This window comes from Phoxinus phoxinus, assembly GCF_949152265.1.
Source record: "Phoxinus phoxinus genome assembly, chromosome: 11".
Lineage (NCBI taxonomy): Eukaryota > Metazoa > Chordata > Actinopteri > Cypriniformes > Leuciscidae > Phoxinus > Phoxinus phoxinus.
Window position 1 is genome coordinate 18,681,749 of NC_136886.1, and position 144,179 is coordinate 18,825,927.

The 144,179-nt window shown below is 38.9% G+C and overlaps 5 protein-coding genes across 19 annotated transcripts; 4 read left to right on the forward strand and 1 right to left on the reverse strand.

The window, feature by feature from the left end:
- Positions 1–3,487: 3,487 nt before the first annotated feature.
- On the forward strand, positions 3,488–47,228 carry pkn2b (protein kinase N2b). 2 transcript variants are annotated; one of them, XM_079627564.1, is made up of 22 exons: positions 3,488–3,932; positions 17,479–17,779; positions 26,406–26,560; positions 29,400–29,523; positions 29,618–29,775; positions 32,207–32,420; positions 33,711–33,896; positions 34,980–35,089; positions 36,887–37,030; positions 37,129–37,204; positions 41,181–41,358; positions 41,614–41,740; positions 42,398–42,519; positions 42,618–42,693; positions 42,878–42,969; positions 43,602–43,778; positions 43,869–43,931; positions 44,018–44,094; positions 44,184–44,326; positions 45,265–45,372; positions 45,557–45,637; positions 45,731–47,228. In XM_079627564.1, exons 1-22 carry the CDS (start codon positions 3,912–3,914, stop codon positions 45,932–45,934), a joined length of 2,937 nt encoding a protein of 978 aa, XP_079483690.1. In that variant the 5' UTR covers positions 3,488–3,911; the 3' UTR covers positions 45,935–47,228. The 2 variants fall into 2 exon arrangements, with proteins under 2 accessions (XP_079483690.1, XP_079483691.1); XM_079627565.1 differs by having other exon boundaries at positions 3,522–3,932; positions 29,621–29,775.
- Positions 47,229–49,289: 2,061 nt separating this feature from the next.
- On the reverse strand, positions 49,290–54,929 carry LOC307006509 (kynurenine--oxoglutarate transaminase 3). 6 transcript variants are annotated; one of them, XM_079627567.1, is made up of 14 exons: positions 54,460–54,497; positions 53,608–53,687; positions 53,466–53,530; positions 53,245–53,389; positions 53,014–53,163; positions 52,846–52,932; positions 52,646–52,771; positions 52,453–52,573; positions 52,278–52,354; positions 51,195–51,284; positions 50,917–51,103; positions 50,727–50,800; positions 50,571–50,657; positions 49,290–50,449 (listed from the first exon to the last, which is right to left on the reverse strand). In XM_079627567.1, exons 2-14 carry the CDS (start codon positions 53,683–53,685, stop codon positions 50,393–50,395), a joined length of 1,344 nt encoding a protein of 447 aa, XP_079483693.1. In that variant the 5' UTR covers positions 53,686–53,687; positions 54,460–54,497; the 3' UTR covers positions 49,290–50,392. The 6 variants fall into 6 exon arrangements, with proteins under 6 accessions (XP_079483693.1, XP_079483697.1, XP_079483694.1 ...); XM_079627571.1 differs by having other exon boundaries at positions 53,608–53,662; positions 53,745–54,497; XM_079627568.1 differs by lacking the exons at positions 53,608–53,687; positions 54,460–54,497 and adding an exon at positions 54,644–54,929.
- Positions 54,930–59,722: 4,793 nt separating this feature from the next.
- lrrc8c (leucine rich repeat containing 8 VRAC subunit C) lies at positions 59,723–75,669 on the forward strand. Its single transcript, XM_079628686.1, has 3 exons — positions 59,723–59,973; positions 66,896–67,037; positions 71,413–75,669. Exons 2-3 carry the CDS (start codon positions 66,900–66,902, stop codon positions 73,651–73,653), a joined length of 2,379 nt encoding a protein of 792 aa, XP_079484812.1. The 5' UTR covers positions 59,723–59,973; positions 66,896–66,899; the 3' UTR covers positions 73,654–75,669.
- Positions 75,670–78,871: 3,202 nt separating this feature from the next.
- On the forward strand, positions 78,872–88,848 carry lrrc8db (leucine rich repeat containing 8 VRAC subunit Db). 3 transcript variants are annotated; one of them, XM_079628684.1, is made up of 3 exons: positions 78,884–79,009; positions 79,236–79,559; positions 83,249–88,848. In XM_079628684.1, exon 3 carries the CDS (start codon positions 83,251–83,253, stop codon positions 85,774–85,776), a length of 2,526 nt encoding a protein of 841 aa, XP_079484810.1. In that variant the 5' UTR covers positions 78,884–79,009; positions 79,236–79,559; positions 83,249–83,250; the 3' UTR covers positions 85,777–88,848. The 3 variants fall into 3 exon arrangements, 2 of the variants coding, with proteins under 2 accessions (XP_079484811.1, XP_079484810.1); XR_013799565.1 differs by lacking the exon at positions 79,236–79,559 and having other exon boundaries at positions 78,885–79,009; positions 83,249–86,114; positions 86,407–88,848; XM_079628685.1 differs by lacking the exon at positions 79,236–79,559 and having other exon boundaries at positions 78,872–79,009.
- Positions 88,849–89,784: 936 nt separating this feature from the next.
- On the forward strand, positions 89,785–96,403 carry znf326 (zinc finger protein 326). Of its 7 annotated transcripts, none has more exons than XR_013799566.1 (13): positions 89,805–89,994; positions 90,614–90,660; positions 90,777–90,849; positions 91,088–91,451; positions 91,523–91,692; positions 91,918–91,979; positions 92,085–92,166; positions 92,502–92,649; positions 92,763–92,862; positions 93,040–93,170; positions 93,578–93,634; positions 95,174–95,269; positions 95,363–95,843. XR_013799566.1 is itself a non-coding variant. In XM_079628689.1 (13 exons), exons 1-13 carry the CDS (start codon positions 89,990–89,992, stop codon positions 95,465–95,467), a joined length of 1,380 nt encoding a protein of 459 aa, XP_079484815.1. In that variant the 5' UTR covers positions 89,836–89,989; the 3' UTR covers positions 95,468–95,957. The 7 variants fall into 7 exon arrangements, 5 of the variants coding, with proteins under 5 accessions (XP_079484813.1, XP_079484814.1, XP_079484815.1 ...); XM_079628689.1 differs by lacking the exon at positions 93,578–93,634 and adding an exon at positions 91,848–91,864 and having other exon boundaries at positions 89,836–89,994; positions 91,523–91,688; positions 91,934–91,979; positions 95,363–95,957; XM_079628687.1 differs by lacking the exon at positions 93,578–93,634 and having other exon boundaries at positions 89,785–89,994; positions 95,363–96,403.
- The last annotated feature ends 47,776 nt before the right edge of the window (positions 96,404–144,179 follow it).

The following is a 144,179-nucleotide window of genomic DNA, read 5'->3' on the forward strand; positions in this document are numbered from 1 at the left end:
AAGTTTAGAAGCATAAAAACAGATCTATTTCACATATGTGTTTGCAGAAAGCCACTCATATATGCAAAAAGCATGCAAACTCTACATGAAGAATAACCAAATGTGATATATGTGTGACCCGAGAGAACACGCATCTCACGCTCTTCCTTCCTGCATACTGTAATTGACCAAGATGAATGGCTTTAATTGTTACAGATACCGCCATCATTCTATACATGAGCAACTTTGTCTTAATTAAGTGTGCAGGTTTTTTATGTTTTTATGTTTGTAGGCCTATTTAGTAGAATTGGTTATTAGGTGTCTGAATCTTACAGGGAAATCTATTATGATTGTGCTTCTGTCTCACCAATGAAAAGAGTATAAATTAAACTCTGGTTGAGGTTTCCTCACTGAAATTTGTATCTGAAATTGAGCTCCCTCTGGTGTAAACAGGAAATAAAAAAACATATCACTAAACTGGAACATAATTAATTTCTTCTACATTCTACATATGTGTCAGTTATTGATGTTACTCCACTTATCAAGGAACTTGCAAGTTCTCAAACATGTCTCGGGGGACTCGTGGTTACATGGTTTGGCACTGTAAGGACGATCAGGTCCTTCTGTCTCCCTGTAGCACTGTTTTTTCAGAGTCAGAGAGGTCTCTTAAAAGTTATTGTAACCATAATTGTCTAGCCTGTAAACTGTTAGCATCTACAGTAGGCCTATAGGACTGTAATGATAATTGTATATATGGTTCATTAAAAAAAGCATGAAAACCATCCCTTTCAAGGAACGTTTTTATGGTATTCATTTTAGTTTTAGTTATAACTGCTCCTGAAAACTGTTGTCATTAAAGTAGAGAGGAGAAAAATCGAGTAAGCATACAATCAATGTTTCATTGCATGTTTACAGATCTACAAATTGTGTTCTATATGTCACAGATGTTGTCACACATATTGTGTTTTTTATGTTTGTGCGATCTGTCCACACATAGACTAAGGGATAGTTCACCCAAAAGAAAGCCCATACAATTGAAGTCAAGGGTTACCATAGCCGTTTGGATACCAACGTTAGTATATTTTCTTTTGTGTTCTGCAGAAGAATTTCATAGTTGTAAAATTAAAATTTACCACACGATGGCGCAAAACACATGGGAATAAGTCCATTCCATATACCCATGACGTAAAATATAATTCATTCAAGGCTTTGTCGTTGTTGTTTAAATATCATAATATAATTCACAAATAGGCCTATAAATTGATTGGGAGTTTTTATGATATAATAATAAATTATGAAACAATAAAAATATATATTAGGCTATATGATGGTGTTTTGGTTTGCATGTTTAGTTGATCGCACAACATGATTTGTGGATATTCATTTGTTAAAATATTTTATGTAACAAAAGATAATGCCACACTATTTAATAAGATTTTATTTTCAAGATTTTCCTTCTTCATTTTTAATAATAATAATAATGCAAAGAAAAAGAAGAAGATTTTTTACTTGTAATTTTAAAAAGTTAAAACTAAACCAGATATGTCTCATATTGTAATTGTTATATTACAATTTGCCACTAGATGGCGATAAAATACACGGTAATGGCCAAATGAAAGAATTGTATTTAGACCTCTAATGGGAATGTGATACATGTGATAAATTAATACAGTAGGCCTATTCAATTCATATCAAATCATAGCCAGAGACATCATTTGATTTTAACCTCCTCTGTCCAATTAACAAAATGTAGGTTGGAAAATAAATGGCAGATGCCGGGGCAAATTAATTATGTGTCCTGCAAGATGTTAGCCAGCGTGCGCCATACCGAGCAGCCATGGAGGAGTGTGTGTGTGTGTGTGTGTGTGTGTGTGTGTGTGTGTGTGTGTGTGTGTGTGTGTGTGTGTGTGTGTGTGTGTGTGTGTGTGTGTGTGTGTGTGTGTGTGTGTGCCAAACAACTACTGGGAATGACCAATATCATTTAATTTGTGATTTGTGATCATTTAATGATACTAAATTCCATGGTTCTTCAATGTCCCTTTACTATCAGCTCTGTGTAACCTTATCTGTACTGTCTCCCATTTGACACTATAGTGAGAGAATCCATCCTTCACATATGACACATCAATTGCTTGCCTTCTAGTCATGACTCATGACACAAAGCCAACCTGCTCCCATTGCAACATAGATAAAAAAATAAATAATCAATTGCTATTATTACCCCTATTGCCCCAGAGACAGGTTTTACTGGTTTTCCCTTGTGAACGCACAGAGCATTATGCTTTTATGGTACTGTTCTCATCTCCATTCAGCTGTTAAAAGCACCTTATAACAAATTTATTAGAACAGCCGTTTTAAGGTAATGCTATGCAAGGTAATGCTTCCTCATGCGGTAGCCTATACAACAGGGAGTCTTTTTTCTTAATTGTGCCATAGAAATCCATAATACACTGTCATTCTAAATGAGGAACTCTTGGGACGCTATTGTCATTCCATGTTTTAGTCCGATGTCTAAACCCCTTTATTGAGCTTATTGGTGTAACCTATTATAAAAGCAACAGCAGATTATCATATGTGATAGAGAAACACATGGTCTAACACAGGAAGCCCAATTGTTACCACAGGAAGTTTAAGCTCTTAGCTCTTTGGAAGCTGGGAAGTCTGAAAGACTTGGTGGTTAGGTTTCAAACAGGAGATGACTCCTTATGGTATGAACCGAATTCAAACCAAAGCTAGCTCAGAAAAAAGAGGAAAAGAAGGCTGAACAGATTTATGAACAATGTACAGAGCTATTTTAATGATCTATATAAACTTAAAACATAAAATATTGTCGGGTTCATTAATAAAGAGGAGAGGGAAATCTGAGGAAATGTGAGAAGATGAATCCGCAAGCTCGCAGTCCTTACAATGGGTGTATTATTCTTTGCTCTTATTTCAGTATGCAGCTGTCAAACCAAACGATTTACATACATATAGGCCTATATTTGTGCCTGGGCTTGGTAAAAAACTTGCTGCAGAACAGAAAAACTGTTGTTTTGTCTTTTATGAAAGACATTTAGGAAATAGGATGATTTTTAGGAAATAGGAAATAGAAAAATTATAATTTATAACAATACGCGTTATTATAATTATATACTTTTATATTTTATTAAATTATTCTAATAATATTATAAAATGTAATATAATATGTTGCATTATATTATATTATTATTAAGCACTACAAATATGTCGTGCTTAACTTAAATCCCTGTATAAATGTTATAAATAAACAATAGCCTATTTCTTAAATAAAACATAATACATTTCTGACAGGTTAAAGCCTACAGAATACACATAGCCCCACACCTAGTATCAGCCTTGTGTAAAAATGTAATTCCACAAATTTGGAATTTTGCCCCTGTGCGTTTTTGTAATTATCAAACATTTAAGCTCTGACGTAATCTGATACGACGCTCTAGTAAATATACAGCAAGAATTATTTAAACTCTATATTTGGCAGTGTGCATGGACACTCATGGGAAAATGCTTGCGAGTTTCTGATCACATGACTGGAAGTGTAGGATTTGACTCCAGCTGGGAGAGCAGGGGAGAGGAGCGTGTTCAACAATACACGCATTCAAAACACTCGCATGTCCGCGTCTCTAATCGTGGATCTGTCCCGGAAAACTATTGCATCGATTTCTTGAAACTTTTAAAGCTTTTACCCAATTGCTTTTTTACACATAAAACAAGGATATTTCGGCAGCGTCATGGGAATTGGGAAGTTTACCGGCTGCGCTATGGAATAGCTCAAGTCGTGGATCCGATGTGTTTTCTTCAGTACCAGGAAGAAATACGAGCTAACTTGGAGAGAAGTGGAGAGGTTTAACTTCATACAGACATTCCTCCTTTTTGCTTTCTTTGAGTTTGATTCAAAGTTATTAAGAGGCAAGATGGCGGCCGATTCCGTGCAGGTGAGAGAATTATTTTATCTTTTATTTACTTACCGCGCGCTTCAACATCAACACACTTTGATCTCGGCATCCATGTTTTCATCTGTTTACTACTTTAAAATTTCAACACTTATCTTAAGGATTAGATAGTGACTTTTAACTGTGTCTGAAAGGGTTAAATGTGGCCTAGGAATATTGACACAGAGACCAACTGTTGCTTTAATCCCAGGCCATAACTATAGTTAAACTATCCGTTTGATTGTAAATACAGTGTACTGTATCAGTTATAACGATATTGTATTTACATAACTCCAGTAGCATTCAGAACAGCAGTTTGCTGTTTTGTAAGTTACTTGTGTGCTGGTTCGCATAATGTAGCTTTAAATTATGATGTTCTTAACTTAGTTTCTTTTTTCACGTTATTTGCTATGTTGACTGTTTGAAAAGTACGTTAAAGGCGTTTTCTTTTTGCATGCATAACGTTACTGTCTAAATAGACTAATAATGTCCTTTCGTTCCTTTAAACCCCATATGAGCTGTTTTCAGGAAGGAAATATTAAATGATTAAAAACATTTGGCTTAACAAGTGAATATGTGCACACAAAATAAATGTAAACTGTGGAGCAGCGAACCTCTCTTTCGTGTCTGTGTCGCGAGGGGAAATCTGGAGTAAAATCTATTATTAGTAACATATCCTGAATGATTCCACCCTGGCAACTCCCTGAAACACTTCTGAATTCACTGTGAGGCAATGTCAGTGTTTGTTTGCCTGCTGTCTATGAAACGCGTTTCTAAAAACGATGGAAGTTACTTCAAGAAAATATAGTAGTAAAACTGACGTCAAGAGCAAACCTGAACAAAATGCCATGTTTGATTTAGTTGGGAATGAGGGAAAAGTATAAACTGCCTTTTTGCGAATGGATGTAAATTAGTATTTTGTCTTACGTCAGGGTTTTAGTCCAGCTGTTGACGGTCTTCACTTGGTAATCTTACCAAAGTTTGTGTCTGATATGTTTATTTCTTGTTGTAAGGCATGTTTAATCAAATATGACATGTTGTGCTGTTTTGGCTTTTTGACTAATTAGCTAGCCTAAACCCTTTACATAATTTATTCATTTAATGTGTGACCCATTGTACAGCAACATTGTCATTGTAATGAGACATGTTTCAAACCCCAAGATGGAATCAATTAATAACAACCAGTAAAGTAGTAGTAGGCCTATAGAAAGTTCAAATCAGGCACTTGCAATATGATCCTTTATAAACTCAAACTATTCCCTCTCAAATCAACAAAATAACTGGATTACTGTGTTTGGGTTGTCTCCTCCCCATCTAATTGCAGCGAGGCACAACTGAACCCCAGCAAGTTAGCTGATACTCTTAGTTTGAATGTTCAGATGTACTCCAGTGGGTTGGTTTTGGCTGGAGTGTGGGACAGGTATCCTCTTTGGCATGGCCCTTATCTGGAGCCAAATCACCAGTTACTGAAGGAGAGAGAGGCATTAGCTCAGAAATTCCACAGTCTTTGGGTGGGAAGTTATTTGTAGAGCTGAGGGAAGAGGATGTAAGGATAAGCTTTTTTTTTTTTTTATTAGAATATCTTTTTTTTTATACATTTAGCATATTTCAAATGTATTAAAATAGGCTAGTATTGATTAGGCTAGTTACTAGCCAACAAAAAACAAGCTGTGCACTGTTTGACACTTCAATGGTATTCAATTGGTTTTATTTATTTTTTTGTCAGATGAATGCGTTTGGCCATGACGTCTCGTTGTTTTGTACTACCTTTGGTTTTGGTTTCAATCCGTTGTGCTCTGGCTGCATGCAGTCACGTAATAGGCTGCAATGTACTGCCCAATATTCCATTGTAATCAATTGCAAATAAATATAAATATAAATATAGCTGTAGGTAACAGTTTGCAGAATACAAATGCTATAGGAAGTTACAATAAAGAAGTACATGAAATGGACTTCTGTGGAGATAAATGTCAGAGCGGTCAAGTTACAGGGTTTAGCCTATGTTTGTTTAGTTTTAATCTGACTATAACAGTTTAGCAGTGAACTTTACTTTACTTGACAGAATTTGAGGACTAGATGTGTATTTTGTATCATGTCATAGTTTTCAGTTGTTGATCATATTGCATCTCAACATTGATACCAATTAATTTCTTACAGATTGCTTACCCTATAAAAAAAAAAATCTAAATGTAGGCTAGTGTGTGTAAATCGTGTATCTTAATTGCATCCATAATATTCAAAAGCTGTAAAATCATTAAAAAAGTTTTAATTCCATGACTAAAATCTAAAAATCTATTAAAATCTCAAATCTGTTAAAAATAATAGGCCTAGATCCCCCGGGTGACTGTATTCTTTAGAAGTCAAATGCTGTAAGAAAAAAATAAATAAATCATGGGTTAGCCTATGGGTCAACCTGGTGCCAAATTTGTTCCCTGTGATGAATAGTAAAAAAGTAAATAAGGTAGCAAAGTTGAACTGTTTGAATATTTAATATTTATGAATGATTTATTATTAATTAAATTGTTTAAAATTATTACATTTAATATGAAATGTCTAATGTGCTTAAAATTGGAAATTTAACCACTAGTTGCTACTTGCTAGGCAAACATGCATCCCATGCTCCCCCTCAGACCGTTTAAGAACCGTGTAGAGTGAGCAAATGCATTTTTTTGTCCGTCTGTCCTTTAACCCTCATTTTTACTTGGCAAAACACCATATTTACTTTGTTTAGGCTAATCTAGTTCTATAAAGCAAGACGTATCCTGAGTGATCCGTGCCGGAGCATAAGGTCTAGACTCTAGGCTATTGGCTTATGTGTTCGCTGTGAGTGTGTTAACTGCCGTGGTAAAGGTAACGGAGCAGATACGGTAGTGGGTTAGAGGAGATTCTACTCACTGCTGTTGGTCCTGGGGGTCATGGTAAAACCATAATAGGATGAGCTCTGAGATAAAACTAAAAGGATGATTCTCAAACCCTCGGCTCTGAGCTCATTCATGACTCTCCCTTCAGTGGGTGGAGTCTCAAAGGACTGGGCAGTCACTGATGATGTCATGGAGTTCCAGCATAGTTTTGTGGAGGTCTTCACATGTTCAAGCTCTTGTTTCTTCCAGTTTTTAACTTGGTTTTTGAATTTATGTGCAGTTTTCATAATCACAAAAGTAAACTTGAACATGATGGAAACTTTGTGATATTGTAAAATAATAAAAATATATGAAACACATTTATATTTTTTAAAATATATTTTATATTATAAATATATTTTAATTGCTGTGTGTGTTTGCTATTATTCTGTTTATTTATTGTAATATGTAGTTATATGCATGCAATAATGTAACAATAGATAGCAATATTAACCTGAATGCAATGCAAAATAATTATTAGAGCAGAGCTTTGATTTAGGGGTGGCTCGATACCACTTTTTCATGTCCGATACCGATACCACACACCGATCTATAACCGATACAATACCATATATTCCACACAGCTGACATAACTTAATAATTAAGTCCCTCCAGAAAAACGTGGAGTTTTTTTTGTGATTGTTGTGGGCAAAAATCCTTGATTATGCGGCACGTTTTCTTAAAAAAATGCAATGGAATATGCGGGATATTTATGCAATGAAATTGCGGGAAGTTGCAAAAATTGCGGGAACTTGCAAAAACTGCGGTTTGATGAAAAAAAAAAAAAAAATTCCCCCAACACCCTATTCACTAGGCTACTACTTTAATGTAAAGAGTAGCCTAATTTCTTATTACTATGATAAGCAAGCATACTACCTCACATAAAGTGCTGGGAATATTTAAGTTCTCATCTTGTTTTATTTCAGACCTTAATAAACACATGGCTCAAACTTACAAAACATTGATTCATAACGTTCCCATGGCAACAGGGCAAATGGCTGCGCTTGTGTGTAAACGCAACATTTTTCAAATTTCTGCTAAGATTTTTTGCAACGAAAATGCGGGGATTATGAAATCATGCAAGCCCGCAAACGGCGAAAGTGCGACGTATTTGAAAAAATGCGCCTCCCGCATAAATATGAGGACTTTGGCTGATTTTGCATTGAATCATGCATAATCGCGTTTTTCTGGAGGGACAATTGCTGAGAGGGCTCGCTTACCTCACTCACCTCTAGCTACCGTTCACGTGATGCCAGTGTTGCCAAGTCCGCGGTCTCTCCCACCCCGAAACGCGATTAGCTATTTTTAAGAAGCAATTGGGCGGCATTTGTATGTTAAAATCTGGCAACCCTGCGTGACGCATGTTGCTCATCTCTCTTTACGGCATGTCTCAGGTGTTGTTAAGCATTTGTATGACAATTTAGGACTAAGGGACGTGATCGTATCGGATCGGGTTATACTTCCGCGATTCATGCAATATCCGATCCAGTGATTTTGGCCAGTATCGGACTAATACCGATACCGAATATCGGATCGGCGCACCCCTACTTTGATTCACTTAGCCTTATCAGTGAACCAAACTCTAAAGCAATTATTATTTTTTGTTTTTTAAAAGACTCATGCTCACCATGGCTGCATAATTTTAGATACATTAAAATCAATGTAATTTTCTCATAGAGAGGAACTCAGAATGTCAAAGAGAGAGAATGAATCTTCTGTATAAGTTTCAGCCTTTCTCTCTCTGTTATCATCACTATTGTCCAGTATGTGTCTCATTGAAACAACTCTTGACCGCACTGAGGAACAGCCGTTTCAGAGATTCCGCTTATGTAGATAATTTCTTGTACTTGCTGAATATGAAATGTCTAGTTTAAAAGGTTAATAATCTCCGGTTATAGTATAACAAATAACCTACACCAAACACAAGTGCAATGCAGTAGCAGGTGAGCTACTGCTATCTGAAGAAAAGCCATACATTTGGAGCTGGCGTATTAGTTTACTTATCATGCACAATAGTAGAAGTGTTTTGACTTTTAAGGTCATAACATGGCATTCTACAAGAAAGAAAAAGCACAGAAAAGTCTTTATTAATGGATCATCTGCCCCTGTAATCGCAATAGAGTAAATTAAGTCTGAAGTCTTGTACAGGTATATGGTCTGACAGTCTTTCTGTCTCAGGCCATGCGTCAACCTGCTGTTTGCTGTATGGGAGTTTGCTATGCAAACTGTTCCCTGTGAGTGGATTTGTTTTGGGGCGTTTGTTACTGGAGAAAAATCCAACTGATAGACATGGCCAATGTACTTTTGTTCTTTATTTCTTCCTTTCTTTTTTCATGTACATTTGTATATGTTATGAGCATATGTCAAAACTCTAGAGCAGATGCTAATTGCTAGTATGGCAGCACAGCTTAATATGGTAGCGTTCATACAGCATTTAGTTTTTTAGTGTGACAACCCCATTCTATAACCGAATTGACACCTGCACATTTGCAGGGCTCACAAACACATTATCGTCAAACCCGTACTAGGCTAGTTGTTTGCCACGTCATATAATGTGAGAGCCACAATGAACTGTATAATCATTAGGGATCGACCGATGTAAACATTTTAGTTGATACTGATCATTCTTTATTTTTGAAAGCCAATAACCGATATTGGGTGATTTGTGAGAGCAAAAACAAAAGTTTCTTCATTAAAAGCCATGTCCCAAGCACACAATTATAATATTCTCTATAGCCTATTTTATGTAGCCTATATGTTGCACTTAACTCTATTTAGATTTTTTTTAACTGATTCCAATAATATTTAAAGTAATTCAAAACTTTCAAGGCAAACAGTGCACATCTGAAGAGTCTCAGCTGAAGGAAATATAACTAGGCTAATATATCAGCTAAATGTTCTTATCAGGCAGACGATAACATTAAAATGAACCTATATCGGCCGATACCGATATGGTGGCCAATATATCGTGCATCCCTAATAATCATGACAGGTTTAGTTTACTCACGGAGACGGAGAAATGATTTGCGTTCATCCGTAGATCCACCGAAGGTGCGAGGCGCGCGGCTTAAACGTACTCTGCACTTGGTTACTACGCATTTAAAGTCCTTGTTGTTTGTTTAAAATATATGATGGATGAACTCGCGCCTCGATTAGTGTAATATTGTGATAAAACTTATTGTGTAAAAACTCTCCGATGGTGTTGACATCACCATTTTTGATACCGTTGCTGAATGCGGTTGTGAGTCCTGAAAATCTGCAGGCTCTTAAGTGGCGCTGCCATACTAGCCATCTATGTCAAGTGTAAACACATAAATCGGATATGGGTCACAATTTAAAGAACGTGTAAACGGATGGTCAAAAAAATCGGATATAGGCAACAAATCAGAATTGGGCATCAAGACCTCTAGTGTAAATGAGCCCACGGCAATCAGCATCAGCAAAATAAAAACAAGAAAACAGACGACGAACAATGAAAAGATAGAAGCATAGGCCTAGAGTTTTTTCTTTAAGAAAAGTAGGCCTGTTCCCCCCAACACTCTCCCCGGTCAATGCTCCGACAACAGCCCAGACATGGAGCTACTTCAGCCATCAGTTCAGGGAAGCACTTTTAAACCGTAGCACTTTCTATTTCTATTTTGAAATGTTTATTTTCTCTGCATGATTATAGGCTGCATGTTTGCAGTGTCTGCGTGAGAGCACCCTCTGGCGTTCAGATGGAGCAGCATTTACTACTGTTCCAGCCGTGCTCCGCATAAAATAATCGCAGCCTTTGCCAAATCGCGTGCGGTTTCATCGTGATTTATCGTGCAGCCCTAGTGTGAGCTGTGCTACACTAATGATAATACACAATCGACTTTTTTCCTTGCGAAATTTCGGTCAAAATTTGACCGTAATTCTAAATCTACACACAGAACAAGCAACTTTCTCATGTGGCCAGATTTAATTGAGTATTTTGTGTGGTTCTGATTGGTTGAATTTGAGGAAGGATATTTAAGCTGGAACTAGGCAGTTAGTCTTTGACCCTCGTTATTTTAAGACCACCATGACCTCCGTCCGAGTTGCCGTCATTTAGCAATAGCTTAACATTAAGGCTTATCCGACATCAGCTATATCTTGAATGGAACTCTTCGCTGCCAAAACTAGCTTAAACGCTGGATTGGTTTCACTTTCCACATTCACAGGCTGTCCTTGTTGGAGCTCTGTGCTGCTTTATAGTTTTACATTTGGAGTGGGAATGTATGTTTCAAGAGAGTTCTAAGTATCTTTAAGATTGCTTGAGTTTTTTGTTGGGGTCTGTGTGCACAGCTGGTATCGTCCATTTCTTGGTAAGAACCAGTTCTGTATTGTTTGGTTTATGCTCATTAAACTATGCACACGTTTTATTTACCCTTTTTTGTTATGATTAATGTGTGACAAGTTGATTGAGTTTTGATTGAGGAGTCACAAGGAATTTTTGGCGAGTTGCCTAATTCTGTGTCAAATTTCACTTGAAATGCCTAAAATAAAAAGATTAAGCATTTATAATAACTATTAGGGCTGAACGATTAATTGCATTTGCGAATCGCGATATCGCAATATGATAAAAACAATATTTAACCGCAAAAGCTGCGATTACACTGGTGACGCGAGAGTAAAGCAATCTGCAGCTAGGAAGCGTCAACTTGGCACTATACGCATATAGGGCTGGCATACAGGAAAGTGAGGCTGTGTACATGAGGCTGTGTAAAAACACGCTTCATGCAGAGCGCTGGACACTTCAGATGCGCATTTAAAACACTGACAGTGAAACGGTATGAATACAGAACAAGTAAAACATTGTCAAGTCATCTTCATTTATATAGCGCTTTTAACAATCCAGATTGTTTCAAAGCGGCTTTACAGTGATAAACGGATAATTTAAGGTAACAGAGATTGGTTTGGCTTTATAGCGGTTCTTGAATAAAGATATTTTCCAGCTGAAGTTAGTTTTGATTGATTCACTTCCGTCACAAAGATCATTAGTTGTTAAATTAGAGACTGCACATTGTTCTCTCGACACATACTTTAAACGCCTGTGAGAAACGCTGATGGCGCTGACGTGCGCATTAAGAATTGATTCTACAGTTATGCACATTTTAATATATGTGCGCAGGTTTGTAATTCCCTACAAACCAAGCCTTAACAAACTACTTGTCTGGCCTTAAATTTTTTTAGACAGAATTGTATCACTGTGGGGTAGATACGCGAAACTGAAATTATCACGACAACGCTTACCACTCTACAATACAATCTGTAGAGTGGTAAAGGGATCCTTCACAGGGGAGAGACTAGCACTTCAGCACTGCGTTGTCAATGTGACAAACACATGGACGCAAACTTCACCCAAACGTTTTATGTTGCAATTGTTAACATCTATTTGCATTAGTTTATCCAGCTGGTCACTTTTATGCATTCATTAGCAGGCGAAGTTGCATTAAAGCTAGTGACGTGATTTCTCAACATTGTTCATGTAGCCGACAGAAACATTTCAGAAACGCATTCGATTTCAGTTCTTTTTTATTCACTACAATACATATTGTTATTTTATTAGATAATCATCAAGTGTTCTAAAATATAAGCAAATAAATTGAGAGACTAGCCTATACATGTAATAGGCTATAGGTTTATATTTATGAAATTTTAATGGCTATCTTTAAGCATGACTCTTTGGATTTATATGAAATGGTAACACTTTACAATATTCCATTTTTAGCATTAACTAAGGTTAATAAATGTTGTAGTAGTATTATTCATTGTTAGTTGGTTAATTTCAACATTTACTAATACATTTGAAATTGAGTTTAAATTTGTCTTGTATCTGTTATGACCTGAGTTTAAATTTGTATTTGATCTGTTATTACCTTAATGTACCATTAACTAACATGAATGATAAAGGTTCAATTGAATTGCTCATATTAATGCAGTAAAAACGTATATTTTATATTGCATAATGCATATAGTTCATGAAAGCTAGCTAATACATCCTTGCTAACAAATGGGACTTACAAAGTGTTACCTATGAAATTTACTTATGTTTCTAGGTTAGGCTATAGCTAAAGAAACCCATTTGACCTGTAATTTTTTACTGTTTAAAATTATTTTCTGTAGAGTTCGTTCTGTAGAACTTCTCGTTTTAATATATTCATATTTATATTTTATTTAGCACATTTCAGTTCAGCACTGTTTTACTTGGAGTGGTTTTTGTTTAGTTTTTTTGAATAATTGGTTATCGGCATGTACGGTCAAACTTAAATATCGGTATCGGTAAAATCCACTATTGGTCGGCCTGTTATTAAAAATCAAACTCTGACAAAAGGCTGCTTTCAAATACTTTGAAACAAGTAAAATTCATATATTTTTCACATGCGGCTGTGTGCAATTCTGTGTGGTTAATGTACTTGCATTTAAAAAACTTTTAAACACCACACTTTGACAGAACATCACACTTTGGGGTGGTGATGGCGCAATGGATAAGACACATGCCTTTGGTGTGAGAGACCCGGGTTCGAATCCACTGTGAGACACCAACGTGTCCCTGAGCAAGACACTTAACCCCTACTTGCTCCAGAGGCGTGCGACCTCTGATATATAGCAATTGTAAGTCGCTTTGGATAAAAGCGTCAGCTAAATGAATAAAAAAAAAAAAAAAAAAGCATTGTTATATTTCAAAAGAGATCTGTGCATAAAATGAGAAATTGAATGCATTTTGTCAGATATGCGGCAAAATTTGATAATGATCAATTAGTGCTGGGCGGTATGACTTAGAATGCCCTAAAATGTGGTTTCTTTGTGAACGCAAACACGACCCGGGATTGATGCCGGGATCGATGCCGGGTTGGGGACCTAGTAACATTGCCGTGTTCAGTCCCGGAAAGCGCGCTGTTAACAAAAGCCGCAATCAATGCCGTGTCGTAATGATGACGCTGAAGCCGGGATTGTTCGCCAGCTAGTGAAACGGTACGTAATGCGGTAGTTTATGATCGAATCAGAGAAAATAAAATGCACAAGCGTGGTTTAAAATTGCAGCTCATAAGCAAACTTAAGACGCTGCTGAGACGTCACATCGATGTCACTTGTCTTTACGGGATTTTTACGGGTTGTGTGTGAACTTTGATTCTGGAAAATCACTGGCAATGTGAATTAACCATTAGTAGCTGTGCCCTCCTCACCACAGTGCAACTGTGAAAGAGACCCCTCTTAAATAGTGTAGCGTCGTGTTCCGATCGTTGTTATAAACGATGTACACCGGTATTGCGTTATATTAAAAATCCATATAAAAAAAATAAACACCTGTATTCGGTATGAAATGGTATACCGCCCAGCACTATGATCACTGTTAATTGACCGTTCGCAAAGACCCGCACCCTTTAGTTACTGATGCTATGTTCGACAAGCTACGCCGCTCTCACGCCGGAGCAGAGAAGACACTGACAAGTGACAACACGCTGACAGACAGGAGAGATCAGGTTACTTTTGATATTAAACAGTCTCACCTTTAAAATTTGGCCATTTTTAAAAGAAATTTAAACAATAAATACCATTTTTGTGGCTCTTTAATGTGTCTGACAGATTGCTGTAGAGCATCAGTTAAAGCTGCTCGTGAACCGATCATCTCTTCCTTCTAGTTAATTTATAGCATCAAATAAACATGAATGAACATAAGAAGGAATGTCAATGTTGTGTCAATTCCGCGGAAAGGCGTGAGTGCACTCAAAAGTGTGCACACAAAATGGCGGATGGTGAAGTATGATTGTTTACATCACCTGTCAATCAAGCTCCCTGTGAAGGGTCAATTATGTCTTCGATTAATCAAAAATACACACACACACACACACACACACACACACACACACACACACACACACACACACAAACGTATATTCCATTGACTCCCATATTTTACTACCTGCAGTTTGTAATCTGCAGAATAGGATTTTTCCTTTTGGTGGCATTTTGTTTGTGTTCAGTCTTTCTCAGTTGTCTTTGAGTTAATGTTTCAGTTAACAGTTTTCAGTTAATTTTTTTCAGGGGTAGGCTACAGGAGCAGCATAGAGCGCCCTCTCGTGTCGTGGCTGTAGACGGTTATGTTTTCTCTTGGTTCATGTCAGTCAGTATAAATACATTTTTATATATAAGTCGCACCTGACTATAAGTCGCAGGACCAGCCAAACTATGAAAAAAATAGTGCCAACTGCCAAGTGCGACTTATAGTCTGGAAAATACGGTAGTTGCAGCCCTAGAAGAATCATGATGCATTGAGGAATCCATTTTTTTTCTTCTACCCAGTACTGATACTGACATTATTTCTTCCAGAAATGGTCTATAGCTTTACGATTTATAGACTGTTACACTTAAAAGCTTGTGGTGACCTTCCAGACGTTTATACTTCCCTTTTTTTCAGAAAGCCACTAGTTTAAATAACACCACTTGTTTTTCGCTCTGTGTGGCCACATCTAGTTGATTTGAAGCAGTTGGGCTCCTCGGTCAGTGATCTGTGTGCGCTGACCCCACCCTGCTGATAACACACGCTCTGAATGCCAAACCCCATGTTTGCTGTGTCTCTATAAATCTTTCTCAGGAGGGGTCTTCTTATTCACCGCGCAGGCATGTTTGTGTGAACTTTGAGAATACAGGGCAGGCCATGCTGTAGTGAGAAGGCTGTGAACCGACCTAAGGTGGAAAATTATTCTCAGTTGAACTTGTTTTGATATATGCTTTGACCTTGGAAAAGCAGTTTGATGTCTAGTTGTGTTGGATGGATGCGGACAACCGCCCTGAAGACTGTATGGTAAATGGCTTATAAAGCATTGCACATTAGTGCTATCACAGTACCAAGATTTCAGTATAGTTGCCGGTACCAAAAACAATACAATTGTGGTTCTCTGGACCAATTCAGGTACCAGAGCAAAAACTGTTGAATTAAGTATTTCCAGTTTACAATTCAAACACGCATTTTAAATATGGTTGTCAATCCAGAAACTTTGTAGTGTACTTATCTGCATGAGAAACTAAACTTTTCAGGTTAATAAACAGTATTCAGGTTGTGAATAGGTGATAAGCAAGACAAGGGCCCTCCATTTGTAATCAGTATGTCAATCTCTAAAGTGCAAGCTCTGCACTCATGCAAAAACCTATATAATCAAAAAAGCAGTCATAGAGGGGACCTATTAAGCAAGATTCACTGTTACATGGTGTTTGAATATAAATGTCGGCAGTGTGTGTACACAACCACCCTAATGATAAAAATTGTGATTCAGTCAGCTGAAAAGGTGCTTTTCTATAACGAGCAACTTCTATGTTGGGCTTGTGTTCCAACGGTGACGGTCTGAAGAAGAACAATTCTGTTCTGTAATTGCTGTTCGATTACACTTTATTAGGGCAAGAGCGCTAACCGGTATTCACACACTTGAACGCCGTTGCAACTACTTTTTATTTATTTATTTTTTCTGCTGTTCTTCTGCTGACTACACATTCAGCAGGTTACACTCCTTTATCAGTGTACGACTCCTGTTCATAGGCTACATAGCCTTTACTGTAGTGCTGAACACCACTTTTTCGTTGACAGTGATTGTTTCTCCTGAATTCTTATCGCCATAGTTATCCTAAGCATAGATGAAAAGACTCCGCCCTATTCTGGAAACGGGGTGGGGAGCAGCAGATCTTTTGCATTTAACGAGACGCACACAAAAACAGCATGTTTTTTCTCCCAGCCATAAATTGCCATTTTCAACATGGTATAATAAATTATCTGTAGGGTATTTTGAGCTGAAACTTGTAAAAATAGGCAAAATATGTCCCCTTTAATTGTACAAGAAATCATCGTGATTACACTTTGGTTATAATGAAAGGATTCATGAGCATGCGGCTTGCATGGAACAAAACCTTGTGGGTTTGCAGATGCGTCAAGCAATTTCTGACTAACTTACTGATTGCGACGTGACTAATCGAGTTGTTGCGTCTGCACACCTTGCAATCAAATTTATTGTTGAAATATTGTATTGATTACCGGTAGTTGTTGCAGCCCTAATATCATTATAGGCTATGCATAATTATGTTTAAACATTTTTGAAAATGGTTCAATTGTGTATGGTCCCTTGTATTTAAGGTGCAAGTTATTTTTGCCTTGATGTTTATAACGCAATACATTTTTAGAGTTATTAAATTTAAACATTTTGTAAAGAATTTTTCAAAATCAAATAAAACCAACTCCTTTTCTAACTCCAAACTACAATTCTATAAAACTTGGTATGTATTTTACACTTTTTTTTTTTTTTTTTTTATCTCAATCATGTACACTCTTGTTTGTCATTGACCCTTGTGCTTGTCTAAAGGTGTTTCATTGTTCTTGGGAGCTTTCTGGTCCTCCTCAAGCTGATTAGCTAGTGCTTTATTCCATTGCATAACAACCTGAACCGGATCATGCACCACCGTGTATGTGAAAGTGAATTCCCATCATTGCAGCATCGAAGGATATTACTCCGAGAATGCAAACCACTTATTATTTTGAGAACTTGCCATTACGTTGCATCTTGAGAACGATGCTACATTCCAGGATGCATTCCATGTCTATGAACGCTTCAGATAATTGTAAACATTTCTGCTCTCTTTTTCTCTCTCCTGCTCCTCAGGGTGACACTCGGGGTCAGATGGTTTCGGAACGTCTGGGTCTTGGCCATAATCTGGACCTCTCAGACACTATGGTCCAACAAAAGTTGGAGGAGATCAAGGATCAGATAAAACGAGAGATCCGCAAAGAGCTGAAGATCAAAGAAGGAGCCGAGAACCTGAGGAAGGTGACCACAGATAAAAAGAGTCTGGCTTATGTGGACAACATGCTTAAAAAGTCCAACAAGAAGGTGGAGGAGCTGCATCAGGAGCTTCAGGAACTGAACGCACACATAGTGGTGAAGGACCCAGAGGAGGTCGTAGGTATGGCTGACTTCACTCCTTCATCTCCATCTATGTCTCTTTAGCTTTTGTATGCTGTATATTTGTTTTTAATCACTGACAAAAACTTACCAAGTTTTTTTTTTTTTTTTGTCATATTACTAGGGCTATTTGATCTATCTTGATATTTTCCAGCCATTTAACAATATTAAATGTAAATCCCCATGTTTTTTTTTATTTGTACCGAAATGGCTTAAAACGGGGGATTCCTTTTAGTCATTCAACCAGAGGAACCATAAGTTCCAAAAAGATTAAAAAAATTTAATGCAAGTAGTAATTTCTAATGCAAGTACTAGAATAGTAAAAATCTAGTTAAAAATAATGCGTTTTCACTAAATGAACATAAAGAGGAACCATATAACTTAGGAACTCCAAGGCACTCGAAATAAGTAGAAAAAAGTTAAAAAGCCTTTATTTCATTGATGGCTTAAACATTAAAATTGGTGACATATCCACCTACACGTTGCGTCTTTACATGCCTTCGTCAGGATAAAGAGGAACCATATTTAATCTTTTTCTTTTGCATGTATACAGCAATCCATAAAAAAGTAGAAGTTACATACATTTTTTTGTACTAAAATGTATAAATTTCATGTAAGACTTTTTATTGAAAAAATAGCCGGTTGATGTAAACCGATAGACTGAACCAATGCATGAAAATGAATCAAACATACCAACTCTATCATGATTGTTTGCTATTAAATCTCATGTGTGGCTAGGGCGTATTGCAAATCTAGTTTGGCATTGTCTTTAAGAAACAATGTATCCAACATGGTACCATGGCAATATCATGTTTTTGGGCTGTGGTAATACCATAGCAGTCATTGAACCTTGTTGAGGTACATGTAAATAACATGTTATATCAATATTGTTATCATCAGTATAATGGTATGCGTTCAAGCACCATGTTATTACTGTCGAATACTGTCACTGTACAACAAAAGCACTTTTTTTTTGCCCTACTGTGGTTGTACAACCAAGGGCTTTGTTTCCAAAACAACAGTTATCCATGGATGATACTCTACCCTGTAATATACTCTTGAAAAAAAACAAAATCACAACAAAGACCAATGTTAATGATTTGCCAGGATTTTAAGGGATTATCCAAAATAGATGGTTTTATAGGTTGCCTTTTTGCTTGCTTTTGAATTTTTATGTTGTTTCTTATTTATACCATCAGCCGGTTACTGAAAGAACTCTTTATTTATGCGGCTGTCTTTATTTCCCTTTGAACTTTATTATTGATAATACTGCAGTAGTATAATATGACCTGCCAAGTTAATCATAAATTAATTCAAAGAAACAATATGGCAAGAGTGTCTGTCTTTGCATCTCTGTGTGTTTAAGTGTTGTATTTGGCTCATGGCGTTGTGGTTTGACATATTTTAGTGTGACTCTTTGTGGACTTGAAATGATGAATGCAGACTCATGATTATAAAGCTGTATTTTTTTAGCAGTGCTTCAGGGGATGACTTTTGCATTTTGAATGTCTTTAGTTTCTCTGTAGATGCATGCATTTGTTACCGTCTCACCAGCTGTATTCCCTGTTCTTGGTTAAGGCCAAACCGATAACTATATTACAGTCTACTACACCAATGGTAGACGCTTGTTTATTCTAAGTGCACTGCAGTTAAGTTCCTTGAACATAATTGCATCACATGCTTTAAAGAAGGAAGTATTTTGATTGTTTTTATTGTTCATCTAAAGTGATTCCAACAGTATTGTTCCTCTGTATCCTTATTGCTATAGTTTTGGTGTGGACTGAGTGGACTCCCAGTTAGAACGATTTTTAAAACTTTGTTTATAGTTATCGTTATAGATATTGTTCTTGGTGTGACTGTGAACAGATCAAACCAAAACATTTGTTGACTCTTTTTAGGTTTTTCAATTCAATGTACGTTTATGGTATGGTGTGTTTAAATGCATGTTGTTTTTATTGGTCTGGTGAAAGCAACCTGCCCATCTTCAAGAGGGGGAGGGTGATGGAGGGATTAGAGTAGAATTAGAACAGGAAGTGTCTCTTTCCTGGCTCTTAGTAGTGGGGAAACCCATGGCAAATGTGAGACTTTTCCTGGTCAGTTCTACAAACGCTTTATGAAAATCACTGTACTGTATGTGTTTTTAAAAACCACAATATTACCTTCTTTCATTATTAGTCAGATGCAATAACAACTTGCTTACATGTTGATGCATTAAATGTCTCTCAAGACCTGTTGCATTAAGCAGGTTTTAGTTCCAACCCAGGTAAGTTTGAGTTTGAGCAAACTCTAGTTTTTCAGGCTTAAGGTGTATTGGCTTTAAGTAGTGTTCATTACTATGGTAATTTCCGCTAGACGGCTGTCCTGCTCCGGAGCAGATTTTATTATTGGTTAGAGATCACCAACCAAAACTGGACCAATCGGCTGTGAGACATTTATCTGATGCAATAAAGCCACTCCCCCCTAGATGTCTCGCTAAAAATAATAATAATGTGCAATCCCAACAAATACAACTGAACAAATATACGATTGAAATAAACAGTGTTTTAAGATATTCAGGTATTCAGGTTCAGAAACTAATCAAATGTAAAATAACAATGCTCTTTATAAATAGTTACAAAAGTTATTCAGTCAAGAACGAGTTAATTTTCTGTCTTTTGTTCTTTGATTAGTGTTATTATAGAGTTGGCAGCAGGAATATTAGGCTGCTGTCCCTTTAAGAGCTTCACAGATCCATTCAAGCGCAAGACTACTCGCGACTACTAAAGACTACTAAAACCGAGAGCGTGAGTCTTTTGTGCTTGAATGGTTTAAATCGCATTAAAATGTTCCCAGGAATCGATAAGCGGAATCAAAATGTCTTATCGAATCACCGGTTCTTGCAAATTTGGAATTGGTTCTAAAATGCATCCATACTTGGCACACATGAACAGAAGCCGCATGTTCAACAAATCTGATAACAGACACTTTGACACGGAAGCATGTGAAATTATCCACCATTAATCACATTTAATGTAAATGTGCTGGATAGGGCTGATAAGAGCTTGCATTTATTGTTGATGAGTCTCTCACACCAGCTCAGATTTTGTTCAACTAGCACAGTACTTCAGTATGGATAATTTTTTTTTAATCAAAACTCAAAAGTCCATCATGGCAAACTAATACTATCAATGCATTCGGTTTTGTCTTAAGTGTGAATGTAAACATCTAAGACAAAAAAATCTGATATCAACATCTTTAATAATCCATGAAGAAGCTTTACAAATGCTGCAATTACAACATCTAATCCTAACTCATGCACACAACGTACTAGAGCTGCACGATTAATCGTTAAAAGATCTATTAACCCTTTAGCTGTCACCCCCCTTTTTGAGAATGGACATTAAAATGCACTATTCAAGCTTAAATGGCTGTAATTCAAGAATGCTTTGGAGTATAGACCTAAGTTTGGTCTTGTTTTAAAGGGAAAAAATTGCAGATTATTGCTGAAGTGAAAGAACTTCAAAAAATTAAAGTATGAAAAAGTTATGGAAGTTTAAATTTACATTAAATCAAATATAATTTATTTAATATTTTTCTTTTATATAAAATATATATATTACAAAATATTTTTTACTATAAAATTACTATAAAATAAAAGCCATAAATATAACCAAGTTGTGTTCCAAATTTGAAGTTGATATAATAAAAATTGAAGTTCCCATGAGATTTTGTTTAGGCGTAATACCAAAAATAGCCTCCGGGTGTCATTGAATTCCATTGAATTTAACTGTATGCATTCTGCCATAAAAAATGTATACATTTCTGTCCAAATATCACTTCTGTCACAAAATATGGAACCTTGAGACTCAGACCTTTCTGACAATATGTGTTTTGTCAAGATTAGAAAATATTTTGATCATAAATTATGAAACATAATAATGCCCAAAAGGGGAGGAGCCTGATAAAATAATTTAGAGTAATGTTTCTATGGTAACACAATGTCCAATTTCAAAACAGTTTTCACAGGATGAATTCTGAGATCGTAAGCTTTCAAATGATACCTAATTTATGATAACTACTAAAATATGAAATGTAATAAAAAAAGGCGATAAAAAAAGATAATATTATATTTTAGAGGATAATATATATATGATACTTTTTAGAAGGTAATATTATTTTATCATTTTTTTTATTGACAAATACTAGATTATATGTTTTATTATTAATTTTTAGCATGAAAACCAACATTTCAATTATTAAAAGTGTGTGCGTCGACTTTTTGTGACAAAGGTCAGAACTCCTGTTATGATGTCGATTTTTTTGAGGTGCGCTCTTGTCATAAATTCATCTATTACTGTTCCTGCATAATTTGTAACAGAAAACAGTGCTGAAATATCTATTAAGGAGTCTTAGACCTTTCCAATGATATATAGTTTGTCATGATTAATTTAGGATTTAATTGTAATATAGTGAGGTAAACGTAGGCGTCCCGTATACGGGACAGTGACAGTTAAAGGGTTAAACCTTTGACTAAATCACAGCGGAACATTAAAATGTGCCCGTGCTGTCGCTGAGCCAGAGAGAGCAGTTATCATGTAAAGTATAGATATAAAACACGCGATTCTCTGCTACATACTAATATCAGGTAGCCTACTGACTGAATGTTGTTTCAAGCTTGTAAACAGCAAAAATGCTTATAAATAAATCAGTCGTTTTGCATATAAAAACTTGTATTTAATTGACTCTTATTTTACAGTTTTATATGGTTAATATCCACTCTAGTTGAATGTGTATGTCTAAGCAGTTCCTGAGCTATAAAATGCCAAGTTGGTGTGAAAGTCACATTTTGCACAAAGGATTTTTTTCTTCTTCAAACTTTTAAAAGTGTAAATCAGTGGACAAAAACAAATGTGCAGGAAGGCATATAAGCTTCTATGCATTAGTTACTTTCCAGACACGTAAAATGGGAGAAGCGAAATAAGTATAAATGGTGCAAGTGAGCATATTCAGCATAGAGCATAGTTCCCGAAGAGAATAACAAAAAGAATGAGCATGTCTTAGTTTATTCAGAAACGTCCCATCCATTTATACAGGAATGTTCTGAATTCTATTATCCTCTCTTGATGAGTTGCTCAGAAATCTTCACTTTGCACTCAGGTGCAGTGAGTAAATGCAAGAGAATTCCCAACATGTGAATCATGCAGGGAGTCATCTGATCCAAGTCAAATTTCAGATTGGTGAAAAGATCAGATTTATGCATTTAAGATAGATTTTAATGCTTAATTTGAATATATATTTTAATGCTTTTAAATAAGACAGCCCTATGAGTATAATTGATTTCTGGTTACATTGGATGTTAATGTTTGTGAATTAGCCTAGTGCATAGAGATTTGTGTGGACACTGGACAGTTTTTTAAATCTGCAAGCTCGAGATAAGCGACAGTGGATTTTGCTTATTTTAAATGAGTTTTAGTCATTGTGAGTGGCCACCAGTTTTAAACACGGTTTTGTGTTTAAGGTATTCAGGTTAGCTGCATGGCTAATAATTAGCTAAATGCTATTTAAAACCGTAGATTTAGTATTGCATGTCACATTGCATTTAATGCCAGCTATCAATTTTTTGTGTGAGACTGATCTTTTTAAAAATGAATATTAATGTTTTGCTTTAGTCCTCTATATCCGAGGTCTTCAATCCTGCTCATGGAGGGTCACTGTCCTGCAGAGTTTAGTTCCAAGTTCCAACCCTAATCAAACACACCTGAATCAGCTCATCATCAAGCTTCCTTGAAATCCCTTGAAAATACAAAGGCAGGTGTGCTGAAGCAGGTTGGAACTAAACTCTGCAGTACAGTGGTCCTCCAGAAGCAGGATTGAAGACCTCTGCTCTATATATGTCACGACAGAGCTGTCAGAAACAGGGCTTCCACCTCACCTTTGCAGGTGTATCATTTGTGGTTAAGTGTTCTTGTCAGGACATGAGTGGATGATCTCATCGTTCTGATCCTCAGCTTGTCATAAAACAAGCAGAGAGAGAGAGAGAGATATTCAGAGGAAGAAAATGACACAATTAGCCATTTGCCTTTAACTTGATCATGTTTTTAATCATATGTGAATTTGTGTAGTTTTAGTATTGCTTGTTTAGGTAAAGATGAATAACCTTTCATAATGACTGTTCAGTTTTCCCCCGTTCTCAGTTTTTCTCCTAAGGTGTTTTCTGTTCATGTTTGTGTTTGCTCAATCTTGTGCAAGTCTTTCCATGATGGCCTAGTTGTCCTCACAGAGAGTCTTTGAGAAACTGGCACAGCGTCACCTGAGAGAACATTTGCATTTTTCCTGCCTGCACAAGTCCTTCACTGGGTGTCATTATATCATTGTCATTTTTGCTTATTACACAACTCACCAAATGCTAAAGTTAAACAAAAACCACCCTCATAGTATTTGGCTACATGTTTTAACAAGTTGTAATTTTGGCTTGGAGGTAAAATGTTCTTTATCTTATAAAATACCCTAAGATTATTATAGTAGTATTGTTTCTGTGTTGTCACAACTCTTATCTCCTAAAGGTTTTTTTTTTATCACTTCCTCAGATTAAATGCTAACGTCTGAGGTGCTTAGTTTAGTTTAAAGGATTAGTTCACTTCCGAATGAAAATGTCATGATAATTTACTCACCCCCACGTCATCCAAGATATTCATCTTTCTTTCTTCAGTTAAAAATAAAAATGTAGGTTTTTGAGGAAAACATTCCAGGATTTTTCTCCATATAGTGGACTTCAACGGGTTGGAGGTCCAAATTGCAGTTTAAGTGCAGCATTAAAGTTCAAAGGGCTCTACACTATCCCAGCCGAGGAATAAGGGTCTTATCTAGCGAAACGATCTGTCATTTAAAAAAAAATATATATATATATATATACACACACACATATACACTCTTTAACCACAATTGCTCGTCTTGCACGTCCACGACTTTACGCATTCCGTAATCACGTTGGAAAGGTCATGCGGTTGGCAGAAAATGTAGAGTAGGGGGAAAAAGTCCATCTCATTTTCTCCTCCAACTTCAAAATCATCAAACATCGTTGTTTTACTTTTTATTTATTTTTATTTTTGTAAAGGGCGTTTGACTTAGTCTTCACGCTTTAGATTTGTAAACACTAGGTCGGTAATTCCGCCTACGTCACGCGTGACCTTTCAACGTGATAACTTAATGTGTGGCGCATCACAGCTAGTGCAAGATGTGGATAAAAAGTATCTAAATGTTGTTGTTTTTTTAAATGGCTGATCATTTCGCTAGATAAGACCCTTACTATGCGTTCACTCCGCCGGCGAATACTTGGTCTTGTAAACTTTATTTAAAGGGGTCGCAAAGCAAACAAGCATGTTGATCGGTATTTTTGCAGACTGACCACAAGTAGGGTATACGTTAACCTTTTCTGTTCATCTTTAAGTCCTAGTCCCTAATTTCAACATAGTTTATAGGAGACGTTTACTAGCCTTGGTCTTGTTAATTTGTGTGCAGCCTACATTACAATAACTGTCCTGGTTGAAGTGCAGCTTTTTATTCATGGGAAACGTCTTATATTGATGGGAAACCCGCCACAGCAATTATCTGCTTTGAAATGGGCACTAATGTTTGGTCAGAACCTATTTTTTTACAGTCTATGGTCAGAACCAAAGTTTACTCGTCTGCGTTCTCTGGAATCCTCTCAAGCGGAGGACTTCTACATTCTGATTGGTTGTCGCCAAATCGCGGCATAGCTTATTACTATAAAGTTGCCCTGACTTCAACTTTCCTCGACGCCCACACCATCCAAGACGCAACGCGCCGCTCGTCACCAGCTCACATTGAATGAATCACATTGAAAATGAATGACTTCCGGTCACTTTGACTCTCTCGCCGGCGGCGGTGTGAAAGCACAGTTATTCCTCCGCTGGGATTATGTAGAGCCATTTGAAGCTGCATTGAAACTACAATTTGGACCTTCAACCTGTTGATAACTGTTGAAGTCCACTACATGGAGAAAAATCCTGGAATCAGTGGAATGATTTCCTCAAATACCTTAATTCCTTTTCGAATGAAGAAAGACAGACATGAATATGTTAGATGACGACGTGGGGGTGAGTAAATGATCAGGAATTGTTAATTCTGAAGTGAACTAATCCTTTAAGGCACTTGAGAGACAATTATACAAGATATAATTATCCACAAGCAGAACTGTATATTCCATTAGTTAATTTCTTTCTGGATAAGTAACTTAGGTGGTTCAGGTTGACAGAATTAGCTATAATGTGAACCTTTTGCCGTTTAAAAGCCTGGCTGTATGAGACTACCCTTTAAGGGTTAAAGCAAAAAAAAAAAACTGGCAAAAAATTAGGTTACCGGTAATCATCCTGAGCTACACTTTGTTTGTTTTTCTGTGTAGTTGTTCGTGGCTTACTATAAAATTATGCTGTGATCATGCTAGCTGTCCTGCATTTAGCATTTTCTACCTGCCCTGAAGGAGTGTGGTTTCACTAATCTTGTGTGCATTTCCTGCCCATATGTTTGCAGTCGCTGTAATTTCTACAACATTTCAAACATGCTGTATTTATTGTTGTTTTAGTGCGTTATTAACTCTTTGATGTTGATTTGTGTTTGTTCAATGTCAGAGTACCCACTAACCCCAGACACCCCCAAGAGTGAAGCCCGGACGTCCACCAACAATAGCCGACTGGCCGCTCTGAAGAAACAGGCCGACATCGAGCTCAAAGTGAAACAGGGAGCGGAAAATATGATACAAATGTATTCCAACGGCTCTTCCAAGGTAGTAGCCTGCGTTTAGAGAATCTGTGGTGTGTGGTCTAATGTATTTGCATGTTATAAGAACAGTCATTTTGATGGACAAATTCTCTGGAAAGAATTGCCAAGATGTTTTGTATGACTGTTACTAAATTATGCCTAATTTTACACTGGGTTACCTGAACATTCCCCCCTTTCAATAGTTCCACAACAAACTTACAGCATTAATTGAGCCAATGTTGCAGTGTTGGGCTGTTTGAAATGTACTGATGGCGCCACTTCGTTTTTCAGTTAAATCAACCTTCAAGTGGCAAACTTGTAACCTCAGCCAGCCACATTAGTAGCTTTACCAAAAGAAGAACAATTGGTTTTAAGCCAGTGTTTCACAGTGGGAAATATATTTACATTTCCAAAAAATTATTTTTCCATCAATTGTAATAATCCAGTGAGATTTTTGTATGCACAAGGAGTCTGACAACAGCCGGTATGCTCTACACTGAGACCTGATCTCACCATCACCGAAGTCCATCTGGGATTACATGAAGAAACAGCAAAAACTGAGACAGACTAAATCCAGAAGAACTGCGGCAATGTAAAGACACTTTAAGAAACCTACCTCAAAGCTGCCTGATAAACTATGTGCAAGTGTAGCTATGGGAAAAAAACGCTAAGGGTGGTCGCGCCAAATATTGATTTGATTTAGTTAATATAAGTTAATTGATCAAATTTATTTGACATTATTTTTGAAAGCATCCTCACTTTAGAGCATTTTCACACAAGTGCCTAAAACTTTGCCCAGTACTGTAGCTTTGCAGGTAGGTTTCATCAATAGTCTTTGAGCAGTTCTTCTGGACAAGAAGTCCATCACAGACAGACTCGATAATGGTGAGATCAGATCTCCGTGTGGAGCGTACCGGCTGTTGTTAGACTCCTTGTGCATACAAAAAATCTCACAGATTATTACAATTAATGGCAAAAAAATATATAAATAACTTTCTTAAATACTAACGTGCCTAAGATTTTTGTACAGTACAGTATTAAAAAATACACTTCAGGTCTAAATTACACTAATACTGTACTTCGCTCTTACTCGCAGAGAAGATAAACCGTTTGATCTCTTAAAGATCTTGTGAGAGATTCATCCCAAGAAATGAAAACAGATGTTAGCAAACTTGTTCTCTAAAATTAGATGAAATCTCCTTTCCTTTTTCCAAAAGAGGTAAAGGAAGCCAGACCAGACTCATTTATACACATATGCCAATGTCATGCATGGTAGTAACCCCCTAGGGTGCAGCTGACATTAAGGAGAACTGGAATAGAACAGTGCAGTTATGTTCCTCCACCCTCCCCCTCAGGAAATCAGTGCTGGTGACTGTACATGTAGTGTGTCTCATTACATACATGTAGTATCAGCAGAATCCATGGTTTGGTTTGGCTTTGGTCTGGAGTGTCTGACCCTCCTTTCCTCCCTTTTATCAAGAACGGTTAATTAAAGAGGCTCTCTGGCTAAAATTATCATCTTAGACTCACAAAGGAGTTGTTAAATCAGCACAGTCTTTGTGGGGGAAATATATGGAGTGATAAACACAGGGAGACAGAACAAGGGAGTCTGACTCATTTCCAGATGTATGAACAGTTTAGTACCCTCCAAAAAGCTGTCACGAAAACATGCTTAGCACTGCGGCACATGACTTCATTTGACTCTCACTGATTAAGAGATACTCCTACGTTTCTCTTGGGCCGCGAATGCTCTGTTCAAGAACTTTTAAAGTCATTTTTGCACCCCTTGTGGCAACAAATCGAATTGCAAACAAAACTTCCTGTCTTTTGATGCTGGGCCATACGGGTAACCCTGTCCCAAACTCACACCATTGGTTAAGCTAATATTAGACCCTGAAAAAAAATGACACATTAACCCCGTATGTGGGTTTTGTCTGGTCAGTCAAAATGAAGTGGTGAGTCCTGCATGCAGGTTCCCAGCTGCTTTAGACATCCGGAGGAAAGGCCTCTAAGGTAACGTCAGCCTTACAGGAAGTTCAGTCCATAGAGACTCCTGACTCACATTCACTAGATTTGAATGTTTGGTGTGACAAGGAAACATCCCTTGACACTTCAGTCAATGGCAAGGTTTTCATTTGTTGGTTTTACTTTAATAACTTTTAAATCATAAAAGTAAGAAATATTAAGAATAAGGTATGAGAGGTCATGCTTCAACTATGATTATATGCACAATACAGCATGGCCTCAGATACTTTTTCTTTTTATTAAACGGTTAATACTTAATACAGACATTCAGGATTAAAATTATGTTTACAGTTGTCCAAACTGACAGGTGTTTAAGAATGTTTAAGGGGATTTTAGGGCACCTCAAAGGGGATCTGAAAACTTTTTATGCATTTATTCTGTTAATTTATACGCAAACAGCGTTATGGAGGCCTGAAAACGCTAACTTTTAAAAATGGGTTTTAAAGTGCAAATTTTGGAAAATCATAAAGCTATCGTCTCTGTGTAAACTACAAAAATGTGAATTTGTGAAAACTGTGACGTCATGCACAGTCGTATTACGTGTTTAGTCTATAGGCACGTAGTGTTTTTTACTAAGTGACATCGCCAACTACTGGCCTGGTGTGCAAAATACAGTGTTTTTATTTGGTTTAGCTGATCTGTGTGAACAGGGATTACTTCATTTATTATTTTGACATTGTTGTCTGAATAGAAATTTAACTAAAGTGTATATCTCCTTTTTATATTCATATTTGAAGGTTTATAAACTGGTTCTGCATATTTGTGCATATTTTATTCCTCCTTTTGTTTCTGAAATGTTTTTTTTTTTTTTTACTTTTCTGCTGTGGCTACATCTGTAGGACCGCAAACTGCTCGCAGCAGCTCAGCAGATGCTTCAAGACAGCAAGACAAAGATAGAGTTCATTAGAATGCAGATCCTTAAAGCCAGCCAGACCAGCGAGATGAACTATGAGAACAATGATGGTATGTGGTATAGCTGATATCCTCTCTAATTATATCTATGGTTTGCACTTTAAATGGGCAGAAGTGTGGTAAAAAGTCATAAATCTGATGTTAGCAGTAACTTCAAGCAAGCCTATCATCAGTCCCCTGGACCTGAGGATAGAGGAGCTACGACATCACTTCCGGATAGAGTCTGCTGTGGCAGAGGGTGCCAAAAACGTGATGAAACTGCTTGGAACAGGGAAGGTGACGGAGAAGAAAGCTCATTCAGAGGTTGGCTTCATTTCTAAATCGTTTTATATCAATTTGCTTCTTGTTTTCTTGTGCTTATATGAACACTTTAGTTTCTGTATCCATTTAATACAGTTATAGCCTGATATTTGTAATTTGTAATAGCCTGCATTGCCTCAAGGTCCAAATGTTTACTGTCTTTCTCACTTTACACAGGATGGTTAAATAGTTTTAGAACTGTCATGAATTTGTTGTACTCATGTGTGAGTAATACTGTCATTTTCCTTCCTATTAGAAGGTGAATTTGCATAGTATTTTAATTTTTACTTATATGTGTTGTAATACAACACATATAATGTCATGATCTACACAGGCCTACAAAAAAAGTCATGTTAGCGTAGCATGATAGTGGTAAATCAGAATACTAGCCATATCCACTGAATCATTGTGTATATTTGGGATTAATATACCTGTTTATTATTCAGGTTATTGATTATTGCTCAACTGGCAGAGCATGGTAAAAATCATGGGTTAATTTTAGGGCTGGAGTTTTGGGGGGGGGGGAAATTGCAATATTGTTTCAGAAGAGTAATTTTCTTTGCCGATGCACCCCCAACAAAATCATCCCATTTAAATCTAGAATTATTCATTCTTTTTAAATAGAGCTAAATATATATATATTAGTGCTGTCAATCAATTAAAAAACTTAACTAGATTTACACATTTTCTCTGTGATTAATTGTGATTTAAAACATTACAGTTTTTATAAGTTTTTAATATATTTTATAATGTAAGAATTTCACAGTTAATCTCCATCCAAATTTATGTAGAAACATCACAGTATATTTTAAATACTTGTTTAATGGCATCTTTTTTATGAATGAAGACCAGTATCACTGATACTAATACAGCTACTAATGTCTCAGTTAAATTGACACCCCCTCCCCCCCCCCCCCCCCCATTTGAAATATTAATTATAGCCAGTTGCAGTGTAATTATAGGTAGGAAATATACAGAAATTGAATAAATTTATCAAAGTCAGCACTGCGTAAATTATAAATGAGCTATATATTAATCCTTATTAAAGCTACAAAAGTTCTTTAGTCAAGAGCAGTGAGTAATTCTCCTTTTGTTCTTTGATTAACATTAATGACATTAATGGCTGCTGTCAAGACCTACCGCTTCTGCACATGATGCAAATCTCTCACTCTTTACATTCACTTAAGACTATTTAACTAATTTAAGACTGCTCTTATGAGGACACTTGACAAAACGAACATTGTGGATAAATTTGTGTGTTCTTTCAAGCGTGAAATATCTCTGACTATATAATGTAACGCCAAAGCATGCCGTGAAAAAACGGATGCTACGTAAATTGCGTTAAATATTTTAAATGCATTAAAATGGAAAAAAATGCGTTAAAATGGAAAAAATAATTAATGGGTTGATTTTGTTGGGGGTGCATAGGCAAAGAAATATAAATAATTACTCTGAAGGGTAAAAGTTATTTTATTGTAATTGTTTAATAATAAAAAAATACAATTAGTATATTGTAATAATACCATTGTACTGGAAAATGAAATCAGTATTAAAAATAAAAATGCAATTTTATAGCACTGAAGATCCTCTTTTATGCCCCTCATGCCAGAGCATATTTTGATGGACTGTGATAGATTGTACTCTGTTAGAATTCTTTATTTTTCAGTTGACAAATAGATCTAGTTTTACATGTATTTATTTTTTTATCTCAGATAAAATTCAAAAACCTATTTTAATCGTTCCTTTTTAATCTCTTTCTCGCCATGAATATAGCCGGGGTAGCTGGCATGGTGTTAAACAAGCAAACAAACCATTTTATAGCACAACTACCAATACCAATATTTACATAATTTCTTCATTTTCAGATGTAAACCATCAAGTTTTTATTTTGGCAACAGGTTTAATAATGCTTCTCATTCATGTTACGTTCACAAATATATGTTTTAAGTGATTAAAAACCCTTTAAAGTTCATATGAAGCAGTATTTACTGCAAAATATCCAATATAGGATGATTTATATCCAAAATGTACCCATACCGATAAATAGCAAAATAACTAGTATTTGGCCATAACTGATTTGGTACCATTTAAATTAAAGCAAATAATTAACACAAAGTAATATTAATTCAAAAAAGATCAAATAAATAAATAAACAACATCATCTGCAACAATTTCTGGTACACATTCATTTTTACAGAGAAATTTGAATCCTGAACTTCCACAGGGTAGTGAAGAGTTTGTGTTCAACTGTGGCATACGTCCAGACTCTATCCCATAGATTTACCATGCAGTTTTCCACTCACACTGCCAATGTTACGCACATAAAACTGTTTATCTTTGTGACCGGTTCTAAATCCGGTATGTCTTTCAAAGGTCTTTGGAGGTTTTGTTGACTGCATTTAAAACGTAAACGCTGTCTAACTTTGTCTTGCAGGCCCAAGCCCGCTTGAATGAGTCCAGTCAGAAGCTAGACTTGCTGAAGTTCTCTCTGGAGCAGAGACTCAGTGAGTTGCCCAAAAATCACCCGAAGGGCAATCTGATTATGGAGGAGTTAGCCATGGTGTCCTCCCCACCTCTCAGTCCCCGCCAAAGCATCATGTCCACCAGCAACCAGTACAGCACTGTGGCCAAACCTGCTGCTCTGACCGGTAACAAAACAAAATTCATACAGTCACATGGTACTCAAGGTGTTTTGAACTCTGTTTTATTTACTGCTCCCTTTTTAGCTTGGTTTTAATGATGGCAGCTTGTAATCCTTCAAAAGGTTAATAAAGGCCTTGTAAAAGTTATCCTTCTAGGCTTTAATTAAAATAAAGATATGGTTCAGATATGGTCAATGGAAGCTCACAAGTGCTTGCTTGTCGTATGAGAACCAATGAGTCTTGTCACACATCAAGCAAGTGTACGTTTGAGCATCCGTTGACCATATTTAATGTACTCCATGTATGTCCATTGATCAATGATAATGTGTGAATAAAAGCCTAAATTAAATCTGTTTATCACATTAGGCAATCTTGGTTATGGTTTACTTTTATACAATTTTGAAAGCGTCAAAGTTTTGGGGGATGGAATTCCAATGGATGGACAGACATCTCTCGGTTTTATTAAAAATATATTTATTTGTTTCAAACAACTTATGGGTATTATGGATTTGGAACGACAGTAGCTGATGATAGAATTAAATTTGTAGGTGAACTATCCATTTAGAGGTTAGTAAACCAACCTAAAAGAAAAAGCAAGCAAAGTAATTCCACTAGTATTCCACCAAGTAGTATTCTTCATTTAGTTTTCTGTGCTGTTTGGTATAGCACCCCCAATTGTACTGGAGTATGTAGAAGTCCCAGACAAAATTCATATGCTTATACTTTATTGGTAGATGAGTTTTGTCTTTGGAAGAAGTAAATAAACACCTATACATGGATGTGTGTGTGTGTGTGTCCTCATGTGTTCAGCTGATTTTTTTTGTCTCCGTTAGAATGCATTTTTAATTTATAGTCTTGTTCTCGGCAAATATTCGCTCCCCGTGTGAATGGGCCATTTAGTCCTTTATCACAACACATGGTACTGTACGTTCAACTCTGTTTGAGAAGGGGAACAGCTGTCTGGGTATAGGCATGTAGGAACTACACTCGACTTTTCGCACAGTGTCCACACACTCTGCCCCAGTGGCCCCTTCCCCCAACATTGGCTTTATCACACACAACTTTGACCTTCACTCTAAAGGAGAATGAGAGGGCTTACGTTACCATTATAGACTTGTACCATGTAGTGCTTTCCATATAAGGCTCTATAACTACTGCATGTGTCTTGAAATAGACATTTGTAATTGTTAGCACACTTATTATCTTGTGTTAATCAGAATAGATGTTTGTTGATTTACATCTCAAGATCATGCAGCGTTTTTGGCTCTGAGTAGTGTTTCTGTTGTAAATCCGCAGGCACATTAGACGTGAGGCTCATGGGCTGTCAGGACCTCCTGGAGAACGTACCGGGTCGCTTAAAGACAGCAGCTGTTCCTCTACCCGGCTGGAGCCCCAGTGAGGCACGCTCCTCATTTATGAGCCGAGGAAGCAAGAACAAATCTGGCAGCACCCGAACCCTCTCCAAGTCCGATGATCTGTCCAGTTGAGTGGCTTTGTATTTGTTTCAAATGCCCTTTGAAAATCCCATTTAAGATCATTCCTAAGGATCTTGCATTGCCGTTGGACTTCACCATTTCAAATCGAGTAACTAATGTAAATTGCACTACATTCACTCATGTACAGTCCGTTTTCAGCAAACTATAAACTAAGGCTCTGCAGTTTGACATGATTTCATCTTCAGTCATTGTCTCCCCGTCAAAATTACTTTAATTCTATAAAGTTATGTGGAAAATAAGAGACTTATTCTGACTTGCATGCAAGTGAATACACTACCATTCAGAAGTTTGAGGCCAGTATCTTTTTCTTTTTGATCTATGATGCATTTAATTGATCATACATGACAGTAAAGTCATTTATAATGTTAGAAATATTAAATATTAAGCTGCACAACTGTTTTCAACTGATAATATAAAAATAAATGTTTATTGAGCAGCAAATCAGCATGTTAGAATGATATGGAATATCAGAATGATATTCTACAGGATCATGTGTCACTGAAGACTGGAGTAATGATGCTGGAAAGTTAGCTTAGATAAACCTAGATTACAATACATTTAAGAAGATATAAAAATTGAAAACAATTATTTTAATTTTGTAATATTTCACAATATTAATGTTTTTACTATATTTTTGGCCAAATAAATGCAGCCTTGGTTTTCTTTCAAAAACATTAAAAACCTTGACAATCCCAAACTTTTGAATGGTCAGTCAATTAAAAATATTAATTTATTTATTTATTTTTTACATTTAATTCAAATGCTACTGATTCATTACATGGTTTGCAGATTAATTAAATCACAAGTAATTGAAAATATCAATATTTGCTTCGATAATCTCCCTGTAAATTCAAGTTTGTCCAAGAAAGGCAGTTAAACAAGATCTGTTCTTGTATTCCATCTGTGCTTTTTTTTTTTTTTTTTCATGTGCAGACTGATGTCGTTAAGGCATATTTTTCTTTTCCTCACAGCATTTTTTTTTATGAATCACATTAAATCAATGTACGTCTCTTGTGAATATATTCATATAACATAATCATTTAAGAGGTATTTTGTGCTGTTATGGCAGATGAAATCAGTGCCGTTCTGAAGCTGGACAACACAGTTGTGGGACAGACCCATTGGAAGCCAGTCAGCAACCAATCTTGGGACCAGAAGTTCACACTGGAACTTGACCGGGTAATGCATGAGAAATTGCATAGAAGTCAGTTGCACAGTTGTCAAACCACAGTCTTATCCCATAATCCCCTCAACACATGAGTCGATGGGCACACATATGCACACATGCACACCATTCCAGCCTCTCTCAATTAACTTTGGAAATGTTAATCCCAGATTTGACCCAGTTCTTATGGAAACTCTCAAAAGGCGGATCAGAAGTCATCGCTCGTAATCTCTTAATTCTAACATATATATAAATGTTCCCTTTCTGCAATATATTTATTATTGAGTCACACTGTTGCATAAGCAAACCTCAGCTTACTTTTAATGTTTGTCATTATGTTCACAATCAACATTAATTCCCTATTTGTTCATCTTTATAATGCATCTCCATTCCTCCACATTAAGCAATTGGTTGATTTCAGACACTTTTTATTTTGATGGAATTGCACAGGTTTCTTCTTGACATGTCCCAAACTAAGTGTAAATTAAATTACTCCTTAGGGAAGATATTAAAAAAAGTTAATAGTAAGACTGATTTGGAGGCTTACTACTTGCTATGTTATTGTATTAAATTAATATTTGAGGATTGATTATTGAACGAACTTACACATACATGTCTGTGTGTGTTGTTTTGACTTGCTTTTGAATGTGTGACGGCATAATCTTTTAATCTCATGGCAGGCAACGAGAGCTCTAATCAGTAGTTGTGCTATGGCAGACAGACTCTGAAAAGACTTGTAAAAGTCGACTGGCTAAACTCAGCCCGATCTGCCTGCGATTTCGCCCCGCAGCTCAGGCTGGAAACCTGTAAATTTATCTATCCTGCTTCCTTTACAAATTTGCGGTAACCAATCATAAACTGGCTTATCCACCTGGCGCGCTATTGGCGGGTTTAACATGGTGACGATAGAGAAGTGACGAATCCAATTCCTTTTCTCGACGATGTTCAATGGCTTCTTTAGTTAAGCAAACATATCGCTCGAGTGGGTGTAAATACCACTCACTTTCATGTTTTTTTTTTTGCACAACCTGCAAAAATTGCTCGATGCCATTGCTGCTTCTGCAAACCGCTGATCAATGCTAGAAACAACACGTTTGTTTTGTACAAACTGGAGTTCTCGTGTCTGATTGGTTGAAGGACTATCCAATTGCGTACAGAGTCATTTGAACTATGCCCTTGATCACATCTCTTGTGCAGTAGAAAATACAGAGCAGACTCCCCAGACTAATGTTCAATCTTAAAAGATTGAGCTTGGTTTGGTGATAGCCAGACTACTGTAAAAGGCCTGCAAGTGTCAAACCTTTGTCTGTGAACTGTAGAAATACTCATAAGTGATGCATGCTGGGATAAGCTTCACTGTTACTGTTGCTCATACTAAAGATTCATGCTCACAGCATAAACAGTGAGGTGTTAGGCCCCTAAAGTTCAGCTTTTGTACTATGGACATGAATGATTCACCTCCCATAATCCCATATTTTATAGAAAAACGGTAATATTATGAAACATTACAATTTAAACATTTTAATCAGCCATTACTTCAGTTTTCAGTGTCAATCTAATATGCTGATTTGGTGGGTTAAGAATAATTTATCACAGTTGAACAAATTTGTGCTGCTTTTCAGGATTTTTTTTTATGAATAGAAAGTACACATTTTTGTAACGAATAACAATGTGATAGTCTTGACTGTCTCCACTATTTTCATTTGTCCTTGCTAAATAAAAGTATTCATGTCTTTAAAAAAAGGTGTACGGTATACAGTGTGTATATACTTAATATCAGATATTAAATTATTTTTCTGTTTGGCCTGTAGTCTCGTGAACTGGAGATAGCTGTGTATTGGAGAGACTGGCGCTCACTGTGTGCTGTTAAGTTTTTACGTCTAGAGGACTTCCTGGACAACCAGCGTCATGGCATGTGCCTCTACCTGGAACCACAAGGAACACTGTTTGCTGAGGTGATTAATTTTTTTCACTACACACAGACATGTAATACACAAGTTTGATGGCCTTGTTGTGGATATTTTGGGAATTATCTCTTCCTCTTTGGACACAGGTTACATTTTTTAACCCAGTTATTGAGAGGCGACCTAAACTACAAAGGCAAAAGAAAATCTTCTCCAAACAGCAAGGTAAGATTATGAAGTGGCAAATATGCCTCAGTGTTGAGAATGGTTGACATGTTCACTCAAACAGATTAGATTAAGCAGCCTACTCTTAACACAGTTCTGTTGTTCAATATTGCTCTGCTGCGGGACCAGTGTTTGCACGGTGAAGTCAGAATGAACTCTGACCTTCTTTTTGAACTCGCTTGAACCATGTATTTACAAAAAGGGTGAAATAGCTGATTTAAGCTGTGTTCCAAAATCTCATGAATGTCTGTGTACTGCCTACATAGGCAGCTGCCTTCTAAGAAAGCACTTATCCATCATGGATCCTCATAAAGGATCAATTTGGAACTGGCAGCTTAATTTATAGGTTAAAATAGTACGGTTCGGGATGTAATTTTGGTCCGTTAGCCGTTTAGACCAATGCATAAAAAACTTAAGACAGGCTGAATGAATGTGTAAAATCACTCTGATATTGTGGCGCTTGTAGAAAAGCAAAAATACCTGGTTACTCTGGTAGACACAACCAAACATGTTTGTTTACATGTTTACAGACAACTGTTCAGATTTGAGTATTTGGTATGGTGTTTATAAAAAAATAAATCCATTTGTACATAGACGAGAGATGGTTCCGGATTCTTCTGCTATTCACTGTCTCTTAGCAAAACACTGTTCATAAGCAGCTCCAAATTGTACTTTTATGTAACCTCAGCTACTCTGAGCATGTGCATCTTATTTGGTGGCCTGCTTAATTCAAAGTGCAATATAAAAGATATTATAACACCTCTCTGTAAATAAATAACTGTCTTTCTATTTTTTTTTTTACACTATTTGAAGGATACATGCTATGTTTCTCAGTGTAGCTAAAATTAGGTATCTTGGGGTGTTAAAGGTTTTTTTTTTCTTCAAAATTAATATATAACCTTGTATGAAAATACCATATGAAAAGTAAATGCAGGATTTAAAATCGTTTTGCAAGACATAAGGGCACAAATTTAGTAGAAAACGTGACCGTTTCCTTGACCGTGTTGAAAAACCGCTTCTTTTCACCATCGCGTCATATTACGTCACATGAGGTAGTCGTTTGCCGCCGGGCTCTGCGTTGTGCGTTCGCTCAGTGCAGAGTAGGTTGGTATTCAGTTGGAGCGGTCGTGATTCAGTGTGTTTTCGGTGGTTATTGTATTTCAATTAATCATCGTCGTGGTCAGAGGTGTAGTGGTAAAAAAAGAGGTGGGTAAACTATAAATTCTGGTGAACCACGACGTGGTCACCCGGTAAGGTGGGCCACTGCCTACCGCTGTATGTGTATCCTGATGACATCGCTATAGGCTATCATTTGATGGTACTACCAAGGGTATCACTGGTTGTTCCCTCATCATAGGTCACACAATCACTATTCAATTCATACATTAATCTAAATTCTTGTTAAAAAGACTCAAGAAGGAATAATATGGTTGAAATCTATAAAGTTTACTAAATTACAAAACAGAGAGAACAAAAATATTTTTAACCCGTAATTACAAAACAAAAACGGTTGTTGTATTTTTAAAAGGCAAAATTTTAATTTGAACTGTAGGCTAGGCTACACCAAATGCTGCGCAAAAAAAATTATATTGACAAGTTTTTGTTTATTAGGCTACTTGTTGCCCCTTAATTAAACATTTAAAATATTCACAAATTAATATGGATTTTGTTGTTGTTGATTTATTTTTCTGAGACAAAATTAGAACCTGGAAATGATATTATTCCTGCAGTGCTGAATGAGAAGAGCCATATGTCTCTGGAACCACAGCCTACAGAAAGGTGATTTATACGCTAATGATAAATGTGTCTGAAAAAATAACGAGGCATTTTAATTGTTTATTAATAAACTATTGTTTTCTAAATCAGTGTCGGTTAAAAACATATCTCCATCTCCGCTGTTAAGCGGGTGCGCTTTTAGAGAGAAATGCACCTTTCATACGGATTACATAATCAGAATGTATTAGCTTTCGATTCGAATTTGTTCGTTTTGAAGTGGACATTTCAAGCTTTAGCCTACATATTTAGTTTCAGTTCTCGTGCTCCAGTTCACGGAGATCATGAAAGCGCGCCTGATTGTTTTATTTTATTTGACAAAAGCACAACGCTTTCTTGTTATTGCGAGTTTACACAAATAAAAGTAGTTGCGAATAATGTATTATTATTTTCTGTATGACCAGAAATGATAGAGTATTTTAAATTGTTTCACTGTCCATGCCATGCAGTGCGCGCTCACACTCCGCTCCACTCTCGGATACGCGTCAAAATCTTGTGTTTAATCTCGGCGACATGGAGTTATATGATGACGGCGATATGTGCACACTGTCCCGGCTCCTTCATCGGGTCGTCCGGTCCGCCGTCAGATTGTGTTTCGGCCGCGGACGGGAAACATGACGGTCACGGATCCGTCAGAGATTACTTATTGTACTTCTGTTTTACAAAATGCATAGGCTACATGTAGCCTACCTGTCTTAATGTGCCTTGTCTTAATTTAATTAACATATCCTACATAAACTTGTAATGTAATGCATTTATGTGTTTGTTATTAGTCTGCAGCCGACACTTATTATAGCCTAAATATAATATATTAAGTTAATTTCCAATCTGTACTCCGAATTTTAATGTTTGTGTTGGCTGTTTCTACATATAAAGTTTTTATACAGTAAGACAGTTGTGATTGTGATTATTTTTGTATTCATTGTCACCAAATGGGGCCATTCAAAGCCTTTATAAAGTCCCTCTTCCTCTTGAAACTGTCTCCTAATGGCTGACATACACAACACATGCAGGTAAGGGTCTAAATAATAGCTTTACTTTTGCCTGATACATGATAATAATCTGTACAATATTGTGATCTGAGCATAGTGTTATACATATCGTCGGCTAACGTGAATAAATCTATAAGCTAGTAACACTGTTCTCTCATCGAGACCCGACTCCTGCCCTGTTCTCCTCACACCACAGCTCAATGTGTCTCCTCTCACCATTGTTCAGTCTAATCCTGGCCTGTCTACTCTCTTGGCTTCATATAAGGCTCATAATTATATGGCTGAGGTCCATCATACGAGTAAACATTTAGGCTACAATTTCCTCGGCGTCCGATCTGTCATTGCGATCCATTGCTTTCCTATTGTTTACTTTGACCGCTCTGCCTCATGTTACGTCACTTCCGGTTTGGCGGTTTTCAAACGCGGAAGTCAAATTTTCTCACAAAAAACGACTCCAGAAGCCTAAATAGCGTTTTATAAGTATATGTTCATATTTAAATATAGTTCCTACATTATTTTTCTATACATTGGCTCACTGGGTACTCTAACCTGCAACATAGCCTTTAACACTTGGCAGGTTTGGTTTGATTAAAACAAACTCTTGTGCGATTGCTCTGTTAAAGATTCCTGAAAAGGTGGGCCTTGGTCCGCTTCCAAATTAACTCCGAAGCGGTTCGACTGAAATATGAATACAACACAGACATCTAAACGAACCAAAAACATGACGCGATGTCACACGATGCGACCTAAAAAAGCAGCATGCCTGGTTTGTCTCGACATAGTCGCGATGTTGCCCAATTACAGTTCAGTACAGGCATTGGAAACGCCGTAGTCTTGCAGCAGATCTTTGTTTGTGTGTGCAAAAGAGGAATTCTTTCAACTCTTTCACACATTTTCTAAGCTCTTTGTGAGCTCTCAGCTGGTAAAATACCATCATATGTACTCGCATACAATGAGCATCACACAGCATTTTTTATTTTTTTATCTTTAAGTTCAGTGTTAAAAATGCCAGTGAACAGTAAGCGAACCAGGACTAAACGTATAATTTCATTTTTTGAATGAACCAACAAGTGTGAACACACCCTTATTTGTATAAATCCTAGTTGTCTACAATGCTTTAAAATATTGCCTCCATAAGTAGCGCACTAGGTTTTGGAACTAATGTTATCTGCTGCTCAGAAGTTTCTTCATCTCATACTTGTTCCTCTTAGGTAAAACGTTCCTGCGTGCCCCTCAGATGAACATTAACATCGCCACCTGGGGCAGGTTGGTGAGAAGAGCCATTCCGTCAATCAATAACTCCTTCAGTCCTCAGGCGGCTGATCTGGGCTCAGCATTTAGCCCTGAAATGGCACCCATCGGCCACCCAGACGCCCACTCCCTACCCAGGTGCATATATATGTACAAATTCATTCCATCTCATCCACACAGACTCATTTCCTAAAAGAGAATCAGTAGCGGAAAGCCCTCAAATCATTCTGCAGTCTTTGATAAACAATGACTAATCTGTCTGGAAACATAATTGGTGCTCTATATTTAGATAATGAGATGACTTAACATTCCTGGTCTGTATCCCAGTGTATGCATTCCATAATGTTACTATTGCTATGTGGTAACTTTTATGATTTGTCTTCTCTTTATCAGCGACCCCACTGTGACCAAATTAAACTTTGACAAAGCAACCACCCCTCCCTCAAAACGACACTCCATCGAAGTGGAGATAGAGGAAACGGCACCACCGGATAAGATCCCAGATAGAAAAGAGGTGCAGGTAAAGGAGGGGTTGTATTAAAGGGATAGTTTACCCAAAACTGAGATATGTGAAAGATGTCATAATTTACTCACCTTCATGTCGATTCAAACCCATCCGACTTTATTTGTCCTGGGGTACACAAAAGGAAAATTTTCAGCAAAATGTTGATACCACTCTTTTCCATACAATGAAAGTGGATGATGATCACCAAATGTCAAGCCCTCAAAATGACCAAAAGCACCATTAATGTAGTTCATACATCTTTAAAGTAATATGATTGCTTTGAATAATATCCAGTTAAAATTATTTTCCTTACCCACTGATAATCTTAATCTCAAATCTCATGGACCTTCATGTATATTTAAATATAGCATGCCAAGGCATGTGAATGAAGCAAATGTAGACTTTTTTTTCCTTGCAAAAAGCTATCATATGGCCTATGTTTTTTTTGTCATTTATTGGCTTGACTGCCCCTGTTGTAAGGAAAAGAACAACGTGAACATCCTGCCCAACATGCTGTTCTGTGTTTTAATGGGCAAACGTCAGTCGTGGGTTTGGAACAAAATGATGACGAGTTAACAATGACAGAATCTTCATTTTTTGGCAGAACTGTCCCTTAAGGAGAGTTATTTTTGCAAAGGTTTGGAATGACTCTTAAGTGCCTCTTGCCTACAGGATGCCCTAGCGACCTTTGACTTCCTGAACAACACCGTAGCTAAACCAGATTATGACAGTGTGGTTGAAAATGAGCAGCCTGACCTGGAACTGACTGCAATTCAACGTAAAACTGAAATAAGGTAGTCAGTTTCCCATTTCCTGATGACATCATGGCTACATATAAACATGCATTCATTAACTCTAGTCAAATGCTCAAAGTGTATGTTCATGCTTTTAGGGAAGAAGAGGACGTTCAATTCAGTTTGACAGACTTCAAATGTATAGCTGTACTGGGGCGTGGCCACTTTGGAAAGGTAAACGTTGTGCTTTCACATGTGCAATAAAGCGAGCTCTGTAAAATGTGCCATAAATTCACAGTACATTAACCATTTGTATTTGGTAATTGTGTAATGTATTGTAGATTATTTCTGCACACCACCAGTTTGTGATTTCTGCAGGAGTTGGTTTCATGGTCTCATCTCTTTAATTGTTCAACAGGTTTTACTTGCTGAGTACAAGACCACTGGAGAAATGTTTGCCATTAAAGCTTTGAAAAAAGGTGACATTGTTGCAAGGGATGAAGTGGACAGGTAAAGGCTATGCATGCGTGTTTAAGTGACTTACAACTAATACGTATGACTTCATGTACTACTTGACGATGCTTGGAAGCATTTGTAGAGACAGCAGTAATTGTATACAGTGGGGACTATTCTGCTCCTGTTTTACTTCCTGTTATTATTAAAGGCAAAAAGAGTCAGAGTTGTACTCTAGACATGTTGGAGCCACAGGGTATATTGTTCTTACAGTTTGTGTCTTGACAAACTGTCCTTTATGAATTGTCTTTTTCTACGGAGCCCCTAAAGTGACATTTTGATGGAAAAATATATATTTCATTGCTTTTGCATTCTCTGGAGAAACTTTGCATTTGCTTGCAAAACCTTTTGCGTTTTAAAAACAAAATACTCAGCAATGGTGTTGATTTATGAATTTGCACATGGTTTATCTTAAAGCATATTCAAAACACCACTTAGACATATTAACAACATTAAAAACTTGATTTTCACCACAGGGGAGTCTTTAAAAATGTACAGCACCATTTAATAAAGTTGACAATCTTAAATATAGCACCTAAAGTATGTATGCCTGTTAACCAGAAATGTTAAAGAAAATAATGGACATTCTTCATCAACTATCTATTTATACTAACTATTAATATCCACAGCCTCATGTGTGAGAAGAGGATCTTTGAGACTGTGAACAGTGTTCGGCATCCGTTCCTGGTGAACCTCTTCGCTTGTTTCCAGACCAAGGAGCATGTGTGTTTCGTCATGGAGTATGCAGCAGGAGGAGACCTGATGATGCACATTCATGCAGACGTGTTCTCTGAACCTCGTGCTGTGTGAGTGACTCAATTCACCATTGCTGCTGTTACTTTGACATGATCATTTCTTACTTAAAATGCTAAAAGTTGTTTTTTTATTTCCCTTAGTTTTTATGCTGCTTGTGTAGTCTTGGGGCTGCAATATCTGCATGACCATAAAATTGTGTACAGGTAAGTGTCAGTGCTGAATGTCAAAACTGAAGACGTAATGAATGTTCTGTGAACCACATGTGACTGTCATAAATTTTCTTCTGCAGGGATCTGAAGCTAGATAACCTTTTGGTAGATACTGAGGGATATGTTAAGATTGCGGATTTTGGTCTCTGCAAAGAAGGTAGATAATGTACTTGTATTACTAATGTTTGTGTGATTATGTGTTTGTCATTACTGTTTGTGTAACTCATTCCATCTCCCATCATGTAGGAATGGGCTTTAAAGATCGTACTAGTACGTTCTGTGGAACTCCTGAGTTCTTAGCACCTGAAGTTTTAACAGAGACGTCGTACACGCGAGCGGTGGACTGGTGGGGTCTGGGAGTTCTCATCTTTGAGATGTTGGTTGGAGAGGTATGATATAGATAGATGGATGCTTGATTGATCCCAAGGGGAAAATGTATTAAAGGAGAACTCCGGTCAATTTTAACATTGAACTCAATTTTTTGTAAATTTGGAGTGCTGTCAATACAGAGAACAACGACAAAAATCGGTGTTGCCTACACCGTGTTATCCTCTTTTTAATATTTGCACCCTATTGACTTGAATGGGGTCTAATTTTAAACCTGCTTTTATTTCTCTTATCCACCTTGATGTGTCATACAAATGCCCAGCCATGTTGAGTGATTCCTTCAGAGTGAACACGAGTGACTCTGACTGCAGGAGATGTGAAAGATATGAATAAAAATGTTGTTATTTCAGCCAGCGCAAATACCTGTATTTAGTTCCTGTTTTCGGTCGAAGTCCAAAATAGTCGATTGTCGAGTTCACGCGCGTGATCATAGGTAACTAAACCTATGCGCGTGAACTCGACAATCGACTACTTTGGACTTCAACCGAAAACAGGAACTAAATACAGGTATTTGCGCTGGCTGAAATAACATCATTTTTATTCATATCTTTCACATCTACTGCAGTCAGATTCACTCAGATAAATAAATAAAAAAAACTTTTTTTTCAATGTAAGACTGATTCACATGTGAACGGCTAATTCAGTGCGGTCTATTCTCGCAAATATTTAGTGCAGTTAAAAATGTAACTGGTTAAACTAATTATAATGAATAAAATGTATTTATTATAGTGATATGTAATTTTGATAAATTCATGTTCGGTGATGTGGAAATAAAAAGCTATTCACTTTAAGACACTTCAGTTATTTTCATTATTTTGTTATCTGAAATAGTACACTGATTTTGAAAGAAATGTTTAAATTGAAGTGCATTGAAGTCGTGTTATTGTAAATGACATGGAGAGATTGTGTGGTGATGGCTTATTTCTCATTTTATTCTCAGTCCCCATTTCCTGGCGATGATGAAGAGGAGGTGTTTGACAGTATTGTTAATGATGAAGTTCGCTATCCAAGGTTCCTCTCCACAGAAGCCATTTCCATAATGAGAAGGGTATGTTTGGACATGTCCTGCTTTGGTTTAACTATTGTCCTAGGCTACACCTAATTTTATTGTATAGGGCGAACCTTAAAATCACAACAGCGCTTTTTAGAAAGGCGGTTCTCTTTTGTTATGGCACTTAGCATTCATTTACTAGCTATGTTTTTAAGCTTAAAACATTCTCCTCTTTATCCAGTTGTTAAGGAGAAATCCAGAGCGGCGCCTTGGCGCAGGGGAAAGAGATGCGGAGGAAGTGAAGAGGCATCCGTTTTTCAGAGTAGGCCATCTGTTTTACCTCTTTTTTTATTTTTTTTTACTTCCATGTGTCACCGATAAAGTCCTTACTACACATTTGTTTATTCTTCCTTAGAATATGGATTGGGATGGACTGCTGACAAAGAAGACCCGGCCTCCATTCGTGCCGACCATCAAAAGCCGCGAGGACGTTAGTAACTTCGATGACGAATTCACCTCAGAGGCACCAATACTGACTCCACCTCGTGAGCCGAGGGTTCTGACTGTCAATGAGCAGGAGCAGTTTGCAGACTTTGACTACATCGCTGACTGGTGTTAACCCAGACCCTCATGAACCCTGATCACATGCTCAACACTGAACCAGCCGGAAAACTCCTTTTCTATAGGACACATTAGAGAAGAAACCCTGTTTCCTCTATGCTCTTACTCGTGCCATTTAAGGGATTGGTAATAACCTGTTTTAAGAAAAAAGAATGAAGTGGTTGAGTCTTGGTTGCCCACTGTGGCGTCTTTTCATTGTCAGAGCACTGGGACACTGATTAGTGACCATTACAAACTTGTGAGGATTCATCAGGATCAACTGCAGCTTCTCTCTCCATTTTCAACACATTTTCTCTGTTTTCAAGGACTAAAATGTGCCTATTGTCTTCCGATTTGGGGGGCAGACACGCAACTGAATATCTGAACCTGGCCTAGACCTCAAATTGCAAATTCTTCACTCCATAATAGAAACCTCTTACAAGAGGAGATAGCTCAAGGAGAATTCTATTGAATAATTTATTTTCATGTATTCCCTTTAATGCCTTAAATTCTTTACAGGGCTTCCAAATAATAACTATCAGGTACAGAAAAAACCTACCAAAGCGTTCCTGCCAAATGTTCTTCTACCCTTTTTGTTCGATGAAAAAAAGACCTTGGCCAAGAGCACAGATAAATGAACTTGAATTTTATAAAGGTAAAATGAGAGAAAGCTGCGATTTAATTAATCTTTCAAGAACTTTTCGTTTCTATAAAAGCATCCTTGTACTCTAATCATCAAAATAAATGTAAGTTATAGTTTTATACTGTATTTTTAGAATATTAGCCATTTGGATCTGCTGTATGTTATGACAATGGTTGTACACGTATATGAATTGTAAGATTATCATTTTGGAGAGGGCAGCTCAAAGTTGAGAGCAATTCTGAACTTTTCAAATGGAATGTAAAAATGTATATTCATGAATACAAAAAAAATGTATATTTTTGGCATGTGGTCATGCCAAAGCTGGCTGTATGTTTTATTAGTTGACATTTTTTAAAGGAAATTTGTAGTCTGACTATTTCAGATCATTTTACAACGATTTCTCACAATTTAGCCATTTTGTGGTTGTATGTCAACATTAAACCATTTTTAATAGAAATGGTTTCATAGTCTGTGATTACCATTCCTACTTGTTGGACATAATGTGTTCCAGTGAACTCACTCAGCTGTGAGGTAGCTTATGATGGACTCCTGCCAACAATTCCACTCAAGTGTATCGCGAAACCTTCCTCAAATACATTGTACACCAACTGACACCTGGTTTATGTCTGTTCCTCTCGGTAAGAACTTCACAGAAGAATGTGTGTGCTCCAAACAAACTAATGAAGACACACCCATACTATCAACGAAGTATGTTTACATCATCTTCTTTTTTTACAGTCTATGGTTTACATGCACTTCAGAATTAGACTTTAGGCTGGCTGAGATAATGTTGTCTTTTAAAAATGTAGTGTAAAAACTTTAGTCCGCCTGAAGTTGTGTCCGATTGATTTTTTTCTTTAGTGTGTGTTGGATTAATAGACGCCACAAGCATGCTTGATATCAAATAGGCTAATGTAATGATTGGCTTGCCATAACGAAAGACGTGTTTAATAGTTCATATTTGATTGCACATTTGGACAATGTTGCTTAAATATAACTGCATTTAAACCTGTTGATTTCCTGTCTGTTATGAAATAAGAATTGGTGGTTTACGGCGGAGTGATAGCTTACTGTGATAAATGCAAATCTTACAACAGGTGGAAGATGACTGACGTACCTGTCTGGTCAAACCTGTTGGTCTAGTTTTAGTACTTGCTGTTACAATGGGATTTTGTATCGGTGACAAATGAAAACCGGTCTAGAGAATTTACAAATAAGCTACTTTTTGTTAACTGTTTCCTGCAGTGGGTGGCATGTGACAAGTTTGCAAAAAGCAGAAGCAGTTAATGTTTGAGTCACCTGACCTCACCTGACTGCTGCAGGGAAGAAGCAAACTATCGCTCTGCGGGTCTAACTGGTCCTGTCTGGGTGTGTATTACATGAGGCTTTCCCATGGAAAGATTCATCCACTCAGTGAACTTTCAAAACTCCCTCCTCTGTGTGCAAGATTAAGGTAATGTCTAGTGTGTTTAAACAACCTCCTCTGCACAGTATCATAAACAACATGTGAAATACTCCCTCTGAGGTATTTGAGAAACCCAACTATTTGGTGCTAAAGGTGTATGAAACCGCACCGTGTTATCCAGCATGATTTGAGAATATTCCAAAGAGCATCTTATTCAGTGGATGCTAGAACATCTGACTATTTGTACAAAGAGTTCACAAGGCAAATGTCAAAATGTACTTATTTGATTAGTGATATCTTAAATATTTATATAGGCTAATCCGGAACATATTAGTAGGCTATAATAATAATAATTAAAAAAGGGCATGTCGGACCCCTTTCAAACTTTTTAGGTTTAAATTAGATCAAACTTGATCAGACTTTTGAACAGTGCTGTAAATCAGATTTTTCTGTCTGATAGTCAGTGACCAGACGCTATCTTGAAAAACTGTCATAGCAATAGGCTACATGCTCTCCAGGGAATAGTCAGGACATGGGACAGATTTACAGACAGGAAGAGGAAAGGGAAGCTGGGAAATAGGTTGGAGAGGAGAGGCTGCGCCCTTCACTTGCTGGTGCTTCAGAGATTTTTTTTTATCTGCTGAATGGAAGTGAACAAACATATAGGAGGAAATTAGGGTATCACTGATAAAAGACTTTAAAGTGGTGAAAATCAAGCTTTTAATGTTGTTTATATGTCAATGTGGTGTTTTTAATATGCTTTAAGACAAACCATCTACAAATGCAAGTCAACACCATAGCTGAGGAGTATTTTCTCTTTAAAACTGCAGTGAACCAAAGAGTCTCAAAAACACGGTTTGAAATGCTGGTGTTTCTGACGTCACAAACTACCTAGTCACGGCAATGACGTCAACATGTGATCTTCAGTGTGGATCTCTGAGCTGGTGTGAGTGAGTGGAGGCGGGGCTAATTTGCATATTCATAGGTCCACATACACTAAATGAGGCAGGGGTGTAGTTACATTCAAGCTATTTTAAGGCATTCAATTAAAAACATTTAAATATGTCATCTTGGTGACCATATTTGAGTCTTAAGGGACAATTATTGACAGGGGACTTTAACTTCATTGAACATTTTCTGCTAACAGAAAAGAGCCAAGAAGTCAAATACAAATTAATTGTCTAATAATAATTTATATCACTCAGGCCTGGTTTCATAGACAGGGTTTAGATTAAGCCAGGATTAGGCTTTAGTTCAATTAGGACTTTTAAGTAGATTTTATAAATGTGCCCTAGAAAAAAAAAACTGGTGTGAATCAGGCAAAACAATGGTACTGACATATTTTAATATATCTTTGTGCAAGTTGCTTTTAGTTAAAACAGTTCGATCGTGCATTTTAGTGTGAGACTAGGGAGGTTAATGTTTAAACAGGTTAATGTTCCACCAATGTGAAATATTTTCGGTTGAATAATGCCATCTTGAGGTTGACCAATGATATTGTTTTGGGGAAAAAAAACTTTGTTCTTAAAAAAAAAACTAAGACATTGGAGAATGAAATAAAAATATTGATCCAAGAGAAATGGAACCCGGTGTTGCATGTTGCAGGTCAAACTCAAACCTGTCTCTCTCACATGAGCACCATAACTCAACGTAGTACAAAAGTTCAAAACTCGAAAGTATGTTTTCTAACTGCTGCACCACAGTTATTATACGAGTTGTACTCTGTGGGAAAATGTAATTTACTGTAAACATCGTAAAATAATGCAAACACTGGTACTACATAATTCCTGATGGTCACAGATATTGTGATATATACTGATGGGAACTGATATCAGAAATGCTGCTAAATTAGATACAACATGGTGCTGCAGTAAACATGCTGTTCCCATCTCACAAGCCCTGAATTATCAGCACATTTTACACATTCTATTCTACCTACACTACCATTGAAATGTTTCGGATCAGTAAGAATTGTTTAAATCATTTAAAAGTCTGTTATGCTCTCTCAGGCTACATTTTAATATTTTTAAAAAAATGTAATGTATTCATGTAATCCAAAGCTGAATTTTCAGCAATGGATACACTCCAGTCTTCAATATTGAAACATTTTGAACGGCAGTGTATGTGTTCAGTCAACTTAATATGTAGACATGGTAAAAAATCCAGACATAAATTGTGATTTCCCACATAGAGAGGATTTTATCTATACAAGCATTAAATTCAGTAAATTTAATACAACTAGAAGCCTGTGACAAAATAAACAAGTTTTAAAAATGACTGATCCAGAAAACTTAACACAAGCACTAAAAGACACTTCAGCCACTGTTTAGTCATTGTGAAAGGGTGTAACAATAAACAATTCAAGTAAAATATGTTAGAAATCTGACAAGTGCTGCACATTTATTACTGGAATATCAGGCTTTCAGAAATCAGCTTTTGTTCCAGCTCTTCAGAATGGCTTCTGCTGCATCCAAGGTACTGTCTTGCTGTAGTGAAAAACAATCCATTCAGAAAGGAAATTCAGCTAAATATAGATTTGGCGGTCTGTAGATAGCCGAATGATCTTTTGCATTTACTGTAAAAGCCTGAAGTAAACCCATTCCTTACCTTGATAAAGCACAAACGAATGTATTTCTCGAACTGCTTTACTGAATCTTCCCCCACAAAAGCTGTTACAGGAATTGCAGCCAGTTTCTTAAAAAAGAAAAAAATTACTATGCTTTGTTCTGTTATATATATTCCTCAAATAAAAAAAGAGAGTACCTTCTCTTGTATCATCCATTTGACAAACTTGTAGTCATAAGGTTCTTCGCCTCCCATATGTGACAGGTCCTGATCTATATTTAGCAGACAAGACAGAACAACATCAATCAGATTAAACCGCCCACAACCAATGTCACCTTTGCCTCTGTAAATATAATCTTATTAACATACATGACTTCAACCCACTTACTGAGTGCTGTGACATCCACTATCATGAAGTATCCTCCCTCAGGGACCACTGGAGTCATGCCAATCTGTCTCAACATGGCTGCCATACGGTCTCTTTTGCCTTCCAGCTCTAATGCTAGGGAGGAAAAGTAGCAGTCGGGTTGACCCATCAGCTCATAGTCCCGAAGAAGACCCTGGCCAACAGCCTCCTATTGTGCGGTACAATTATGTCACAAACCCATAGAATAGTGTGTTGCAACACCGTACCGTATTACAAAAACAGTAACAGACAAAACTTGCCTGTAATGGGGTCGGACATGTATAGAGACTGTTTTGCATAACAGTCTGCAGGTGTTTGATCAAGTGTTCAGGCCCGATTGACCAACCCAACTGAAAAAAAAGAAGTATTGTTGTATTGTACATAATTTGCAGACAGCCACACACCAAATGTTCTTATCTAGTTACTTATTACTAATATTATTATAAAATTCACGTTTTTGATCATTTACGCTGCAGAGCAAAGTTTCAAAAAGTTTACCACAGACCTTATTTTACTCGTAAATTGAAGAAAAAAGAAAACATTATAAAAACCCATGGGAAAATCTTGAGGGAACCACAGTCGGATTAGGGTATGTTTACACGACAACGATGTATTAAACCAGAAAAGTGTTTCCTTTGCATTTTTCACATAGAGACGACAACGTTGTCAAAATGATCCCCGTTTACACGGATCCACGAAATAAGAAAACAGAAAAAAAAGATGCTGTATTTTGCATGCCATGCCAGTAGTTGGTACGGAGATGATAACAGTATACATTTTTTTTAAACTTGCACCAAAAAAAAACAGTTTTCAAAAGTTTGCATTTTCAAGCCTCCAAAACGCCATTGCCTACTATATAATTTGCTTGTTTTTGGTTCTTTGATTGGAGATTCTGTGGGTAATGTAGTTTTTCACCAGGAAAAATGACACATTGTGTGTTGATGGCTTTAACAAAAGCATATACAGTATCACCATTTACCACCTCACAGCTCACTAGGTCTGTCTTTAAAGGTTATAAGTTATTCTTAAAAATCAGTTCCCCTATAGAGAAAAATAATGGGAACTTGCACTCTTTGGTGCTTTGGCATCAAACATGCCATGATGCATCATTTGTATAGCTCTTTTCAACATTGTATGTTGTTTTTTGTACTTTTTTGGAGACATGAGTTAAAATTTAAAATCTCTATATTCCAAATAAAAAATATAAAAAAAATAACAGGGGGTGGGTTAAAAATGTACAGGAGGAGGTAAGTAAATACTGACAGTTATAATTTTTGGGGTGAATTATTCCTTTAAGGTAAAGCCAGACAGAAATATGAACAATGAAGATAACGGTCAAATACCTTCCATCCAGTCACGCTGAATGTTTTCCCTGCACTGCCGATAGTGATGGTTCTGTCCCACATTCCAGGGAGGGTTGCTGTTCAGAGAGAATACTGCAGAATCATCACCTCTTAATAGCACATGTAATCCATTGACACAAAAGACAAGATCCACAGCTGGAGAAATATCACATACCTATCTTTACATGTTCATGGCCTTTATATATGAGCCATTCATATACCTCATCACTGAAGCACAAGGTGTCGTGTTTGATGCAGAGATCTGCAATCGCTTGCAACTCACTCCTACTGAATATCTGGGAGTGGAAGAGAGCTTTAGGATATTAATATGCCATTTTTGAAACTAAATGCAATATGTGTGACCTTACTTTTCCAATAGGGTTATTAGGAGTGTTGATGATGATAGCCTTGGTCTTGGAGTTGAATTTACTAGCAAGTTCTTCCTGGTCCAGAACCCAGTCAGCACTATTTATACTGGTTGTTGTGGGTGACTTCTACAGAACAGGTCAATTAAGTGTTATGTCTCATATAAATATGACAATCACTTTTATAGAGAAGGTTAACCTACCAGTCGCAAAGGTATGAAAACAGGTTTGGCTCCTGCCATTTTCACCATAGGAACATAGCAGTCAAAAAAAGGTTCTATAATAATAACCTGAATGGAGAAAATGGAGAGTGAGTGAATCATAATCTAGTGGAATGCTAGAAGTATAATGAGTACTAAATATGTTTTCACCTCATCTTCCTCCTCAACCAGAGCCTGCATAGCGCTGAACAAAGATCCATATCCACCCACTGTTACCAGGATCTCTTTAAACGGGTCGAGCTGGCGGTCATAGACTTTTCCATATACTTTTGACAGGGCTTTAACCAGTGTTGGATGGCCCTAAAAACAGAGAAAAATAGCCATTTGAGTGCTTTTTCAACACATAATACAGGATGATAATAAAGTGAGGATAGAACATACAAAGCCACGTGTGTATTGGTTCAGCCTGTCTACCATTGCTGCCTGAGCGAGACCCTCTTTCACATAGAAGGGAGGAGGGATGTCTGGGTAACCCTGTCCAAGATTAACAATGGAAGGGTCTGCAGCCACTGATGTGAAGGCCACCCTAAACAACACATGAAACACTATTAAGAACATTTAAGAAATTTCTGTTTTTTTTGCAAATAAAGCTTGATTCTTACCATACATTCTTGTCCAGACCTTCTATTCTTTTCGCATTCTTGTGTTTCATGGATGCCATTTTACACTAAAAAAGTGAAAGAACAAAATAAAGGAATGTCAAAGAGAAATGAGTAACGTTAATTCAGTCAAACTTGCACTCACTTGGCAGGATGATAAAGTTCTAAATCTATTAGTTTGTAATATGCGTGGAGCAGATCTGAAAATAGGGAGTAGACTCATTTCTGCCAACAACAAAAAATAAGTAGAAATCGTATCAAATATTCATTGCTAATGCTCACTTCAAAACATTGCGGTCACGGACATAAGACACCTCCTGCTTATTGGTTGCTGTATTTGTAAATCCATTTTGTGTTTGACGGGAGCAGATTCTGCCTGACGCAAACGTCCCACGCCTCTAAAACGGACCAATCGGATTGCTCTTTTTAAAGATCCAGTACAGTTATGCGTGTTCTGGTCTGGAATGGTCGACGATGTTATGTGACCGTCCTAGAGCTTTTGGAACTCTCGATGCAATTCTAAAGCTCGCATAACCTATTTAAATATGTATTAACTCTTCTTCGCAGTGATGGAAAGTCCGAATCAATCCCAAGAATCAGTTCTCCGAATCGTCATTTCAAAGAACCGAGTCAAAAACGATTCAGTGACTCTACGTTTCCAAGCGATGCGGCTCCAGATCTCACAGCGTGGATATTAATCTCCAGAATAAAATACACCTCATTGAACGGTTTTATTTAGGCCTATTTTTACCGATTAAAGTTTAAGCCTGGGTCACTGGGTGCTTGTAACTCAGTGTCCGGTTTGCGGTAGCCTTTATTCAGTTCATAAAAAAACGTCACCTAACGTATTTTGTCTGATTGAAAAAAAGTTCTTTTTTTTCTGTTTTAAGTGGTCTTTAAAACCAACTCGATAAAATATATAATTAGGTCAATAGCTTGACATGCGTGTATGGAATAACGTTAGCCTATCAAGCTAGGCTATAAAAAAAAAACATACCTTACACTGGCACACTAAGGGATGCATTAACTAAAAATGACTTCCAGTTTGCTCGCAGACTTTTATACTCACGTTGATTGTTTCACTTGTTAACGCCTCTATACCTTAAGACACTGCACATGATGAATGATACATGGACTAAAACTGAATTCCAGTTTGCTCGCAGTAATAATTTTATACTCACGTAACACGTTTGTGATTGTCTCACTTGTTACGCCTCTATTAAAAGTAAAGGCTCCTGCAGGAAAAGCAAGAACGTGCCTTGGGGCAGAGTTTGATGTTTTGTTTGTTTTTGTAGTCAGGGTTAAATTAATCATTGGTAGTATCCTACCCACCTAGACAATTAATGCATTACTTATTGGATGCTACCAAATGTCGACATAAAGTCCACATTTTCTTGGAAAACTGAATGGCAGATAGATTATCTTTCAGCATTTTACATCATTCGTTATAACATATTTTTACTCAGCAGGTGGCGCTGTAACCACAGAGACATGACACTCATTTGTCTTCTACTTTTATTAGTAATCGATTAAGATAACCAATTCAGTAAATAAATTAACATTTACATATCAGGCTCAGCACATTAAAGCTGCAAAACGTTTTCATATCAAGTCAAGACATACTTTCCTTCTTTGACTTGGAATGTAGTGTAATTTCTCATTTTATAAGGCCTATTTATTTACAGGTTCACTGAAGGCTAATCCTGCTTCATCTTGCCTAATGTTGTTAAGTATAAAGAGTGGAAAAGTTTATCTTCACACTTCACTGTTTATATAAACATCCTTTCAAGTCATTGAAATTTCTTATTAAATAAACTTCCCTGCAAATGCTAGAGATAGCATGCACTGGATATTCTATTTTTAAACTGTCTAGCTGTCTAGCTCATCCAAATATTTCTAATTTCTCTGCTAATCTTTTAGTTATCATATTTCAACTTTGAATAGAACTGTCTTTGAATCCCCAGTGTATGCTAGCAGTCTAGCTCATCCAAATATTTCTAATTTATCTGCTAATCTTTTAGCTATCATATTTCAACTTTTCTTGTAATTTAAATTCATACAATAAATTTTTATTTACCTTTTTAAATTATTTTCCAGTTAAATCGACAACTTTTCACACTTTGTTTTGTTAATTCATGGCTTTACTACGTTAAATCAGGGTTCTCTTTCGAAAACGGTTCTCTCACATTGCGTCGATAACTAACGCTATGGGAAATCCCTTTCTCTAAAAATACTGAAGCCTGATTGAACAAAGTCTGTGCAACTGCACAGACCAATGGCGACTCAGCGCAGCCAAATGGGTGGGCAAATTTGCCTATAGCTGCAGCCGATTTCATTTAATCAGAATCTTTCCCCAAGTGTGAAGAACATCTCCTCACTGATATCAGGAAGAAGCATGAAGAAAATAAGCTTCCCTGCTCGCCGTTTTGAAGAGCCCATTAGCAATAGTGATCTCAGCTGAGAGGCACCTCTCCCATCTGGCCACCCGGCGAGTGATTGAGCGAGTTTACTCGCAATCAAGAGCATATTTGAAGTGGTGTTTGTTGCAAATTATTGCACCATGAATGTCTCACCTCGCTACGCACATGGATCACTTTCTTTAAAGGAAGTAATCCCGTACCTCACGCTCCTTTCTCTACCCCCTCCTCTCACAAGCCCAGGAGGAAGAAAGTCGGATTCGTGTGGCATGGGAAACGGCACTCAGAGAGTTCACGTCGGCCCAGATCCAGCGAGTCTCATTCTCCCCATAGCGAGAGGATTCCCTTGTGCTGTTTACCTGCGAAGACCAACACCCCTCTTCCAGTACGGGTGGATTGGTCTTGTTTGGAGGGTCTGAGAAAGGTGATGGCGATGATGCCATGTTCCTGGTTGCTTCAGATGCAGAGAAGTGATTGAACCCCGCTGAGGATTCCGCCACCCTGCCACAAAACGTGCCAGATGATTCCCAGTCCTGGCTAGGCTCTCCTGCCTTGGCTGGCTAGTCCTCTCTAAGGCCGTCGAGGAGCTGGGGTTAAAGTAGTTCCTGCAGTCCGGGCACCGTTAGTGAGCCCACCTACCAGAGACCTGCCCCATTTTTTCCAGAGGTGCACGAGAAGTCGTGGCGTGCCCCCAACACCTGCCCAGCCTCACCCCAAGGAAGAATCTGAGATCAGTCAGACAGAGCTCCTGGAGTGGCCACTGTCACTCTCCCCACTTTTGAGCCCCCCGGATCGGAGCCGTCTTTGAGAGATACACGGAAACGAACACTGCGTACGCTCGTGAACGCTCACTGCTTTCCTCAGGTGAAAGGCTCTCAGTAGACCCAAGAACCCCTATATGTACAAAATAAATAAATAACATTATTGCATAATTCAGTCCTTTATGCCGTACATTCTCCCTATGCATACCTTCACAGACCCCAAGTGGTCCATAAAACTCAGACATTAAATAATAGATTATCTCAATAGTCTGTGCCTTTTGGGGAACACATTTTAACATGTTGACTATAATTTGACATAAATGGGTGAACCTATATATATCTGAAATCTTTACAAAGCAGTTCAACCATCTAAAGGCAATTTGTTGATTGGTTTGAAATGATCAGCTTTGCAGGCTGCTAGAACAGGAAAGCTGAAGACATTTGTCAGTCTGTCAGTCTTGCCATGTTTTTTAACCCTGATGAGATGTCTTGTGTCATTATCTCTTTACATGTTTGCAATTTTTGTGCTTGGAACACTTCATGACAATCTACAAGACCATGTTCTTAAACATGTTTATTGCCAGCACTGACCAACCATTTAAGTATTCATATTTTTTTTCATAGGTTTATAACCTTGACTTAGAGCAGTATGCTAATGTAAGCAATGTAGGTACAGTCATCAACCAAACTGGTTTTTGTTGCTGACATTAGCATTGATAAAGGTGAATATGTTTTGGCTCTCTTACCCAAGCAGCTCTAAACCACCTCTGGCCAAATATTCTCCATCGTAAGTGCTGTGGCTCATCATGAAAGATCATTGTCAAAGGGGACCCGGTTGTTCAAAAGGAGGACACAAAATAAATGTAGTCAAGCTGCGGGGTGTTTTGGACAGCAGATGCAGAGGCCAATAGCATTTATAGTTTCTTGTGGATGATCAAAAACTCTCATAGGCAGTATCCTTTGACCTAATGTGGGATGAGAGTAGCTAGTGGTACTGCTGATTTCAAGAATGACTTTGCTTTCATATTTCATCCACTGGATCAGTACAATCCATTGTTCTTAAGGGACTCTCAGTGGTTCCTGTTTGGGATCAATCAAAAAAGCAGCTGAAACCACTGTGCTTCAGCCTCTGGCGAAGTCAATTCAGAAGCTATTGAAATTCCAAGGGTCAAAAAGACACCAACCTTATGTTCAGAAATGCTGTTTTTGAACTAAGGGAACTAGTAGAGTAAAAATAATAGGTCCCAGTCTACCACAGAAACTTACATAAGAAATACTGACAGACTTGCACCTGCAGACCAAATGGCCTGGGTCTGGACTTCAAGTTTTTTCACAGAATTGGACAAGATCCTATAAAGAGTATCTTTAGCCTGCAGAACTTTTGAGAGCTCTACATTTATGGAAACATCTAGTCAGTGGCAACTACAAATATATTCCCCTTCACAGGTTTTTTTTAATGAAAAATTTGGTTTGAATAGGCCTAGACCTTACAATCTTTTGCATTATGCTTCATCATCTGAGCTACAATGTTATTATATGTTATTATAAACATTATATAAGCCAATGTCACTTAAAAAATAAATAAATATATATATATATATATATATATATATATAGAGAGAGAGAGAGAGAGAGAGAGAGAGAGAGAGAGAGAGAGAGAGAGAGAGAGAGAGAGCGAGAGCACCAAGTAATAACCTTTTCAGTATAAATGCATTGGGTCTGACTACAAAGAGAGTTGTTTTGAAACGCAGGTTCTGCCTTTATAAAGAAAACAAAAAAGTTGGTATTGCGCAACAGTCACGTTGAAACTGAAAATTCAATTTCACTAAGAGAGAGATAGAAGAATATTGGCTACCACTGACTTACGAAAAACAAAACCTTGATACATTTTCCAAAATATATTTTATGTTCCAAAGAGAGAAAGTAGTTTGGAATTATGGAGTGATGTACTATCGCTTTAAAATGCACAGCATAAATCTTTTGTCACATAAGTAGCACTTGTAAAGACGGTTCAAATAACAGGCTTCTTTAGACTCTGAAGATCAGGATAAACTCAAACAAATCCATACATTAATGAGAACTAACAGAGAACTGAACAGTTCAATTAGACACACAGGTGGTGATAATCAGTAACTAAGGAACCTAATAAGAAACGCAGACAAAAAGGAACACAAAACCAAACGTTACACCTTTTACAATGCCCCCAAAGAAAAAAATATTAAATAAAATTGTATTATTCACTCTGCCTTTATCCTTTATGATTGTGCAAAAAAAAAAAATAATCACTTTGAAACAATTATTTGGTGGGTCATGAATTATGTCCTTGACAGGACATTCTTCTTTGAAGCGTTTTGAGCATATGCTTTTTAAAATATATTTTAGTCCTCCTATATTTAGTCCACACTCCACATTCCACCACAGATCAGTAAGTTTTCTAACTCTATAGGCCTACTGCATTTCTAAGATACAAGTCTTTTAGCAGAGCTTATTAATGCCAGCCTTACAGTGAATAGGCTTTTAGTTGAGGAAGACCTTTTAAAGTCTCTGCCGCCCAATGTCAAAGAGGGTTTCAGTAGAACAAAGAGGGAGCATGCAAGCATGCCTGAGGCAGATGGTGCAGCCAATCAGACATGCTGTAAACATATGATCTAGTAAAGAGGCTATGGAGACAGTGGGATGACAAAGTTAATGATTGGTGTGGAGGAGTCTGGCAGTAACTATGGACACTTGCATGACCATTGCTGTTAGTTTCCATTTCTGATAAGGCCACTAAAAATGCATATTTTAAAAAGTTAATTTACTCTATTTTACAATGTCTATTTAAATTTACATTTCAGGAATTGTTTTTCAGCAGTTCCACTCTAATTGCAGGGTCATTCAATGTGGTCAGAAACCCTGTGTGAATTACAGTGTTTTACAATAGCACATTGCCATTTTATCTCTCCAGCCCGTTCTCACAGCTTTTTGGTTAAACAAGGACCATAAACCATAATTAACTTTAGCGTGACGCATAGGAAATGTCTTTATTTAGTTAGTTAAAATGGTGGGGGATGTGGAGCCGAGGATGTCCTTGAGAATTCCTGTAACAATGAGGTGCTGCTTATAAGTCATGGACAGATGCGCGCGACATAACACACGCGAAATCTAAACGGAAAGTGAAGGCGGTTCAGGGAACGCTATTGTGTCTCTCATTTTCCCCCATGTACAGAAGTCCCGCCCAGGCAGCTCGGCACAGCACTTGGAGGACAGAAGAGACTGAGAACCGCAGCCACAAGGACATGCTGTAGTCCCCGCTAGAATCTTCAGCTCTAGACACCTTCAACCCATTTAAAGGTGAGAGAAAACTGGGACCGTTTGTTTCACGTTATCGGTGTTTTGCAACCAAACATTAAAATTACAAATGTTTATGCTGAATTCTCTACATTCGTGACGTAATTGTGGGATAGTCTTTGAAGCAGCTAGGCGCTCGGGACAGCGTTTAACTTTTCAAACCCCCTCAGTGAGGAAACGTGGTAGGCTACAATTATTGTTCCAAAGACGTGTTGGTGGAGCGAATTTGTTGAAGCTACTATAAAACAGACTCGTGAGACGAAAGAAAACTGAGGACCGTGAGGCGATGTAGATTCATAGAATATTATAATTTTGCGTCACTGAAGTTCATGAATGATTCTTTGTTTAGTTTATATTTATATTACATTTAGGCCTGTTATTAGCCTACCCATGATAGTCTTTATACAGACCTCCATTATACTCAAAATAACTTAATGTCTCTTGAGATTTCAATCAAATGTGTGGATTTTTTATGAAATTAATATCGCATGAATGAACGTGCACTGTTTTTGTTTTGTCCCGTGAGTAAATTAATTGTTGTTTATTTCGGTTTCCGTCTAATTAGTAGTAGAGGAAATCAGCTCCACCTATCATTATACAAAACATCTTTCCTCCGTGCTCATGCTTTTACTGAGCTATCTGAAAGTCAGCTGCTCTTCGTCCTGCTGCTGCTGACTGGATGTGATTCAGTATAGGCTACTGTTTTTTTCCATTACTATATTTTGAGAACCACCCCATTTCCTGGCAGGAAGAGCTGCTCCAGGAGATGGTACAGATCTGAGTTTAGTAGGATACTTAAAGCTATTAGATTAAATAAGCAGGTCTGCAGGAACATGCTCCCATCCATTTCTGCACTGCTTATTTCTTGTCTACCAGAACACGTTGGATTTTTCCATTCAGTCTGCCAACATTTTATTATTGTCTGTCTTGTAGTGTGTTAATATAATTTAGCATTTAAGTCGTGACATTTTATCCTTTAACATTTATATTATTGATCATTGTGTGTGTGTGTGTGTGTGTGTGGAAAATATCTTGTAACAAATCAGCTAGCCTATATAATCAGGAGTTCCAGATACTTGAACTCCTGCAGCTGTTCACAAATGTCCAAATATTTTGTCCTGCCTGAAAGAAGGCTGCCTGTTGAAGCATGTTGCATACAGTGAAGATCTTGTAGCCCTGGGTTTCTTTTTTTTTTAATAGTTGTTTCGATTACTCATTCTGTGCACAGTACACAAGCAGATTGCATCTAAATATGCAAGCTTTTATGTTGTCTTTTTTCTTGAGAAATATTTATAAAAGTACAAACAGTATATGGATACTTGTGTTTAATCTGTAGAAGACTGATTGTGTTTACTCTGATGTAAGCACCATTGAACGACTAACATTTTCAGCAAGTACACAATTTGAGGATTTATGGTCAGCTGTGGTTGGGTTTGTCTAATTAATTTGCTGACTGGTTTGTGATGATAAAGCTACTTGAGTTGTTGGACACTTTCCTGTAATTTTGTGTATAGGCTACAGGTTTAGTGTGTGTGAATTGAATTCCCTTGACAACTGCCTTGTGAAGACACTATTTAAATAGACTCATAAATCAGTCAAATTGTGTTTAGCTTTAAATGTTAAATTTGAATATCAATAGGTTTGTATAAGGATTAGAGTTTAGCTGGACATTTGAAGTAGCGATGCTGGGAGCAGGGAAATCTACTTGGAGCACTTTATTTTATTAATTAAAATATCAATATTTGGCACTGATATTTTGTCCCACCCCTATACACAATGGTGTATTTATAGTTTTCATTTTATTTTGATTGCAATCACATTTTGACTCTGGTGCCTTTTTGGTGCAATCACATTTTGACTCTGGTGCCTTTTACAGATGGTGAAGTGTTGTCTTTGGTTTGGTCTTGCTTGTAAATTATATGAGGGATGTTTTAGTTAATCTGAAATTTTGATCAGAAAGTATAATTTAGTCTGCCTGACTTAAAATGAATTTCAGGTGTGTTACACCATGCAGGACTACAACTGGGTACTTGTCTGCATTTTGTGAAAGGTGCATTGCACTCATTAATGGTGTTTAAAGTTCCCCTGCAGTTAAAATCAAGCTTTTTGAAGTCAACACCATTGCTGAGTATTTTCTCCTTAAAACTGCAGTGAACCAAAGACAGTCTCAAAAACAAGGTTTGAAATCTCTGGTGTTTCTGACGTCACAAACGTGATCATCAACGAGTGGATCTCTGAGCTTGTGTGAGTGAGTGGAGTCGGGGCTAGTTTATATATTCATAGAACCGCATATAGATGAGGCAAGGGTATAGAGTTACATTTAAGCTATTTTTAAGCCATGACAAAACAAATTCAAAGAAAAAACGTTTAAATAGCCTATGTGATTTTGGTGATCAAAGGTGTGTTTTAAGGGATAAAATGATTGACTACAGGGGGCCTTTTAAATGATGAACACGTTCGAGTACTCCCCTTCCTCGTTGTATTTTATGTTTCACTAGCGTGTTTGTTGTCATTTCTCTCCATCTGTGCAGGTCTTTTATAGGTACATGAATGTAAACCATTTTTTTTGACAGGCTGACTGCTGCAAAGTGAAGCCAATGCAGCACTAATTTAAATAATTAATAAGATCAGTGAAATATGCATTGTGTACGGCATGATGTGAGAACTGCATCAAAAGAGATTAGATAAAGCCTGCTGGACTGCCTTCTTTAGGAATCAGGCTACGGGCATTTTATGCTAGTCTTCATAACTGTGTCTTCAATACTTAAAGGGATACTTCAGGATTTAGTATTAAGCTTTGTATCAGCAGTAGAAAGCCAGTATTATTTTCAAATTACCGTTCTCCCCCCTGCCTCATATACCCCTGAGATGAGATTGATGTATTTTTAGTCTGGAAAAAATCCTGGATGTTTTGGTCAGAGGCTTAAAACTACAGCCAGTAGAAGGAGCTGTTCCGCATGTTTTTAACCCGCCCATAGAGGGAGGGATCTCACTCACATAATGTACAAATAGTGTCAGCCATCTTTTATTTGGAAGCTAAGCTAACAGGTTCTTATTCTGTGGAGAAAGCTGAGTAGTAGGGGTTACCATCTTCTTTTTCCCGGACACGTCCAGCCGTCGAGATCGTCCAAAATGTCCGGGATTCGGCTTTTGCTTTCTGCAGTCCCCATTCATTGTTTACATGCACACCTTTTGTTTCATCTAACTGAATTCATTCCGATTGGTGAATCTGAATGTAGTGTTTACATGAACGCTAAACAAGTGATCGGTTGATGTGCGTTTTAGCATTGCTAAGAAAATTCCTGCTCCTCCGTGAGAGATGCGAGACCGGTGTGTGCGTCTCACAGGTGCCGCTCATCAGTAATCACGCCACCGGCCTCGCATCGTTCTTCCACGGCCGTCAGTCTCGTCCTGCTCGCCACAGGAGACATAATGAATGGCGACTGTAGAACGCAAAACCGAATCCTGGACATTTTGGGCGACATCAAAATACATAGCCTTGTTGTTTAGCTGCGCTCTTACCGGTAGGCATGGCCTCCTAGGGCAGCGAAGCAAGTGCATTCTGGGAGTTGTTGTCTTTCACCCCCATAAGCCAAAAATACGTTTTCTGGCTTTTCTCAGTCTAGAAGGCTCCAAATTCAAAAATAATTTCACATTTCTTCTACATAAATGACCCATTTTAAATACGCATTCATCTTTCCAGAGGTGAAGTATCCCTTTAAGATGACCTAAATCCTTATCCAGTGTCTTTCAGTATCGATAAGACATTTTTAATTGCATTTTGGTAAATATCCCATTATAATATCCCAGTTAGTTACATTTAATCCCAACTAAAGAGATATTTGCTTCGTGCAATTTTGTTTTGCATATTACTTGGAATTTTGCCAAATAAATAAAATCATGGATTTGAATTTAAAATAATTTACTAGTAGAGACCATTGAGGTAAAGGCTCATGAATGAGCAGCCAGTTATAAGGTGTTGACCCGAACAAGTCTTTTTTCAGAACTAGGCCTATTTGATTGCTGAAAGGAGCAAGTGAATCAACAATCAGCCGTAGAGCCATGCAATTACGAGACGACACATACCAGCAAGGCTGTAACCTCCATAGACATTGAGGGGGACAAGTCCCCCCGCTCCCCCCCAATAATTAGAAATGCCTAAATTATCCCCCTCAATTTGATATTCTTGATGCTGCTCTGCTGCATTCCATTACGCACCCCTCTGTTTGTTGTTAGGGTGACAATGTTTTTAGGCTGGTCTGCCTCAGTGGTTTAACAGTGCTTGTCGATGTCAAAATGATTGAGATGGCCAATCAGATCAAAGAAGGCGGGCCTTACTGTTCACAGAAGACAAGTGCAAAACTTCAGTTTTATCAGTGAAAGGGTGCGAGACAAGAAATGTTTTGCGTCTTTGTCATATACAAATACGAGGGAATGTGTGCATTTTTTTAAATGGTGGATTGTGGTGTGATTATGGATTTTTACAGTGGCTTTTATTCCAGTGCAATACGTTTTATTAGGTCATGCATTCCCTGGGAATTGAACCCACATCTTTTCCACTATGCTTTAACAGTTGAGCTACTAGAACTAACTTTTTTTTTTTTTTTTTTTTTTTACAAAATAAGAGAATAATAACTCATTTAAAAATACCTTTCAACCTGCTTCATACTATAATTGTGGTAGGCTGTCATTCCAGAGCTTATTTATTTTAAACATCCATCAATTCATATTTAGTCTAGTCTAGTGCAGTCTTCTCAAAAAGTCCAAAGCTATCTGTGTGCATGCTTTGTCAAGAGTGTCAAAGGTTTCCATTTACAATTTATTTTTGAAGCCTTTCGCATTGTAGCCAATCACAGACATGACTGTTGAGCTCATTAACAAACACAGTGGCAAATCAGAGGTTTTGTTCAAAGTTTTCACAAGAAGTGATTGACAACCATATTTAACTGGAAGACAGAAACAAAATTGCAGTGATTGACATTGATAACCTGCATTAAAGGATTAGTTCACTTTAAAATTAAAGGTTTGAAACAACCTGAGGGTGAGTAAATGATGACAGAATGATCATTTTGAAGTGAACTCATTTTAATCCTTTAGGTCTTGGAGTGTAAATGCTGACTAATGTGTATCTTTGTTCTTCATTTATTATGTTTTTACTTAAATTTTAAAGAATTGTTTAATTGTAGGGCTGCGCAATATATCGAATTTATCGAAATATCGCAAATGTATATATCGCAATCAATATGCATATCGCAACAGCTTGCAATAAATGGGGTCATGAACAAAAGACCAAGTTTTTTAGCTTTAATAAGTATCAGGATATATTTAATTCATACAGTGAAAACTAAGCAATGTTTTATTTTTAGCATATATTTTATGATTCAGTATCTTTTATTAAATAAATCTAATGTAGGATAACCTGAACCCCTGTGGTTTACACTGATGTTAAAATAACACTTCTTATGCTACAGTAAAACACTGATGTTCACTTTCAGAAGTTAGAAGGATGTTTTCTTGTCATAAAAAGAATGTGAAACACATGTAGGTTATATCATTTTAAATATATTTTAAAGATAATTTAAGTTTATTTTACACACTTTAAGCATTATCGTATCGCATATCGAATATCGCATTATTTAAGGAGTTATCGCATATCGCATTTTTCTTCAATATCGCACAGCCCTACTTAATTGGAAAATATTGTAATGAAGTCTAACATTTTTTTCATGTAGTTATTTATTAGGCTAATTATTGACACTAATAATAATTAACTAATTTATTTCATTTAAAAACTTTTTTTTCAAAAAGTTAAAGCTGCACTCAGTAACCTTTTTTGGGTTAAAAATTATCCAAAATAAATTTGAGCAAGTACAAAACCAGCCAGTGTTAAAAACTATCCGCTTGCCTTAGCTCGAATCAAAACGATAAGCTTGTAATAATGCTTTTAATTCCAGTGGTACTGGTGGATTTCCGCGGGAAATTTGAGGATGTCTTTGCATCATTACGTCACATCTGTACACAAAGAAGGTGTCTCGGGTAGTAGGTTATGTTGCGTGTGAGGATTTTGAAGGTGGAGATTTATAGCCTTTTCTCATAGCACTTGATTATTATTTTGATGACGGATCCAGAAAGGTTCAAACGACAATCACCTGTGACAACTGGAGATTCACCCGTTGTAAAATGCAAAAGACTTCAGACTTTGGAGTGGCTACAGAAAAAAGAGACTGCAACCGGGCCCATGCGAAAACAAGGATAAATCTCTGAAGGGCATTAAATGTAGTCATGCAATGCTGATGTTGTTAACATTAAGAATTTGAAAACAAAGTTTAATTTCCACGGTTTGACTTGATATGATAAGCAATTGTTAGATTTAATCAGCGCGATTTACTGCAATGCTTTACCCCCATTAGTTGGTTAGAACAAAAGTGGATGTTACTTAGTTGTTCAGATGACATTTTCCAGTGAAAATTCTTATGTTGGTCATACTTCCAAAAAGTAGAATCTGTGATTCTGAATGACAGTATCAACACCGGCGCGGTGACTGACAACCGCACATTCTCCTCAAAACATTGGATTCATTGTGCCGAGGCACATCCCGCGTAAAGTTGATATAATTCTGCGAATAACTGCAATTGCAGATTTCGAACAGAGATGACCACAAAGAGGAAAAACTACGGACTGCAGCTTTTATTAATTAAATAATTATAATAGTTTTTGCTATAGTACTGACATTTTTACGAGAACCACTGATATTTTGGTATTGTGACAACTCTCTTTAGTGAGGATGTATTGTGCTGTAATTTGATAAATTTCGGCTTGTCATTGAAGTCATTAAGCAAAAAACTTACAGTAAACCCTACAGTATAATATGTTATTCAAAATATTCTTAGCTCATAATTCATAATTCTTCATTGTGCCTTTACAGGAGCATGATTCCAGTGACCGAATTCCGACAGTTCACGGAACAGCAGCCGGCTTTCCGGGTTCTGAAGCCATGGTGGGATGTGTTCACAGACTACCTTTCTGTGGTCATGCTCATGATAGGTGTGTTTGGGTGCACTCTGCAGGTAAATATTACTATTCTTCTCCTTAAACCAAATACCAAAAGAAAGCTACTATTTTTTTTTTTTATTGCTAAAAAGTAAGTCTTAAAGTGGAAATGAAGCATTCAGTCAAGTTAACATTAGCCTATTTAATGAATGGATTTCAACTCTAATCAAATGATATAACAAACACGATCAATGAACATGATTAAAAAGAAATTAAGATGTTTTGTTATAGCTTTTGTAGCAAGAGCACCGCTATCTTGCAGTACTACACTTGCTGTGATGTCACAGGGTTTGTTGTCTTGCCTGAGTTCATCAGAGACAATGGTAGAGAGACAGTTAAAGACGACAGTGGAGGACAGATAGTGATAGATAAAGACAGAGACCATGAAAGATGGAAACTGGACCACTATTGCATTAGTTCTGGATTTAAAAATTTGTTTTACAGTGGAGTAAAGGACAAAAGAGTCCATTCATAAACTGCCGCTGAAAGGGAGAATAGTTGCTTCGTTTCCTGATACACATTCAGACACAAAGTCCCACCGCCACAATATTTCCATAGTTACACTTGGAAATACAGCATGTTGCCATAAAGACTGTCAGAAATGAAAATGAACTACAACCATAATAAACACCCATCTGATAGCAAAATAAATATTTCTAACCGTGACTACACGTTTACCAATCAGGACTCCATACTTTGGACAGTCTCTAAAGGTTATCCCTAACCCCGTCATCTCCCTTGCCATTATCTTTGTTTGTTATTTTGCATTCCATGCAATAGTTTTTAACCAACTTTTCTTCACTGCTGGAGTCCTGAATTATTTCGGTTTATGTTTTGTTTTTGTGTCAGCCCTGAATTGCCTTGCAAATAGTACTGGAGCCCTCTATTGGTCATCTTCATGGTGACTGATATTATGAGTTTATATATTACTAGTAACGATTACAGCAACTAAGCAGAAGAATCAAAGACCAGAATCGAAACTATAATAATCTTCATTAATCCAACAGAGCAAACCTACGCCATGATGTCACAGGTTGTAGTACTGCAAGATGGCGGTGACCATGCTACAAAAGTGGTTCCATTTATTGTGTTTGTTAAAATATCATTTTTGATTAGAGTGGAAATCTATTTACTAAATAATGTTGTCAGTCAAGTTAACATTATTTAGTAAATAGATTTCCACTCTAATCAAAAATGATATATCAAAAATGATATTCATTTCCATTTGAAGCAGTACTAAAACATACAGGCCTGGTTTTACAGACCGGGCTTATTTTAAGCCAGGATTAAGCCTTAATTTAATTAGGACATTTAAGTAGTTTTTATAAACATGCCTTAGAAAAAAAACAAAAAACATTACTGATGTGCATCTTGAGACAAACCAATGGCACTGACATAAATCAAGATATGCCAGGGCGCGTTTCTTTCAGTTAACAGTAACACGGCTCAAACATGCGTTTTATTCTGGGACTAGGTTTAAGCCTAGTATGTGACAGGGGGGACAGTCTTCCTTGATCAACAGCAATGGAATAATAAATGACTTCACACCATAGATGTGTTTCCTCTGTGCATGAACAGCCCACTGTTGGGCAGTGCATACTGCATAAAGAAGTGGGAGTTTGCTCACGGGAAATAGCTAAATTCCAGTCACCCCACACGAAAAGATTACCCCTTCTTCCCCTCATGGTGGCCCCTCTATAAACACAAAATGACTCCTGTAGTCTAGCTACTCGGCCTCGTAAACTAGTGGGTGGAGCTTCAAGAAGCAAGTTTGCCCTTCAGTTGCAATTCCTCTGGATGATCCTGAATTATTTTTAGTTTCAACAAACAACATTAACAGGAACCCATTGTTAGGACAGGGATATCCCCCACTGTCCCTGAAGGTGCGCATCAAATAATGGCTCAGCTGTATGATGAATTGCTATTGGTAAATTGCAACTGGATGTGTATGATGATCTCAGCGAAGGCAGTAAAAATGGTCCTAATTAATTATTTTACTAATGCCATTGCATAATCCTGTGGTTTGCTAAATGACCATATTTGACTGGGGGCACTTTGAGTGGCCTGTAGTGCATAATGGACATTTTATTAGCCACTTGGGGCTGCTGCGCCTCACATCCATTTTACTGCAGAGAAGCCATGTTCAGAGCTGCTGATGCTTCATTAGCAGGCTTTACTTTGCAGTCTGCCTATTGTGCTTGTACTACACTATAGTGCTGTATAGAGCTCTCACAATACTCTTTCCCCCTCTTTTTAGCTGATTTTTCTCCTTTCTCGCTACCTTTGCAGGCAGAAACCACATGGCAATTACCAGACAAACTAAACTGTTGTGCAGGAAAAGGGGGGAAGGGCACAGATCTTGAAATTAATACAGAATGGTTTTGTTTACTGCTTTTCACTTCTAGTGAAAAAACTCTCCCCCCCGCCTACTAGTCCTTTAAAAATATTTTATGCTAAATTGAGTAGTTGAGCACCTTTTCCTGCTAACTCAAAGGTATTTCACCTCCCTCTAGAATTCAAGTGGCAAGTGCAATGATTTCTCATTTCCTGTCTGAGTCACAACACTTATGTCAGAGCACCAGAATGGTTATCTTAAAAGATATTCTCCTCATCAGATACTGTTACACTGTTCCCGGCAATCTAAAGTGGTGTGGGATTGGAAATTCAAACCATAAAATGAACACCACTGGAGGTTTTACACACTGGAGGTTTATCTCTCTGATGTTAAAATAAAGGTTTAAATAAGGATGTGACCAAATAATTTTAAGAACCACTGCTGTACGGCAAGCCATGCATATTTATGTCTTGGTTTGAAGTGCTTTATATAAAGCATGTCTCATGTTTAAGACAACTTGTATCGTACACTTATCCGGCAGCAGATCACTCTTTGTCTTTATTGATATACTTTGATGTTGCGAACACATCTGAAAAAAAACTATTAACAATATTTTTCCATCCTAGGCGGGAAACATGGAGTGTGAAATTTAAGTTCCACACGCAGAGAATTTCCGTACATGCAGCGGTTAAAACAACACTTATTTATTCGGTACACAACATGCATACTGAACCAAAAGACCTGTTCTGAAAATCTTTCTAGTATCCGCATAAATTCTGATGTCTGATGGCATTCATTATATATGAGCAAATGCTCTCGTAGGATTCAGCATATCTCCTGGCGGCATTTTACAACACTGTAGCATGGGCGTCGGAACCAATGTATATGGGCGGGACAAGGCCCATCCACTTTTTAAGACCAATGATATTGGACCCACTCACTTTTACCGTCTCTAATTCAGCGCATATGTCTGTTCACTTTTCAGAGCGGCGTCAGTCAAATCCATTCCACTTAAAATGCCTTAATGAATTAAACTCCATTCTGCGTTTTACTGTAGCTACAGCATTGATTTCCACGCTGCTGCTCAAATCCATTCCACTTGGCTCATTCAAAGTCCCACCAAACCCTTACTTTTCAGGCTAGACGAGCCAATGCGCATGTGCTAAGCGCGAGTCTCAGGTTCCTATGAGAACCGGAGCTTCTAACAGATCAATGCAGTGACAATGACTTTACCAATCAGCAATTGGCTCTTTTACTTAGAAGGTGGGACAGTTTCTCCCATTCATAAGTAATAGGAGTGAACCGTCTTTCTAGTCTTTGATATCTAGCTTTGTGATCGGATACTATCACTAAACAAGCTACTATTTTAAGTGTATGTTCCTTCATAATTTGCCAGTCTAGTACCTGAACTCTTTTACTATGAAGCCACACTGTTGTATGTGCAAAATTAATCTTGGCATTATCTTGCTGAAATAAGCAGGGATGTCTCTTAAAATAAATTAGAGTATCATATTGTACAAGGCTTAAATCATTTAAATATACATACAATATCATATATTGTAGAACATGTATATTATGTTGTAGCCTATTTGAGTTGATTTTACGCTTGCCAAGCTCTGATTTCTGAGAGATGGATGCATAGACGGATTTGCGCTCATTTTATTTTTACTCTCTCATTCACTTCACTCATTATTGCATAGAGGTTGTAGATAAGGTATTTGGCTTCAGGGACACCCCTAATCTAAATTCTGGTGGATGACCCACCCACATATTTTTTGCTTCTGACGCCTATGCTATGTAGTATTGCTCCAGAATGGCAAATGTAACACTCCCTGATGCAAGTTCATAAAGCAGCTCCATGAAACATAATAAGGTCGGAATCCCTCAAGATAATGTCCTTAATGCATTTGGTGGCAATGTTGCATTCTCTTCTTTAGTCAGATTTCAGAAATGTGCTATAAAAATTCTAAACATTTGGATAGAATATCAGCAATAGTATAAGTATGTCTTGATTTATTTGTGTTGATTCTGATAGCTACACTCTTTTATCCTTGTAGGTGATGCAAGACAAAATCATATGCCTTCCTCAAAGGACATTCTCACCAAACCAGACCGAGCTGATGTGCCCACCACCTTCCACAAATCATGTAGCGATAGTGCCTGTCCATGAGTTGAAAGGACTGAAGACCAACTTGGATATTCAGCAGTATAACTACATAAACCAAATGTGCTACGAAAAGGCACTGCATTGGTATGCCAAGTACTTCCCATACCTGGTTCTCATACATACCCTAATTTTCATGGTGTGCAGCAATTTCTGGTTCAAGTTTCCTGGCTCCAGCTCTAAAATTGAGCACTTCATATCCATCCTGGGAAAGTGTTTTGACTCTCCATGGACTACCAGAGCACTGTCAGAAGTGTCTGGGGAGAATCCTGAAGAGAAGGACAACAAGAAGAACAGCGCCAGTAGGTCAAACCTTGATACTCCGATTGGAGAGGGCAACCTGGAGAAGACTTCGTCTTTAAGATCAATACCTGAAAAGATTGTAGTTGACAAGCCAGCAGCAAGTGTCCTTGACAAGAAGGAAGGAGAACAAGCCAAAGCCTTGTTTGAGAAGGTCAAAAAATTCCGCCTGCATGTGGAGGAGGGTGATATATTATATATGATGTATGTCCGTCAGACTGTTGTAAAAGTGCTCAAGTTTATCCTTATAATTGCATACAACAGTGCTCTGGTGTCAAAGGTTAGGTTCAATGTTACCTGCACTGAGAACATGCAGGACATGACAGGTTACCGGTACTTCTGTTGCAATCATACTATGGCCCACTTGTTCTCAAAGCTCTCCTACTGTTATTTGTGTTTTGTTGGTGTTTATGGACTCACATGCCTTTACACATCTTACTGGCTGTTCTATATTTCTCTCAAGGAGTACTCCTTTGAATATGTTAGGCAAGAGACTGGAATTGATGACATCCCAGATGTAAAGAACGACTTTGCTTTCATGTTGCACATGATCGATCAGTATGATCCCCTATATTCCAAGAGATTTGCAGTGTTTCTGTCAGAGGTGAGTGAAAACAAGCTGAAACAGCTCAACCTTAACCACGAGTGGACAGCTGACAAGCTTCGGCAGAAGCTGCAAACCAACAGCAATAACAGGCTAGAACTTCAACTCTTCATGCTGTCTGGCCTCCCAGATACCATCTTTGAGGTGACAGAGCTGCAGTCTTTGAAGCTTGAGATCATTAATAATGTTACCATACCAGCATCCATTGCCCAACTGGAGTATCTCCAGGAGCTTTCGCTTTACCAGTGCTCGCTCAAGATCCACAGTGCAGCAACCTCATTCCTCAAGGAGAACTTGAAGGTGCTGCGAGTGAAGTTTGATGATGGCCGTGAACTTCCACAGTGGTTGTATGTGTTGCGGAATTTGGAAGAGCTTCATCTGATTGGCTCTTTAAGTTCTGATGCGTCAAAGAACGTAACCTTGGACTCTTTACGAGAGCTGAAAGCGCTGAAGACTCTGACACTCAAGAGCAACTTCACCAAGATCCCTCAGTCCATCGTGGATGTGGCCAGCCATCTACAACGCCTCTGTATTTGCAATGATGGCACCAAGCTGGTCATGCTTAACAACCTGAAAAAGATGGTGAATCTAATAGAACTTGAGTTGGTGCACTGCGACCTCGAACGCATACCACATGCCATTTTCAGTCTGTCTAATCTGCAGATGTTGGATCTGAAGGAGAACAATCTACGCTCCATTGAAGAGATCCTCAGCTTCCAGCACCTCCGTAAGCTGACCAGTCTGAAGCTTTGGCACAACGGCATCACTTTTATACCTGAACACATAAAAAAACTCGGGAGCTTGGAGCGCCTCTACTTAAGCCATAACAAGATCGAGATTCTACCTTCACACTTGTTCCTCTGCAACAAACTGCGCTACCTTGATCTTTCCAACAACGACATCCGTTTTATCCCACCAGAGATAGGCGTTCTCCAGAGCCTTCAATACTTCTCTGTTAGTTGCAACAAAATCGAAAATATTCCTGATGAGCTCTTCTTCTGTAAGAAGCTCAAGACTCTGAAGCTTGGCAGAAACACACTGTCTGTCCTTTCACCAAAGATTTCTTTCCTTAGTGTACTGACTCACTTGGAGTTAAAGGGTAATCACTTTGAGATCTTACCAGCTGAACTTGGCAATTGTCGTGCCTTAAAGAGCAGTGGACTTGTTGTAGAAGATGTGCTGTTTGAGACGCTGCCTTCAGACATCAAGGAGCAAATGCAAGCAGAGTGATTGCTTAGCTTTAATGCCAAATGTTGTAATCTGACTCCTTAGGAGACAAGACTCCAGGTGTTACCTGCTGTAGTATGTATTGCGATCTATATGGGTGAGTACCTGCAATTTCATGTTTAAAGCTGGACTTGAGCTTAATGGTATTTTAATGCAACCCCCCCCCAAAAAAATATCAAGGGATGAACACCTTTTAATGCCTTATATTGTAAATGATGAAAATGTAAAACACATTTAAAAACTCTTTATCTTAATTTTCTAAGATAATGTTGTTGTTGTCATAAAAGTCATAAAAGACAACTTACGACAGGGATTCATTTACAGACAGTGGCATGCAAATCCATTGTATGCTTTCACTGCTTATGACTGACATTTGCTTTCATAATCCATCAAGCTTTTACAGGTCAAGTACTGTACCACATGTTTTGCACTGGAAATGGCGATATTAGAATTTGCACTGGAAACTTTACCATTCCTTTCATTTTACTTTTTAATGTGTATATAGGACTTTGCAGTGATTTGAAGTATATGATAGGTAAACATACAGGTCATGTAATCAATCATACTAGTAGTGTTTTTTTTTTTCCTTCCTGCATATTTACTCTAATAATTATAAAGCTTTTGGAGAGCAGGATCCTTGTGCATTTGTTTCTCAGGTAGACTTCACACGTTTTCCCTTGCCTCACAGTTTTAAGGTTAAACAAGTTTGACAGCTGTTGGTAGTGGATCCTGGGCAGATAAAAATAACCACATTGCAGTATACATCTTAAACTAGTGGTACCAGCTTCAACTGTCATAGTTTTTTTAAAGGGTTGTGTATCCTGCTGTGATTTGACTTCTCCAGTGCAAGACAGAATCCAGATGCAGAAGGGATTTCTCTTACCTTAACTTGGCCTTTTATAGAAACATTTTTCTCAGAAACAAACAATGTACTCTAATAGACATTTTAATCATCATATTAGTCGACAGTATTTGTCCATCTTGTATTGTACGCTGTAATTGTAAATCTCATGCAAACTTAAGGAAAACATTTGTCAGAAACAAAGCTCTAAGATTATACGCAAATGCATTTTAAGAAATGTATTCTTTTATAATGTCCTTTATGCAAAAATAAATAAATCAAAGATCTCTCGAGGTGCACCAAGACAAATCAGGTAGACTTAGTATTTTCTCGTAGATACTTAGGGTGAATCCCAATTCTGTCTTACCCCTTCCCCTTACCCCTTAGTTTAGCATGTTCATGTCAGAGTAAGGGCTATACCAATTCTTGTTTTGATCGAGGGGTAGGGCTAAGGGGAAGTGGTAGATACCCCTTAAAACCAAGCATTTTCGCGAGCTTACTTGAAACCAAGGGGTACCCTCTCACATGAACGTGCAAAACTAAGGGGAAGGGGTAAGACAGAGAATTGGAGGATATAGATTATGAGTGTCTTTAGATCATGTACATGGCAATTACATTGTATTTGATCTGATATTGCCTTGAGAGAGGTGACTCGTCTGATGTACTGAGATCAGCATGTTGCCTTTTTCTACAGACTGCCAGTTACATTGCCATCATAAAGAGGTATTGAATCAGTGTTTCACGTGTATTACCAGTGTCTTAGAATTTATAGATATTTAGGCGCTTTAAGAAGTTAAGACTGAATACTTGAGTTACATGGCCTTTTTGTGTGTTTTTCATGTTGTATTTCAGTAATATTATCTACATGAATAGCTTTGGATTATGCATAGTCATTTTGTTATTTTATTTATTTTATTAACAGTAGACCCGTCTATGGTTAGGAAGGTCAGTTGCTGTTCTGGTCTTGTGTCTGCATGTTAAAGGTTATAATGATGTGGATGCCAAAGTGCAAATCTGTGCATAAAATGAAGGATGTTGTTTCTTGCCATTAGATAGAAGTGCTGACATAATGTAGTGCTGCTGACCATATGCCTTATTTTCCTGTTTTGTATAATTTGCATTCTACCAAAGTGTTTTAAATTTGTAAAACGGCATAAATAAAATGCATTTTTTTTTGTCCCTTGCGTTGAGTTCAGTTAATGTTTTGTAATTCTCAAGGGAGAGTTGTCACCCAGGTGGCAGTATTGTGCAGTAAATGCATCACAGAGTCTGTGCAATTTTTAAGGATAATTTGCTGACCTCAAATGCATGCACACACCGGAAAGTCTGAAACATTGCCGGCATTAAAACAAATGCAATTGCAAACAAGATTGTAATTCCAGAATTTAGATTTTTGGAGAGAGGGCAGTATGATGAGGACAACATTATTCAAATAAGTCTGGGACTTATCTGTTTAAACACTGAAAATGAATTGTCAAATGGACAATTCACATGCTAGTATACATAATTTAAACAATCACATGAACAGTGTAACATTATGCCTTCAGAATAATTTGTAGTGGGTGTTGTCTCCCATCATATCTCATGTTTCAGTCACATGATCAGCGGTGATGTATATGGCTATTGATAGCTGGATCATGGCATGGGAGAGGGAACATACTATAGCTTCAGCCACTTTCAAAGGCATTACCTCTGCCTTTCATGTGGTTATTTGATACAAATTATCATAAATTGTAAGGTAAAAATACTCTTCTATTTTCCTTACAGTATGTTCTCCAAATTAGGCCAAGTTCTTTATGCATCAGCAGAGCGCAGTTTAAACACAATAGCTACAACTATAAGCATACTAATTGGATATTAATATTGTTACAGCTTTCAGTTTTTTGTAGCATATCTTCTAACTATGACTAAAGTGAACAGTGCATGCCTTTATTTAGAACACATCTTGTATAATTACCATCCTGAAACACAACACCATGAAAAGATCGGCAGGCGGCTAAGTACTTGCACCCTAAAATAGAGAGTACAACACTATTTTTTCAACAAGATGGAGATGTTTCACTCTTTCCTGATCCCGTCACCACTTAGTATTCCATGGAGCAAGGCTGCTTCTGAAATAGGATACTCTCTTGAGTAGGTACTTATTTTGAATAAGTAATTCACGACCACTAAAAAAAGTATGTTCTATATTGAATGAACGTGTGTAATAATGTAATCCGGACGTACTACATTTGCCATGTTGCCCTTATCACGTGACCTACCAGTGTATGTTGCATCGCTTCACTGACATTCACAAATCCTCTCCCGTGGCCTCATGGGATGATAAAGTGTCCATTGCATGCACAATTCAGAATCGCGCCAGAAGAAGTAAGTCATCCGGGTATTTCGAACATACTACTTTTGTCACATACCGTTTTTCACCTACTTTATAGTAGGGAAGTATGTGATTTCGGATGCAGCCCAAATGTAGTAAGATCTCTAAGGGCCTTCAACCAGGGGGTTGCGACCCCTGAGGGGACCACGTTACTACTGGGAGTGAATCAATTATTATTAACTATTAATATTTTAGCAAGTTTTTTAGTGCAAAATAGAGAATGTTGCAATAGTAATGAATGTTGCAATAGTTTATCAATCTGTTGTCTGTGGAAAATTTTTGCAGGTCTGTGATTCGCGTTTCAGAGTGAGACAGTTCTGCAGCGGACCTCAAGCCTTAATAAACTTGACAAGCTGATGACCCTGGACAGAGTGATCTTGAAAATGTACCCTGAAGAGAAGATGGCTCTCCTTTCAACCATGAAAAGTCAAGGTGCAGCAGCTGTCAAAGTGGAGCTGTGAATGGAAGCAAAAGGACACTTGCAAAGTTGTGATTAGAGGAAAACTGATTTGAATGCAAAATAAATAGGTATAGATTCAAAATCTCTAAACATAACTAAAATCTTAATTGCTGTTCCACAATATATCTTTTTTCACAGACAAGTCTTAGACTAAGCCAGGACCAGGATTTAGTTAAATTAGGACATTAAAGTAGCTTAAAAAACATTACTGCTGTGCATCTTGTGACAAAACAATGGCACTGGCATACTTTAAGATATGTTAGTGCAAGTTGCTTTCAGTTAGAACAGCTCAAACATGCATTTTAGTCTGGGACTAGGCTTAAGCCTGGTCTGTGAAACTAGGCATTCAATTGACATTTAAAGACAAGTCATGAAAGCTAAAGCCAAGTCAGTCTTTCACAGTATCTTCTTTAGACCGATCTATTATAGCTGAGAGGCAAGAGCTTGAGACCACATACAGAGCTGCCAAGAAACGTCCTCATACCCAGACTCTGCCTGCAGCACAAATTGGAATGTGGGATTCACCTTGTCACCCTCTGTTTCGATCAAACTCTGAGACTTAGATCTGTGAGGTTTTCTGATATCTGTCTTTTGTCTCCATCTGTGTGTACGCAGGTGCTTAGTCAAACAAAACACCAACCACCTGCACTTTAACGCTAAATATGACCCACACCAAAGGTTCATGTGGAAATTAAAAACAACCCCTCAGCTGGACCTGGCTGCCCAGTGGGCTGGGGGAGGCAAAGTCTCTTTAATCTGATTTGCAACCATATGGTTCGTTTGTAAAACATAAAGGATTTCATTTACATATAAACAACACAGAATGCATGCAAAGGCATGTATTTACCTGCATAAGGTGAGTTTGTCCCCTATTATTCTGGTATCTGGTAATAGCTTTGTATTCACTTCAGTTTAAATTTTTTTTATAATATAATTGTATATTAAATATTATTCGCCTATTATTTCTATGTATCTAAGTATCAAAAATGATACAGAGTTTATCATTTAGCTGTTATACCATAAACATATTATGTTCAGAATATTAAAATTATAATCCTATTATCTTTATGTTTTAGTAGGCTACTGACTGCTTTATCAGTCTCAATCTTTTTACAGTCTATGGTCTCAATCATTCAAACCAATTACCCAAGTCACTACAACAAATAATAATAATATACCAGCCAAAATCAAATAATAAGCACTTTCCAAACGACAGCTTAATTTAGAATAAAGGTACAGCCTTGCTACCAATTTATTTTGGTAAAAATATTTAATACATTTACATTTTTTTTTTTTTAAAGTACGTGTTGTATAACCTATACAATCGGTCAGAATACAAAAAATATATATACAATCTGTCAGATTTAAATAATAGGCTATAATTAACAGAATTTCACATTTGTCTAATGATTTAGACACAATTTTGTAACACTATGCGTGGAAAGTGACTTCAACCTTTAACAGGTCAAGTGTAACAAACTGGGTTTGGTTGCTTAGTAACTTCAGAAAACCGGTCAGGTGTTTCGCGCGTAAATCCTCCCGTAAACTTTAGCTCCGCCCCCACACACTTCCTCTATTTGACAGCACATTATGTGTTTATTACAGACATTTCTCTGTCATATCGCACGCATGGACATAGTACAAGCTTTGACGTTTTTTTTTTAAATGACAGCTTTGGTTTGAGGTATGTATCAGCCTGTGAATGTGTGTTTGTGTGGGGTTTAAATGTGACGGATATGCAGTGTAGAGAACTGGTGCAGACTGGTTGATTCTGCTGCTGTGCGCGCGGCACTGAATGTACCATAATAATGAGATGAGCGGGGACCCTTACATGTTCATTAAGCCCTCTCGGGTAAATGATTAGTAAGTTGTCCTTTTGTACCGATACTTTTTCCGCTTTAACACTACAGTATCATCAGACCTCCAATGGTTTCCTGCCCGAGCGGCGTTAATCTGCACAGAACCACGAAGACGTGACAGGACACCGGATTGCGTTCATAGGGAATATTTCCAGCCCGTCCCTGTAAATCGCGTTCTGCTCGCAGTTTACGTGTCATTGGAAAATAAACCTTTGCCGTTTACATATCGTGACCCGGTATAGAAACACAATGGCGTGACGTCTCCCATGCGAACGGACAGTCCCATTACTGCAAGGACAAGTGGATGAAATGTGTTTCAGATTCTCAAGAATTAAAGTGGAGATGGATGACGTTTGATGACGTTTATATGAGACAGTAAGTATAAACGTTATGTTAAGCATACATTTCTGAAATATTACAATTAGTCGAGTATCTTGTCTTAAGGTTGTGTTAGTGAAGGTTGTCAGAGTAGTTCAGAGCACATAAAGCAATATGTTTTGGCCACTTTTGGATGAGACTGAACAAATTGTATCGACTATACCAACAGTTGCGCAGGCTAATATTACATTATATGGATTTCAGGTCTCTTATAAGAAGTTACCATGTGCAAACTCTACATACTACACATTACATAATTTGTTTTATTATATTGTAGCCTACACTTATTTTTGCCAATTGCCAAAAGGTTATCCAGCAGGACTACAGTTGTGGTTAACACAGCAAATGTTGTCAAGTCAGTGTTAATAAAAAAAGTGAGAATTTATCCTGTTTGTTTTAGATTTACTAGTTTATTTTGCTGTCTTTTTGAGACATATTTGTTGATATCAAATTGCCATATTTATGAGCAGAAGATATGCATAATTTTTGTATGAACTTGATTCTATTCTAGATTCATTGATTTTGATTTCTTACACTTGACTTGGCAGATGTGAACATATAGTCAATTTAAGTTTCAACCTTTCATCCTTTTTTCTACACATATGCATACAAACTATGTTTGCTTCTATTTAATTGCCACATAAGCCTTTTTGGTGTGGGTCATATTTAGCGTTAGATACACTGGCTACACTATTGCACAACATTTTATTTTAACTCACTGAACTACTAACCTGTACTTGTGTGTATGTGTGTGTGTATAGGCTATATATAGGTCATACATTGTTACTCCAACACTGAAATTTGCAGGATAATATGAAAAGACATGATTGGTTAGTAGCATTGTCATTTCAAATTTCTGTTCGAGACACAGCAAATGAAAATAACAGCAGCAGCCATGACCTAGTTACGGGGTAAAAGCTCAGACGGAGGTTAAATAAGGCTAGCCGTTATGGTAATTGTGTTTTTGGTGGATTAGGGCTGTGTTACCAAGGTGAGGTTAAAAACTGAGGCTTCTTATCACCATAGACTGGTAAAAATTAGTGAAAGCCCACAAATAATTATGCATTTCTGATTTATTAGTCCAAATCTATTGGCTCATCCAAAGTGATCCATACTGATGTGATAGTAATAAAGAGTAGGCTAATGTTAGGCTATATTTTCAAAGAATTTGTTTACCTCAAATTGTCTTTAAAATGAATTGAGTAATTTCTGTGCCTCTTATCAGCACCAAATGAAATGGCAAACCGTTCCAAACAGGTTTACTAAACACACCAACATATCATTGTTTGGACAAACAGGTTGTCTCATCCTGAACTCGGAATATTGGTTAATATAATCACAGCTTTTTTGTAGGTGCCACAGAGCCTTAGCCTTAAGTTTTTGGGTAGTCAACTTAATAAGTCATTTCTATTTAATTGTTGTGGTTAAGGGTAGAGTATGGGTGTGTTGAGCATGTTGAATGATGAGAGTAGTTAAGGAAATTGACAATTGCTTGTTGGATCTGTACCAGTGATAAGGCTATATTACATTTCCTGTCTGAATGCAAGTATAGTGGTGGCTACAATAGATAGTCTGATTGATATATAATCATAACAGTCTTATATATAATATATTATTGCATTTCTGCTGCAAAAGGCCTATTGTAGACTCTTCAAAAAAAATTAAAATAAACTAGCCTTCTTAACTTCTCAGCTCATAGGGTTATTAGTGTGAGTAACCTTCCAGCTGTAGATCTTGGGAACTGGTGTAGGCTATAGCAACTTATTTTGGGTAAGCAGTGGGAAAAGCAATTCTCAGATGTTCTCTGAAGTCTTGTTGAGCCCTACTTTGCCAGTCTTTGAGCATTATATTTATTAGGTGACTCGATATTTTTTTACAGTCTTGCTGGTGGCTGTGCTCTCAATTTCTACTTTATTTGATAGACTTATAAAGATTGACTCTACAGATGTTCACACTTGTAAAATGACAAATCTGCCAAATATAGATCAACATGTTGGAATATTCAGCCAGAATTTGGATTTTTGATTTGAATGCATTGTATCTCTATGCTGTCATGTAATATGCATCAGTACAGTGTTTTTTTTTAACCCAAGGCAACACACTAAAGAAAGGAATAATTGTTGTTTACGACATTCTGACTTGACTAAATAAGCTATTGTGTAATTGCACTAAATTAGAGACTAATTAGAGGAAAATACATGGTGAGGACTTCAGCATTTACAGCTAACTGAAGCTTGGATTGGATTGGACCGCTTTAAAGATGTTCATGTGACAATTAATTTGTATGTTAATTGACTGAAATACAAAATATAATGTATTTTAAACTCAAACAGTTTTCTTATCCTTCTTAAATTCTTACATCTTCCTTACAGTTGACATGTTGACATCAAAGGCTGTGTAAGGCTTGAACGAAAGATCTGTAGGACAGGCAAAGTACAAGAACAAAGTGCTTGTGACTTGAATTTGGTGTGATGAATGGAAGGAATGTGATTGTCTTGTTAAGCAAGTCTAGACTTTGTTTTATTAGTAGACCATAGAGGCTGTAAATTAAGTGCCTAAGCCCTCATGGTAGAAAAATTACAAGTTTTGAGTAATACTACATGCAATCTGATAACACTGTTTCAATGAGAATAACTCAATCATCCAGCAATGAATTCATCTTGCTCAAAACATTGACATTTTTAATTTATATAAATAACAGCTTGATTAGCCAAGTGAAATACAAGTTAATTAATCATTATGACATTCAGTCAATTGTTTTTTGACAGTGAGAAGGTCATTCGGTTTTGCTTATTGGATGTTTATGGTTATGTCTTAGCGATGTGAAAGTCGAGCTCGACTCGTCAATATTACCCCTGCAAAATGCATGTATATTAGAGCAGTCTTGCAACTTGATATCAAAGACAATATTGTCTCTGGCAAGACTCACCACTGCAGTACTATTGTCTTCATGCAGTACAGTATGGACCCACTAAGGCTGATAATCTAATAAGGATGTCTAATGCAGTGCTTTAGAGCCTCAGCACTGATCAAGCTCTTTGCTGAGGAAAGTGATACAGGGCAGAGACACTAGGGTGTCTCCCCAAGCGATGGGACCATTTGTTATCTTTAGTGGTGTATTAGGCCACTCCTTATATTAGTACATTGATTTAATGGAATTTGAGATTGAGACTTATGTTATGTCAAGCCTGTATTTCACATAGAAATGAGCGTAACATTGAGACACTTGATTTGTTTATTCAAGTCATTGTAGTCTTAAAATGTCAAATCATTTGACCTCTTTGACAAAGCAAGAGTAGTTCAGGTTACAAAATATAATGTTGTGCGACTACCCCAAAATTACATTTATTAATTAATCCATGATATTTGTTAAAAAAAATGTTTACCTTGAAAAATGTTTTTAATGACTCTTTTAAAATATTTTTTACAAATTTGTATGTTGATACTTTTTAAAGTTTTAAGATGTGATCGTGTATACTTACATTCAACGTATTCAAAGCCATATTCTAAGTCATAAGAAATCAGGATTAATACACAGAGTTTATATACACATACTGATTTCATGTGTTTTTAACTAGATTTTTTTTTAAAGATTTGAAATTCATGGAAAAGATTTGTCATTTTCATGGACACTCTTATTTGTCATTGCTAAATTACTAAATACTTGTTTTTATGTTTTCATGTAGGAATGTTTACCCTCACAGAAGTTGCCTCTCTAAATGACATCCAGCCAACTTATCGGATACTGAAACCATGGTGGGACGTCTTTATGGATTACCTGGGTGTGGTCATGCTTATGCTGGCCATATTTGCCGGGACCATGCAGTTAACCAAAGATCAGGTGGTTTGTCTCCCTGTTCTGGAATCGCTGGAGGACCGAACTCCTGTGCCCACGGAAAGGACACCAGAGAAAGCTCTTGGCTCAGGGACAGGAGGAGGCCATGTGACATTAGCAGCTGCACCTATCGGAAGCAAAGAACAAACCGACAGTGTTGTCCAACACTTCCCACAGTCATCTGCTGTCAGGCAACCTCAGCCTACGGGTTTACGAACAAATCTGGATTTTCAGCAGTATGTCTTTGTTAATCAGATGTGCTACCATGTTGCCCTCCCATGGTATTCAAAGTACTTTCCATATCTAGCTCTCATTCACACTATTGTTCTTATGGTAAGCAGTAACTTTTGGTTCAAGTATCCAAAGACCAGTTCCAAAATTGAGCATTTTGTGTCTATTTTGGGGAAGTGTTTTGAGTCCCCTTGGACAACCAAGGCATTGTCTGAGACAGCCTGTGAAGACTCAGAAGAGAATAAGCAGAGATTGACTGGAGCCTCCACATTACCAAAGCATTTTTCAACCAGCAGTGAAGAGGGAAGTCCAAATCAGTCCACACCCATGCTTGTAAAATCTAACATTAAGTTTTCTGCAGAGAAGCCAGTCATCGAAGTTCCAAGCATGACTATACTTGATAAGAAAGATGGAGAGCAAGCTAAAGCACTTTTTGAGAAAGTGAGGAAATTCCGCACACATGTCGAAGATAGTGACTTGATCTACAAACTTTATGTTGCTCAGACTATAATTAAAACTGTCAAATTCATTATGATTCTGTGTTATACCATGACCTTTGTCACCTCAATTAAATTCGACCACGATTGTGAGCCAGACATTAAGCATTTAACTGGATACTCCAAATTTAAGTGCACCCACAACATGGCTTTCATGTTGAAAAAGCTTCTCGTTAGCTACATTGTCCTCATTTTTGTTTATGGCTTGGTTTGCATTTACACTCTTTTTTGGCTGTTTAGACGGCCTCTTAAGGAGTATTCCTTTGAAAAAGTTCGAGAAGAAAGCAGTTTTAGTGATATCCCAGATGTGAAGAATGACTTTGCTTTCCTCCTTCACATGGTGGACCAGTATGACCAGTTGTACTCAAAACGTTTTGGTGTCTTTCTCTCAGAGGTAAGTGAGAACAAACTGCGGGAAATAAGCTTAAACCACGAGTGGACCTTTGAGAAACTACGGCAACACGTGACTCGTAATGCACAGGATAAGCTTGAGCTGCATCTTTTCATGCTCTCAGGCGTTCCTGATGTTGTCTTTGACCTGACTGATTTAGAGGTCCTGAAACTAGAACTGATCCCAGAGGCACGTATCACAGCTAAAATTTCCCAGATGATCAATCTCCACGAGTTGCACTTTTACCACTGCCCCGCCAAAGTCGAACAGACTGGATTCAGTTTCCTCCGCGATCACCTCCGGTGCCTTCACGTCAAGTTTACGGATGTAGCAGAAATTCCCACTTGGGTTTACATGCTGAAGAACCTGAGAGAGCTCTACTTGGTGGGAAACTTGAACTCCGAGAATAACAAAATGATAGGATTAGAGTCCCTCAGGGACTTGAGACATCTAAAGATTCTACATCTGAAGAGCAACCTTACCAAGATCCCAACTAACATTACGGACTTATCACCCCACCTGATCAAACTTGTGGTTCACAACGATGGTACTAAACTCTTGGTGTTAAATAGCTTGAAAAAGATGATGAATCTTGCTGAGCTGGAGCTGCACAATTGTGAGCTGGAGAGGATACCACATGCAATTTTTAGTTTGACCAACCTGCAGGAGTTGGACTTGAAATCAAACAATATCCGTACCATCGAAGAGGTCATCAGCTTCCAGCACCTCAAAAGGCTTAACTGCCTGAAACTGTGGCACAATAAAATAATTTCCATTCCATTATCCATAAGTCACGTAAAAAACCTAGAGTTCCTCTATCTGTCACATAACAAACTTGAGACCTTGCCTACCACTCTATTCAATCTTCTCAAACTGAGATACCTGGATGTTAGTAACAACTCCATCGTAGTGATTCCTCCAGAGGTGGGGTTTCTCCAAAACCTACAGCACTTTGCCATCACAGGTAACAAGGTGGAAGTGGTGCCCAAGCAGCTGTTCAAATGCACAAAGTTGCGTACCCTATCCCTTGGACACAACTGCATCACGTCACTACCAGAGAAAATTGGACAGTTGCTGCAGCTGACTCATCTTGAGCTGAAGGGGAACTGCCTGGATCGCCTACCCGCACAGCTTGGCCAGTGCCGACTCTTGCGCCGAATTGGTCTCATTGTGGAGGACCACCTTTTTGATTCACTGCCCTTAGAGGTCAAAGAGAGCATAAGTCAGGAAATCACTGCTACTTTTGCTAATGGGGTGTGATTGTGAATCGGGAAGAAATGTTTAGACCTAAAGCCCAGTCATGTTTTTTTAAGTGGAACCGAATTGTTTCAATACTTTTATTTATTTTTTAAAGGCTGCTTCTTCTTTCTTTCTTTCTTTCTTTCTTTCTTTCTTTCTTTCTTTCTTTCTTTCTTTCTTTCTTTCTTTCTTTCTTTCTTTCTTTCTTCTTTTTTTAATTGAAATAAATTTTATCCAGGACTGCTGGCATGAATGGATGTTCCAGGTGCAAAGAATGAGTCCAGTATCAAAGCTTATGTTGACATTTATTATAATTTTCTGCACAGGCCAAAACAAATCGCCAGTAAGCCAATATAATGGTAAATGGTAAATGGTAAATGGACTGCATTTATATAGCGCTTTCACAAACCCAATGGCCTCCAAAGCGCTTTACAATATTGCCTCACATTCACCCATTCACTCACTCATTCACACACCGACGGCGGTGTCAGCCATGCAAGGCGATCCAGCTCGTCGGGAGCAGCTGGGGTTAGGTGTCATGCTCAAGGACACCTCGACACTTGGTCAGGTGGAACCGGGGATTGAACCACCAACCTTCCGGTTTGTAGGCAATCTACATGAACCACTGAGCCACTGCCGCCCACAATATAGAACTTTTTGGACAATAACTATACATAGTGCATATAATTCTTAAGAATTATTCAAATCTTTGAGATTATTATGCCTGTTTGCATGGGTTTTTGTTCCTCTTTATTATTATTATTTTTATTATTTGCCCATGTTACAGTGTAGATATAATTCAGATCCTTTTTTTTCTGTCACTGTCCATTAGCATTTCTGTTAATTGTTTTCACCAGCTGTTTTACACACAGTCTGCATCACATGCATTGTGCATTGTGGTGCCATTAACAATTGTATCCATTGTTTGGAAGAATCCAGAACAACTGAAATTTATTACAATGTTAATCACAACTACTGTATTTGAGTATAAGTGTGAAAAGAGTCTACCTGGAATTCCCCCAAAATAAATTCTTATTTGAGTTTAGTGAAAAATGCATGAAATGAAACGAGAACTGAATGTTTGCGTTGATACAAAATTATCAAATCCATCTAGCTCAATCAAACTGTATACTTTATACTTGAGTTACAGTCTGTCCCATCTTTCTGTAATGAGTTTGTGTCCACCTATTCAATTACTATTAAACAAACTATTTTGAACTGTAATAACAATGTTCAGCATTGAAAATGCATCAATGCTTTTGCAGCAACATGTCATTTGGATTTGATGATGTACAAACTAAAGGTAATAATGTGCATTGAAATGCAAGTCTTGGCAACAAGATGTCTTGTCCTGCTAACATCATCTTTTTATGTGGCTTAGAGAAGTAATGCATAAGTTACAGTGACCTAATTTGACTTGTGCATGTTTTGTATATAACACTATATTATGATGGGACAGACCTGTAATGTGTACACTGCATGGTCCTTGCTGCTCAAAAACTCCCAATAGACATGTAGTGAACTTGCCCTGATATATATATATTCTAAAGTCATATCTTAGTCAGTAAATGTGTACGACTTCCATTTGCTTAACTGTTAGCCCTTACTGACTAGTAAAAGTAACTGAAATGCTTGCATTGTGTGAATCAGTGTTTTAAGTTATACTTGCAATTGATATTCTCTGTGCTGTGAATGCCCATGCAGTCAGCTTTTGAGGCAAATGCACAAAAAAGGTGACTTGTCAGATGTTAGGTTCCGATATTCACTCCAGTGATTGGATTTCCTATTGTTGATTTGTTAAAGTTTTCTTGACAAAGTAACACACCTGTCATTTAGAAATGATTGAAACATGGTCAAGATATAAAGGGATAGTTCAATCAAAAATAAATATGGTCATCATTACTCACCTTAATGTCATTCCAGACAACCTATATGACTATTTATTCTGTGGATGGAACATAAAAAGTAGTTGAAAGTTGTTTGGACCCTTTAAGTTGTTTTGACATGAGGATAACTAATGACAGAATTTTAGTTTTTTGGTAAACTATACTTTATGATAACAAGCTATTATAAGTAAAATGGTTTCACTGTTGCACCCAAATATTCCTTTTTTTTTTTTTTAAGTCATTGATTTGTGAAGAGGTGTAACTATGTGCTCAATCTGTTGAAACAAAATGTATTGACGTACAAAATGTTGACAACAGATTAAAGGGTGTTTGCTTCAAGTCATTTAGTTTTAATGAAATATTTTAATTGATTTTAACATGATTTGAATAATTTGGAATATAGTTAACTGTTTTCGTTATTTTAAAACCAAACCAAACCAAAAGGAGTTCAAAAGGACACAAACCTCACATTTATATTTTTTTGTCCTATTCACATGTCAAAGAAGACTTGTCCAGTTTTGTGGAAGTATTCTTCCCACACTGTGTTATATTTGTCCCTCTGAAATGCTGCAGGGTCTGATCTGTAATTGGTATCTTTTTGACCCCTCAAGAATCTTCAGACTTGTTGATGTCTTGCCAGATAAGGCTTGGAAATCATTTTTGATACATGTGTGACTAACAATAATCATACTCACATGTGAATCTAAAGATGGGTTTCAATGTTTTGCGCGAGTTGAAATTTTATTTCTTTGTAGGTTTTGTAAAATGTAATTATATTGCACTGTTAAAATGGTTCTGTTTGATGTTTTGAATGAAAGTTTGTTTTGATTTATGTAGAGATTTATTAATGTATGTTCCATTTCTATAGCCTACAAAAAGTTTAACTTTGAAATACCTGATTTCAAATTATTCCACCAAAACATATACCGTACATTGTGTCCATCCAGGTACACTTATTGTTCATTCCAACTGAGTACTTATTATCAGAATGAAGGCAATTATGTTTTTTTATTTTTCAGCAAGCTACTTAACTCTTCAGCCTTGAATGTAGCCTGATACTGCATCCCTTTATGGTTTAGCCTTTCTTTTTTTGATGGAAAGGAGAGTGAAGTTAGTCTGCTTTGCTCCTAATCAGAGATGTTTTGTTTTAAAGGACGTTCAATTTGCAACTTGCAATTTTTAATATAATAAATATATTGAAAATAAATACATTGGTGTTTGTGCTGTTTGAAACGTTTACATTTGAATTACAGCTTAAAGAAAGTTGAACCCATATGTATACGAGGAGGTAAAGACAAGACCCAAAGTTACAACTTTCTAATAAATACAGGACCTCACTATAATTTTTTTTGCCAAACATTCAGTTAGGTTTATCTTTGTGGGGGACTTTTATACTGTACAAACCGTATATTCTATAAAACTTTTTGCATGTTTACATTTTCAAATAAGCATCATTTAGGTAATTTAGGTTAGGTCACCTACAGGTTAAACAAGTATATGGTTTTGGACAATTCAGCCGAATCCTTGCACAGTCGTTTAGCTCCCTCTAGAGGTGAATAACAATAACGTCTTTGTTACAAACATTGTTTTGTTGCTCTTTGCAAAAATAAACAATATTTGATAACAGGATGACTACTATTTTATGAATTAATTCATAATATATGCATTATATTTATGAATTAATTCATAATATGAATGAATTCATAATATGAATTAATTTTATGAATATATTTTTGTGAAAAATCGAATGAAGCAGAGGCTAATACCACAACAGGGCGGAATTTGGTGGGCCTGAACTTCTCGAATTGGTTATGTACCTTATTGTAACATAGTAATTCTCACATTTAACTGTTTTGTTACTCTGTGATGATGGGTGTAAATTATTGTCCAGCGTCTAGCGAGGGGGAGCTAGATAAGCTCCATCCATGTCACGTGGTAACAGTAACCTTTCACAGCGCTGCTCAGATGTGTTTAGTGGAAAAGTCCTGTATTTAATCATTTTATAGATATTTATCAGAAAGTTTTACACTTCTAAATTCCATTTTACCTTTATTATATTGCAAGTCTGTATCAATCCGTGCATGTAGAAGATTAAAATAAGTAGGCATATGTTTATAAAATGCCTTAGTGAGACTAAAGCATCAACGATTTGAATGAGGCAGTCTCAAATCTTTGTGAACGACAAGCGCCCTCTAGAGGAAGACAGCTTGAAATGGTTATGAAGTAGTGTTGTTGCAAAAAACAGCCTCAAAGTTGCCTGACACCGGTGTTTAGTTTGTTTCCAGGGGGAAATGATTTCAGTGACACCTGCTTTATTTTAGCACTGTAGGACTGATTGACCCTCGTTTATGTGGTAAGTGTGTATTTGAAAATAACGTTGCTTTCGTTCAAAATTAAATAATTGAAACGAAACGAGTACGTTTTAAATTGGGACCGAGCTCAGTATTTACGGCGACTTGCACATGCATTTACAACTTTAACTAAGGTATTTGTATTTAATTACTAGTGATGCCTTTGGTTTCATTAAGTATTCTTGCATGTTTGAGAAAGTTTAGCAAAATAAGCCATTATTCAAAAAGTTTTGAAAGAGTTGGCCAAGAAACACAATGTAACATTTCACACACACCACAAAACTCTCTTCTCATATAGAAGAAAGAAGTAATGGTTCAAAATGCATTGGCCAGTATCAGTCGATCTGACAAGTAAATCTTGATCAGAGGGCCCAAGCAAAATGGCAAAATTCACACAAGGCCCATTCAAAATCTGAATCTTATGGAGGTTTACCCTGCTCAATCCTTATTTATGGCCCATTTAAAAATAACATTGAATTAAAAGCTTACATTTTGGAGGTAACACACTCCCCTGCTTATGCTAATTGACAGTTGGAGTCAGCTAATATGCTGTGTCTTCCTGCTGGTAATAATCTAATTAAGCAGGGTTTTAATTATGACACTATACAATCTGTTTTAAAGGATTTACGATAAAGAAGAAATGTTCCCGGCCTCAGCTGAAAATCCAGGTAATTACATAAATCTCTCACTCTTATGTTGCTATAATGTTATACAGCTGTCTCATATTTATTGTTTCTGAATGAGGTACATTCTCGAATAATCACTTTCAATTTCAAATGTCCAGGGAAATGCTACAGTCAGCCATTATTTGGATCGTTTGCATCCTCTGAGTCCTTTGAGACCAATAGCTCTGACAGGTAAGAACTGTCAGAAGATCTTCCTTGTGCTTTTCTTAGCAGGCAATATAAAAAACATGCTTAAATAAATTATAAACAAAAAGGTTTGAAAAACGTAATTAAAAAATAAATACAAAAATTAAATTGAAGTTGAAAATTTAAATGAAACATTTGAAATGTATATAGATATATAGTAAAATATATATATATATATATATATATATATATTGTGATGTGCTACCATTTGTTTTGTCCTCAGATATGGTGCCTATGAGTCTTTTGAACATAAGGCCTTGAGCGCTGAAGATGCAGATAGCGTTTTTGATCATTCTAATGGAGGGTACAGTGACTCCTGTTCATCCACCTGGGCTGCAGACATCTTGTCAAACTGGGAACGGCCCTATGCCATGTCTTCCCAGAGGTCTAGATCTCCATTCTCAGACAGCGGCAGAGAGAGTCTATACTCCACTTCCAATCTCTCCGATTCCTCCAGCCTGTACTCTCCTTCACACTCTCGGCATGCGCCGATTGGCTCACGGGGCAGAGACGTGCACCCATACGTGCACAGAAACTACCGGGGAACAGGTGCTGTCGTACCTGAGGCTGAAGGACAAGGTGTAAGGGTACGTCTAGTTTATCATTTGAACAAAATCAATGACATTTAGTGTTGAATTGTGTCTCTTTTCTTCTGCAGTGCTCAAGCCAGAACCCGTCTATATGCATAGAGAGATACCACTCAACATCATCTGCTCTAGTTTTTCGAGGGACCAAGAGGAAGATGTTGGAACCAGTGCCTCCTTGCAAGTTGGTTAAAAAAAAGAGGATCGTCAAAGCAGGTCCCAGCATCAGCAGCATTGTGGGTATGTGATGTGATGTGCTGCTTTGATAGACCAAACATGGTTTAAAAATGGCAAACCAAAGTTTCCACTGCTAAATTGTTGCACGTTCTTTACTGTAATTTTCAAAAATGCTGCTTTGCGTTGATGCTTATGATGCTTTACTTTGTTTACTTTTCTTAGGACCACACATTTCAAAGGTAAGAATCTACAATCAAAGGTGCCTTATAGAATCAGTCCTGTGATACCACAGTTTTTATTTTCCACAGGACCGTTGCTTTTCTTCCAATAGCAAGGAAACAACTGGAGAGCATGGTATATAACAGCTTTAATATTTTCATTGTTTATTATATTGGGGGGGAAAAGTTGTATCTAACACCATAATTTAATGCAAGATTTGGTTAATATTTGTGTGTGCAGACCTTGGTAAAAAAGTTCGAACCAGGGAGAAGCGCAGAAGACGACGAGAGAAGAATCATGAAAAATATGGAGATAAGCACAGGTAAACACTGACATTTCAAGTGAGGCATCACTTGTGTTTTTAAACTGCATCTATATTCATTGGTTGTATATTAATTAAATTATTCAAATACATTAAAATAATTTAAACAAATATTTATTATTTGAGGTAGGACTTGAGAATGTCTGCTGTATTCCTTTTAGAGGCAGTGAAGTGTTGAATTGTGACATCTCTGTAGCAAGGCTAAATAATTTAATTCACTTGCTAATACAAAATAGTTTATACAAATTGTACTACATTTACATTTAGTTATACAAATACATTAAATGTCAAGGTTAATGCAAATTTATGTCAGCCTAGTGTTGTTTTTGTTTTAGGTGGGCTTTTACATGTGCTTTTTGTAAATTCCACACGTTTGAAGACAAAGACATTGAGAAACACTTTGGAAGCACATATCACAGAGAGACTCTTGACTATATAAGACGGCAAGCCAAATTTGATGACAAGGTCATCGATTTTTTGCATGTAAGACTTTTTAAATGTTTTTTTTTTTTTTTTTTTGTATTATTGTTTGAGGTTTTTGTATAGTTTTTTTTATTATAGTTGTTGTACATTAACCCTGTTTTAATATTGCACAGGATTGCATGGTTCACAAATTCCATAAAACTGTCTCTACTCTACACAAACTAAAGTTTTCCTGTGGACGAAGCAAAGATGAGTGGGTGAAAATAATGGAAGGTATGACGTAACGTTATAAATACGCATAATATGAAATTAATAAATAAATTGTATTATATTGTAAATTATATTGCAAAGGATACAAGTATGTTTCCACACTTGAATGTAAATAGGCTTTATTAGCCTACATAACTACACAGATGATTACACCTTTATTCAAACTTCATAATCTTACAGGGGTGACAGAAGATGATTGCATGAGAAGGATGGAGGTGGTTTACTGTGTTGCATGTGACAGTCACATTCCTGTGGTTTTCAGCTCTGTACAGGAACATATTCATTCACTCACTCACCTCAAGAGCAAAATGGTAAGGTATCTCTGTTCTGTCTCTTCTAAATATCCCAAACCTTCATGTTTATTCATATATATGCATATACTGTTGTATTCTCCTCTTGTGTTTTTGACCTACCTGAGCTATCGTTTGCGCACCAATCCTCGGCATGCTTTCATTTAGTTTCAATATGGATGGTATCCAACAAAAAAAATAACATACACGCACTCCTGGGCAAAAAAAAAGAAGCTTAACCACAAATGATTGTTTAGGAAATTAGCTAAATTTAAGCAAATCCACTACTTAAAATGCAATTACATCAAAGAATAAAAAAAGTTTTTTGGCAGAATATGGGAAGTTGTGTGTGGAGTGATGAATCACAATGAAACACAAGTTGTGTGTTTCTACTGTGAAATATTATAATAAATGCATCTCTACCACAGTAAAGCATAGAGGAAGAGGTGTCATTGTGTGGGGAGCCTTTTTAGCTGCTGGTATTGGTGAGCACATTTCAAGACTTTTTTCAACTTCTGGTAATTGAAGCCGGTTACGCATATCCCCTGGATGTAACATTGAGTGGAACAACACTGACTCTTCTTCTGGTAAAATTAGCTGTCTGCAAGTTGGGGAAGGCTATTCCAGGCAAAGTTACTTTATTTACAGTATTTGTGCAATTCTTGCTAATTTCCTATCTAGTGATTTGTGATTAAAATGGTCAAGACCATTAAAAGACCACTAAATATGTAGCTATTTTTGCTGTTTTATATACAGTCAAACCTAAATTTATTCAGACACCTTCTACATTTCTCACATTATCACAGTTTATTCACTATAGTTTAGAAAATGGTAATAAAATATGACAAGAACTCAGAGTTTTCAAATCAGTTGATATTTCACTGGTTTTGGCCATCCTTCTGTTAGACTGTCTTACAAATGAATTAGGTTGAATAGCTGTCAGCTGTTAAATTAAATACACAATTAGATAATATTTAGGTCAACCGATTACCAAGCAATGCTTAATGTTGTTCAGTCTGTGGTGTAAAAAGGTCGCATTAGCAATTAAAGAAAAAACACTTAAACAACACTTTGGTCAAGTCAAAGTGTGAATAATGTTTGGTCCCAAATTTGTATCAAATTTTTTTTGGTAGTCCACTGTATGAAGAATTTTTGGGTGTAATAATGGGTCACAGTTTACTTTATTTTGCTATCCTCACTTACATAAATGCACTATAGTGTCCTGTACCTACTAGTAAAAAAATATCAAAAATTATATCTGGTGTCTGAATAATTTTTGGTTTGACTATATTTATATTTATATTATTATTTTACTATATTTATTTTAGAGCTGCACGATTCTGGTTAAATTGTGAATCACTTTTTTTTTTTTTATAGAGATCACGATTCTCAACACACAACTAAACAGAACTTAATTTACTACAGGTTCTGACAAAATAGTAGTTGCCGTAGTCTATTTAAAAAATATTTAATTTGAGTGAATAATTAATTCAATCGATTGTTTAAAAAAAAATTCAATGACTATAAACACTTCACCTGTTTAATTAATCTCTAATTAATCTCTTGAATAAAGGATTCAATAAAGGATTCAATGAAATAATATTTTAAGTCATTTGTCGCCATCTACTGGTGTAACAATGTAATTGATAGTCTTTATTTGAAGCTTCAAGTTACTCTCTAAAGGTGATTTACTATATTTTGATTACTACCATAGACATCAGTGTTTATACCCGAACTATAAACTTTTATCCCAGTACTTTTGAATCGGACTGAGCACCACAACACACACAATACTGTTGTGTACTGCATGTTCTTTTTTGTTCTCGTTGTCGTTTGTTCGTCATCTTCGCATTGTTTTGTGTATTATTATTTTGCTTCGCTTCAGTTATGATAAAGGCACATCCACTCTTGCATTGCATGTTCGTGCATTTTGTGGTGGAGCAATGAAGTGAGGGGTGTGTTTATTTGGGTTGTATACATTATAATGGCGTATATCTATATCATGTTTTTTACCCCCCTCAAAGGCTTACAAGGAGCAGTTAAAAAGAGACAGCGTGGTCACAGCCAAAGCCATAATAAATAATGATAATGTGAAAGTGCGCTATGAGAGGTACATGAAGGTAACAACATTTGTGGCATGTTGAAACACAAAATAAGGTTTTCATTTTTTAAAGAATATTTGAAGTTATTTCTCTTCTCTTCTAATTTGACAGGGAGAAGATCCATTTGCACCAGATGCCAAAGACACAAGTTCTGATTCTCAGGACCCCGAGGGATCTGATGAAGCAGAGGAAGACGAAGGGAACAGTGACTCATAAGAATGGATAAAAGTATTGAAATGGAGAAAAAGAGGAAAAGTCTCATTCTACGGCAGTTTCTGGTTCTAAAACTTCAAATGCTTAGATGAACTTGTAGTGTAAAAGGCCTAAGATAACTTTTTCATAATTTTGATTTCATAATTCAGTCCACATTGATTCATGCTTATAAGTGTAGGCTAGTTTTCCTCTCAAAGTGTACGCATTTTCTTCCTTTCTTTAAAAAAAAAGTGTGTACTCTTCACAGTGCAGTCTGAGATTAATTCTGTCTACTTGAGTCAAGTTGTAGGCTACTGTCTCTGTAGTATATATGCATGTTTGGAGTAAAAATATTTTGCCAATGTTCTGAAGGCCATTAAACTTTACAGTATTATATTTGAATACAGGTGTTAGATTTTGTTGCTCCCGATACTTTTTGGGATTGGAAATTTGCCTTTTCACTGTTTGTTCTGAGATGAGATCTGTTGACCATTAAATTTTCACTTTACACCATATGTGATTGCTGTGAAAATATATTTAACAGCGTGAATACTGGAGGTCCCTCAGGAAACAAACTAATGGCAGCTCTAATGGCTAAGCTACTTAAACAGAAATCTGTAATGGTATGAATCAAATAGGTTCCAAAGACGTATCATTTGGACCAATTTGGAAGATTGCAATTCAATTAGATTAAAAGTTAATTTCCTTTATTTTAGTCTCAGACTATGACAAGCTCATTTTGACCTCGTTGTATTTACAGGGAAGAAACCAATACCTAGCGGGCATAAGTTTTCATCCTTTTATATCCAAGTTCACAAATTCACAAGCTTATTTTCTTCTCTTATCTGATAAATGCCGTAGAAGAGGCGAGTGTGCTGTGCAGATGTAATTTCTTACTCCTTTCACATTTACAAATATACAGAGAAAGATCCAATGAGGTTTGTGAACAGTTTTTCGTCGTTTTCTCCTTATAAGGTGTAGAGCGCACTTTTTGAACCCTGTTTATGTAAACAAACGGTCGTTCTGTTTAGCAGTGCACCACGGGAGTAAATAACGACTTTTTGTTCATGAAGCTCGAATGACCCGAGGAAACGTAGAATGATGCAAACAAATCATATGGACTTCTTTTATGCTCTTTGTATGCTTTTTGGAGCGTGTTTTGGGGTCAATTATCACCCCAAGGCTCTCTGTTTCAATGATGAAAACATCAGACAGTGTGAAGAAATATAAAGGTGAGTAAATGACAGGATTATTATTATTATTAGTTAACAGCTTAGCCTTTTCTTGAATCCTAGAATAAATTAACCAAAACAAAACACCTACACAAATGCATAAAGGTGGTCAGATTAATGACATGTATAGTTTTCTTCAAGAAAGTGTCATTTTAATTAATTTAAATAATTGATGATCCATAAATGATTTAATATGACGTTTATTTTTCCACTTATATGCATTACAAAAGATGAAATGTAATATTTTTTAAACACAGTAGGCTACTTAAACTCCAAATTAATATATTTACTGTAAAGTATTTTAGTCTGAACCTTCACTCCCCACATTTCTCACAGACCTTGTGAAAATAATCTTTGCAGACAGAAACAAACCATTTCACATATTAGCACCTTTTCATGCACAAATTGGAGCAGAGTTGGCATATCTTCCTTTGTTTGGGCCTAAGCTGTCTTTTCTGAAGCCTTTCCCCCTCATCTACTGCATCTGAAATCACATATTGTCTGAGTAGGATTGTAGGATGAAGAACTTCATGACTGTTACAAAAGTATGCATACTAAACAAATATTATCAAGAAGCAATGTGTGTAGTATGAATGTCTATTAGATCCGTTGCCATCATGTGAGTGAGTTGTGTAATTTTCCTGTATTCATGACTCCTCTCCCATGGCCTATGGATACTGTGTTGTAAAGTGTCTATTGGTTGTGAACTTCAGAATTATGACGTAGGTCATGCTATATATGTGTGTGGGCTCGTTTGAATCAAGACAAACTGCTCTAAACAAAAATGAGCAATTTACTATGGTTTACTAATGTTTTGTAAAGTTACAAAGCAGAACGGGGCACAAAAGCCTCATTTGTTTCTGTATAGGCTACTGTTTACATATGTAAAGTCAGTGGTGACTTTTTACGGTTTTAACGTCATCAAATTGCAATCGGTTCGTGAGATCATCCAAATGACTGATCAAGTCATAGGCCCTGTTCCAAATGGCACACTTCATGTGCACTTATGGTCTTGTGCACTTATGGTCTACTTACAATGGTTGCCGTATGCACATGTCCGTTAAGTCACAAAAGTGGGGCTTTAGAGGAAGATTGCAAGGGATCAGGTTTCCATTTGAGACAGGGCCATAGAATCCCTACTTTTTATTAAATAATATTTATAATAGATTTGTATGCAAGTTGTGCCTGGAGTGCAAAACTGATGTACGTGTTCTACGTTCCAGTTGTATCATTTGTCATGACGCAACGAAACATACTGAACTGTGTGGACGTCATTTCTGGCCAAGTGGTCATCTTGCACTCATTATTCCAAGCCTAAAATTCAATAGAGAGCCTAAGTCCCGCCCCTCCGCTTCCGGCTCATGGGACCTTATTTCGGAAAAAATATGTATGGAAGTCAATGGCGAGAGATAACTTATCTTTTTATTCCGTCTGAACTGTCCCCTGAACTACACATATGATGTTTGTCAATTTAAAAGGTAAATATGAAAGTCAAGAAAGTCACAGTTTGTCATAAAACAGAAGAGTAACGTTTAGTTGTATGTGAAAATCGCTCGATGAACTACATCTCTCGTCTCACACTATGTAGCCTACGTCACAAGATCCGTTGCTCGTATGTGTGTATTCTGGCTCAAAACACGAGTCAGGCATGACGGCGTAACGTTACGATTATAATGTAAGACTATAGAAAAAATGACAGACGTTAGCTTCAGTAAAGTTAGCTTCATTCATTGAGAGAAAAGGTATGACGTCGCATGTGCGCCTTCTGGGTTTGTAGTCTTTGTAATTACGTATTTTCACAGTCTTACAGCTCAACAGTTTTACATCAAACTGCGACTTTCTTGACTTTAAAATGTATCTTTTAAATTGACAAACATCATATGTGTAAATCAGGGCACAATTCAAACGAGATCAAAATATTTGTTGTCTCTCGCCATTGACTACCATACAATATTTTTCCGAAATAAGGTCCCATGGTGGTCGACCGGAAGGGGAGGGACTTAGGCTCTCTATAAATTATTATGTGGGAAGTATTAGCTGTATTATTAGATGTTATTTTGTGGGTATTAAAGTCCCTGTAAAGGCAATTCTAAAAAAAAAAATCTAAACACATTATAAATGTTAGAAATGTATTGCTAAATCATATTACAAAGACTGTGAACTGTAAAGTACTGAATTGTGGAGTTAGACCGTTAAACAGCTTTTCGCCATTGCTGTGATCCGGATATTTTGGGCGGGGCTAAAACGGGGGCTCTGACGCACTGGAGCCCCTGAGCTCATGGACACGCCCCTACTTGATGACGCACTGGAGCCACTGAGGCTGGCCCCTCCCCTAGCACATTCGCATCAGTTCGCTGCTCAATCGCGAGTTACTGTCTTTCAGTAGGCTACTATTTATTTACTACAGCCTTTACAGTTTGCTAGCTCGCCTTTGTTACGTAAATGCGTACTACCTGGATGCGATCACGTACAAAACAGATCGGTATCCTTTCCGAAAAACGATCACATCAAGAAGATTAATTGTGTGAAAAGCCACCTTGATGGAGAGCCTGAGGATCACCGCCAAAACCCGCTTCTGTGGTGATAATTTTACACGGGATAGTTTTATAAACTTTCGTCGGAGACAACCGGGATTCACTGATAATCCGCTGTTATAGGCTACTGGTGAATATGGCCGAGCTGACTATCTCCCCCCTCGGCCTTCATCCTCCCGTCGCGCCGACAACTGGTGCCATCATCGGCAGTGCGTGCATGCCCACCAATGAGTGTAAGTTGCCTTGTGTGCTTAATTATTATGTTATTATAATTATAGTAGGTAATCGCCCACAGTGTGAGTGTGGCGACTGCAGCTTTCCCGCGAGTGGGCGTGGTTTCAGCGCAGCCAGCGGACACGCCCCCAGCGTTTGAGAGCAGAGACTACTGTTAGTGCTAATTTTTTTTAAAATTTTGATAGCTTATTTTATGTACTTGTCGGCTTTTTTATCATTCAAATTTGGCTGGGTGGCTATTAACACATTTTTATATGGTGTGACAAACTCAGAACACATAGGCTACAGGGACTTTAATGAAAATAAATAAAAACAATAGCGCAAACCAAATGTTAACTGGTTATAGAAACATGCATTTACACATCTGATCTTAGTAATGAATTATATTATTATTATTATAACTTAAAATAGTACATATGGCACATTTAATGTCTAACTACAAATATTTTAGCTAAATTCATATTTTGCACTTATAATACTTATACAGCACAATTATTTTTTCATTTGTTTTATTTTTTACCTTTGCATAATTCTTAACAAATGGTACAAATCTAATTGGTAGTGGAGAGCAAGCTGCTGCTTCCATATTATACCTGATTAAATTGGTCCTTTCACTGCACCAACTAATCATATTTTTATCTGGCTGCCCAATAATATAACTGAAGATTTGGCAAGGCGATCCCACCTTTGTCTTTTCGCTTCATTAGTTTAGAAATTTTAATCTGGCGCATTTTTTTTTATTCCAAAGAAACTTTGAAAGGTGTTTATTGAGGTCTTTGAAAATATTTGCTAAATAACTATAGGTATAGCCTAGATTGAAATAAATATAAAAGCTTGGAAAGGATATTCATTTTTATAGCCAGAGAGACTACTGTAATAAGAAATACAATCCAATAATACAGGAATAGACTGGTCTGGTTTAGACATAAATAGTAATACGTCATCAGCATGTTTAATGATGCTTGATGATGTTATGCCATTTTTGTTCTGTCTAATTCTAAGTCTAAGTTCTGCTTGGGCAGGGGTAGGCAAGTTCGGTCATAGAGAGCCTTTAAAAAATTAAATTAACAGTTAAGAGTCTGCATATATCATCAGTGCTGTAACCAGGGCTCAACAATAAATATTTTTTTCTACTGGCCTGGTCGGTCAGTGGCACCTTTCAACAACCCTCTGGCCACTGAAACTGTCCAACTAAGGGTGTTCAATGCTGATAAATATATTCATTGTTGATGAATAGGAGTTTGTGGAGTCCACTGAGAGACTGCTTCTCTAGTTATTTTTGATTCGTTTCATTGAACTGAAACCCCTCACACAAGCATCCGTAGAAAGAGGTAGCAATAGTTAAATAATCAGCAAGAGGTTTCTGTATTCATTTTCACGGTGGTCATCCATGAATAAATCTCTCCAGACATCTACCTGCAGGCCTGGAAGTAAAGATTTGGCCTAGCAGCTGGCCCCAGGCCACCTTAGCCACTCCATGTGTTGAGCACTGTCGTGGTCACAGCCCATATGATCCAGGACTTGAGAAAAATGGTTTGTTAGTAACAGGAGCTCTTTGCTTCCAAAGCTAGCTAATGCTTCTGCACCCTTTGGCCACTCTCTTGGATCCAGGATTATAGCATGCTGCCTGGAGGAATTTCTCTGATTCAACAAATTTAAACCACCTCTGCAGGCTCTGCAGCTCGGTTTTCACTCTAAGAAAATAATAATAATAAAAATTAATCATTTTGCAATATATTTCTGAAACTGAATCATAAAACAAACACCCTCACCTTCCATCATCTTTTGAACTAATCTACCTATTAAATATCCCTTTGCCATCTTCATTGAAATTGGAAAGCCCAGCATCTCGTGCTGTAAGCCCAAACATGTGATACAGCAATCATGACCATCAGAGGGGTACAGAGCCCTACCGTACCCAGAAACGCACAGATGGAATGGCATCTTGAAAAAGACGCAAAGGCACCCGTGTTGCTCTTTCAGGAAATGGGACCCGTCACCAGTGCCGGAGCACACGGGAATGACGGCGGCAACACAGTAACAGCGAACTGAAACAGTGAAGCACTCACTTCTTCGCCTTCTAACCACTGTCAAACAAACAAAACACAAAAAATGCAATACTGTTAAAACAGCAGTTGAGCTCGCGATCACCGCTGCACTCGTGCTGTAGAACCACCAGCACTGGGAGTCTTCCAGAAGAACACCGACACACTCGCTCGTTGTATAAACAACACTCTTCAGAGACATCGACACCGATCGGCTCCGAAGCGAAAGACAACTGGTGTGTGCATCCACTTCCGTTTATACCCGCGCTGCGGGGCGAAGCGTGTGATGCAATTCTCGCACACGCCAATGTGCATTGGCTCGTTTTAACAGTACTCAAAGATGACAGGCTCCCTAAGCGTGATCCCAATCAGTCGGCACGAAGGGAACCGAAAAACATAGCAATTATGATGTTCGTGACATCACAGAAAAATGAAAGTTTAAAAGGCTTAAAACACAAGCTGTTTCTTGATTCTAAGATCGCATATGCATGCACTCATATTGTCAAACGGTCGCAGGTAAATTATAAACTTTAGTGACGAGGCAGCACTGGCCCTCGAAAGTATTTCATGCATGAATTCAAAAACCTGGTCTGGTTTTACTGTTTGGTTTAACTATTTTAGGTAAAATACTCTCCAACCTACATGCTAGAACTTTAGCCAGTATTTTAGTGTCTGTATTAAGAAGACTTATTGGCCTATATGATCCACAGTCTTGTGGGTCTTAAGTATTAGGCAGGTATTTGTTGTTTCGGGTATAATTGTACCTTGATCTAAAACAACTTTTAAAGCAGGCATACAAATATTACAGAACTCAGGCCAAAATTATTTATAAAACTCTGGGGGGAAAACCATCAGGACCTCTTCTGAAGTTATAGGCCTAGATGAAGGAGTAGTTTACTTTAAAATGAAAATTATCCCATTGTGGCGAGAAGGACGAGGTTGGGGGACGTGAGAGGACGGTGCGAGACCGGTGGCGTGATTCATAATGAGTGATACCTGCGCAACGCACCAGTCTCGTTTCTCTCACGGAGGAGCGGAAGCATAAAGGAGGAGCGACGACAGTGAAGATCGAGAGAGGAACAGGCCTGATCCTATGTTGTGCTTTGTTTCTGTTTTGTGTGGCCAGCAGTCGTCCGCGAGGGGCTGCTGGCTTATACTTTCGTTTTGTATTTGTTTCATTTTGTTATTAAAATCTTTGAATGTTCTCTGGGTTCCCGCCTTCTTCTTCCCATAACAACGAACCTTGCTACACCCATGATTTACTAACCTTCAAGCCATCCTAGGTGTATATGACTTTCTTCTTTGAGACGAATACCATCAAAGTTATATTAATAAACACCCTGACACGTCACACTTCCGATGTTTATAATGGCAGTGGATTGCAACCACTAGTTTGAAGCTCAAAAAAGTGCATTCATCCATCATAAAAGTAATCTACATGGCTTCGGGAGGCTAATAAAGGAAAATATTCATATTTACAGTAACACATTACAAAGTGAAATTCTAGCTTCCGGCCAAACGGCCATATGCAGTACTTGCGTCTAAAGTGCAACTTACGCAACTTATGACGTTGAAAGTAGCGTTCAGCAGTACGTCAAATTACTCACATAAGTTGTGCTTTAGACTTAAGTCGAAACCGAAGCGTCAGGGTGTACAAACTCCGATTGTATTTGTCTCAAAGAAGAAAGTCATACACCTAGGATGGCTCGAGGTTGAGTAAATCATGGAGTAATTTTCATTATAAAGTGAACTACTGTAATCAGTCTTCATCTGAAATAACTGGAAAATATTATTTAAAAAAGTTTCAAATTCTAATTGTGAAGCACTGGTTTGTGAACAATATAGTGATTCATAATAGAATTAATTGCATTAAGTCCAGGATGTGTAGTGATACCATCTGACATCTATAGAGACTAAATTGTTCTCTCAGAATGATTTTTTTTTAAAAATCTGATACGTTAACTATGTTAACAGTCAACTAGATTTGTTTGGGTGCTCATAATAATATTGTTTGGAAATATTTTTTTTTAAATATGATTGGTGTGATCAAGATTGAGTTCCGGTCTATCATAGCATAAAGCAGACCAGTTAGTTTGAGTGGGAGTTGTGTTAAGTAGATGCTCTAATCTTTTAATCTCCCTTTCCAATTCTTGGTGTTTAGATATCAGGGCCTTTTTATGTGCAGCAGTATAAGAAATAGACTAATGTATTTATTGTAGCTGCAGTAACACTACAATGCAATGTAGACTGCATCTACAAATGTGGGATGTAGCTGCATCCCACATTTTTGGGGGTCTGACAAACGATTCAGTTTCCATACCTTGCTTCTTGTTGTCGGAGACCCTAATGTAATATCTACAGTATCTGGACCGGAGCATGATCTGAAATGGCAATTGAGCCAATTTGACTAAAAGATGTAAGATTAAAGGAATTATTTGGGATAAAAAAGTCGGCTAATCAATTCTTGAGTACAAACGATGGGGATTGTAATAAAATGTATAGGCTAGTGTTTACTAAAAGGGTTCATTTCTCTCCAGCTATCAATTAAACCACTCTCTTTGCATAGTTTTTTAAGAACCAAAGAGGATCTAGGATTGACTAGAGTGCCTGAGGAGGATTTGTCCAATCTCTCATCCATCACGCATCTGAAGTCTCTGGCGCAGACTCCTAGTCATTTGTAGTGTTCATTGAATATCAAAATCATTTTGGATATGAATTTGGGAGAGTCTTACTTTGCCACGTAAATATTTAACAGTAATATGATGGCGAAATATTATGCCAGTGATCAAAATAAATCTACCCTCTGGGTCTCTAATTTTATTTTCAAGAATGAATGGCAAGTGTTTGATAATTAAAATAATCGTACCTCTTTTCCGTGGGTTAGCTGCGCATGAAGAATAATATACTTGACCCACCCAATTTCAGATGCTCGCTATCCGATAGATGCATTTCTTGAAGCATGGCAACGGTGTCTTTTTATTTTTTTTCAAGTCAGTATTTTTTTCCTTTTTACCACTTGTCCTAATCCATAAACATTCCATGTAGTGCTGAATGATTTTGAAAAAATAATAGAATTGCGATATTTATTACCAATATTGTTGTGACAATCAGCAGCTGGAGTGCCCGCTTGAGCCACTGGGGGGCACTCCTTCTCTAGTTTTCATTACTACTTATGCTTTCATTTGGACTGATTATGCTTTATGTCTTTCACCTGGTTTTGATTATGCTTGTTAGCTTCTATGATTTAAGCCTTGGTTTTCCTTTGTGTCTTTGCTCAGTATTGTATGTGTCTGACTGCATTACCTAGCGTTTTCCCAGTTCCTTAGTGTTTCCTAGTTTCTCAGTTCCTGGACTCCCTGCCTGTATCTGGTTTTCCCGTTTGCCTTGCCCCTGTATTGTACTTCTGCTGTATTGGACTGCTTACCTGGACTCTGACCCTCTGCCTGTGTACTCGTTGTGTTATCTGGATCTTCCTCTCATTAAAGCCTGCATTTGGATCACCACTGTCTGCGTCCTCGAGCAGTTCATGACAATTGTGATAGCGATTCAATATGCAATTATTTTGTAAAGCTCTTTATCTTCTGTATTATTCAACAAAGATAAGCAATATATCATTGTGTAGTAGGGATGGGTATCTTTAGGCAGGAAATGCAGATCTGCTACCCTCGGATTATGCACTACGGACACATGATGCATATTATGCCAGTGATGAAAAAGTTATACGCCAAATAACTTTATAAATATCAGTGATAATACAAATTACAGTAACAGATTGTTTAGGCTTTACAGCAGCTCTAGATTAGAATAAAGTTATTGTCCAGCTAAAGTTAGTTTTGCCTTATTCATTTCCCTTGTGAAGATCATTGGTTATTAACTTAGGGAGTTCTAACGTTCTAACAGAAAAATCCTTAACACGCTCCGGCCACCCATCCGCACAAAACAGTGCCTGGTGTCTCGAGAACGCACTCTCTGAAATAGGTTCGAAGGTGCAAACGATTATCCGTTATCTCTGCGCAAACCTCAAAAACGCAAACCCGCGAAAACGCAGACGGCGCGCAAATGCGCATCACGTGTTCAGACCATAGGGATGCGCGTTTGAACATATTAATATATATATATATATATATATATATATATATATATATATGTATGTATGTATGTATGTATGTATGTATGTATGTATGTATGTATGTGTGTGTGTGTGTGTGTGTGTGTGTGTGTGTGTGTGTGTGTGCGCAGGTGTGTAGTCCTCCTTCACAAATCAACCCTCAACAAACTACTTGTCTGGCCTTAAACATTTATAATACAGGCATTTTTGTCACGTCTGCATGTCCACGCGAACGCTAGTTACGCATGTAACTGTGGTTCTGTGAATTCTGGATGACCGCCAGAGGCAGTGTAAACACTATGGATTATCGCAGCGCCAGCCAGATAGGTCGAGAGAATATACCAACAAAGTCACGTGGCGTGACGTATGCTGAGCCCTGGAGGTTATAGGCTACAGTAGCTCAGCACTCTACCTCGGTACGCCTTTCTCGCGCATTCCGAGTGACTAAGAACTCTGGCGGTCATCCAGAATTCACAGAACCACAGTTACATGCGTAACTAGCGTTCTGTTTCATTCTTACTGACCGCCAGAGGCAGTGTAAACACTATGGATGACACATACCAACATAGTCATGAGGAATGCCACCCACCTGATGAAATTAAGGCTGCTCCAGAAGAACCGCAGAACTAACGGCATGATGAGCAGCAACGTTGACTTTATAAAACCGGGCAAACGTGCATGGAGAAGTCCAGGTAGCAGCAGTGCAGATATCTACCAGGGAAACTCCTCTGAAAACAGCCCATGAAGATGAGATGGCCCTAGTGGAATGGCAAGTTATTCCCCAGGGCAGTGGTCTCCCTGCTGCCTTGTAAGCCATTGTAATGGTCTCTACTATCCAGTTCGACAACCTCTGCTTCGACACTGGAGCACCTTTCTTCGCACCACCATAGCAGACAAATAACTGGTCCGACTGTCTAAATTGAACAGTAGAGTTCACATAATACTTCAAGGCACGAACAGGACACAAAAGTTGGGCACTTGAATCAGACCCTGAAGAAGTCTGAACAGACGCCAGTTCAATGTGCTGATTTATGAACTGAGGAAGAAGGACCTTCGGAAGAAAAGAAGGATTGGGTCGTAGAACCACCCCGGAGTCATCCGGTAACCAACGCAAGCACAGTTCGCAAACAGACAGCGTGTGCAACTCACTGACCCGTTTCGCAATAGCAATAGCTAACAAAAAAGAAGTCTTCAAGGACAACATTTTAACGTCAATGCCTTGCAAGGGCTCAAACTGGGGTGAACACAGGAATGCAAGCACGAGTGACAAATCCCACACAGGAAAACTAGGATTCCGAGCAGGGTTCAGACGGCGCGCGCCCTTCAGAAAACTGCAGACAAGACTGTGAGAGCCCAGCGAAGAGCCGCCAACTGGAACAGGATACGCAGAAATCGCAGCAACGTATACTTTCAACGTGGAAGCTGCTTTTCCTTCCTCCAGTAAGCGTTGAAGAAAGCTTAAGATACTCGGGATGTCACATTTTGCAGGATCAAGCCCTTGTTCCTCACACCATGTAGAAAAAAGCTTCCAACGGGAAGCATAAATCTGTCGTGTGGAAGAAGCCCTGGCATTAGAGATGGTGTGAATAACAGCAGGGTCACAATGCTCCAGGGAAGGATTTAGCCCAATGGCCAGACCCAAAGCTGCAGACGTGCCGGGTCCGGGTGCCAGACACTGGCCTCCAGCTGGGAGAGGAGGTCCTTCCTGGGGGGAAGCTTCCATGGATTCCCTGTCTGAAGTCTCAGCAACAAAGGAAACCATGGTCTGGCTGGCCACCGTGGTGCCACCAGCAACACTCTGTGCTTGCGCAGAGAGATCCTGTGCAACGTCTCCCATAACAGAGGGATAGGTGGAAACGCATATAGCAGGCAGTTCGGCCATTCGTGAGACAGCGCATCCTGGCCCAGGGGGCTGGACACTTCTGTTCTTGCGAACCATAATCGGCAGTGGGTGGTCATCTCTGAAGCAAAAAGATCCACCTCTGCTCTTCCAAATCGTAGCCAGATCTCCTGCACTACAACTGGATGAAGCCTCCATTCTCCTGGGTGTACTTGATCCCTGGAAAGAGCATCCGCTGTCTGGTTGCACTCTCCTGGAATATGAGCTGCCCTCAGTGAAGCGAGTCGTGGCTGACACCATGTCAGGATCTCTTGAGTCAGCTGTAGAGACCTGCGGGATCTCGTGCCGCCCTGGTGGTTCAGATGGAACACCGTTGAGGTATTGTCGGACCGAACGAGAACATGGCGGCCTGCCAGAACCGGCATGAAGTACTTTAGGGCCAAGAACACTGCTCTTAGTTCTAGCAGGTTGATATGTTCTGTGGCCTGGATCGGTGTCCAGCGCCCGCAAATACCCCTCCGATTCCACGTTGCTCCCCATCCTGTGAGGGAAGCGTCTGTCTTGACCAACTCCCGACGAGAGGGAACAACACCCAGGGGCACTCCTGCCTTCAGAAACTCTAACTGTCTCCACCGCCTCAACGCACATATGCAACGGTGAGAAATCATAACCAGTCGATGGCGATGCCTGGTGGGATCTAGCCGCAAACTGTTGTTCCATAACTGGAGTGGCCTGAGGTGGAGTAAACCCAGGGGAATCACCACTGTAGCCGCTGTTAACATCCCTATCAGTCATAGGACCACCTCGTACTGCAAAGACACCCCCGGGCGAAAGCGAGCCAAAAGTTGCAGAATGTTCGTCACACGTTCCTGAGACAGGGAGGCAGACATTAGACAGGAATTCAGGGTCATTCATATGAACGTAGTGGTCTGTGATGGAATCAGACGGCTCTTTTTCTCGTTCACAGAAAACCCCAGCTTCTGCACATGTCTCAAAAGCAGTCTGAAGTCTTGTACAGCCTGCCGCTCTGTTGGGGCACAGAGAAGCCAGTCGTCCAAATAAGGAAGAATACGCATGCCTCTCATCCAAAGAGGAGACAGAGCTGCGCTCACACACCTTGTGAAGACGCGAGGAGCAAGGGAAAGGCCGAAGGGTAGCACTTTGAACTGGTAAGCTTGATTCAGGAAACTGAAACGCAGAAACTTTCTGTGATGTACAGCAATTGGGACATGAAAGTAAGCATCTTTCAGGTCGACACTTACAAACCAATCGTCTGCAGTCACAGACCGAAGAACATCGGCTGTGCGCAGCATTCGAAAAGGAAGGACCTTCAGGAACAAAATCAGAAGCCTCAAATCGAGAATTGGGCGGAAACCACCGTCCTTCTTCGGAACAAGAAAATGTTGAATAGAACCCGTCTCCCTGAACGAGGGGATGAACTTTTTCTATGGCTCCCTTCTCTAACAGTGAACAAATTTCCAGAGAGAGAGCCACCGCGCGAACCTCGTCTCTGACAATCGTAGGAACAATTCTTGAAAATCTGGGAGGCCGACGTCGAAACTGTAGAGTATATCCCCTGCTCAGAGTCGCCAACACCCAGGGGTCTGCTGTGTTGGATCTCCAGTACTCCAGTTGATCTATTGAAAAACGATCGACCGCCGGCCTGGCTGTCTCAGGCTTTATGTGTGCGATTTTTAGTGTTCGCGGGGGGACGCTGACGGGGTCCTCCTGGAAACTGTCGATGAGGTGGGCGAAAAACTCTCGCCTCTTCAGGAGCATGAGGTCTCTGAGGGGGCTGTGAGTGAGGTGTAGCATGCCGGCGGAAACGTTGCTCCGATGTGGCATAGTGCTGTCGGGTCTGAACCGCTGGCATCCTAAAGGTAGGGTTGCGCTGCACCTGTGTCAGTTGACGAGTAGCTTCAGACAGCTTTATCCTCTTTTCCAACAGTTCCGGAACATTTGGACCAAAAAGATGCCCGGGAACGAATGGAAGTTCTCTCAAGGTTTTCTTACAGTCCTCCAGCAGTCGTGGTTGGGCAAGCCACACTTGGCGGCGGGCTGCCAGAAGCGTGGCTGTAAGACTACCCAGCTCGCGGGTCACATGGCCTGTTGCTAACAGAGCAGTTTGCAGAAATTGTGAAACAGAGGGATCCGCATTCGCAGGTTCCAGCGTACTGGTGGCAGCAAGGAGTAACTGGCAGATTGTGTTTTCTGCTCGAGTAATGTAGGCAACAGACTCGTATGCCTTTTTCAGCAAGGAATCCGTACGACCGCATTGCGCACTGGGACATCGCACATTCCCTCGCAGAGCCTCATCAGGAGACACCACCAAAGCTGCCACAGGCTGCTCTATTTCCGGAGCACGACCCACCCCGATAGAATCTGCTTCAGCCATAGATGCTAGCGTTCGAGCAATCTTAGAGAGCCGTTTAGGCGGACCAGAACCAGTGAGAGCATTTGAGAATTCAGCCACAAAATCCTTACATGGTGGCATGGCAAAAGAAGTTGCAGCTGTGGTCTGTCTGAAAAACACATTTGTTTGGGCAGATTGGACAGGTGACTCATCAAGTCCTAGACGAGCAACTGCCATTCGAAGCACATCCAAAGTATCATCGGAGGAGGATTGGGCTTGTCCAGACGACTGAACTGAACCCCCACTAGACCCCTCCGCTGCTGGGTAACCAGTGAAAACAGCCTGAGGTGATGGTTGTGCAGCAACATCCATAGTATTCCCATGATCATGAAAAAATGAATCTGAAGCACTTGTAGAAAGCACATCAAACTCTGAACGATGAGAAAAACCAGGAAAATCAAGAGACTCTTCCCCAGCTCCCTGATTCTGAACATTCTCATCCTCCTGTGTCAACTTCACAGGTGTAGCAGATGAGACAGGCTGAAGCGAGTGAAGCAGACGTTTCAGCTCTGCCATCTCTGAAGAAAGCACCGACACCGTCATAGAAAGTGAACTTTTCTCAACACGTGAATGTTCATCACCTCGCGATTTGACCTTCTTAGATGGGGGGGGAGCACCAGCTGCCGCCGACGCTTTGCGCTTCCGAGTGCGTGTAGGGGCTGCATCCAACTGCCCAAGTTTCACTGTCGAACTAGGGTCTAACTCGGCAAGACGGAGCTGTCGTTCCGAAATAGGCAAAAGGCTGCAGTGCATGCACGGGTCCGTGAGAGCCTCTCGCAGATGTTGAACACCCAAACACGACGGGCAGAAGTCATGACCGTCGTCAGGGAGAAGATGATTAGGGCACAGCTTACAAGTCAGTGGAAAACCAGTGGCGATCGAGCTGTGAGCCATAGTTACTCGATAATAACACCTTCGGATAGCACCGTAAGGTTAAGTTGAGCGGGATGAAAAAATAATAAAAATAAATAAAACAATTACCTCGGGCAAACCGACAGGTAATGCCAACAAATATCTCACGAAAAAGAAAAAATGTCTAAAATGGCCGGCGGATTGAACCGATGGACAAAAAATGTAACATGGATTCGAGGAAAAAACACTCTGAGTAACGTTAGATATGTCAACGGGAGACCGTTAACTCAGTCGCGGAAAACACAAGCCACCGGATAGCACCGAGAGGCACAGAGTGTTACCGACGAAGTAATGTTAATATGACTCACCAAGTGCTGTAAAATAAATCCAAATCCTTGAAATTGCGTAGACGCGCGCTGTCACAGCTTGTGAGGACGAATCTCGCTGCTCTTGTAAGCTTGACAGCGCGAATAATCACTCAAAAACAACCTATCTCAACCAGGCGAGAAAGCAAAAGAGGTAGAGTGCTGAGCTACTGTAGCCTATAACCTCCAGGGCTCAGCATACGTCACGCCACGTGACTTTGTTGGTATATTCTCTCGACCTATCTGGCTGGCGCTGCGATAATCCATATTGTTTACACTGCCTCTGGCGGTCAGTAAGAATGAAACAGAACCGGAATTATCCCGACAACGTTTTATCTGTATAGAGGTAAAGGGAAGGAGGGGGAGAGACTAGTTGACACTTCAGGACTGCGTTGTCGTTGTGTCCAGGCACTGGACCTTCATCAGATCTGGATACGCCCTGGATCCGGCGGACTGCGGTAAACCTAGGGATAAACAGAGAGACTAATATTAGCGTAGACGCCATCCTTCTTATGATGTACCAAGTACATCAGGATTTATGGGAAGTGTTCCCAGTTTTGGCTGATCTAAACTATGCAGCCTAACATTGAATTTTAGAAGTCTATAATGTGTTATGTGTATGCTAGGCCAAAGAGATGTGTTTTTAGTCTAGATTTGAATTGACAGAGTGTGTCTGCTTCCCGGACAACGTTAGGAAGGTTTTTCCAAAATTTTCTCAAAGGATCTACCCCCAGCAGTCGATTTTGATATTATAGGTAATATAAACTGGCCAGAATTTTGAGATCGCAATAGACGTGAAGGACTATAATGCGTTAAGAGCCCACTCAAGTACTGGGGAGCTAAACCATATGGAGCTAAACCATAGTGCTTTGTAAGTAATCAGCAATATTTTAAAATGTATACAGTGTTTAATAGGGAGCTAATGCAGTGTTGACAGAAATGGAAGCTTTAGCGTAAGTTCTGCTGGGAAGACTCAATTGTTGCGTCATTGATTATCTTCTCATCTATCCAATCACGTTTAATACTAGAAGTATAAAAGAACCGTACTTACACTTGTCTGAGTTCGCAGATGCTGTCGCTTCACTCACCTCCATCCACCCCTCCACCACCAAGATGATTCTTCCCTCCATCAACGAGATGGGTTCCTCCGTCCATCCTTCGTATCACCATAGGATTTCCCCTTCAACCTCCCCACCACCACCAGGATGGTCCCTTCCAATACCGCATTGGGGGTCGGCTGCGCCCCCGCCATCTTCAGGCGGGAAATGCTGAATCCGTACCCTCGGATTGCGAGTTACGGACGGGGCCTACGCCAAAGAACTTATTGCATGTGGCTTGCTGGGCTGTTAATAAATGTATAATTGTCGAGTATCTATTCTCCCGAGTCTTCTGGTAGAACTGGGCTAATATGGTCATAATTCCTGGTTCTGGTAAGAACTCTAGCTGCTGCATTTTGGACCAGCTGTAGTTTGTTTATTAAGCGTGCAGGGCATCCACCCATAATAGCATTACAAGAATCTAGCCTTGATGTCATGAACACATGAACTAAATGTTCAGCATTTTTCATTTAGAGCATATGACGTAATTTAGATACATTTTTAGATGAAAAAATGCGTTTTTTACAGATACTAGACACGTGACTTTCAAATTAAAGATTGGTATCAAAGAGCACACCCAGGTTCCTAACCGACGACGAAGACTTGACAGAGCAGCCATCAAGTGTTAGATAGTATTCTAGGTTATTATGTGAGGAAGTTTTTTGTCCAATAATTAGAGTCTCTGTTTTTTTCAGAAATAAGTAGTTGGAAATTGCTAGTCATCCAGTTTTTTATATCAGCTATGCATTACATTAATTTTGTGAATTGGTAAGTTTCGTCAGGGCGTGAAGAAATATAGAGCTGAGTATCATCAGCATAACAGTGAAAACGTCTCGGTGATGTAACCCTCGTTCCCTGAAGGAGGGAACGGGAGACGTAACGTCGGCGTGACAACGTAATTGGGATCACTTCAGGGAGCCCTATCATCTTCGAGTGTCTACAGAATGAGCCAATGAACGTTGGCGTGCGTGAATCATGTTACGCGCCCCGCCCCGCAGCCTTTCCGGGGGAGAGGGACGCTGCGAAAGCCCCATCCTGCCCAAAGGGAGGTAACGTGGAGAATACACATATGGACTGGGGGCAGTACAACATATGGAATGTCACTGGGGTGGCTCCAGCCTGAGAAGGGGGAGACTTCACCGGACAGTGACGGAAGAGCGAACTCTGCCAAGGGAAAGACACGGGCTCACCACAGGGAGCTGGTTGTGGAAGAATACGCATATGGGATCACCGCAGGGATCACCACATATGGAAGCCTAGCAGAAGTTACACAAGCATACAAGCACTAGGCCTGGCGTCAGACGCTCCACAACGTCTGACTGCAGAAGGGGTGCGGAGGAACTCTACAGGGTTCGCCTGAGTGGGGAACTCGACAGGAGCAAAAAAGCACACGTATCCGCTCCATGTGGAGTGGAGTGGCGCAGCAAGCCGACAATAGAGCGGGAACTTCGGTGTATCGGCTGGTTGAAGCGAGCACACTGGAAGAAACTGGCTCAACATGTAGGCTATAAAACCTAGCGAACGTGTTAGATGTCGCCCAGCCCGGAACTCTACAGATGTCTGTCAGCGAGGCGCCGTGTGCCAGCGCCCAAGAAGAAACGACACCCCGAGTGGAGTGGGCTCTTAACCCGGGAGGGCAAGGCACGCCTTTGGCTTTATAAGCCAAAGCAATGGCATCCACTATCCAGAAGGCTATCCTCTGCTTGGAGACAGACCAAGATGACGCCGCTGTGTTTGTGTTTGGTACGCCGTCCTTTTCTGTTATGTTTGCTGGCGATCATTGTGCTAATCCCTGTTTTCATCCGCAATGTGTCATCGATATTTGTGTACGACCGTCTGACACTGTTACAAATACGCGGTAACATGACCACCAACTTGCCTGGATTTGCCGAAGAATCAAATCTACCACCATTCCTAGCCTCCATCGCCATCTAGTCCATCGCCTCGCAACAGGAGACGCAGGAGACGAGGAAAAAGAGGTGGTCTTCATGTAAAAATCAAAGAATACCTGGCATCTTGTTCCGTTGGCATGGGTGTTTCCGGCTGCTTCAAGAATATATCCGAGGGTTATGGAGGGTTTGATCTACATCGCTTTCTACAGTACAGCTGTCGATGGCTCGAACCGGCTCTCCCAGTCACCTGCTGTCCGCCTCCTCTTCGCCGGCCTGCGCGGATCCATCGGCAGGGCAGCGTGAAAGAGAATCTCCCTCTCAACCGCGCAGTTCCTCGCCAGACTGGTAACAACAGACCGGTGCGTGCAGCTCTGTTGAACGCTCGCTCGGTCACAAACAAGACGTTTGTCCTGAATGACTTCATCTCCACTCGCGAGTTGGATGTCTTCTTTTTGACAGAGACCTGGATCAAACCAGGTGACAACAGCGCTTTTTCTGAGCTCCTCCCCCCTGGCTATTCTTTCCTGAATACACAGAGAGTGACAAGCCGTGGAGGCGGGCTTGCCACAGTGTACAATCAGAAGAACATAAACTGTCGCTCCATCTCATGTAAGAACTACAGTAGCTTTGAACTGCAGTTATTCCTGATACAATTGACACCCCCTACACTGTGTGCTGTTCTATATCGCCCTCCTAAATATAATAAGGATTTTATTTCTGAATTTACTGATTTTCTTGCTGATGTAATGCCAAAATATGATAATTTTCTTATTTGTGGGGACTTAAATATTCATGTCTGCTGTCCATCCAGTCAATTAGTTAATGATTTTCAAAACCTGCTAACCTCTTTTGATCTAACTCAGTCAGTGAATGCTCCCACACACAAACATGGTCACATGCTCGACCTCATAATGTCACATGGCTTCCCAATATTAAACATAGAAATACTGGACACTTACATTTCAGACCACTTCCCCATTATATTTGACTTCACGCCCCCCTCACCTCCAGCAAGATCCCTTGCTCCAGTTTGTAGCCGCCATATCATCACTTCTACTACAGCTGATGAATTTGCTACTGCCTTCATGAATTCAGGTTTTCATGCCCTTTGCGAAAGTCCACCTCTGTGCCCTGTTCTGTTCAGAGATTTTGGACTCAGTTGCACCCTTAAAGATGAGGTCCATCAAACCTAAACCTGATTGCTGGTTGAATGACACCACGCGCGCCCTGAGGAGGCGCTGTAGACAGGCTGAACGGAGGTGGAAAAAGGACAAGCTGCATGTGTCCCTGGGTATTCTGAGAGACTGTCTCTCTGACTATCAAATTGCTGTTAAAGATGCCGAATGTAAATACCTCTCAAATGTTATTTCCAATAGCTGTAATCGGCCCCAAGTTTTGTTTAGTACAATTCAGTCTGTTACAAATCCATCTGTTAACGTGCTTGAAAATGTATCTCAATCAACCTGTGACGAGTTTCTCCATTACTTTATAGACAAAGTGGCCTCAGTTAGACAGAGTGTAAACAGCAGTATAGCTGTTGGTTCATACGTGCACCTACCTCCTTCTCCTCCTGCTGTTTTTGATGTGTTTGAGCCAGTGTCACTCTTTCAGCTCTCCAAAGTTGTCCAGAATCTGAGATCTACCAACTGTTCCCTGGACATTGTTCCATCTAGAGTGCTTAAACAGGTTTTTGACACAGTAGGACCATGTCTTCTCTCTTTTTTCAACGCTAGCCTTAGCTCAGGGTCTGTCCCAACTGTTTTTAAGCAGGCTGTGGTCAGGCCACTAATCAAAAAACCTAATCTTGATCCATCAGTTCTCTCAAATTTCAGACCAGTGTCCCATCTGCCTTTTCTCTCTAAAGTTCTGGAAAAGCTCGTCTTCATACAACTCCAATCATTCTTGGATCAAAACCACATTTTTGAAAAATTTCAATCCGGTTTCAGGGCACGCCACAGCACAGAATCTGCACTGTTAAAAGTGCAGAACGACATCTTGCTATCCTTGGACGCCAAAAAACCTGTGCTGTTGGTAATGCTGGACCTTACTGCAGCATTTGATATGGTGGACCATTCTATCCTCCTGACCCGTGCTGCAGTGGTTCAAGTCATACCTAGCAGATAGAACTTTTTCTGTGATGATCAATGATCTCTCTTCTTCTCCAGCCCCATTTTCCTCTGGTGTGCCACAGGGTTCCATCCTTGGCCCTGCTCTATTTTCCTTGTACATGCTCCCCTTAGGTTCTGTGATATCCCGGCATAATGTCTCTTTCCATCTGTATGCAGACGATGTACAAATTTATCTGCCAGTTGCCCAGAACTCCCCAGACATACAGTCCATCCAGACATGTCTGCATGACATTAAACATTGGCTGTCACATAATTTGCTCTGTCTAAATGATTCAAAGACTGAATTTATTCTATTTGATGCCTCTAGTTCAACAAAGGCAGCTCCCGATCTTGCACCTCTGACCACCCACCTCAGTTTTGTAGTCAGGAATCTTGGAGTGATTTTGGACAGTAGTCTGAAGCTCGATAAACAGGTAGACTCTGTGATCAGGGCAAGTTTCTTCCAGCTTCGTCGGTTGGCCAAAGTCAAACCATTCCTCAGCTGTAGTGACCTTGAGAAAACAATCCACGCTTTTATTAGTTCACGCTTGGACTACTGCAATGCCCTCTACATCGGGTTAAATCAGGCCTCTCTGCACCGTCTACAGCTTGTCCAGAATGCAGCGGCCCGGCTTCTTACCAACACCTGTAAACATGACCACATCACTCCTGTCCTGCAATCTCTCCACCGGCTCCCGGTCGAGTTCAGAATCCAGTTTAAGATCCTACTGTTCGTTTTCTGCTCCATCCATGGCCTTGCACCTCTTTATTTGTGTAACATGCTGACCCTCCACCAGCCCAGCAGAGCCCTGCGCTCCTCTGAACAACATCTGCTGGTGGTCCCACGGTCCAGATGCAAAAAGTGGGGTGATCGTGCCTTTGCGGTAGCGGGGCCAAAACTCTGGAACGCTCTGCCCCTGGAATTACGCTCCATCATGGGCTTGCCCTTGTTCAAGACCAGGCTGAAGCACCATCTCTTTAGATTGGCTTTTGACACCTGATGGACAACTGATTAGCATAATGATTGTATAGATGTTCTGTATTTTATTTTATTGTATTGTTTTTTTTTGTTTTGTTTTTTTTGTCTGTACTTTTGTCTCTGTCCAGCGCTTTGATCAACTTTGGTTGTTGGCCTTCTGCTGGCCTCCGTAACAGACGAAGAGCTGATCTGAGGTCCTGAGGCTTTGCGTTCTGTCCACGTATAGGCGCAGAGCGTGAACGGGACAGAGACAAGCCAGGGCTGGGTCTGCCTCTTCCGAAGGCATCACTTGCAGGTTCATCACCTGGTCCCGGAAGAGAGTGGTGGGAACCTTGGCCACGTATCCGGGCCGGGGTCTCAGGATCACGTGAGAGTTAGCCGGGCCGAATTCTAGGCAAGATTCGTCGACTGAAAATGCATGCAGGTCCCCTGCCCTCTTGATGGAGGCCAATGCAATCAGGAGTACTGTTTTACAGGACATAATTGTTTAACTCAGCTGATTGCAAAGGCTCAAAGGGTGGTCTCTGAAGTGCCAAAAGGACCAGGGACAAATCCCAAGAGGGTATAGAGAGTGGGCAAGGCGGATTTAGTTTCCTCGCCCCCCTCAGGAACCTGATGATCAGGTCGTGCTTTCCCAGCGACTTACCTTCAACTGCATCGTGATGTGCGGCAATCGCGGCAACATGCACTTTGAGGGTGGAGGGAGACAGCCTTCGCTCCAACCCATCTTGCAGAAAGGAAAGCACCGCTCTGATCGAGCAAGTTTTCGAGCAACTGCTTTCCTGTAGCTCAGTGGTAAGAGCATTGCGTTAACAACGCAAGCTTGTGGGTTCGATCCCAGGGGATTGCACATACCTATGTATAAATGTATAGGATAATGCAATGTAAGTCGCTTTGGATAAAAGCGTCTGCCAAATGCATAAATGTAAATGTAAATGTAAGTTCGGTGGTTCTCCTAGTGAGAAGAACACCACTCAACAAATAGGTTCCACTTCAACGCATAGAGGCGCCTCGTAGAGGGGGCTCTAGCGGAAGTGATGGTGTCAACTACCGTGGGGGGTAGGTCACCTAGAACCTCTGCATCCCGTCCAGGGACCAGACATGGAGTTTCCAGAGGTCTGGACGCAGGTGCCATAGGGTGCATAGAGCAGGTCCACTCTCAGAGGAATGGGCCAGGGAGGGGCTATGGCGAGGAGCACCAGTTCTGTGAATTTAGCGCAACAAGCAAGATCTGCTCCTCGTCCTCCCTGATTTTGCACAAGATCTGTGCAAGAATGCTCACTGGGGGAAACGCATACTTGCGTAGGCAAGTGACCGACACAAATATTACATAAATTAAACATAAACTCTTCTTTTCTGAATGTCAGACCTACAGGCCTACAGGCGCCAGAGAAACAAGCACGCAGCCATCTTTAAAATATTGTCTTTGAACTTCCGTTTTTGCGGTTGGCCGCTCTGTATTCTATGGCATCGTTGTCGATGAGTAATTAGCTGGTGAAGTGGATTTACTTATTGTAAAGTTACAATACAATCATGAGGATTGTAATGTTTAAAACAGATGTTTTAACAAATGTCAGTAGACCGGGAAGATTTTTAACTGATTTTAAAATGTTCATTCATAAATGCAAGATCACTGTGAGAAGACAAAGACAATGAGCACAACGCTGAAAAGGGTATATGTGTAACGTGCCAAATTTGGCGTTAACCTCTCATCATCTTTTACAGTTTTATAATTTGTTGAATGTAAAGTAAATATTTCAGTCAAATATATTTAATGCAATATGTTAAACCTTTAACCTGCAGTGACAAATTATTGGGCTACTTTTACACATGGTTTAAAGTTGCCCAATTTAAAAGTCCTACTGTGAAGGCCATGCTACTAGTTGTCTGAAATCTGTTTGTCTGTTGTTTTAAGGGGCCTTTGCCTGATGCTTATCAGCTCTGACATACGCCTGTTATGGCAATCCAATCATATTGACTTCAAACGTTAATTTATAAGAAGAAGAATTTGTTTATTTGCATCATGTTGCAACACTGTTCAAAATGCAGTGTGTCTGTTGGAGATAGATGTCATCCTTATAGAATAAAGACATAAAGTGTCTGTTTTTTCCCCACATTGCTTTCCCTGTAAGGAGACCGCAATTCCACGTCAGGTGGGGGCAGTACATACCCAAAAATGACAAAACCATATTATTTTAATGATCACACTGAATTATCATGACTCATTTTGTGGTCTTAAATGACAGAAGTTTAAAATGGAACAGTTTTACAGCTTTACAGATTTTTTTTCAAATAAAACCAGAAAACTATCAATATGCTAAGCTAACTTTATTAGCACATGCTTTAACTATACAGACAAGTGACAGACTGTGCAATAAATGTATGTTGATATTCCATTAGAAAAGACCAAAAAGAACTACTGGTATACAAAGATTTTAAGTGTTGCTTTTGAGATGAGGGCAAGTCTGTTCTAGATGCTGAAGCTCCAATTTTAATTGGGCATTAAACCCAGTGAGAGATTGATTGTAAAACTTTTATCTAGGGTATGGCCTTGAATTTATTTGTGTCTGTGTGTATGTTTATGTGTGTGTGTGTTGCCCAAGGGAAAAGAGCACAAATCCAGAACTGGCACTTTGTAAGCACTTGCAGAGATGATGAGCAGTAATTATGCTTTAATGATTTCTTTAGGGCATCTCCCCCTCTCTCTCTTACAATCTCTCTCAGTGTCTTTCTTCTTACTCACTACCTCTAAATTAAGACTTATTTTGAAAACATTTGGTGATGAAATGCAGCTTACGTCCTCTAATTGCCACACAAACCTCACGCGGGCATATTCACTTGGCATCTTTGATGTCAGATGCCCCTGCCTGGGTGTTCCGGGCACCATTTGGTGCTTATTGGCTGTAATTGGGACAAGTTGTTTTAAAAAGGGCATCCTCTGCATGACTTTGATGGATGCAGTGGCCTCTCTATTGCTCAGAGTGGAGGAACCCTCCCCCAGCATGCACCCACGAGCACTAAGGCCCTGTCACTTATTAAAGGAGGTTGTCACCACAAAGTGACAGATGTCCTGATAGGATCTGGCTGAGTCTTTGGCCCCCGCCTGGCTTGTTAGTACACATGGTTCAAGGGAAGAGAACTGTTGGTTTTTTTAATAACTGTTACTTGTATTCTTTGGAGGCCTCCATCTTTCCCACCCTCTGTTACTTGCTCATTCTTCGTCATATATCCATTTCCGTCTCTCTCTCTCTCTCTCTCTCTCTCTCTCTCTCTCTCTCTCTCTCTCTCTCTCTCTCTCTCTCTCTCTCTCTCTCTCTCTCTCTCTCTTTCTCTCTCTCTCTCTCTCTCTCGTCTCTCTTCTTTTTCTCCTGCTAGGAGGTGTTTTAAACTCCACGTAGCTGCTATCAGATTCTGAGCTGTGTTCTCGTTCTCTCCCTCAGGTGCTGGCCTTGTCATGTCAAGGGTTCAGTGCCATCCGAATGTTTTTAAAGCTCCATTTTCGCTCTTGCCTACCCCCCTTCTTATCACATGAAGATGAGGCTGGTGTCCTGGGGTACACACCTGGCACTCTCAGTCCCTCACAATCCCCTATCAACCCTAAGCAGCCCTCTCGAGAGTGGCCCGTCCTTTTAGGTTTTTTCCACAGGTAAAATTGTGAAAAACCTTGCAAGGCCTCTGGTTCCCCCGGAGGTAAAATCTATAATGGAGTTTTGAGTTGAGCTACAAGGGCCTTGGAAATTGACTGCTTTAACCACACAGCTGCCTTTCAGAAGGTCAGTGCTACACAGAGACAAGAGAAAATCATTGGCCCAAACAGGGTTGGAAAAGGCCAGAACAGCTCACCACAAATTACACACCAGCAGGGCACCATGCAGACATGCTTTTTTCCCCAGAAATAACTTTTATATGTGCAGTTTGGCTTCTTAAACTTTTACATTTTTCATCATAAATTATTCAAAATGTAAACTTATAGAATTATGGAACTTCCAAGCTAGTAACAGTTTTCATGCATGCAGTGCTCCACTCTCAAGGATACAAAGTGGTAAGTTTGCCATCCTTTGATGATTGTGTGAGGTCAGAAAGCTATAAAGAGAATATTTTTTATTGGTATCAAAATGTGACTTGTAATATTGGTCTCTATTAGCTAGAAGATTTGTGTATCAGTTGCAAAAGACAGAGGGCGCTATAGTATAGCTTTGCAGTGTTCCGCAGAAGAGTTTTTTGAACATATTCAAAGATTCATTTCGGTGTCAGTCAGGCTTTTGTCTTTTTATGTCAACTGACACATAACTGTTCTCTTTTGTAAAGCTATTGTTATATTCCAACATATGTCATGTCATAGCAGGAGGGAATTCTATCCATTACCCACAACTACCAAATCTAATCATCAAACTAGCACAATTTTAATCAATTCAATTTAATGTATTTAATTTTCAATTTGCTATATTTCAAGATGTTAAACCTAAACAATATGAATTACATCTGTATGTGTGAAACCCTAAATTATATACTTCAACTTAATATTTCACGCCTGAATTTTTTTAGAATTCATCCTTCCTCTCCTTTTCTTCCGATCTAGGTTTTAATATGAAGAATCAAACAAGGCTTTCAATTTCCATTTTTGTAATATTTGACAATAATCTCAATTTTGACTATCATCTAAATTGATTGAGATAAACTGAGAATTCCTGACTTAAAATTCTGTCTCACCGCACCAATGGTAATTGCATATTTATTAGAAGAAATAAAAAATAAAAAATAAAAAAACACCTGCCAATAGTCATTACTTCCTGTCAGGACCCTTTGAAAGTAAAGCTCCCTGACAGTTAAATTCTGCTTCTGACAGAACCAAACTTGTTGAATTCCCACAGAAGTTAATACTCTAAATACTTATTGTTGCAATCAGTTAAACATCCCCGGGAGGCTCAATGGAGTTTCCCTTTGAACAAATACCCGAGGGAGGGCAGCCTGGGACAGCGCCAGAACCTACAGGTCTTAACGGCAGGTACTTCTGGGAGTTTATATAATGAAACAATTGGTAATTTCTCCTGCGACTGTTGGGAGAAAAGATGTAGAAAACGAGAGTTGAGGGTGTGTTTTAAGTAAGAATCTTTATCTGGGCTTAATTTCCCGTGCTTGAGCAGAGTGGAGGATTTTTTTCCTCCTTACAGATCTTTTTGTCAGATCCTGCCTACCCAAGATAGACCCAGGGGCACTCTAAGAACATACACATCACCTAGATTTGCCTTCCAGCCCACTTCCCTCTCCAGCGATCACTCGCTCTATCCCCAACGGCTTCTTTGTGCAGCAAAGACGAGAGAACATTTTAGAAATCAAATTTCATTTTGTCAGGAGGAACCTGAAACAGACTCTAATTTGAATAGATTTAATAGAGCATAATTGCTGCAAATACATAGTCACACATCTCTCCACATCACTCAAAGCTTGCACAAAAGCAAGCTTTAAAATGTCTAAATGACATCTGTTAAAACAATGCCAATAGAATTTGTAGAGCAATTGCCTACATAAATGTGAAGAAATCATATATTTTCTTTGTAGACTTCTATGATCACGCCTCCATTTAATCTAGTCATATTCTTAGCGGTCATTGAACGACATGACAATTGTTTTTAATCTTTATTTAAAAATGCATTAAAATGCAATTTATATGCAGTGACCAATAGATTTGAGTATAATTAAAATGTCAGGGTGACAATTGAAATGATAATGAAGGGGGAAAAAACTTAATCATCTGGAGATTAAAACTGTATTAATAAAATTGGTCTTTTATTAATATTTCTTAGAAGTTTTTTTTTTTTTTTTTTGTCAAAACTGCTTCACTGCTTACAAAACAAAGTCATGGTCTAATGTAAAAAAAAATATCTTAAAATGTCATATAATTAATATGATCATCGTGTTACAAGTTAAGGTTAGTTCATATTGTAAAAATGTAAGGTGGTGTGACTCCCCAATAAATGTAATGACATTTATTATGCATTATTAGTTCATGATGTTTAAAAAAAAAAAGTATTTATTTATTTACTTTATTAAATAACTAATAAGATGACATCAGAGAATGTCTAATAAGGGGAGAAGGTTCACTCTCGCTACACTTCCGGCTTCTGACTGGTTGCAGTTCCACTCTGATTCCATATGAGGGCGCTCACAGGACGAGTGCAGAATGAATGGAGGTCTATGGAGCTATACCCCTCAAAATCCACTTTTCTCAAGATATAATTTTTTGTCTAGTAATTTGAATGTTGTATTCGAAAGGAGATGGAAAGAAATTGCACATTGCTGGGTGTTAGATTTTTTAGAGTCACTTATTTGCTTTAAAAAGTCTTTCAAAATGTCAATGACATCATACACATCGTACGACCAGAGACACTGCTTTACGGCAACTTCAGTCACTGTGGTGCTTTCGCGCTCTGCACTTTCTTTTCTCTCGAGGCATCGCCAGCACAGCTGACACAGGTAAACACACGTGCTAGAAGAGTTTCTGCTAGAATACATTCTGTTCCCGCTTCGGATGCCATGATGCCATCAAGCGGTATCTCTGGTCGTAACCAGTCCTTCACTGACCAATCAGCGTTCATTAGCAGAATGCTAGCGTGTTATGGGCAACAACAACTCAACCTGTAAGAAATCGAAAGGACATAAGTACTCGTTCATTCAATTTTCGACCTATAACCCATGTTGAACTTGCCAAACCTACAATCAAAGCTGAGATTTCTCAACGGCAATCGGCTGAAAGGGACAAATTTAGCCGTCTAGCCCCATAGACTCCCATTCATTTTGCACTCGGGGGTGATCGCCCCCAGTGGAACTCTGGTGGAACTACAACCAAAATTCGGTACAATAGGACTTAATTGGGAGTGAACAGGCTCTCCGTAGACGGGCTCTGATGACATGTTCAAAGCTTCAAGAATACCATTGGTTGCATGCACTTACATACAGTATGTGAACAATATTTTTTTTTTCCTTAATCATGGACACTCTTATGTCACTGACCTTAGTTGTATTCTGAGCTGTCAGTGTGAATTCTGGTTAGTTTGAGTGTGTTTTTTGTTTGCTTCTTGATTGCTCACTCATAAACACCTCAACACCACTGTTTCCTTGAAAGCATCCCTCTTGTTTGTCACAGCAGCACATTGACAGACTTGTGGTCCTTTGGGGGATTTAATAGTGCACAGGTTATCATAAGGATGAGTCAGTCTACTTAGACACAAGGGACATGGAAGTGGCCTACAGGGAGAGCTGTTGGCTGGGGGAGGGAGTGTTGGAGTGGGGGTTTGGAGGAGACGCACATAGGTAGTGTATTCCTCCATCCCTCTGCACCTTGCCTACGTTGACCAGAGTGTCCATCAGTGTTTTCTCTCGAGTGCTGTAGGAACAGCAGTGCTGGCAAAAATAAAAAACACACCCCAGGAAAGTGCTTTTTTCATGGCCAGAATAGGAGTGATGGATTGGGTTAGCATGAGCAGACAATGCATTTGTTACAGAAAGAAGGAGAAACAGAAAGATAGAGAAAACAAGGTCTGGCAGAAAAGCCTTCCACTGGCAGTTGGCACTAAAATATGCTAGACTAGGATGGAAAAGATTTGGATATAAGTATTTAAGATTTAATGTATCACATTTGCAAATGTATTTGTGTCCTAATCAGCATGTTTGACTTTTTCAATAACACATGGGGTGTTTTGTAGTGTGTCCTTGAACTGGTATCTGACTTAATGTGGCCCTCTGTGTTTTGCATGCATCTTCTGACCTTCTTCCTCACCAATGAAATGTAATTATTTGTAGTTACTGATAGATGTGAAACATGTACTCCTGAGATTCGCATGAAGGCAGGCTACCTACCAATTTGAAGGGAGCGAATCTGAGAGCATAAAATATGAACCACCTTTCTGTGCAATAATTGTCCCAATTTCCTTTGAAGAAGGCAATCATCCTGGATGTTCACCAAGAGCTTATTTAGAGATATCCTTTTTCCATCTAGGTTATATTAATTAATGCATGCCTTAGCTCAAATTAGCCCTCCAAGGAGCAATAACTCAAATTCTTGTATTTATGTAAGTAATAGGTCAAAAAAAAAAAGCTAAACTGAAATAATTATGCAGTCCAACACTTTGCTTTGAGAATAAACTGCTTGAAAAACCTGATAAAATATGAATGTGTTTAGGGTGCAAATTTGTAAAATATTTACAGCCTAGTATTGGTAGGGCACAGCAATTAAGTCGGCAGTCAACTTCAATAATTGTCAATAAATTAAACTTTTTCACTGAATTTGCTTGTTACCTATTTGTGAAATGTGTCAATGTTTATAACAATAATTAATTATCTGGAAGGTAATCTTGGAATGTTGGGAATGCTGTAAGTACAGAATTCTGTCTTGGGACGCAGTGCTTAGATGTGATGTGAGAACTCAAGGAGACTGCATGAGACTCAGCAAGATGCCCCCGTGGGGACTGATCTTATGTCAGGAGATTGCAGATTTTTACGCTAAAGAAGCTACTCAATCTCTCCAAAGACTGAATTATTAAAGGCTCTGTATGTTTTTCAAAGGCTGGGTTTAGCTTTTAGATGAGAGTGGGGGTGTTTCATACTGGATCATATCTGTCCCACCCCCACCTCTACAATTCTCTCTATACCCGCTCAAATGGCCCTTTACTTTCTAAGCATGCTTTTACTGCCTTTGAAGAGTTATTTTTGTTGATGAAAAGGATATGCCGGCTTGGCAAAGTGAACTGCGGCGATTCGTTCACTCGTTTAATACTCCTCCCTCCAAGGTTTGGTTCATAAATTTATTATCAATAAAGTATACAAGGAGTCTCATGCCTTAGCGAGGCCTGGAAGCTAAGTGTTGCTGATGTGAAAAAATTGAGAGCCAGACAGAATATGAGAGAGAGAGAGCAAATAGGTAAAGGGTAGGAAGAGAGGGAAAGGAAGGAGTGTTCTGGTTAGTATTATCTCTGACTGACTGATGGCCGTGTGAAGTATAAAGCTCTTTCTTCATCATGCCTTGAATGAGTCTCCTAATTGTGAGGTGTAGAACACAGCCTGACTTCTGTGTTCATTACTGAAAGCTGCAGCTGATTAATTCCCATTGGACATACACATTCTCAAAACACTGTGAAGTTATCAAGTTTATCTGCCTGAATAGAAAATCAAATGTATTTTAACTTTTTTAACCCTCTGGGGTCTGAGGTGTTTTCTGGGCCCTGGAGGTGTTTTGACATGCCGTGACATTTGTGCTTTTTTTCTGTTACTTATAATATTTCACTGTATTCAGCACAAACTCTGCTACAATAATATGTGAGCAGCATGTAAAAGTTTGTAGTTTTGAGAAAATTATGTTTATATGTGTTAAGTGAAAAAAAAAATGCGACTGAAATAAGTCCACAAAACCCGTACTGAATATTTGTTTAGAATGCTTTTAAAAACATGATCTTGTAGCCTAGTTTTTGCTTCAAAACTATCAAAATATATTGATTTCAATTTTGTAAGACTTGTTTTGTGTAAGTAAGGCTGTATGTGGTGAAGCGTGCATGAATGATCATGAATATTGATGTTTCACACCCCCTTAGTGACCCTATCAGTTGAATGGGACTAGAAGAAATAATGTAAGGAGATTAAAATAATGGCTTTTTATTTGTTGCATTTTATTTACAACATAATCCAAATATACATAATAAAGGACAAAGAGGCACATTATTAAATATACAATATGTTACTTTTTTCAGTGCTAGGGGTCGCTAACCTCTTACAATAACAAAGGCGTAGGTTGATGATGCAAAATTTCCTGCGGAATTATGGAACTTGTCGTCAAGCCGATGGATCTAATGTTTATGGATGAGTGAATACATTGATGTTTTTATCACGACTGTGGTATGAAGCAGGGCGCAATTGCTAATAATGTACAGATATCAGCGCCACACGCGAGTCCCGCGGATATAAAGGGATAATGTCATTTCATTCTACCGAACTACCCGCAAGTGCTGAATTACTACTCACACAGGTCAGTTTATTTGACGAATGAAACTTGTGAGGTAACCAGTGTTGCCACAGTTACTTTGAAAAGTTAATCAGATTACTGATTACTGATTACTCCTTTAAAAAGTAACTTAGTTACTTTTAAAATCAAGTAATCTGTAAAGTAACTAAGTTAGATTGCAAGTTAATTTATTAGTTACATTCAGCAGCAGCCGACACCCCCGCCGCCTCAACATAAAAATGACAACCGGTTTTGCCAACACTCACTTTATTGGAAGTGCATTTTTAACAGTAACTTCAACAATGTATATCCTAACATTTTAAGTTGAACTTAAAAACTATTTCCTGAAAAAAATACATGTTTTTATAAAAAAATTGTAAATAAAGACAGTCTTTCTTGACTTCACTTAACATAAATACATGTTGTTGTTTTTTTTAATAAAATAATGACAGTCTTTCTTGACCCAACTCGAAATGTTTCTTCAAATTTGATGTAGTTTTTTTTTTTTGTAGCTAGGTGACGCGTTCATGTAACATGTAAGGGTGGCGACGTGGCGTTGCCAATAAAGCACCTACAAGCTCACAAAGAATCATTAAGGCAAAATTAATGATTATGAATATGTCAAATATAGCAAGAAGACATTTTAATTGTTTATAAATAAAGAAGTGTTTTCTGTCAGTGTCGGCTGCAAAGATGAAGTTGACGATGCTGACTTGCGATCTTCACTGTAGTGAACGCGCCAGAGAGAAATGCACATTTCATACGGATTACATAAGCAGAGAGCAGTCTGTTTTTGTTTCGAATTGTTCTGTTTAAAAGTAGACATTTCAATATAAAAATAGCCTCTCTGTCGTGATTATCTATGGTCTGCTATATTTAGCCTACTTCTTATTTATTAAATCCAGGCAATTGGTCGATGAAACATTGATTAAAATTAAGATACAATTAATACAAAACGAAATTCACTTTAAATAAATGCTTTGTGCGTTCGGTTTGAGGTCTCTGTGAAAAAGAAGTAGCCTATTTTAGTGCCGCTTTCAGAGCGGTCACGTCCAACGGAGAACTGTCGCGTCCGTAACATTGTTTTTTCCTCATAAATGTGAACACGAAAAATAAAATAAAAATGGATATTTTATGTTCTCTGGAGAGCCAACCCTTCTTCATCCGGTGGGTAGTATTACTTTTGGTTTGCGCAGTGTGTATTTCTCTCATATTAAATATAAAACGCATGTGTGTAGCTTGCGTCTTTATTAAGGGAGTATGGATATATAAACAGACGTTTCAATATATTGGTATATTAAATGCATTTTCTGATCATTTATACTTCATTATATTATATTTAAAGTTTTTTTTACTGCAAATGTCACGTCCATAACGCTGGAATTGCCTGATTTTAAAGAATTTATCCTCAACTAGTTTTGTGGTGTAGGTCTACGTATTTTATAATGTTGACTTCAAATAATACTAATAGTAGGCTAATTTAAAGATGTGGTAGCATTGGATCTGGACGGGAAGGATAACTCTGGGAGTTGGAAGTGTTTCGCAATTCTGCCTTCTCACACCGCGACACAGGTTCGTGGATCTGAGTGTTGAGATTTCGGTTTCATATCGCATTACAGCCCTAATTTTTACTGAGGAAAATGGCAAAAATAGTAACGCACAGTGACTTGGATAAGTAACTTTAATCTGATTACTGGATTGGAAATAGTAACGCGTTAGATTACCCGTTACTGAAAAAAGTGGCCAGATTAGAGTAACGCGTTACCGGCATCACTGGAGGTAACAGTGCTGTTTCACTTGGTCTACACTATCACACTAAACTGCACTTGAGTGTGTTGAAGGTTATGTTGTTCTGTGTTAGTTTGTTGGCTTTATAAGACTAGCAGTAAGCTAGATCAACATTAGAATAACATACAGATCATATTCTAACATTTCATCATGTTGAACTATATAACATTGATTAGTTTTATAATAATAATAATAATAATAATTCATTACATTTATATAGCGCTTTTCTGGACACTCAAAGCGCTTTACATAGAAGGGGGGAATCTCCTCAACCACCACCAATGTGCAGCATCCACCTGGATGATGCGACGGCAGCCATATTGCGCCAGAACGCCCACCACACACCAGCTTACTGGTGGAGAGGAGACAGAGTGACGAAGCCAATTAGTATATATATAGGAGGATGATTAGGAGGCCATGATGGACAAAGGCCACTGGGCAAATTTGGCCAGGATGCCGGGGTTACACCCCTACTCTTTCGAAAGACATCCTGGGATTTTTAATGACCACAGAGAGTCATTTGCTTACGTTATGTACATTTGCTTACCTGTTTAATAAAGTACATGTAAGAGCTCTGTCAAGTCGAAGTTTGTGAAGGACGTGGAACTCAGCATCTCGAAAACGCCACGCTGATATTGATCCTCGTTTTAGTTCTCATTTTTTCCCAAAGTCTGCTTGCCATGGTCCATAATGTTTGAACGAAACAACAACAGCGTGCAGCTAGACGTTACGCACTAGTTGTCCACATCTGTCGCCATGATTACTATGGCATAACGAGCGGAAACCAGGGATAACGCGGATATTAGCCTATTAGTCAGTGACAGGCGACAAGTGAACAGGGATTCCGGGACGACCAATTATTTCAAATTAGTATTTCTCTGAAATTAAAAATCTTTGGTAACTTTTGGGATATTGTAAGTACACAACTGCAGGAAATACATCACACTGTGCAAGTGATTTTTGGATATTTTATTACAAATTTCTAAAATATTAATATTATTACTTAATATTTAAGTACACTTAAATTACTCCGTCATTTATGGTCATACAGAAAAAATAAATATGAAAAAAGAACCTGTGAGATGTCTACTTTTGTATTTGTCCACTTACAATCAAAACAAAACATTGCGCTTTTGTAAAATAAAGAAAATAAACAGGGTGTGCTTTCTGCCTCTCCGTCTCAGTGAACTTTTTTTTCTTGAGCACGTCTATAAACTGAAACAAAACTCAGCGAATACTTGTCACACATTTATGAGCATTAGCCTATATCTTTATAAACATTTAAGTGTGTACTTTTAAATGATCTGATTCAAAAAAAAAAAAAAAATTATTCTCTGTTTAGGTAATTTGTATAAAACTCAAAAGCTTGTTCATTAGTTTTAATGTGACCACACCCACGCGTGCAAAAGAGATTGGCATGCAAATCATCCACATGAAGGAACGCAAATGTGCTCATTACCTCAAAAACAATGAACCAAACTTCATCAGTCCTCTGCTTTTCGTCGCTGTGAGCTTACATTGGATTTACCTCAGAAGAAGAAGAACAAGAAAGATTTTAATGTAAGAAATCTATTCTGAATTATATTAGTTAGGCTAGTGTTATTGTTGCATAAACTTCACATAGAGGGTCATAGAGGGTCACCAACGTCATGTTCTGGGCGGTAACCCGGATGCGCGGCCATTATGGAGGCACTCGGATGTTAACAACAGCATGGATTGCACTGTTTATGTACTACTGAAAACATTGTTACACTAATAAACCACGGAAAAAACATTTGGAAGCTGCAAAATCATATAGAGAAGGACTTCGTAAGCAGGAAAGAGCGTGACATTTTGACAAACTAAAGTTAATATGTGATAAAGATCCGAACGAGCTAGCTTCTCTAGCCCTTACTGCAATTCTTCCTTCTATTTCTTATCCCGACATAGGCTACGTTCAGATTGTCAGTCTAAAAAAAGCACATGAAATCCGTTTCAAGCTACATCCATGTGGTTTGAAATCCTATTCAAATCACAAATCAGAACATCAGCTTCAGTCTGAACGCTCTGGGGTGCGTTTCCCGTACAACGACGCAACTCGCTGGTTTAACTATCATAGTAAGATGCATCTTTAAAGAAATCAACTAGCTAGTCACTACTGTTTCCCGAAACCATGGTACCTGTGTCGCAGATCCATGGTTTGAACCACATTGTTGGAGCATTCATTATGACGTTCTTCTTCTTCTTCTTTGATCTAATGGCGGACTGGTGCTATGAGCACATATCGCCACCTGCTGTAAATTTGGTTCTTTTCTCTTTTCGACTGCGCTTTCTTAGTGACGATGTGGAGTAATTACGTTAACAATTCAACATTCTTACTTTGCACAATAAAATACATATATAAACACAATGTTGTCTTCTCTGATCCCAAAATCTATAACTATTAATTTCACAAATGTATTCATTTCTTATTGAATATTGATAGATCAGCACAATTAAAATGAAAATAAATGATGGGTTTGAAAAACACTGTGATTGTTATACTATTGTGGACACCTGTTGCATATTTTGCTTAAGATAATTAGCCTACCTATTTAAGTCCCCTTGCCATACAGCTATGTGTTCATATGACCTGTCTGAAAATGACGCGAAAACCACAATTTTCAAAAAATGAAGTTACAGTTCTTTTGGAGGAAGTGGAGTCTAATAAAATCCAGCTATTTTCAAAGCTGAAAAATTGTGTAACGAATGCTGATAAAAAAAAATCCTGGGCAGAAATCACCCAAAAAATAAATGCAGCTGGCTATGGTTATGAGCGAAGCCCAGAAGAAGTCAGAAAAAAGTGGACGGACTTCGCAAGTGTGACCAAACGGAGGGCTGCAGCACGTAGAAGGGAAGCAAAGAAGACTGGTGGGGGTATCAACTCCGTTCCTCCTCTGACTGCAGAGGAAGAGAAAGTTTTGGCCATCCTAGGACCTGAGGCATTGGAAGGGATCCCTGGAGGCATAGATGCATGTGCGTCAACTAGGCCTTTGAATTCAAAGTTGAGCCCTGGAACATCAGGCTCCCTCCACCCTGGCCCTGAAACATCAGGCTCCCTCCACCTTGGCCCTGGAACATCAGGCCCCCTCCACCCTGGCCCTGAAACATCAGGCTCCCTCCACCCTGGCCCTGAAACATCAGGCCCCCTCCACCTTGGCCCTGGAACATCAGGCCCCCTCCACCCTGGCCCTGAAACATCAGGCTCCCTCCACCTTGGCCCTGGAACATCAGGCTCCCTCCACCTTGGCCCTGGAACATCAGGCCCCCTCCACCTTGGCCCTGGAACATCAGGCCCCCTCCACCCTGGCCCTGAAACATCTGCAATGAGTCCTGGTCTTGGGCTATTGCTCCCTTCTCCTGACTCCCCTCAGTCTGAGGCCTCCTCATGTGCTGGGCAACGTCGTTCTGGCATTCCAGAAAACCAGCCATTAATCTCCCGCCAAAGGAGAAACAGGGGACGTTGTGGCTGCAGTGAGAAGCTGCTTCAGTTGGAGAAGAAGAAATGATCTGAACTCCAGGGAATCAGAAGAGAACTGAGAGCCATGAAGGAGCAGCAAGGCCAACATCATCAGGAGGTTATGGCCTATAGGAGGGCTAAATTGGAACTCCTGCAACAACAAGCCAGCAAGCCCTCTTTAACCATGTTTATACCAACTGACAGTAAGTGAAAATTGTATTTACTCAGTATGGAAAGTCAAATCATGTGTGGCTGACAGCCATGTAATCTGTTTTTCCTTTTTTTTTCAGATCCACAGATGTAACCCTCTGTTTTTTTTCTGTTTTTTCTACATTGTTGGCCATCATGCCTCTCAAATCCAACCCCTCGTCCTTGTCGTGGGAGGTGGAAACATGTGGTTCTGGCAAATGGGGCTCTGGTGAAGCTGTGTGGTGTATGGCATTCAATTTGTTGAACTGAAATACACATAAATAAATACAATTATGGCAAATATACTCTTTTGTAATATGTATTTCAAGTGCTTTTCTAATACACTGGGCATTCAGTTTAATATGAGGAAAAGAGCATACTATTGTAACTTGACTCAAAGTAGTATATTAATGCCATATAAAAATGCAGGCATTACTGCGTGAAGCTGAAGCATGTTTACCATGCCATGTCATCCTTTATTAAATACCTGAATAATGTGACCAAGCCTGATAATGAAACAAATGGAATGGAACTTTTATTTTGAAGTGGTGAGCCACCATCACAAACCATAAATTAAATGAGAATTTTGTTAATTCACAACATTAATATCATCAATGACAATATAAGCCAAACATAACACAAAACACTCTTAAGTACTTAGACCATTCTTAAGAGAAGAATGAAAAATATGAAATGACAGAATGGCAGCCTATTTTAAAACAAATCAACATATACAATATATTAATGTTGTACCTTATTACTATAACACATCAAAGATGTTAATAATTAATTGTAGTAATGAAATTAATTAAATTAATTTAGAATGATTATTAGCTAAGGTGTTTCTATTAACTCTGGTGCATCAAAAACAGGTGTACTAATGCCTCTCCTAATAAAACAGTGTGTGTTTCAAGTGCTCAACAATGGCAGCTTTACAAAGATTCTTACAGCTGGAGCACAGAAGGCGACTGAGAAGTCAATCAGTTTATATAAATGCCCACATAAGGACAAATTTTACCCCTCTTGACTCACTATCTGATGATGTAATTTTAAGAAAATTCCGTCTTCCAAGGACCAAGATCCTTGAATTATTTCAGATAGTGAAACCACACCTTCAGAGGGCAACAAGAAGAAACTACGCCTTAAGTCCAGAGGTGCAGTTGTTAGCTACACTGCGTTATTTTGCTGTTGGAAGTTTTATGGAGGTGGTGGGTGATGGCCTGGGGCTCAGCAAGTCTTCAGTCAGCAAAACTGTGACAACAGTAACACCTTTGCTGTTACAGCTGATGAAAAGCATCCTGGTTTCCCCCAAAACTCCTGAGGAAATACAGCTGGCCAATCAGCAATTCTATGATATTGACAACATCCCCAGAGTGATTGGCATCATTGATGGCACCCTAATCCCAGTATTAAGCCCTAAGGTAAATGAGCCCTTGTACATTTGCAGGAAGGGCTATCCAGCCATTAATGTTCAAGTAGTGTGTGATCACCAGGGAATGTTCACTGACATTGTGGCAAAATGGCCAGGAAGCACACATGACTCTTTTGCATGGGCCAATTCTGCAATTTGCCAGATGGCTGAAGAAGGTGGCTTTGGTGATAGCTGGCTCCTGGGAGACAGTGGATATCCTCTTCGCCCCTACCTCTTGACACCTGTGCAGCATCCAGCCACCATTGCAGAGGAAAGGTTTAATCAGGCCCATGGAAGGACACGCTCTATAGTGGAGAGGACTATAGGACTGCGGAAACAACGTTTTCGCTGCATCAGCAAGTCCAGTGGTGGCCTGAAGCTAAACCCCACCAAAAGCTGTTCTGTTATTGTGGTTACTGCAATTCTCCACAACATTGCAGTTAGGGAAAATGTCCAGCTTCCTGAGGAGGAAGTTGGTGCCGTTGGAGCTGATGGTGAGGAAGATGCTGTTCCCTTTCAAAAGCTACAATCGATGCTGCGCTGCTTAGCGCATTGGGAACGTCTTTAATCGTGACCTGCTGTGAATATAGTGTGTAAACACGTCGATGGAATCGACCGGAAGTAATATAGCCTCGGTCGGTGACGTCATCGGCGCGCACCCGCGACGCGAGGCTATAATTAGATGAGCCGCAGGTGCATCGTCAGGTCTTTTGTCTTCAGAGACCTCTCTGTGTTTGGTGTGCAAGCATTTATCTCCTCTCTATCTACTACAGATCTTTGTTAGGAGTTATTTAGTTTATCACTGACAGTGTGCAGATTTTCTCTTTCTCATCTCTCTACGATCTAAAAAAGGAGTTTAGAAAAAGTAAAGGAGAAAGAGAAATGTGTCAAGGAAGTAAGCGCTGTGTCCCTCCATGTTTTCGTCCTATTCAGAACTGGATACACACGCTTACTGCTTTGTTTGTTTGGGAAAGAGCATGCTGCCCTTGCGTTTGAGCATGGTGAATTCGAGCACAGTGGAATGTTCACAGTTAAAGTGCTTCGCGTTCGCTTTGCTTATTTCAAAGGGGTGGCACCCACAATGCGATTGTGGGGCTCGCGTGTCGATCTGGCTGAGGAGCGAGAGACGGGTGCGTCCTTTTCGCTTGCTCTCTCTCCAGATCGCGATGTCCTTTTTGCCTGACTACCGAAGCGTGCCTCGGCGCTTCTTCGGCTCGGGCAGAGGACATTTAATCTCGTGAGTTTGCCGCCTACGAGCGTTCCTCCGTGATAATAAAAGGAGAACTGATCGGGGCGATCGTTCGTGCAGTGGCCAGACTACACTGATCACAACAAAAAGACACTCAAAGATTATAAATAAAGATGTAAATATAATATATATATTTATACATGACGTGTCTTTGTGCCCTCGACGTCGATCAATTCGACTATCGCGGGTGCAAAGGCACGCGATTATATGATGCTGTCTCAGATTGGAGAGACGCGCCCGAGCTTTCTCTCCCCTGGGATCGTATTATCACATGCATTTTCAGCGGGTCAGGCTGGTACTGCGCTGTACACTACAGGCATACCAGGCTGATCTTATGAAGGATTTAAATACAGCCTGTCATCCAGACCGTGTCTGATTGATATTTGGCTGTATTTATTGCTGATGAATTGAATGATGATGAGAAATCAGATATTCAATGCAATATATCAAATGCTTGTAATAATTTATTGTCTGGCTCAGGGGCGTAGAATTTAGTAGGGACGCTAGGGACGTGTCCCTACCAATATCCAGTGACATTGATATATATCCCTAGCAATAATTTCGATCAAAACTATATAATGATGTCCCCGTCCCCACCAATATCAAAATCAAACCTATGCCACTGCTCTGGCTGTTCTTTGGCCACATTTAATTCTGAGGGATTAAATATTGTAAAAGCCATCTAAAAAATATATATATATATTATGATGGACTTTGAGTACTGACTCCGAGCACTTCTCTCGTTATGATAAGCGTGTGAGAGGTTACTCGAGTTGGTGACTCGTGCAGTGGCCAGATTACAGCTAGACTGTCCTCCTTGAGGATCTCCATGACGTTAACTCGTGCATGGGAAAACCTTATTCTTTGTGCCCTTGACGTCAATTTATTAGACTATCATGGGGGCATGTGCATACGATGATGCGCCAGTCCGAAGAGACGCTCGCTGCCTATCTCTTCTCTGTGGCTCATCGTCATTTAAGGAGTCAGCACTCCCCACCATGCTGTGTATAAGGACATCCACGCTGGTGGGGGTCAGACTGGTGCTGCTCTGCACACTTTGGCAGTGTTGCAGGCGTACCAGGCTGATCTGATTAAAAAAAAGAGGGCTCAAAAGCAGATTGTGGCGAGTTGCGTTCCCCCTCGTAATGACTGGGGACCGGTTTGTCGCGCTCAGCAGCCTCATAATATACCAGAGACAGAAATCCTGAGTTTTTTGTCCCAGGTCTGTGGGGGTGTGCCCCTTCGGGATAGGGCATGTAAAATACATCAATCAGCTCCTACCTGACACCCTCACGAAACCACTGTTACATCCCTGCCACCTTTGGTGATTCAGGGGGGTAGCGGTTTCCAGCGAAATGTTGAAGGTTCTGTTGTTTCCTGTTATCGCCCAGGACACAGAACAGTTAACATTCCCCCAATTCGAAGTATTAAATTTGGTACCCTTTAAAGAGACTTTGGCAGCGTGAAAGCTACTGCCGAGTATCTCTTTTTGTGTCCTAAAGACAGTAAAAGGAATATGTTGCCCTCCTCGTTTTAACGATGTGTTCCCACTACCATAAAACAGAAGTAGGCGCATCTGCTGTCACAAGAAGAAATGGGGGACTGCGTCCGTTTTTAGATCTTTGAGGCTTGAACCGTTCCGTCAGAACGCTAGTTCAAGATACTAACTATCAAATAGATTGTGTTGCAAATTCAACATCATGATTGGATCTTCACGGTAGATCTTAAAGACGCATGTTTTCACAGAAATATTGCCACAACACAGGAAGTTACCGAGGTTTGCTTTTGGGGGCGAAGCCTACCAATATCGGGTTCTTCCATTCGACCTAGCCATGTTACATAGACGATTGACTGATACTGGCACAGTCTCAGGAGCTTGCGCTTTCGACATTAATATCGATCCACGCTTCTCTCTATGGGGTTGAGTTGCAACGCTAAGAAGAGCGTTCACTCTCCAACGTGCTTGGGGTTTAAATGGGACTCTGTCACCATCGGGGGCACAACTGTCCCCCGCTTGTCAAGACCATTTTTAAACACCCTAAAGCAACATCTGGCTAGGTCAGGATAGGTCTCATGGCAGCTGCGTCCACAGGGATCCCTCTGGGCCTTTTGCACATGAGACCACTTCATTTGTGGCTCAAATTCCCCAAGGGCAAATAGAGGCAAGAGCACGCATTGGGTGCTTTGTGTCCTTTCTAAAAATCCATGTTTATGGTAAGTCACGCGCTGAACGCTTCGTGTACTTTCTAAAATCCATGTTTATGGTAAGGGTTACGCGCTGTAGCTTCGTTCCCTTTCTACGTGGTTCAGACCCCGGTTCCTCACCTTGGGTCCCACTCTTGGTGCGTCTTCTCGTCGCATAATGCTAACGACAGACACCTGCCTGTCGGGCTGGGTAGCGGTCTTAAGTGATCGTCCAGCCCAAGGGTTTGGGGAGGCATCATCTTGACTAGCAAATCAATTGCCTCAAGTTGATGGAATATGTATTTCTGGCCCTGAAATACTTTCTCCCTCAGTTGAGAGGCTGTCATGTCCTAGTGCTAGAGCGGCAGCCTCTTACTTAAATCACCAGGGAGGTCTACGCTCACGCAATCTGTACAGAATAGTGAGGCAGATTTTCTCTGGGGCCCGGAAAAGTTCCTGTCACTCAGGGCAGTGTACATTTCCAGGGCATCTGAATGTGGGAGCAAATTTACTGTCCGGACAGAAATTACCAATGGGGGAGTGGAAATTCCACCCAGATGTAGTAAAACAGATCTGGACCAGATTTTATGAAGCGGAGGTGGACCTCTTCGCCGCCCAGCGGACAGCGCAATGTCTCCTCTTCTCTCGGAGTCACCCAGCCCCCTGGGTCTGGATGTGATTGCGCACACATGGCCCAAAATGCGCCTGTATGCGTTTCCTCCAGTGGCTCTGCTCCCAGGAGTTCTAGCCAGAGTTCGCCAGCAAGGGTCTTGCCTCTTACTGATAGCGCTGCGTTGGCCGAACAGAGTATGGTTCTTGGAGATATTTCTCTCCTCAACGGCTCGCCATGGGCGATTCCGGAGAGGAGGGATCTTCTCAGGCGGAGGGTACGATATTCCATCCCAGGCCCAACCTGTGGAATCTTCATGTTTGGCCCCTGATGGGTACCAACTGAGGGACACTGGGCTTTCACCTGCCGTTATTGAGACCATTCTAAGTGTTAGGACTCCCTCCACTAGAAAGAGTTATGCCAACAAATGGGGTGTCTTTGAAAGGTGGTGTGTTGTACATAATGCAGATCCGGTCAACTGCCAGATTGCTTCAGTTCTGGATTTCCTGCAGGAAAAATTATCAACAGGTACATGCCCCGCCACTCTCAAGGTTTATGTGGTCGCTCTTTGGCTTGCCACGCCTTGGTTGACGGGGTGCCACTCGGGAGACATCCTCTGCTCGCTCGCTTCAATATTGGGGCCAGATGACTGAGGCCTCCCGTAAGAACCAAAGATCCCTTCGTGGGACTTAGCAATAGTCCTAGAGGGTCTGGTTGAGACCCCCTTTTGAACCTCTAGAGTCAGCGTCTGATAAACTTCTGACCATAAAGATGTTTTTTCTTATGGCTATAACCTCTTTAAAAAGAATCGGGCACATGCAGGCTCTGTCAATATCGCCATCCTGCTTAGACTTTGCCCCAGGAATGGTGAAAGTGATTTTGCATCCTCATCCTGATTACCTGCCTAAGGTACCATTCTCGGCTGTACATCCGGTCACTCTAGAGGCCTTCTGCCCTCCACCGTTCATAACGCCGGAGCAGGAGAGATCTCACAGACTGTGTCCAGTCCGTGCTCTTCAGGCCTACGTCTACCGCACTAGCCAGTGACGTAAGTCAGAGCAACTATTCGTTTGTTATGGGGGCAGCAACAGGGGTGCTGCCGCCACCACTAAACAGACCATGTCACATTGGGTCAGGGATGCTATTGCTCTTGCCTATGAGGCGCGCGGCCAAGCTTCGCCAACGGGTCTAAGGGCTCTCTCCACCAGAGGGGTTGCCTCTTCTGCTGCCTTGGCAAGAGGTGCCCCCTTGCAGTTTGTTTGTGATGCGGCAGGCTGGTCCTCTCCGCACACATTCATAAGATTTTATAGTTTGGATGTTCATACCACTCCGGGCTCTCACGTCCTTGAGTCGACATCGCAAGCTAATGTCTAGGGCTTTCCTGCGTTTCTTGTGAGCACACCTACACAGCCGTAGGGAGTCCAGACACCTTCAAGCACGGCGGCGTGGGTATTCTCGTTCCCAATGCGCTAAGCAGCGCAGCATCGATTGTAGCTTTTGAAAGGGAACGTTCCGGGTTACTTGACTGTAACCCTGTTCCCTGAAAAAGCGGAACGAGATGCTGCGCTACTTTGCCGTGCTGATGATGTCCCAGGACTGCTCTTCAGACAAAATATCCTGACGATGCACCTGCGGCTCATCTAATTATAGCCTCGCGTCGCGGGTGCGCGCCGATGACGTCACCGACCGAGGCTATATTACTTCCGGTCGATTCCATCGACGTGTTTACACACTATATTCACAGCAGGTCACGATTAAAGACGTTCCCAATGCGCTAAGCAGCGCAGCATCTCGTTCCGCTTTTTCAGGGAACAGGGTTACAGTCAAGTAACCCGGAACGTTTCTGATGATGATGATGATCCTTTGAACCCACATCAAGGCAGAATGCATCCTGCAGGAGCAGAAGTCAGAGAACTTTTAATTCAGAATATGTTTGGATGGTAGACTTTTATTTTACAGTTTGGATAGGCTACTGTGTTTAATTTAATCTGACATAACTTGTGTTAATAAATAATGTTGTTTATTTGCCTATGTTTCCCCCCAGCAGACTTCACTTACTTTTGCAAACAATAAATAGGCTATGTATTTGTTTCTTATAACGCCATGAGAATATTAGCCTATAGGCTACTACACAAAACTGTTTATTTCTAAAAAAAAAACTTCATTCATTGACTATATATAAAAAAAATACAGTTTTTTCAGTGTGTAATATTTGAAATAGCCTATGGTAACGTATGTAAAACCTACGTTTCCTTAGCGCTAAGCACTGCATATGTTGCGTACGTGTAGGCTACATAGGCTACAGATACAATTTAATATTTAAGGGTAAACCCCTAAAAGTATTTTAGTAAAATATTGTTATATGACAATTTGTCTTTGGGAATTTTTTTAACAAAGCTACTCACTTGCACACTCACCGTTTCTTCGCACAAACGAAACCAAGGCTGCGTCCCAACCGGCATAAATAATCCTTTCGGAGGGCACTTCGAAGGGAGAATAATGCGATCGTCACGCTATTATATCGTTTAAAATAATTTGTAATAAAGAAAGCAAATTGTGTAAAACCTGAGCACCTCGACTTTAAGTCATCCAAATCACTTAAAGTGGATGGTGAAAGCTTCGAAAGAAATAGGCTATAGGGTCGATAGCTCTGAATAGAACACATCCCAGCTGCTGCGAAATCAATGACGTCGACACTACAAACTAACAAGGAACGATGCTTCTAACCACAGGTCAAGAGCTGTCGTTCCAACCACACAAGTTTGCGATGCAGTTTGCGAATGTTCGTTTGAACTATGGTTTCGGGAAACACCGAATCGTTGGACTATGTTAGTAACGACGGAAATTGCGACCAAAGTTGGCCAACGATGCTTTCGGGAAACGCACCCCTGATCGGATTTCGCGTGGTATGTGACTCTCACGCCACGTAAAATGTAAACGTCAGACGTTGTTATAGGAAACATGCTGAAAGTCGCTGCCGAAACAATGCTGTGTTGTTGCAAACTGCTGGACGAGTATAAAATTATTATTTTTGAAACCTATTTTGAAACCGGCGCAGACAAGAGCGGGCAAAAAATCTGTACATACCAGCCTCCTACAGTTCTGCCGCTCAAGACGCAGTAGTTCAGTGTGGCGGCTACACATTTCCATGTTGTAAAATTTAAATAAGACATTGATCAACATCTCTATTACAAATGCAAACTCCTCCTTCAACGCAACATCATTGCCATATTGCCAAAGAGCTGCATGGATACACAAATCGGATCTGAACACTAGCACAGTGTGGACATAATTTTAGATAATCGGATTTGGACTGACAGTGTGAATGTAGCCATAGTTAACTATGTCAACATTTTAGCCATAGTCAACACTATTTACACATGTGGCTGATCCTGTGCCTCCCTCAACCACAAACGCCTTCTTTCATCAGTTTTTTGCACTCTTCTCTTTAACTTTTGACAGTCTATAGAACTCTAAATGTTTTTTCCCGATGCAACCGATTAGTACAGACCAAAACTCGACCATTTTTCAGCAGCAATAATCAGCCAAATTTGCGAGTCCGTTCAGGTCAGTGGCATTGTTTACGTTCAGTGCCTCCAAAATGGCTGACTTCTGGATTGATGACGTGTAGTGAAAACCCTCTATTGTAGTTACACTGTTGCTAGACTAAAATGTATGAAATCGACGGAAACATGTTGAAATATGAACTAGACAGGCAGGCTACCAGTGCTTCAATGCGAAATTTATATACATGTACGACACAAAGATTTTTTTATGTTCAATAATAAAACACATTATGATATAAAAGTAGGCTAGTATCAGTGTTTACTCTAATATGGTGAATATTATAATGTTTAGAACCGTGTTTACTGTTAAATACTGTGTTTGTAAAGAATGGTATTTTTTATTTTTTTAAAGTATTAAACAGTATTTTTTAAATCGCAATTTTAACCAGATAAATCTAAAATGTATTCCCAAAATCTTGCAGCCCTGTAGTTTCTCTTGATATCAGCATGTTTTTTTTTTACATGAACCAGATGTCACTGAGGAGTCCTGTTGACTTAAACATTCACATGAGACTCTGTACATGAACATGGTAAAATTAAAAATCAAACACCATGGAAATGACAGGTATGTACTATGTTTCAGGAATGGCACAAAGTTATGTGACTGTTCAATTATCTGTCTTTAGATCAGTGTGTTCAATAATATGCTTTTTTGTTCTTTGTTGTGTATCTTATGATTATGTTGTGTTGTAAATTAATCCAAACAATCAAAAAAGCCATTCTTTTTTAAATCTCTACTCATTCTTAGTGCAAGGTTCCTCATAATGATAGGGCCTGATAGCACCTGATAGGGTCATTATGGGAGGGCCTTTGTCTTTCTCATGTGTGAAACATCAATATGCATGATGATTCACGCATCCTCACATATAGCTTTCTTACACAAAACATGTCTAACTAATTTTAAATCAATATATTGTTTTATCTGAATGAGTATGCAGGATGATTTTCACATAGTTTTGAAACAAATATTCTAGGCTACGTTATAAAATTTCCAAAAGTCTTGTGAAGAAATAATCAGTTTGGGTTTCATGACCTTATTTCAGTGACAATTATTTTAGTTTTTTTCACAAACCACGCATAAACGCCATTATCTCAAAACTACAATATTTTACATACATGCTGCTTACATATTTTTGTAGCAGAGTTTGTGCTGAATACAGTGTAACCAGACTTTAGTCATGAAAATAAGCACAAATGTCAGAGCATGTCAGAAAACCTCCAGGGCCCAGAAAACATCCCAGACCCCAGAGTGTTAAGCACACTGATCTAAGCACAAAGACTTGAACAATCACACACCTTTGCGCCATTCCTGAAATGGTTTCTGTTCAACATACCTGTAATTTCCAAGGTATTTGCTTGTTTATTGTATTTACTTTACAGAAAACTTTTATTACAGAAACTTATATGGTCAGATGTTGAAAACAGATGAATGAAGCAGGCTTTGGCATCGTGGTGACAGCCTGAATTGGGCAGGTAAGCAAACCAACAGACCGGTGAACCTTTGGAAATCCAAGAATAGCACACAGCAAATGGGTAATCCAAGCGATTAAGTCCAAGACTCAGAAACTGGGCAGTAACCGAAAACGTTAGGACATGAGAATAACGATCTGACAAAGAATGAGCGTACACACTTGAGCTTATAAAGAAGAGAGAGAATGCTGCAGGTGCAGATTGACCTGATCAGCTCACCAGCTCAATGAGTTGTCATAGCAGCGCTGACAGCAAATCACTTCAATGACAGAAACACAAGGAAAACACACAAAATTTAACACACAGACACATATACTGTGACAGTACCTTTCCCCGTAGGACGATTTACCTGTTGAATAAGGGAGTGATCCAATATGTGTCTCGCAGGAACCCAATGCATCTCCGCGGGACTATAGCCGCGTTTCCACCGTCGGGCCAGTGCGAGCCAGGGCTTTAAACAGGCCGTGCCAGGCTAAAAGCCTCGGGCCAGTAGCACCGGGCCCAAAATCTGCTGCGTTTCCACTGTCAGGCAAGAATCTCTGCAGCGCTTCACTAAAACACGCCCGTAACACACCACTCTGGAACAATGTCACACTTACCCATCTTTTCACCAACAAATGGAATTTTCGTTTTATCCGAAAACGAATCAGAAAGAAATCACTGGAAACAGCGTGTTCGCTAAACAAACATGATAAAAGCGACCGTTTGCTGGCATTTTTGTTGTTTACTTGAATATTTAAAACCCAAGCATCGATGTTTTACCACAGGTTTACAATAAAAAGTGATACATTGATCATAATGAATTAATTTATATAAAAATTGCACATTAGTCACATATAAATAAATTACCGTTAGGTCTATTTCACAAAAAAAAGAAGACACATTTACTTATTCAGTCGAGGCTGTTTCTGTTTATTTGGTAGTTACAGGCCATATTTATGAAAGCGCGGTGTGTTTGGATCGAATACAAGACAGAGTTCTTTATTCAATTCTTATACTGCAGGGCCGGTGAATGCTTGAATCTGATTGGTTGACGAACGTTCTACAGTGTGCAATTATTTTCAGGGAACCGCACAGCTAAAGTTGTTCCGGCAGGTCTTG

What these genes read in the sequence shown, in the direction of transcription:
- pkn2b (XM_079627564.1), top strand. Translation starts at nt 3,912, where the DNA reads ATGGCGGCCGATTCCGTGCAG. An exon ending in AAGGAACACTGTTTGCTGAG is followed by an intron (nt 37,031 to 37,128) that starts GTGATTAATTTT and finishes CTTTGGACACAG; the next exon opens with GTTACATTTTTTAACCCAGT. An exon ending in AATCTTCTCCAAACAGCAAG is followed by an intron (nt 37,205 to 41,180) that starts GTAAGATTATGA and finishes TGTTCCTCTTAG; the next exon opens with GTAAAACGTTCCTGCGTGCC.
- lrrc8db (XM_079628685.1), top strand. Translation starts at nt 83,251, where the DNA reads ATGTTTACCCTCACAGAAGTTGCCTCTCTAAATGACATCCAGCCAACT.
- lrrc8c (XM_079628686.1), top strand. Translation starts at nt 66,900, where the DNA reads ATGATTCCAGTGACCGAATTCCGACAGTTCACGGAACAGCAGCCGGCT. An exon ending in TGTTTGGGTGCACTCTGCAG is followed by an intron (nt 67,038 to 71,412) that starts GTAAATATTACT and finishes TTATCCTTGTAG; the next exon opens with GTGATGCAAGACAAAATCAT.
- LOC307006509 (XM_079627567.1), bottom strand. Translation starts at nt 53,685, where the DNA reads ATGAGTCTACTCCCTATTTTCAGATCTGCTCCACGCATATTACAAACT. An exon ending in TTTTCATACCTTTGCGACTG is followed by an intron (nt 52,772 to 52,845) that starts GTAGGTTAACCT and finishes CCTGTTCTGTAG; the next exon opens with AAGTCACCCACAACAACCAG. An exon ending in CATGTCCGACCCCATTACAG is followed by an intron (nt 51,104 to 51,194) that starts GCAAGTTTTGTC and finishes ACCGCACAATAG; the next exon opens with GAGGCTGTTGGCCAGGGTCT.
- znf326 (XM_079628687.1), top strand. An exon ending in CTGAAGGACAAGGTGTAAGG is followed by an intron (nt 91,452 to 91,522) that starts GTACGTCTAGTT and finishes TTTCTTCTGCAG; the next exon opens with TGCTCAAGCCAGAACCCGTC. An exon ending in ATCAGCAGCATTGTGGGTAT is followed by an intron (nt 91,693 to 91,917) that starts GTGATGTGATGT and finishes GTGATACCACAG; the next exon opens with TTTTTATTTTCCACAGGACC.